The 121,896-nt window shown below is 46.7% G+C and overlaps 7 protein-coding genes across 33 annotated transcripts in view; 3 read left to right on the forward strand and 4 right to left on the reverse strand.

The window, feature by feature from the left end:
* Nucleotides 1-16,687, forward strand: part of Qrich1 (glutamine rich 1) — a 38,971-nt gene extending 22,284 nt beyond the window's left edge. For all 8 annotated transcript variants that reach the window (XM_042281673.2, XM_042281669.2, XM_076577055.1 and 5 more), the window contains 7 exons: nucleotides 3,135-3,312; nucleotides 3,868-4,022; nucleotides 6,270-6,384; nucleotides 12,802-12,910; nucleotides 13,260-13,411; nucleotides 13,874-13,964; nucleotides 15,727-16,687. In XM_042281673.2, the coding sequence (XP_042137607.1) occupies nucleotides 3,135-3,312; nucleotides 3,868-4,022; nucleotides 6,270-6,384; nucleotides 12,802-12,910; nucleotides 13,260-13,411; nucleotides 13,874-13,964; nucleotides 15,727-15,919 (993 nt within the window). In that variant the 3' untranslated portion in view covers nucleotides 15,920-16,687. The remainder of the gene's footprint in view (nucleotides 1-3,134; nucleotides 3,313-3,867; nucleotides 4,023-6,269; nucleotides 6,385-12,801; nucleotides 12,911-13,259; nucleotides 13,412-13,873; nucleotides 13,965-15,726) is intronic.
* A 102-nt stretch (nucleotides 16,688-16,789) lies between these two features.
* Nucleotides 16,790-21,877, forward strand: Impdh2 (inosine monophosphate dehydrogenase 2). Of its 2 annotated transcripts, XM_006978306.4 has the most exons (15): nucleotides 16,980-17,152; nucleotides 17,556-17,604; nucleotides 18,150-18,251; nucleotides 18,330-18,404; nucleotides 18,618-18,824; nucleotides 19,288-19,375; nucleotides 19,446-19,645; nucleotides 19,723-19,813; nucleotides 19,900-19,995; nucleotides 20,215-20,286; nucleotides 20,938-21,081; nucleotides 21,167-21,311; nucleotides 21,402-21,545; nucleotides 21,630-21,713; nucleotides 21,803-21,877. In XM_006978306.4, the coding sequence occupies exons 1-15, from the start codon at nucleotides 17,055-17,057 to the stop codon at nucleotides 21,822-21,824; spliced, it is 1,617 nt and encodes a 538-aa protein (XP_006978368.1). In that variant the 5' UTR covers nucleotides 16,980-17,054; the 3' UTR covers nucleotides 21,825-21,877. The 2 variants fall into 2 exon arrangements, with proteins under 2 accessions (XP_006978369.2, XP_006978368.1); XM_006978307.3 differs by lacking the exon at nucleotides 20,215-20,286 and having other exon boundaries at nucleotides 16,790-17,152.
* A 327-nt stretch (nucleotides 21,878-22,204) lies between these two features.
* Nucleotides 22,205-24,887, reverse strand: Ndufaf3 (NADH:ubiquinone oxidoreductase complex assembly factor 3). Its single transcript, XM_042281678.2, has 5 exons — nucleotides 23,385-24,887; nucleotides 23,088-23,280; nucleotides 22,872-22,938; nucleotides 22,678-22,778; nucleotides 22,205-22,598 (listed from the first exon to the last, which is right to left on the reverse strand). The coding sequence occupies exons 1-5, from the start codon at nucleotides 23,462-23,464 to the stop codon at nucleotides 22,482-22,484; spliced, it is 558 nt and encodes a 185-aa protein (XP_042137612.1). The 5' UTR covers nucleotides 23,465-24,887; the 3' UTR covers nucleotides 22,205-22,481.
* A 62-nt stretch (nucleotides 24,888-24,949) lies between these two features.
* Nucleotides 24,950-29,357, forward strand: Dalrd3 (DALR anticodon binding domain containing 3). Of its 5 annotated transcripts, none has more exons than XM_076577061.1 (12): nucleotides 24,984-25,154; nucleotides 26,721-27,016; nucleotides 27,118-27,371; nucleotides 27,444-27,523; nucleotides 27,600-27,728; nucleotides 28,007-28,080; nucleotides 28,168-28,229; nucleotides 28,340-28,422; nucleotides 28,507-28,683; nucleotides 28,757-28,867; nucleotides 28,973-29,041; nucleotides 29,136-29,357. In XM_076577061.1, the coding sequence occupies exons 1-12, from the start codon at nucleotides 24,984-24,986 to the stop codon at nucleotides 29,253-29,255; spliced, it is 1,626 nt and encodes a 541-aa protein (XP_076433176.1). In that variant the 3' UTR covers nucleotides 29,256-29,357. The 5 variants fall into 5 exon arrangements, with proteins under 5 accessions (XP_076433175.1, XP_076433172.1, XP_076433176.1 ...); XM_076577059.1 differs by lacking the exon at nucleotides 24,984-25,154 and adding an exon at nucleotides 26,455-26,645; XM_076577057.1 differs by having other exon boundaries at nucleotides 24,953-25,154; nucleotides 28,973-29,357.
* On the reverse strand, nucleotides 28,893-35,379 carry Wdr6 (WD repeat domain 6). Its single transcript, XM_042281667.2, has 6 exons — nucleotides 35,109-35,379; nucleotides 30,697-33,178; nucleotides 30,481-30,570; nucleotides 30,282-30,398; nucleotides 30,076-30,194; nucleotides 28,893-29,999 (listed from the first exon to the last, which is right to left on the reverse strand). The coding sequence occupies exons 1-6, from the start codon at nucleotides 35,206-35,208 to the stop codon at nucleotides 29,536-29,538; spliced, it is 3,372 nt and encodes a 1,123-aa protein (XP_042137601.2). The 5' UTR covers nucleotides 35,209-35,379; the 3' UTR covers nucleotides 28,893-29,535.
* A 112-nt stretch (nucleotides 35,380-35,491) lies between these two features.
* On the reverse strand, nucleotides 35,492-53,102 carry P4htm (prolyl 4-hydroxylase, transmembrane). 2 transcript variants are annotated; one of them, XM_006978302.4, is made up of 9 exons: nucleotides 52,696-53,094; nucleotides 52,396-52,477; nucleotides 40,865-41,055; nucleotides 40,000-40,096; nucleotides 38,809-38,971; nucleotides 37,302-37,487; nucleotides 36,630-36,720; nucleotides 36,334-36,457; nucleotides 35,492-35,926 (listed from the first exon to the last, which is right to left on the reverse strand). In XM_006978302.4, exons 1-9 carry the CDS (start codon nucleotides 53,056-53,058, stop codon nucleotides 35,706-35,708), a joined length of 1,518 nt encoding a protein of 505 aa, XP_006978364.2. In that variant the 5' UTR covers nucleotides 53,059-53,094; the 3' UTR covers nucleotides 35,492-35,705. The 2 variants fall into 2 exon arrangements, 1 of the variants encoding a protein (XP_006978364.2); XR_006074377.2 differs by lacking the exons at nucleotides 35,492-35,926; nucleotides 36,334-36,457; nucleotides 36,630-36,720; nucleotides 37,302-37,487 and adding an exon at nucleotides 39,049-39,152 and having other exon boundaries at nucleotides 38,840-38,971; nucleotides 52,696-53,102.
* An 8,157-nt stretch (nucleotides 53,103-61,259) lies between these two features.
* Arih2 (ariadne RBR E3 ubiquitin protein ligase 2) lies at nucleotides 61,260-114,752 on the reverse strand. 14 transcript variants are annotated; one of them, XM_076577065.1, is made up of 18 exons: nucleotides 113,953-114,005; nucleotides 112,388-112,717; nucleotides 111,737-111,799; nucleotides 109,875-110,222; nucleotides 90,856-90,901; nucleotides 79,808-79,875; nucleotides 76,440-76,503; nucleotides 75,744-75,894; nucleotides 74,328-74,449; nucleotides 72,649-72,758; nucleotides 70,565-70,682; nucleotides 69,158-69,208; nucleotides 69,045-69,066; nucleotides 65,924-66,075; nucleotides 65,435-65,578; nucleotides 64,392-64,460; nucleotides 61,952-62,035; nucleotides 61,260-61,739 (listed from the first exon to the last, which is right to left on the reverse strand). In XM_076577065.1, the coding sequence occupies exons 5-18, from the start codon at nucleotides 90,892-90,894 to the stop codon at nucleotides 61,668-61,670; spliced, it is 1,266 nt and encodes a 421-aa protein (XP_076433180.1). In that variant the 5' UTR covers nucleotides 90,895-90,901; nucleotides 109,875-110,222; nucleotides 111,737-111,799; nucleotides 112,388-112,717; nucleotides 113,953-114,005; the 3' UTR covers nucleotides 61,260-61,667. The 14 variants fall into 14 exon arrangements, 13 of the variants coding, with proteins under 13 accessions (XP_076433180.1, XP_076433182.1, XP_076433179.1 ...); XM_076577067.1 differs by lacking the exons at nucleotides 112,388-112,717; nucleotides 113,953-114,005 and adding an exon at nucleotides 114,611-114,752 and having other exon boundaries at nucleotides 109,875-110,219; XM_076577064.1 differs by lacking the exons at nucleotides 112,388-112,717; nucleotides 113,953-114,005 and adding an exon at nucleotides 114,611-114,752.
* Between the last annotated feature and the right edge of the window lie 7,144 nt (nucleotides 114,753-121,896).

Raw genomic sequence — 121,896 nt, forward strand, 5'->3', positions numbered from 1 at the left:
CATGTCTCAGGAAAAAGTATATTGTTGAAGTTGTATGTGAGAGCAAATTTTCAAGCACGTAGGAACAATTTTGCTTTCGATTGAAATTACGTGATATTTGGGGCTGGATAGATAGTTTCAGCAGTAAAGAGCACTGACTGCTCTTCCTGGGGACTTGGGTTTCAATTCTCAGCATTCACAACTGTTTGTAACTCCAGTTCCAGGGGACCTGGCATTCTCACACAGACATGGATGCAGGCAAAACATAAAATAAAAATAAATCATTTAACAAAAGAAATTACTTGATATTCTTCAGATTTTAGGGGTATTTGGGGATAAGGGTCTCTGGTAGGGTTGCTTAGAAAGCATTGTTCAGACTCAGATATGTTGTAACGCTAAGAACCTATATTAGGGATCTGTTGTTTAACCTTTTGGGAATTGTAACTCAATACTCACAGATGTCACTTGTCTTATACAACTTAGCTGCGAAATCATTGATGATGTGATGTGCCCATTATTTTAGAATAGTGCCTCCTGTCTTTAGTGGTGGCAAATGCCTTTAGTCCCAGCACTGACGGGTTGGGGAGGAGAGGCAGGCAGATCTGAGTTTGAGGCCAGCCTGGTCTACATAGCAAGTTTCCAGGACAGCCAGAGCTACATAGAGAAACCCTGTCTCACAGAAAAAAAGAAGGAGGAGGAGGAGGAGGAAAGAAAGAAAATGGAATAATCTTTTTTTTTTTTTTCTTTTTTTCTTTTTGGTTTTTCGAGACAGGGTTTCTCTGTGTAGCTTTGTGCCTTTCCTGTATCTCGCTCTGTAGACCAGGCTGGCCTCGAACTCACAGAGATCCACCTACCTCTGCCTCCCAAGTGCTAGGATTAAAGGTGTGCGCCACCACTGCCCAGCTGTGGATTATATTCTTAGGGGACAAAATGTAATTTGAGAAAAATTATGCAAAGTAGAACTTTAAGCTGGCATGGTGTCACATGCCTGTAGTTCCAGCATACTTAGGAAGCTGAAGCAGGAAGATCAAGAGTTTGAAGTCAGCCTGAAACCTTGAATGCTGGGAATTGTATGCATGGATCATGCCCATCTCATCAGGGAGGGGGTTCCTGGAACTTGTACCTTTACACTTATAGGATTACAGGTGGGAGGGAGTATACTTGTATATACCCTGTCTCCTGAAGTGCTGAAGACTGACTCTAGGGCTTCATAAGTGGTAAGCCAAGCACCAGTGCTGATTCCAGTCCTTCATCATAGAAGACCACTCAAATTATAGTCTGGAAATAGGCCCCAGATATGGGTGTTTTTCTACCAGTTTAGGTGATTTTTAAGGTAGAACTGAGGTTTTTTTGTTTTGTTTTTGTTGATAACAGAGTCTTAATTAACCCATTTAGCCTTAAAGCCACTATGTAGCTATGTATATGCCTTGACCTCTTTATCTCCCCCCTCTCCCCTCTTTTCCTTCTTCCAACTGCTGGAATTATAGATTTATACCACCAGGTTTGCAACTAAATTCTCAGAATCCTTACTCTGCACATTTGGAATTGGATATGTAATCTACAGTTTAGCAACTTTGTTTCTACTTGGGAGTTCTTAGATATGTGGCCTTCTTAGGTCCCAACCCAGATGTTTTCAGTCACTTTATAGACATTTTAATAAAATGCCTAAGTGTTTTATTGCACAGTGAATTTTTGAAGCAGTGTTTGAAAATCTTTTTACTTGGGGAGTTTTTAAAGATTTATTTATATATTATTTTGTATATGGTGTTATGCCTGCATGCCAGAAGAGAGCACCAGGTCTCATTACTGATATTTGTGAGCCACCATGTGGTTGCTGGAAATTGAACTCAGGACCTCTAGATGAGCAGCCAGTGCTCTTAACCTCTGAGCCATTTCTCCAGCCCCTTAGGGAGTTTTAAAAGACTGAAATTTGGACTCTACCCTTTGGAGAGATTCTAGGGCAATTTGAGGTATTGACCTTATAGGGTTTTTTGTTGTTGTTTTCTTTTACATGTATGTTTCTTTTTCTTGTCTTTTTTGGGGGAAGTTTTTCTGTGTGTGTTTCTCTAGGTTTCTCCTTGGCTGTCCTGGAACTTGCTTTGTAGACCAAGCTGGCCTTGAAATCAGATCTGCCTGCCTTTGTCTCAAGTGTTGGAGTTAAAGGTGTACACCATCACTACCCAGTTTTCTTTTTTTTTTTTTTTTTGGTTTGGTTTTGGAGACCAAGTCCTCCTTGTAGCCTTAGCTGGCCTTGCATTTGCAATAAGCCTGGGCTGGTTTCAAACTTGAGGTGACCCTGCAACCCTGCCTCTGCCTCCAAAAAGTACTGGCAGTACATCATGTATTGCCATGCTTGGTTTATATTAGTGTGTTTAAATGAGAATCAAGAGCTAGCAAAATGGCTTAGTGAGTAACAGCACTTTCATCAAGTCTGTCATCCTGAATTCAGTCCCTTAGAACCACATGGGAGAAAGAGAACTGACTCCCACAGTTGTTTTCTGTCCTTCACAGGCACACGGAGGGCACACATGCACTTACACATGCATGCAATTTAAAAATGTAACAAAAATATTAAATGAGAACTGGTGTAGTCAGAGCTGAGAAACATTGTGTTGGCCCAGTTATATTGCTGCCATTGCTGTTTGTGCGGTAAGATAAACTCTCCAAAGTGTGAAACTAGCACAGCACAAGGAGTTGGCTTTCATTTTTCCCAGTTGAACGAGCAGTTAAGATTCATTTTCTAGGGCCGGACGGTGGTGGACGCCTTTAATCCCAGCACTCTGGAGGCAGAGGCAGGCAGATCTCTATGAGTTCAAGGCCAGCCTGGACTACCAAGTGAGTCCCAGGAAAGGCGCAAAGCTACACAGAGAAACCCTGTCTTGAAAAACAAAAAAAAGATTCATTTTCTAGCCTTTCGTCAGTGGCGCATGCCTTTAATCCCAGCACTCGAGAGGCAGAGCCAGGTGATCTCTGTGAGTTCGAGGACAGCCTGGTCTACAGAGTGAGATCCAGGACAGGCACTAAAGGTATATGGAGAAACGCTATCTCGAAAAACCCAAGAAAAAAGAAAGAAAAAAAATTTCATCTTTCTGACATTGTATCAAAGGACCTAATGAAAAACAGTGTTGACCTGCTCTGATGGTTTCTGTCCCTAGGCACAGACTGTGCAGGTTGCTGAAGTTGAGCCACAGTCACAGCCACAGCCTTCACCGGAACTTTTGCTTCCAAATTCTTTGAAGCCAGAAGAAGGGCTTGAAGTGTGGAAAAACTGGGCTCAGACCAAGAATGCTGAATTAGAGAAAGACGCTCAGAACAGACTGGCCCCCATTGGGAGTGAGTATTGGGGAGCCGGGGGCTGGGATGGGTCTCAAGTAGAAGAGAAACAGAACGGCAGGCGTGAAGCCTCTCTGGCTCTGAGGACTAGAGATATGCTTGGAAGTACATTTTGTGTCATGATGAACAGGATGTAGTCTTCACCCTGTGAAATGAGCAGCATTTGTGGGATTTGCCCAAGACTAAATTTTTAGATATGTGAGTTTCTAGAGTCCACAAAAGACCAAGGAAGAAGGGATTTTGGGAAGAACTGGCAAGTGCCAGTGAGTTGTGCTCAGAGCCTGTCTTGATGTACTTGCTCATATTAGAGTGTGGTTTCTGGGTTTTCTGTTTTCGTTTCTTGGCCCTTAGCGAAAGGAAACCTATTGGTGTAATAGTGTAACAGCCTGTTACTGAGTTAATAGAACAGTTCTGATTACAGATGCAAACGGCCACTCCTAGCCCAGACCCTGTTGGCCAGTATGGTCTCTGAGCCCTCCATTTAACAGTGTGAACAACCAGTTAAGACATCACTATTGCCAGGACTCCCATTCACCCTTAGGACTTGTGTCACAGGGCGCCAGTTGCTACGATTCCAAGAAGATCTGATCTCCTCTGCTGTGGCCGAATTGAATTACGGCCTCTGTTTAATGACACGGGAAGCTCGAAATGGAGAAGGGGAACCCTATGACCCAGACGTGCTCTACTACATTTTCCTGTGCATACAAAAGGTAGGAAGCGATCGTGACAGGACTGTGTTCCCGGTGGATGTTTCACATTACTCTAATTTAGGAAAATGACAAAAGGGATAAAAGGACTGTGCAGCACACCTGTAACCCCAGCAGTCGGGGTCTTGAGTTTCTGCTGGCCAAGGCTACACAGATCCTTTTTTTTTTTTTTTTTAATGCCTGTGTGTTCACTTTAGAAAAGAATATATGCAAATAAGTATGTATAATTTTACCACCTAGAAAACCATGAGGGCTAGTGAAGGGGCTCAGCCCTTGAAAGTACTTGCTGTCCAGGCCTAGTGACCTGAATTTCATCCCCAGAATTGATGGTGGAAAGTATTTAGTGATTAACTTTTTTTTCTTAAATTAAAAGCATTTATTTATTATATTTTCTTAAAGTAAGTGCGTAGTTTTCATAAAGTTACTCAATCTGGTGCTCGAGTATAGCTTTTATTGTACCTTACATTAATACAAAACAATTGTTTGAAGGAGTATGGTTAAAATTGTAAACAAATCTCTGGTTTTTCAGAATAACAGAGACTTGTAGATTGGCAGTTTGGGGAGCAGAGGTGGATTTCTTCCATTCAAGGCTCCAGAGTAGGGTCCCACAGTGTGGTTAGAGGGCTTGTTTTTCTATTGGAGCGCACTGTGTTGACTGGCTGTGAGAGCGGTTACCTTCTAGTTTACTCCTTTCCTTCTGTCCTAAACCATAGCTACCTGAGTTACCGCATATGCTGTTTCTATTCATAGAAGGTAATCTAGTGTAGTAATCTCCATTTAAAAGACTTACATGTGTTGGAGAGATGGTTCAGCAACTAAGAGTACTTACTGCTCTTATAGAGGACCTGTGTTCAGTTCCCAACACCTACATGGTAATTCACAGCCATCCCTACCTTCAGTTCTAGAAGATCCAATGCTTCCTTCTGACCCCTGAGGGCACCAGGCATACATGTGGTACACATAAATATGTATAGATTAAGCACTCATACACATAAACCTAACAAAATTAAACATGGGCGTGGTAGCATCTGCTTTTAATTCCCAGCAGGGTTGTGGGGGACAGAGGTTGATAGATCTCTGAGTTCCAAGCCAGTATGTTCTATTTTGTAAATTGTAGGCCAGCCAAGGTGACAGAATGAGTCTCTCAAAAAACTAAACCAAATTAAAGAAAGAAAGAAAAAAAAAAGATTTGCATGTGTTACCACTATACTCTTAATAAGAAGGTATCACGCCCACCCACTACCCACCTCTGTCCTTTTTTTATTTATTATTTTATTATTTGTTTGTTTTGGGGGGTGTGGTTTCTCGGTAACAGCCCTGGCTGTTCTGGAACTCACTTTGTAGACCAGGCTAGGCTTAAACTGACAGAGATCCGCCTGCCTCTGTCTCCTGAGTGCTGCAACTAAAGGAATAAAGGAATGCACTACCATGTCCAGCTTCTATCGTGATTTTTTTTTTATGATTTATTTTATGTGCATTGGTGTTTTGCCTACATGTATGTTTGTGTGAGGGTGTTAGATCTTAGAGTTACAGACAGTTATTAGTGGCCATGAGGATTCTGGGAATTCAATCCAGGTTTCCTGAAAAACATTTAGTCCTCTTAACAGCTGAGCCATCTCCAGTTCCCGATTCTATTTGTGATTTTTTTTTTTTTTTTGGTTTTTCGAAACAGGGTTTCTCTGTGTAGCTTTGCGCCTTTCCTGGAGCTCACTTGGTAGCCCAGGCTGGCCTCGAACTCACAGAGATCCGCCTGCCTCTGCCTCCCGAGTGCTGGGATTAAAGGCGTGCGCCACCAACGCCCGGCTTATTTGTGATTTTTAAGAGTCACTTTATTTCACGTGTATGTGTGAGTACCTATGTGTATGTATGGGCACTGTGTGTAAGCAGTAGGGGCTGTGTGGATGCTGGGAACTGAACCTGGGTCCTCTGTAAGAGCAGTAAGGGCTTTTAATTGCTGAACCATGTCTCCAGCTTCCACCTCCAAGATTTTTTGCGACAATGCCTTGCTTATATGGATAGTATTCACAAAAGATCCCTCATTAATTCAGCTCTTAGAAACATAAAGATGTATTCATGTGATTCGAGGTATGCTGTGGAAATAACACCAGCTGGATAATTCTGGTCTAATACCTTTTTTTATTGGAGAGAATGAGTAGGGTAAGGAAGTGGTTGGTGGTAGTGAAAAAATGTTTTTCCAAAGATTTTACTCAAGAGACTACTGGTAACATTTGTCAATTACTTTTCTTTTAGTATCTTTTTGAAAATGGAAGAGTAGATGACATATTTTCTGATCTTTACTATGTTCGTTTCACGGAGTGGTTGCATGAAGTTCTGAAGGATGTCCAGCCCCGGGTTACTCCGCTTGGTAAGAGTTTCCCTTGTTTTTGAATTTCCCTCTTGTCCACTTGAGTTTCTTCCTTTTCTCCTCCTCCTCCTCCCCCTCCTCCTCCTCCTCCTCTTCTCTCTGTCTCTCTGTCTCTCTGTCTTTCTTTCTTTCTTTCTTTTTAATGTACGTTGGTGTTTTGCCTGCATGTGTATCTGTTGTGTGAGAGTGTTGTGAGCAGTCGTGTGGGTTCTGGGAATTGAACCTGGGTCCTCCAGAAGAGCAGTCCATGCTCTTAACCACTGAGCCCTGTCTCCCACCCTCCACTTGCACTTTGAGAAGATGGGTAACTAAGTTGGTGTGGTGAACACCAGCACTCAGGAAGCAGAGACAGGTGGATCTGTCTGAGTTCCAGGCCAGCCAAGGCTACATAGAAAGATCTTATCTCAGAAACAAAAGCAACTACAAGAAAACCCAATCAAAAGAAAAACATAGGTAGCATCTTTGGCTGGCTGCAGTTATAATGTGGGAAAGGGACTGTGATTCACAAGCAACAGTTTGAGGCTCTGATGGTTTCCCTGATAAGAAAGGAACACTGTTCAACAGATAGTCCTGCTGATCCCACTGTGTAACACTGGGGCCGTCCAGAACTGGTGTGATTACTAACAACTTTTCTTCTTGTCCAAATTTATTAATCAAAATAATCATAACGGGGCGGGGAGCTGGAGAGATAGATGGCTCAGCGGTTAAGAGCACTGGCTGCTCTTCTGAAGGTCCTGAGTTCAATTCCCAGCAACACATGATGGCTCAACTCTGGTGCCCTCTTCGGGCATGCAGGCAGAACACTGTATACATAACAAATAAATCTTAAGGAAAGAATCATAACTGGATGGTGGTGGAGCAAGCCTTTAATTCCAGCTCTTGGGAGGCAGAGGCAGGCAGGCAGATGCATGAGTTCGAGGCCAGCCTGGTCTGCAAAGGGAGTTCTAGGACAGCCACAGCAGTTGCACAGAGAGACCCTATCTGGAGAAACAAAAAAAGAATTATAGCCAGGAGTAATAGAAAGTACTTGACATCCCAACTAGTAGGAAGGCTAAAACAGGAAGATTGCTTGTATGAAACAGCAAAAAGTTTAAGGCCAGTGTGGGCAGAATTTTGACACTATTATCTGAGAAAAAACTAAGTGAATAAAACAAATTTGGAATCATCATTACTTGTTTCTTGCAAAGGACTGAGGTTCTAAGTCCTGGCACCCACATGGTACCTTACAACCATCTGTAACTCAAGTTCCAGGGAATCCAGTGCCTTCTGCTGGCCTAGCAACTGAAATTACATACAAATGGTTATCAGCCGTTTGAGTGCTGAACATTGAGTCCAGATCTTCTGCTCTAAACCATCAAACCATCTCTTCCACCCCCTAAGTTTTGGTTTTCAGATAGGCATGATAGTCCATTTCTTTAATCTTAGCAATTGGGAGGCAGAGGCAGGCTGATTTCTGTGAGTTCCAACAACAAACTATCTTCCCTGTCTGGAACATTAGAACCTGTTGACCTATTCAGTCCTTCCCTTCCTTCAAGGCTCTGAATGGTTTTAATTTAAAAAAAAAAAAAAAAAAGCAAGCCAGGTGATGGTGGGCACACATCTTTATATATATATATATATATATATATATATATATATATATATATATATATATATATACATATATATATTACCATTCAGTTTTACATATCAGCCATGGGTTTCCCTATTCTCCCCCCTCCCACCCCCTTCCCTTACCCCCAGACTACCCTCCATTCCCACCTCCTCCAGGACAAATCCTCCCCCGAGGACTGTGATCAGCCTGGTAGACTCAGTCCAGGGAGGTCCAGTCCTTTCCTCCCAGACTGAGCCAAGTGTCCCTGCATAAGCTCCAGGTTTCAAACAGCCAACTCATGCAATGAGCACAGGACTTGGTCCCACTGCCTAGTTGCCTCCCAAACAGATCAAGCCAGTCAACTGTCTCACCTATTCAGAGGGCCTGATCCAGCTGGGGGCCCCTCAGCCTTTGGTTCATAGTTCATGTGTTTCCATTCATTTGGCTATTTTTTTTTTTTCAATAATTGAGTAAAACTGAAATTTATTATAAGCCACAGTCGTCCTAGGGACCTCCATGCTATATATATAGCCTCTATGGTTCTATGGGTTGTGGTCTGATTGTTCTTTATTTTATATCTAGAATCCACTTATGAGTGAGTACATACCATGACTGTCTTTCTGGGTTTGGGTTACCTCACTCAGGATGATTTTTTCTAGTTCCATCCATTTGGGCACACATCTTGAATGCTAGCTCTCCAGAGGCAGAGGTAGGCTGATCTCTGTGAATTCCATGCCAGCCTGGTCTACAGAGTGAGTAAAAAAAAAAAAAAAAAAAAAAAATTTTTACTGCCCTACTGATTTTTTTCCCTCAACATTCAGAAGCTGAGATAGGATGATCTTGAATTCAAAGCCAGATTAAGCTATGTGTCAAGACCTTGATTCAAAAGAAAAAATTATGAACCATTGTGTCTGTAGAATATTAACTATGGATTTATCCAAAGCCAGCATCCTGTATAATATTTATGTCAAAAGAATACAAGTTTTTGCCGGGCAGTGGTGGCACACGTCTCTAATTCCAGGAGGCAGAGGCAGGTGGATCTGAGTTCATGATCAACCTGGTCTGCAGAGTGAGTTCCAGGACAGCCAGGATTGTTTCCTGTTTCATAAAAAAACAAACAAAAACAAATAAATAAATGATAATACAAGTTTTCAGTAGAATATCTTAGTTAATTTTTGTTTTATGTATATTTTTCCCCTGGGTAGTTTTAGAGGTCCAGCAAAACTGAGGAGGAATTACAGACAATTCCTGTATAAAGCTGGGTGTGCTGTTACATACCTGTAATCTCAGCACTTGGGAGGTAGAGTCAAGGATGATCTGGAGTTTTAAGTTTGGTTTGCAGTATATCTTTGAAACCCTGTGTCCAAAATAGAAGTTCCCATTGTTTAAGGTTCATAGTTTTACAGTAGGGCTCATTCTTAGACCTTTAATGGGTTTTGGTAAAGGTATGGATACATGTATCCATCATTATGGTATCAGTACAGAATGTTTGTGTGTATATACCACATCTGTGCAGGTTTCTGCAGAGACCAGAAGAGGGCATCATTTCTCTCTAGAGCTGGTGTTGGTTGCTAGGAAACAAACTTAAGTCTTCTAAAAGTACAGATTGCATTCTAACCACTGTGCTCTCTCCATCACTACAAAATATTCTAAAAATTTGTTTCCCATTCATTTATCACTTTCCCCAAAGCCTTTGGCAACCATTGATAGTTTTCTAATATCCCCATAATTTTGCCTTTCCTAGAATGTCATAGCTGCTTCCACTGATTCTTTGGTTGGTTGATTGATTGATTGATTGATTGATTGATTGGCAGTGTGTCACTGTGTATTGAGTCCCTGATAGCTTGGAACTTGAGAGATTTACCCACCTTTGCCTCCAAAGTGCTAGGATTAAGGGCATATATCGCCATGGAACACACATATCTGCCTACTTTTGCCTCCAAAATGTCATCATGGCTCAATTGGGATGACTTATTTATCCTTCTTGTGATTCATTTTTCAATTAGCAATGTGCATTTAAAGCTCCTTTGTGTCTTTGTGTTGTTTGTTTGAGGCAGAGTCTAACAAATCCCAGGCTGGCCTCAAACTATATAGCGCAGGGTGACTGAGTTTCTGATCCTCCTGCCTCCATCACCCAAGCTCTGGGGTTACAGGTATGTGTTACCATCCCTAGTGTAGATGGTGCTGGCAATTGTACCCTTTGTGCATACTAGACAATCACTCGACCAACTATAGCCACCACCCTGTTGGATTTTTTTAATTAAATATTATTTTGGTATTACGTCTTGTGTACTGTGTGTATATTTGTGATGACCACAGAGGCAAGAAGAACTGGAGTTATAGCTGGTTGAGTCACCATGTGACTTCTGGAAATAGAACACGGGTCCTCTGGAAAAGCAGCCAGTTCTCTTAACTGCTGAACCATCTTTACTGTCTCTTTAAGACAAGGTCTTATGGACTGGAGCGATGGCTCAGCAGTTAAGATCACTGGCTGTTCTTCCAGAGGACCTGGGTCCAATTCCCAGCATCCATATGGCAGCTTACTGTTGTAAGTTGAATAACTGTCACTCAAATTCCAGGGGATCTGACATCCTTATACAGACATACATGCAGGGAAAACATCAATGCACATAAAATTTAAAAAAAAAAAAAAAAAAAAAAAAAAAAAAAAAAAAAAAAAAAAAAAAAGACAAGGTCTTATGTAGCTTATGCTGCTCTCATTTATTCTGTAGCATTTAACTGTTTTTTTGTTTAGGACTTGGTTTGTTTGTTCTTTGTTTTGAGATAGAGTCTCTCTATGTACCCCTGGATGCCCTGGAGCTCACTATGTAGACCAGGCTATCCTGGAACTCAAAAGAAATGCTGAGAAGTTCTGGTTCTTAGGTATTAAGAAACTCTTGGTTTTCCACACAAGGCTTTTCTGTGTAGCCCTGGCTGTCCTGGAACTCAATCTGTAGACCAAACTGTCACAGATATCACAGAGATCCTCCTGCCTCTGCCTTTTGAGTGCTTCTGGGATTGAAGGGATGCACCACCACTACCCAGCCTATTAAAATCCCTTTTAATTACATGGGTGAGAATAAAGTTAGGAAAGAAAAAAAATATAAACTGTTGAGGAGGCAGGTGGCAACGTCACCCGCCAAGAACAGAATGTGCCATGGTTTACTTGAGGAGAGGGCTCTGCTCTGCTGGTCATCCTGTGTTGTAGGGCTTCATACATGGAAAGAGGAGGGCTTGGCATTGCTGCTTTGCTGTAATGGATAGAGTAAACAGACCAGAGCGAAGCCAGAGGCAGGCCTAGTTGAACACTGCAATTCCTGTACTCCTGAGTCAGAGATGGTAAGGTTGTAAGTTCCAGGCCTGCCTGGGGTACATACTGAATTGCAGGGTAGCCTAAGCATCAGGGAGAGACTTGATCAATGAATCAAAGAAACAAGAAAAGAGCCAGAAATGCCTTCAAGAAATGGAAGTGCTTTAAGTAATAACAGAAATGAGGACTGTTGGGCCAGGCAGCATGGCGCACACCTTTAATCCCAGTACTCAGAGGCAGAGGCAGGCAGATCTCCATGAGTTCAAGGCCAGCCTCCTTTTAAAGTGAGTTTCAGGACAGCTAGAGCTATTAAACAGAGAAACCTTGTTTTGGGGAGGAGGGGAGAAAAAGTGAAGAGGACTGTCTCGAGCAGAATTTTTTTCTTCCTGTTAGGAATTGCCACCTTTACTTTCTGACTATAGCATCTTAAAAGTCTTGGAGAAGTAGGCTGTGTCAGCGCATCTGCTAGACATGTCCCCAGTATACAGATACTTGCACATCTTTAAAAGACTTGAACACATGAAGGTGCCATAGTGGTCAAATCAAATGGCATGTTACTGTTTATCCAGGTTCAAACTGTTGGCCTTTTGAACGCTGTAACTATATGTTTACTCAGGTATGAGAGTAATACTTAGTATTTTGGAGGAAACATGTAGCCTTCCCTTTTGTTCATGAAATTGCCTTGCTTTCCAGGAATGGTGGATATATACTTTCCAAGTCTCTATGCCTAAACACCCTGAAAATATGATCTAAGGGCTAGAGAGATGATTCGGGCTCTTGCAGAGGACTTGGGTTCAGTTCCCAGCACCTACATAGTGCTTCACAACCATCTGTAACTCCATATCTGGGGAGTCAGATATCTTTTTCTGATCTTGACAGGCACCAGGCCGTTCACACAATGCACATACATACATACAAGCAAAACACTCATATACATAAAATAAATCTAAAGAAAAGAAAGTATGACCTAAGCTTCTTAAAGTATATAAGCAGAGTTTGGGTTATAGCTTTATGTAGTTTACTTTCCTTGAGCACATTCCTTTTGCCTAATATTCTGTGATGGGTGTAGAGGGATTAAGTATCCACAGTCATAGAAACATGTTTTTCTCCACAGATGCCTGTGGTTCTTCAGAGCAGCAGCACCTTGAAACTTTATGACAAACAAATCATCATTATCAGTTCCTACCCCACAAATTTGATTGTGACCCAAGGGTCTTTGCTTTAACTAGCTCTAGATTATTTAACCACATCCTAGGGATATTTCCCGTTAAGACTTGTAGAAACAAGGTCTATCCGGACGGTGGTGGCACTCACCTTTAATCCCAGCACAGAGGCTGAGTTCAAGGCCAGCCTGTTCTACAAAGTGAGTTCCAGGACAGGCTCCAAAAACTACACAGAGAAACCCTGTCTGGGAAAACAAGACTGTGTTCCTGTGTAGTCCTTGTCACTTCTGGTCCTAGTGTTTGTGGACCTCTGTCATCCAGTTGTTGCAGTGGTGCTCTGTTCTACCTAGGCTATGTTCTGCCCAGCCACGTGACTGAAGAGATGCTATGGGAATGCAAGCAGCTTGGGGCACATTCCCCTTCCACACTGCTCACCACCCTCATGTTCTTTAACACCAAGTAAGTGTTCTGGAAGCTACTCGCTTAGCTACTACTGGCATCTAACTAGTGCAGAGAGTAGAAACACCAGGAGGAAGTTCTGTGTTCCTCTGACACATTTCAGAAATTGTGAGCTAGTTGGGGTTCATTTGGCTTCTTTTTTGTATAGTAAATGGTAAGGTGCAAAAGCCTTGCCAGACCCTTTCAATCCATTTTAACATGGCTCTTACTCTGGACAATGTGCTTAGACATGGCCCTGCCCAGATCCTGGGAGTGGGGAGTGGTTTATCTGAGTCACTGATGGGCTAAAGGTAAGTCATTGTATCCTCCTGGCATCCCTCTTTTTGCCTTGCTTGCGCTTGTGGTCCAGGTACTTCCTGTTGAAGACAGTAGATCAGCACATGAAGCTGGCTTTCTCCAAGGTCCTTCGACAGACAAAGAAGAACCCCTCAAATCCTAAGGATAAAAGCACGAGTATCCGTTATCTGAAGGCCCTTGGGATCCATCAGACTGGCCAGAAAGGTAGTGAAAGGAAACAGGAATGACAGCAACCAGTGCTGCTTATCTTGCCTGCCTTTGTCCTTCTGGAGATGTATCTACAGTTGAAGTTGTCTGGATAGATTGTCTGCTTCCTTCTCCTTGACCAGAAACTCCAAACATTTCTCATAGAATCAGGGATGCCCTAGAGAACATAGCTTGTTTCCTCCTAGTCAGTGTCCATGCCTCCTCCCTTTCCTTTTTACCCAGGATTTCCTCATTGAGGTGGTTGAATGCTTAAAGTTACTGATCTAGGATTACATACACGAGTGCCAGGTCTGTCCTGTATGCGTTTGTTTTTAGTTATTTGTGTGTGTTTACACCCACACACATGCATGTCTTTGCATACGTGCCACCTTCCAAGTGGACAAAGCACAACGTGGAAGGAATCGGTTTTCTCTTTCTCCCTGTTGAGTCCTGGAGATTGAACTCATGTTTATTTAATAGTTACAGATGACATGTATGCAGAACAGACAGAGAATCCAGAGAATCCATTGAGGTGTCCCATCAAGCTATACGATTTCTACCTCTTCAAATGGTGAGGAGGCCTTCTATACTAACCATACAAGTGAATGTGTGTGTTTGTGTGTTGATGATAGGATTCACTCACCTACTTTCCAAGCACTGGAATTACAGGTGTGCACCACTAAATCTGACTTTTATATTTGGCTTTTGGAAATGATTTGCTCTCAGATTTAAACTGCAAAATGCCTCCCTATGACAAGATGCACATACAAAATAAGCATGCACACAGATACTGAAAGGAAAGTGTGACAGGGGTTGCCCAGGGTTAGATTGCTTGTCCGGTGTGCCCTGAATTGGACCCCCACCCCCACTACTAAAGAAAGAACTTTTTGTTTGTTTGGATTTTTTTTTTTTTTTTTTTTAAACAGGATCTCTTTGTAAACCAGGCTGTCCTGGAACTCGCTTAGACTAGATTGGCCTTAAACTTGACCTCAACAGAATCTGCCTGCCTTGGCCTCTTGAGTGCTGGGAGTAATGGTGTGTACCACCATACCCGGACAAAGAAATAACTTTTGTTTGCTCTGCCAAAATGTGTGATATACACAGTACTATGATATAAAGGGGATCACTGAACTCTTGACAGCTACTCTTTTGGAGACAGGGTCTCTCTATGTAGCCTGGAATTCAGTGAGCCATTCTGGTCTCCCACTTACAAGAAGTCTGTTTGCCTTTGACCTAAGATTGCTGGGAATAGATGTGTGCACCGCCAGGACAGGCTCTGACATTGACTGTTCATAGAGGAGGTATAAAAACACAAAGCCTGTTTTGTTTTAAATCACTTAATGAAGATGGTCCTGTACCATTCTGCCTCAGATTTGTTACTGCTGCCATCAGCATAGGTGGGGGATGTTCCTTTCAGGTTTTTTTCTTTGTCCCAGCAGTTGGGTATATTCTCTTCATATTAATGTCAAAAGGAGCTTTTGTGGTTAGGGGTCTTTCTATTTCTATTAGATTAAAACCCTCACTTGTTTCTCACTACTCTACAAATAATCCTTATATGATGAACAAAACCTCTAGTGCACTCCCATTGCTTGTTCATGCCTGCTGCTTTTGGGCCATAACCATACTGTGCATCCAAGGGCATTAAGTTTTCTCTTCCTGACTGGACACAGCTCCTCCAAGGAACCAAGGTCGTCTGTCTTTGCCTCTGACTAGTTCCTCTGTAGCACTCAACTGCCACCAGTTCTTGCGTATTTGTGTGACTTTGTTAGGAGCTGTCTACTAACTGCTCCTGCTCACTTCCTTAACATCTGTACCTAATATAGACCTGGCACACACACAGCCCTTCATTGCGTTTGGGATTGCTGGATGAATGCTTGGGAGATGATGGAGTATGCTAAGTACTGAGGATGCAGCACTGTGTGTAGACTACAGAGGAAGTGAGCTTAGTAACACATGTAGTGGTGGAGTAGAGAACAGTATGATTAAACAGCTGGAGCTAGATCTTGTAGATGGGGAAGTCTGCTGTGACTGTTACGTAGATTATGTAGAAAATGTTAGTTTCTTGTGGGGCACATTCTGGGGAACACTAGGCCAGGACAGTGAGTGATTGATCACAGCTGTTATATAGAGGACCAGAGAGGCAGCTGTCACTGGCATCCACAGTGGCCCCAGCTGAGTTCCTGGCATGGTGTGTAGCTCCGTGGAACGCTGTAGCTGCGTCACACTTCAGATCTGCTGCCTCAAGAGCTTTTCATATAATGTATATTTTGGAGGTTCAAGCTGGAAGTGTTAAAATTATGCTAGTATCCGTCTTTTACTGGAATATTCTTCAGCCCCCAGAGTGTGAAAGGCCGAAATGACACCTTTTACCTGACACCTGAGCCGGTGGTGGCTCCCAACAGCCCAATTTGGTACTCAGTGCAGCCGATCAGCAGAGAACAGATGGGACAGATGCTGACCCGGATCCTGGTTATACGAGAAATTCAAGAAGCCATTGCCGTGGCCAGCGCAACCACCATGCACTGAGGTGCCTCAGCCACAGTAGGAAAAAAAAATCCAGGAAAAACCAGACAAAGACTTTTACACTAAAGAAGAGGCCTCCATTTTTTTTTCCTTTTTTCTTCCTTTTTTTTTTTTTTCTTTTTCTTTTCTAATTGTAGTTACAATGCTTTTCGGGCTACTTCTGTTAAAATGTAAAAGACAACGTTGCCCCTTTCCATCTTCATGGACCTGGGCAGAACCCTTGGTTCATGGGGCTCTGGGTTTTCTGAGAGCCAGATGTCCTAGGAAGTGGCTGGCTTTTTCTTTCTCTTTTTTTCTTTTGTCTGGGACATGGGGAAAGGGGCTTGGACTGTTGTGGGACAAATATGGGCCCTTCCCTTCCTCAAGGAAGATGGAGCTGCTGATGGATCAACCCTCCTGGGAATCTACGTGACCTTCACTTTGGCCTGGCTGGCTTGACTGACTACATGGAGCTACAATTTTTTCTTCGTGCTCAGACATAAACTTAGCATCTTAATGAAAGAAAAATGAGGGGAACTTCAATTATGATTTTATTAAAGACAATTTCTATTACACCCTCCTTTATGACAAGTGACATAGATGTTATAAACTTTACCATGCCCTTTTTTTTTCCCCTTTTTTGGCCTAACATTGAGGCCTTAAACCTGAGGCTCCTGTGCCTGATGGAATTCTTGTAACATACACTTGTGTATCATATAAAGATACCACTCTTTCTCTTATGTATTCTTATTCTAGTTGTTTATTAAGAATGACAAGCACGTCTTTTCAACACTTCAGTGGATAATGTGTCTTTATTTGGGGGAGGAGCTTTTCGCGAAAGTGGAAACAAAACTGTTAATTGAATGGGCCAAGAGCCTTCGGGGGCGGGGCGTTGTGAAGGGGCGGGACGCTGGAGGGATGGGGCAGGAAACAGCCCTCCGGCCGGAGGGCCTATGAATGCAATGAGCATGCGTTCATCCCTCCCAGCTAACTACGCCTCCTTATGGGGCGTTGCACAAATACCCACGCCCTACGCTCTGGCGTCAGCGACGCACGCGGCGTAGTGACGAAATCGCCTGGTTTATATTGGCGCGGTCCAGACGGCGGAGGCCTCTGCGGCGCGGTCCTCGGAGGCGCGCGTCCCTGCTCCTCGTTGGTCATGGCGGACTACCTGATTAGCGGAGGCACGTCTTACGTGCCCGACGACGGACTCACCGCACAGCAGCTCTTCAACTGCGGGGACGGCCTCACCTACAAGTGCGGGTCTAGGGCGACCATCTGGGGGAGGCGAGGGAGCCGGGGGAGGGCTTCAGTGAAGCTCTCCTGGGGGCGGACATGGGGAACAGGTTCCGGGAATTACTTATCTCCGGAGAATAACTTTGACAGATGTGGAGCCAGGGCTGGGGTAGAAAGGGTCGTTTCAACAGTACGTAGTCCTTGAATCTGGAGACTGTTCTCTGGACGCATGGAATTGTCATGTGCAGGAGCACTAATGACAGCTAGTTCCTTGGCAGAAGACTCCCGTCTCTAATCCACCCAGTGCCATCTTGCCTGTGGCACACGGGCTGAGTACAGCTCCCTGCTCAGAGCTTTATGGGATGATATATGGAGTTGGAGTCTCTCTATAAGCCTGAGAGTCCTGCCTAATTCCCTCCTACAGCGATTTTCTCATTCTTCCTGGGTATATCGACTTCACTGCGGACCAAGTGGTGAGTATAATAAGGGACTGGGTTTTTCTATTTTGTTTTTGAGATTGTGCCCCTGTATAACTTTGTAGCGGGTCTGGAACTAGTTGTTGACCAAGCTGACCCCGAACTAGTACCAGCCCTCTTGCTTCTGGCTTCTGAGTGAGTGCTGAGATTACAATAGGCACGTGCCACTATGCCCATTCTAGGAACTGAGTTGTGAACGTCTCCTCTAGGAGGGAGGAAGGGGCTGCTGGTTGGTTGGTTTTGGTTTTCCGAAACAGTGTTTCTCTGTGTAGCCTGACTGTCCTAGAACTCTTTGTAGATCAGGTTGGCCTCAAACTCAGATCTACCTACCTCTGCCTCCTGAGTGCTGGGGTTAAAGGTGTGCACCATCACACCCAGCTGGTGCTGCTGTTTGTTAATGTGAGCTACACCAGAATGGGGTTAGGGAGTTGGGTAGAGTCAATGGAATGGTCTTGCTGGTGAGCATGCAGGTCACCCAGGGCCATTCTATGGATCCTGAGGAATAAGCTGTGTTTTCCTTTAGTGGTCCTTTATCTCCTCAGGATTTGACCTCCGCTCTAACTAAGAAGATCACACTGAAGACCCCGTTGGTTTCCTCACCTATGGACACTGTCACGGAGGCTGGAATGGCCATCGCAATGGCGGTGAGCCTGGAGGGCTACGGGAGGACAAGGCAGGGTGCCTTCTAAGTCGTCACTTACTGGCGTGTGTTCATCTTGTAGCTTACAGGAGGTATTGGTTTCATCCACCACAACTGTACACCTGAATTCCAGGCCAATGAAGTTCGGAAAGTGAAGGTCAGAAGGGCAAGGATCGTGGCCAGGATCTCCTGGGAATTACAGAGGTGGAGTGGGGTGGGAGTGGTTCTTTCTTCCCACTGTGAGGGTGAGTTACTGAGGAGGCCCCATTTCATAAGATAGTGCACCGTGCTTCCAGCCCTTATGCTTCAGACCAGGAGGCTGATGAAAGGGATTTCAAAGATGCAATGACCTTCTCACCATCTCTTCCAGAAATACGAACAGGGATTCATCACTGATCCTGTAGTACTTAGCCCCAAGGATCGTGTGCGGGATGTTTTTGAGGCCAAAGCCAGGCATGGCTTCTGTGGTATCCCCATCACAGATACAGGCCGAATGGGGAGTCGGTTGGTGGGCATCATCTCCTCAAGGGACATTGACTTTCTCAAGGAGGAAGAGCATGACCGTTTCTTGGAAGAGGTAGGTCTCCATAGCAGGGCACAGCCAGGGTGTAACAACCCAGGCTGAAGAAAGGCACTTTCTTCCCTGTGTGAATTACTGATGTCCCCATTTTCTGGCCACAGAACCCCCAGCGTTTCCTTACTTCCTGGGGTTTCTGCATCCCTTCTCCCTGCAGGGACTCTGGTGACAAAGTGTCTGCTAGCATTCACGCTTTGTGTTTTCCATGCTTAATGGCGGCCTAGTTCTTAAGGACCTTTCTGGTTCTCGTTGCTCCTGTGTGGATTTTCCTTCTCTATGAGAGGCTGCTGCTCCCTGTACTGTGTGATCAAGTATCCCTAATTTCAGTGGTATAACGACTACTGAGTGCCTGTCAGGAGGGACAGTTGGGGTCCTGGATGTGATCATGGTGGTCCTTTGGTAGTGTGGCCTGTAGGAAAGAGAGGGTCCTGGTCTGACTCGTCTGTCCTCATGATTCGTCTAGATCATGACAAAGAGGGAAGATTTGGTGGTGGCCCCTGCAGGCATCACTCTGAAGGAGGCAAATGAAATTCTGCAGCGCAGTAAAAAGGGTGAGTCCTGAAGGTGGGAAGGGGCACAGAAACGTTCAGGGTCCTCATTCATGTCCTGTCTTGTGTTCAGGAAAGTTGCCCATTGTGAATGAAGATGATGAGCTAGTAGCCATCATTGCCAGGACAGACCTGAAGAAGAATCGTGATTACCCACTGGCTTCCAAAGATGCTAAAAAGCAGCTGCTCTGTGGGGCGGCCATTGGCACTCACGAGGATGACAAGTATAGGCTGGACTTACTGGCCCTTGCCGGTGTGGATGTAGTGGTTTTGGTAAGCTACAACATGAGTTGGGGTGGAACCGAAGGGGTGATTGCCATATCATGGTATAGAACTTCTTCCTGTCCTAGGATTCTTCCCAGGGAAACTCCATCTTCCAAATCAATATGATCAAATACATCAAAGAGAAATACCCCAATCTCCAAGTCATTGGAGGCAATGGTAAGAGAAGCCGCACTGGTGGGTGAGGATTTTTGACCCTTCTTAGCACCTGGACCCTCCCTCATTGCCCTTCTATTTCACTGTAGTAGTCACTGCTGCTCAAGCCAAGAACCTCATAGATGCAGGTGTGGACGCTCTGCGAGTCGGCATGGGATGTGGTTCCATCTGCATTACCCAGGAAGGTAAAAATAGGCTTTGATTGGGGCCAACAGCTCTCAGGGAAACTACACTTGAGTCCTCCAACATGGGCAACTCTAGGGCCAAACAGGCCTCTTGGATGGGTGACATGGCTGGAAGCAAGACAAGTTCTTGTCACCCTCACCTGCCACTCTTTGCCTAGCCTGGCCTCCTTGCACCTGCTCTGTGCCCTCTCTAAACTCTGGTCTGTTTGTTTTATTTAGCGGCTCCCAAGATCCCACCAGACATAAAGTCCCACAGCCCCAAATGCCCTTCTACTGTCACGGGCTGCTATAGTAAGTCTGGCCCGGCGCACTGGCCCGGCCCAGCTGCCCACTGCCCGGCTGCTTGGTTGACTGTAGCTGTAGCTCCCAGGGTTTGTGGTGCTGTTGGGTGGGCAGGGCAAACAGATGTACAGACCATGGTTTGGGGGCTGCTTGAGATTACAGCTCCTTTCTAGGGTGCTCATAGAGCAGGACCTCCTTCCTGAGGCAGGCCCTGCTCTGCCCACATCCTCTGCAGTAGGCATAGCTCGACAACCAATTCTTGAGCCTGCTCTCTCTTCCACGTTGCCATTGCCCTGATCTTGCCTGAACTGCCCACTGCAGGAAGGGCGAGGCCTGACTTGGTGCCTCTGGATACTAACTGCACGATTATTCTCTCCCCATCTGTAACCAGCTGGGCGGGGCTTCCCGGCTGCTATAAACTGCATGTGCCTGAGGCTGCACTGGGCCCCGAGCCCTGCACACATGCACGTGCACACGCAGAGGCGAAGCCAGCACAGCTGTTGGTATTATTCAAGGCAGATGAGCAGCAGCCATCCCAGACACATCTCGTCGTCAGCTATTGACTTGGTCTAGGTCTTTCAGAGCTCCTGGGTCCTGTGAATGGCCCCTTGCATCCCATCCCAGTATCACACATCCATCCGTTCCTCCATCTCTCAACAGTGTTGGCCTGTGGGCGGCCCCAAGCAACAGCCGTGTACAAGGTTTCTGAGTATGCTCGGCGCTTTGGTGTGCCTGTCATTGCTGATGGAGGAATCCAAAATGTGGGTCATATTGCCAAAGCTTTGGCTCTTGGGGCTTCTACAGGTAAGGCCTAGTCACCTTAGGGCCAGGTGGTATGCCCTTTTCTGTATTGCTCAGATTCTGCCTTAGTTTACTTATCTGTCTGCAGTCATGATGGGCTCCCTCTTGGCTGCCACTACCGAGGCCCCTGGGGAGTACTTTTTCTCAGATGGGATCCGGCTAAAGAAGTACCGTGGTATGGGTTCTCTTGATGCCATGGACAAGCATCTCAGCAGCCAGAACCGATATTTCAGGTAGGACAGGCAAACAAGTCACTCCACCAAGCCCTGCATGTAGTCCCATCCCTATGGCAACTTTGCCAATTTCTTTGCCTATTCCAACAGTGAAGCTGACAAAATCAAAGTGGCCCAAGGAGTTTCTGGGGCTGTGCAGGACAAAGGGTCTATCCACAAGTTCGTCCCTTACTTGATTGCTGGCATCCAGCATTCCTGTCAGGACATTGGTGCCAAGAGTTTAACCCAAGTCCGGTGAGCTTGGGGAGCTGGGACATGAATAGAGGGAGAGGTACAAAGGCCAGCTACTGTCTGCATCTAATGCCTGCCTTTCCTCAGAGCCATGATGTACTCTGGGGAGCTGAAATTTGAGAAGAGAACATCCTCGGCTCAGGTGGAAGGTGGTGTCCACAGCCTTCATTCGTAAGTAGCCCTATGCCTGAGTGGGAGTTTCTGCCAGCCTCTGACCTCCTCCTCCCTGCCCTGAACTCACAGGTGGTCTCTGTCTGCAGGTATGAAAAGCGGCTTTTCTGAAGAGATCCAGTATATGCCTTGAATTTTTCAATAAAAAGTTTTGGAAAAAAAAAGTGACAACTGATCTTTAAGTTCAGTAGGCACATGGGACTTTGTACCCACCATCACACATGCTAAAATATAGTCCTTTCCTTTCTGGCAGAGCACTGGGCCATGAGATAAACACACTGTAGGGACCTGGAGTTAGTTTTAGCTCTAAAGAAGTCAGGAAAAGGGAGCTGGAGAGCTGGCTCAGAGGTCAAGAGCACTGGCTGCTCCTCCAGAGGTCCTGAGTTCAATTCCCACCAACCACATGGTGGCTCCCAAACATCTATAACAAGACCTGGCGCCCTCTTCTGGTGTGCAGACATACATGCAGGCAGAACACTAGACATAATACGTCCTTTTTAAAAAGTCTATTGGCGTCCCCTTGAATCGGCATATGACCAAGTAGTGAACACTGCCTCCCAGCCTTTCAAGGGCTAGAGAATCCGACATTGTCTGAAGATGATTAACCCTTAGATTTCCAACCCCCCAGTCAGCAACCGCACCCAGTAACACAACTGATGCTTGTACATGGAGGTGTAAGTCATTCTCCTGGGCAAGCATGGCGAGTGTTGAATGTACCAAGGGAGGTGGGAAGACAATGGGGTGCCCTCCTTGACTGTTCCTGGTGCTTCACTCGGCAGCCTGACCCACGGAAGTGAGTCTAGTCTCTCCAGGAGGGGGAATGAGGGCGGCTCCCGTCACTCGACCTTCGTGGCACAGGAAGTTGAAAGTGGCACAAGCATTGGGCTGCAATGGAAACATCAGAATTAGCGTGCCTGGCTAAGCGGGCCTGAACTAGGTAGGACTTCCGTGTCTGAAGACCTACCGTGTCCTGCACCTCCACGGCGATGCCCCGTTGCCTCATGGACTGTAGTACCTCGGAGCGCAGCCGCTCAGTCTTGTTTCCAGTGCCCACCACGACAATCTCTAAGGAAGAGGGCACCAAGGAAGGGAATCTCTAAGGAAGAGTGTTGAGGGTTTGAGATAACCTTAGGACCCAGATCTGCCCACTCCCCATACCTATTCTAGGCTCCAGCATCCAGAAAAGGGAGAAGCTTTCCTCAGTGATATCCTGATGAGATCCCACCTGTATGGGAGCAGAGGCCATTCGACACGTCAAATCTACACCGCCTTTTCCCACAGCCATGCTAAAGAGGCAACAAAATAAAGCTAAATTTGCCAGGAGGGCATGGTTTTCGGATCTCGACTTCAATTTCACTACAGGGTAGGGCTCACATTCCACTGGACCACCGTCTGTGGGAGCAGCGCGCACGGGCCTAACACGCGGTTTCCGTTGATGGTGAAGCCTCTGCTATTGTAGCTGTCAATGTACACGGCCTGGGGGAACTCGTTCTGCAGCAGGGAGATGCGAGTCCGCTGGTAGAGCTCGTCATCCGCGGGAGAGAGCCGGTGGCCGCGGCGCGGGGTCCTGCGGAGAGCTCGAGTCAGGGCTGGAGGCTAGGCCGTCTGGGGCCCGGGGGGCAGGGGCAGGTCTGGGGCCCGGGGGGCAGCGGGGGGCAGCGGGGGGCTCACCACAGCAGAGCCGCGCGCCGCCCGCAGAGCCGCGCAGGCTGCGCCCGCGACAGGCAGCGAAAGCCAAGAGCGGTGGCCATGGCTGCACGGCGCGTAGGACTCGGGGTCGGAGGGGTGATGGGATCGCAGTGCTGTCTGTCTCCGCGCGGCCACAGCGCCCCCTGCGTCCCGGAGGGCGCCGCGCAACTTGCCCGGCGCAGTGGGCGCGGACATCTGTCTCAGCCGACTCCGTCCCCAGGCGCGGTTCTGGTGTCAGCACCTGTTGCCCACCCCGCCCCAGGCAGGCCGCCACCGACTGTCCCTAAGGAGGGGGGACACCTGCTGGCACCGGTGCCCTCAGGGTATTGTTTGAGGCCGCGGCTGGGGCCTGTGCCTCGGGTGCTCAGCCATTATTCCGGGCTCCCGGGGACCGGGGCGGGGCGGCTGCGCACCTGGTGCTGTTGTGAACACCTGGCCAGGGTGCGGTGCCAGCCCCCAGGCCCCTAATCCCAGGCTTTGCAGAGCCGGGCTCCGTGGGCGGGGCCCACGGCTAAGGTTTCCTTAGCGGGTCTCCAAATCGCTGCCCTCCCCAACCGTCACCCGTGCGACCGTTGGCGGCGGCGCGACGCTCCCGGAGAGGCGTGGCCGGGCGTGGATTGGCTTCCCGGGAGCGCGAGGGGGTGTGGCCAGATGGTTTCTCCTTAAAATGGCTCCAAGTCTTGGGACAGCTAGAGCCAGCGGAAGGGCACGCCGTGGCCGTGCCGGAGTAGCTGCTCGGTGGGACCGACTGGGCCGAACCGGAGCAGACGCGAAGCAGACAGCGCCTGGAGCATCACTCCGTGCACGCGCGCTCTGCGAGCGCGGACCGAGCGTCTCCCTCCCCGTGTCTTGAGCCGAGTCTAGGGCCTACGGGCACAAGAGTCGCTGGCGGCGCGCGCTTGGGCATCTCTGCGCACCGGTTCTGTCCTGGTCTCAGGGGAACTTGGTCGCGCTTTCCATCCGCTGGACTAGACGGGTGGGATGCTCGACGCCACCCGGGCTTGCCTAGGGGGTTCTTGCAGGGCCGGTTGCAATGCGTTCTGGGGGAGGCTGTCCTGCCCGCTGCTATGTGGGCCGGTTTGGCCCCTGGCACTTCGTGAGCTGGCAGCGTCACCGGACAAAGAGCCCCGAGCCTTGGGGTGTCCCCGAAGTCGACGCGTGGGTTTACTTCCCCTCGGGTCCCACGGGATCGCTTCCCTCTTGGCGGATTCCGAAGCCCGCCCAGTCACCGTACCAGTGGCTCCCGCTGCCTGGGACTCCCAGGGCTAATCCTGCCCTTCTGATCTAATCCGGATCGGGACCTGGTCCCGGGGGAGGCCCCCACCTTCTCCTATTGTTCTGGGGCCCAGGTGAGCGCCTCATTCTCAGTAGACTGGATTACACCGCCTGCTTGTCTGCCCACTGGAAAGGGATGGGCGGGTTCCGGTTTGGCCCCAGGGCGAGTGACCTGGGGCAGGAGCCCTCCGCCAACGGCTGGACAGCGGGCAACGGAATCCCAAAAGCAGCTGTTGTCTCCAGAGCATTCCAGCTGCGCTTGGATTTCGTTCCCTGCTCTCCTGCCTGAGCAGCGCCCTGGCCCAGATGAGGTGGTCTCTACCCTTAGAAACACTCTGGGCCATTCTGATCTCCACCTCTCAGGTGCACCCTCAGGCAGAGACGACCGGAAGAGCTCAGGCTGATGGCCCCCTCTGGAGTCCCCGGAGAACACTGACGAGGGAGGTCCTGGGTCCTCTCTGTAGGGCCGCTATGGCGGTGAGTCCCACAGGGCCGCCCAGCCCGCAGCTCGCTAAAGATAGCTCTTCACTTCCTGGGGAAAAACCACCCCAACCGTCTTCATGGAGGGAGAGAAGTAGCTGAAATCACCAACTCGCCGGTGGGTCTCAGCCCGGCGAGCAGCTTACCTACAGCATGGAAAGTGCTTTGGAATGACACGATCACTCCCGTTGAGTGGGCACCCAAGAAGCCATCGGGAATGTCGTGTCCGCCCAGTGCTCTTTCGGCACCTCCCAAGCAGGGCCTCAGAGCCCTGGCCCAGAGAGGAGCCTTACCAAACTTTTCTTATCCCTAGAGTTCACTCTTCTCCGGAGCAAAGTTCACTAGTTGGGATTCATTCATTACTAGGGGAAGTGGAGGAGATTTAAGTTACGCTGAAATGAAAGCGTTTGGACAGAAGAAAGCTTCCCCGCAGTGTGCTCCACCTGAGGTCTCTGATTAGTTGGGTCTTCTCATGATCACATTTAATTGTCTCAAACTGGCCAGTTATTTAAAGAAAGATCACAGTGCCGGTAACACCTGGTCAAAGGAAAAACATTAAAGGTTGGTAATTCTGGAAATTATGATAATTCCTCAGGTATCAAGAGGTGCAATTTTATCAGATTGGACTTTTATTGGGAATAAAGATGTCCCATACCACAAACGAGGAAAGTCATGCAAATGATCGGAAAGAACTCGTTTGTTTGTTTGTTTTGCTTGCTTGTTTGCTTGCTTTTTAAGTAGGCAGTAAAGTGTCTTTAATGAAAGGTGGGCGTGGTGCACGATTTTAATTCCAGCACTCGGGAGGCAGAGGCAGGCAGATCTCTGAGTTCAGTCCAGCCTGGGCTACCAAGTGAGTTCCGGGACAGCCAAGGCTGTTACACAGAGAAACCCTGTCTCGAAAAACCAAATAAATAAAGCGTCTTTAATGATACAGCCTTATTCCATTAACAATTTGTCTGACATTTTAATCTTGTTTGAATGGGGCAAAAAAAAAAAATGAAACATCACATAAGCACAAAGATGTGAAACTTTGATGACAAAGTGGCCTGATGACAAAGACCCACTACCAAAAACAATGCAGGATGAAAAAAAACCTAGGCGCAAAAATGACCCCGAGATTTTGGGTCTAGAGCTCACAAATGCAGGAAAGGCCGTCGGGAGGGAACACTGGAAGCGGTGGGTCGCAAGTAAGCTCACTCGGCACGATCCAGGGCTCTGGTCCACTCAGGAGGGTCCACCGCCGGATCCCCGCCCCAGCCAGACGGACCTCCCGGAAGCTCTACAGATAATTTGCTTCCTGTTCCGCTCACTCTTCCGGTCGCCATGACGACAGGGCGCCTTGGGGTGGGGGAGACGCTGGAGGCCCTTAACGCCGCTGTGGGGCCGGGTAGCCCGGTGTGGTTCAAGGAGACGCACGCCCGGCACCTGCGTGTCCGAGACTTCTTGGCGCCGCGAAGTGCGCTCCAGGCGCGCTTCAGGGACGGGCAGGTGGGTGCGACTGGACGGGATCTCCAGCCCGTTTCAGGCCAGCTCCGGTCTATTTACACACCCATCTGCCCGCAGGTGCCAGAGGGCGTGTTCCGTGCGGTCGCCGGCCTGCAGGGTCCGGGGGTGGCCCCTGTACTGCGCTGCGCGCCAACACCCGCGGGTTTATCGCTCCAACTACAGCGGCCCGTGGTCTTCGAGCGCGTCCTCGGTGCCCCGACCTCCTATGCTATCCCCGCCAAGCCTGCCTCTCCAGGCCCGCAAATTGTTCTGCATTGCCCGGCACTGCGCTGCCACCCCGACACACTCCGCCTGAGCCAGCTGCGTGCAGTGCTCGTGGCCGATCACCTAGCGCGGACGCTACGCGCTCATGGGTAAGCGCCTGTTCCAGTCCGCAGGGACAAAAGACCGAACCTTTGGGGACAGACCGGGGGGACCTGGTTCGCAGGCTGAGACACCCACCCTTGCTTTGTAGGGTATGTGTGTGCTCGGTGCCCTCGGTGCGGGATCCGCACATGGCAACTTTCCTGCAGAAACTTCGGGTGGACTGGCCCGCTGCCTCCAAGAGCACCTCGACTGAAACCCTGAGGACCTGTGTGCTGGCAGAACTTAATTCTGTTTCTGAGGGGGAGACACTGCCACCTGGCGTCCTGGGTCGAGTGTGTCTGAAGGAACTAGTGGAACAGAAACACGCAGCTGGCTACGACCCCAGCATAGACAGCTGTTTGGGTAGGGCAGAGGCCTAAACAGGGATGGGGGTCCCTGCGCTGCTGAGCACTTCATCACCTCTGTTTTCTGCAGTGACGGAGGATCTGCTCTCTGTGCTGTCCGAGCTGCAGGAGGCCGTGCGCCATTGGCCAGAGGGCAGCTACCCAGGCCTGGTTAGTGGCTCCAGTCTTGACCTCTGCCGGAAGTGGTCGTCTGCATCTTTGTAGTAACTGTCCTGTCTCTACTCAGGATGGGGATCCAGGCTCAGGTGTCAATGGCTGCATGGTTGTGCACGTGGTAAGCTGTGAGGAAGCCTTCCAGCAACAAAAGTTGGATCTGCTTTGGCAAAAGTTGGATGACCAGGCTCCTGACAAGCAGGTTGGTAATCACGGGTTAACCACCTTGAAGGTTTTCAGAAGGCCCTTGAAAACCCAAAGGGCCTGCTAGACCATGGGTTCAGACTGACATGACCTTAGGGACCTGTGCAGCAGGTGCAGAAGTCCTGTGATGGTGGACTGTGTCTTGAGGGCCTAGGCTTGAGGTATTAAGACTCGTGGTTACAGACTGGGAGAACCAAGATAGAGAAGGAGCAGATGGAGGTTCCTTGGAGGCTGGAGGTAGTGCCAGCTGGACTGAGACCTTGCTCTCTTTCACAGAAGCACCTGGTCTGTGGCCCAGTGAAAGTAGCTGGTGCATCTGGCACTCTGATGACTGCCCCTGAGTACTACAAGTGAGTGAGTTGGCAACCAAAGCCAGGGGCAGCTGAGATGTGGGTCAGGGCTTCACTGGGACCTTGCTCACTGGCTTTCTTTTCTAGGTTCAGACATGCTCAGGTGTGTAAGGCCTCAGCACTGAAGCATGGTGGGGACCTGGCACAAGGTATGCCTGGGAGACCCGGGTTGAGCCCTGGAGTACAAGCTGGTCATCCACACGTGTACTTCTTGTTCCTTGGCTGCAGACACTGACCAATCTGTACCTCCCACCCCCAGATCCAGCCTGGACCGAGACCTTTGATGTCCTTTCTGTGGCCACCATCAAGTTTGAGATGCTAAGCACAGCTCCACAGAACCAAGTAAGCCTGGGTGCCTCACAGAACTAAGACTGAGGAGGAAGGTATAGTGTCCATGCCCTCTACAGCTGCATTCCCATTCCCTAGCTCCTCCTGGCCGACAGCACCATCTCCACAAAGGGTACAAAAAGTGGCACTTTTGTCATGTACAACTGTGCCCGCCTTGCCACACTTTTCGAGGGTTACCAACGCGGCATGGAACAAGGTCTGTACCCCACTTCCCCACCTGTGAGCAGTCTGGATTTCTCACTGCTCCATGATGAGGTGAGTGTTCCTCCTGAGAAACCGCCAAGCAGAAGGCTGGGACTGGTATTCCTAGCATCCTTGTCTCCCACAGGGTGAGTGGCTGCTGCTTTTCAACAGTGTTCTTCCCTTCCTGGACCTGCTGAGCCAGACTGTGAGCCTGGCCAGCACCCCAGGGCTCCACGTCCCGGTCCGCACGGAGATGGTGAGGCACAGACAGACTAGGCACAGACACTACACACTATTCTTTATTCTGGGTTGGCACACAAGAACAAAGACAACAGCTCAGTGATTCAACCTCTGTCTCTAGGTGTGCAAGTTCCTAGTGCAGCTCAGCATGGATTTCAGCTCGTACTATAACCGAGTACACATTCTAGGGGTAAGCATACAGCAAAAGAGCGTCTGTTGGGAATGTGGGGTGCACACGGCAAAGACAGGGAAACAAGAGGATGAGCCTGCTCCTTTCCTTTCAGGAACCTCGGCCACACCTCTTTGGTCAGATGTTTGCCCGCCTACAGCTTCTGAGAGCAGTACGTGAGGTCTTCCACACAGGCTTGGCCATGCTGGGCCTCCCTCCGCTAAGCCACATCTAGGGCCCAAAGGCTGGGAATGTTTACAAAATCATCAACTGGGAAAAAGACAAAACTTCACAGATGCTGGGCACTTAAAGCCAAAATAAATACAGTTCACCCCAATATAGAGAGTGAGGCATATTCTTGGCCCACCTACGTGGCACCCTAATGGAGTACTCCGAGTTAAGAACCCATGGTACTGCCTCACCTCAGAGCACACTGAGCATGAGCAGAGACAGCAGATCCCTGCTCCACTGTCTACAGGCAGGCCCATGCTCAGTCCTCCAACAACTGAGATGCCTCAGTCATACCAGTTGTAAACCTCAAGTCCCTGACCCCCAAGAGCACAGCGATGGCCAAACTCAGGGCTCACAAGCCAGCAGTCCATGTCAGCCACATCTGGTACGTGGTACACAGTGCTGTTCATGAAGGTGGGCTCACCATGCCCCAGACGCCAGAAGGTCAGCCGTTGGTCTATGGAGGCTGAGACCATGAGGGTGGGACTTAGGATCTTGAGGCCTGTCACGTGGGCAGCGTGTGCACAGGGGACAGAATATTCCTCTAGGACACACAGCTGGGGCACCCGCTCAGCCTCCCCATCAGCCTCTTCCAGCTCTGGCATCTTCACAGCAAGGGTAAAGACATGGAGGGACCCATCCTCACTGCCACTGGCCACAAGATGGTGGCCCTCAGGGGTAGGCAGGGTGTGCAGGCTGTTGACACCACAGCTATGGGCCTGGACGGTCAAGCAGGGAGTGCCCAGCTCTGGAAGAAGAGAGTGGCTATTAGGGTCCTGCTTTCACCTTGTGTGGGAGGTGGTAAGGGAGGTCACGGTACTCACGATAGGGAAGCCCAGGGTGTGCTGGGGACTCCAGGGTAGTGGAGCCACGGTCCATGGCGGTGGTAAGATCCCAGAAGGCCAGGCTGCCGTCTGTAGCTGCACTGCACAGGATCATCCTCCTGGAAGCAGGAGAAGGCATCCAAATCAATGAAAGGGATGGGAGACCACAGGAGCCCCTACCCAACCCATACAGGACTGCCTCTCACCGCCGCTGGTTAGGTGCCTCGTGAGTGAAGGAATGGACTTTGAGAACACACCGCTTATGGTGGAAAGTCTCAGCAAGGAGATGCAGAATTCGCCCAGAGTCCTGCAAGAGAAAAAGCCTGGGGGCGGAGAGGCATCTCAGAACCCATCCTGGAGAACTCATACCCTTTGTCTCTTCATCCACTGGCCCTAAGTGCTCACCTTACTGCTCCATCACTACAGGCTGCAGCCACAAGGGGTCCAAAGCCAGGCTTATCCGAGTCAAACTCACAAATAGCAAGAGACATGTACCTGCAGGGAAAACACAGCTGTCAGGTAGAGACTGCAAGCCAGGAGACACCTGCAAGCCAGGAGACACCTGCCTGTGTTTCCTGACAATGATCCCACTTCATGTCCCTCACAGGGAGTGCATATTACCTGGTCTCAGGGTCCACCTTGACCATCCGGTGCCGGTTGCGATGCCGGTCCCAGTACTCATCGAGCCGGTGGGATGAAAGGTGCATGACGTGGCAGGCAAGGCGGCTTGGGGTGCTGGGGTCAGGAGTGACCATGATGCTGAAGCAGTGCATCTCGGCTCGACCCCCTGCAGACACTACTTGAGCAGTGAGACCTGGTCGAGAATCCTGTGGGCCACCTGGAGTGCCAGTGCTCCACACTGCCAGAGCACGCACCGAAGAGATGTGGTTACAAACAGCTGTGAGTGCATGGGCCGAGCCTGTGGTTGTGGGAAGTGCTAGGACACAGACAGTGGTGTCCTCGCTGCATGTGAGCACGATGTCAATCAGACCAGGCCCCTCACTGCCAGGCTCCAGGTAGTCAGGATGCTCCAAGCTGGGTACCTCAAATTCGGGGCCTAGGGTCACAGTGCCTACGCGCCTTACACATGTGATCTCACGGCCATGCAGACCCTCTCGGAGAATCACATTTGGACGAATGCAGCCACCTAGAGCCCGATAGAGCATGACATCACCATCCTTAAGGTAGGCAAAGGCCATGGCTGCCTCCGTATCAGAAAAGGCCCAGGAGCGGTGCCCCCCACCGCAGTTGACGATATGCAGCTTCTCATGGGACCGGGGGCTCCACACTATAAATTCATTGGCATGGAAACCCAAGATGACCATGCTTCCATCAGGCACCATGCGAAGGCCAGCTATCCAGTTCATGCCACGACAGGACTTCTGCCGTAGGACTGGCTGGAGCTGGCCGCCGTGTACGAAGAGCTGGTAGTAGGAGCCATCTCGCCCTGTGCTGTATACATAGCCCCCATGGCAGGTAACTGAGGTCACACCCTGTCTCCCATGCAGAGAATGGAGGGAAGATACTGGGCGTAACCCTGTGGCAACCTTCTCAGACCCACCACTGCTACCACCAGCTCCGGGTGCCTCAGCTTCCGTGACAGCCTTGCCTCCACCCCCAGGATTTTTGAATAGACTTGGTCTGGCAGGGAACAGCATCACAGAGCCACGGCGGTCCCCACAGACCAGGAAGTCACCTGGGGGCAGGAAGGCACTACATGTGTGCCATCTCTGCTTGCTTGGGGGAAGCAGGTACCGGCAACGTTCCTTGACAAAGATGGCCTTGCCAGTGGGTGCAGCCGAGATCTCCAAGCAAACTACCACCCCACCAGGGCCTGATGCCAGCAACAGAAGCTCCTCGTAGCCACGGAGGGCCCAACTCAGGCTGTGGACCTTCCCCTGGAACAGGTTCTGGTCCACAGCAGCAGTGGGAGTGTTGATAGGGACAACCTTGACAAGACCCTCCCCATTGGCCAAGGCACAGAGTCCAAAGCCCTCAGGCCCTGGGGCTGCTTCCAGCAGACAGTAAGACGTAAATCGATTGTCCTCCAGCAGCTGCTCCCAGCATTTGACCTCAAGGTCGTAGAGGTAGAGGGCCCCTACATCAGTCACTGCCAGTACTCTCCAAGAACCAGCCAGAGTCACAGCCTTGAGGGCACCTGGCCGGCTAGGGGACTTGAAGCACAGAGCTGAGACACCCAAGCCTGGGTACCCACGACCTACCAGATGCCAGAGCCGGATGCCTGAGTCATCACCTCCAGTGATCACCCAGGCTTGCTTCTCATGAGCAGCTATGGCGCGGATCCCGCGGCCCTGGTGGCCCCGAAAGGCTTGAAGGATCTCACCTTCATGGCTCCAAACCAAGCAGACACAGTCCTCTCCTGCACTAATAAGGTAATTCTCTAAGAGCTTCACCTGCCACACACGGGCACTATGTCCAAAGCAGTGACCAATATTCTGCACCCGACCCCCAGGCACCCGGAGGTCGCCCACCTTCCAGATACGGACACTTCGATCTTCTGAAGCAGTTGCCAGCAGGCCCTTGCTTTCGAGGTATGACATGCTGAAGATGACCCCCACGTGTCCACTAACCCGCCGGTCAGGTGCCACAGGTTTGTTGTCTGTTAAAGCAGTGGCTGGATACCAGACCAGGAGCTGGTTGGAAACCGCACCTGCCACTATGGTCAGTTCCTTCCAGGTGTCTCCAATCAGGCAGGCCGAGGAGAGGGTGCACCTGTCTGTGCAGGGTACATCCTGCAGCATGCACCCGGTCACAGGGTCATACAGCACCACTGAGTTGTGGCCCAAGGCCAAGGCCACATTGCCCTCCAGCCAGCGAACATCCCAGATCCAGTCGGACATGTTCCACAGGCCAGAGCGCCAGAGCTCTCGAAGATGGCTTGGGCCCCAGCTAATTTTCACAATTCTGAGCCCCTTACTCCCAAACACAGCTATCATGGCCTCAGAGTCAACGTCTCCTTTGGGCTCTGGTCGCACTCGGAACCCATGGATGAGATAGTGGCCAAGCAGGCTCTGTACTCGCTTCAGCATCCGGAGATGCCCACCGAAGTCCAAGTTGTACACCAGTAAATCAGGCCCCTCACCTAGACAGAGGTAAAGCGCCACATCAGAACCACTCACCTAACGCCATGATGCATGACGAGATGGGAGCAGAACACTTCTTAGCATATAACTTAATATATGAGGACACAAAATCCCACTCAAGCTACAAGTCCTTCCCTCAGCTTCAGGCAGACTGCTACTGCAAACGTGTGTGCCTCTCAGTCGCTCGTTTTCGTGGTGAGCTTCTCCCATACAGCCCGGGCTGTATGGGAGAATTTGAATTCAGAATGCTCTTGCCTTAGCCTCCCAACTGCTGGGATTACAGCAGTGTGCCATTGTGTCTGGCTATCAATCACCCTTAATGTGTATTCACTAGGAATTCCCCCTGGTGCATATCATTCTTACACTTGAGATGGGAAGCCCTCCTCGGCTCTAGTCCCCAAATTCTCAGCTTCGTCTGTCTCTACAGACATCCTTCCTGATTCTCCCTCCCTCAGGGAAAAGGCTGTGTCAACCTTTAGGCCTATAACTGGCACCCTCCCTCCTTAGTCTACAGCCCTGTGCATATTCAGAGGCAATGGTGGGGTGGGAGGTGGGAGCAGAAGCAGCCCACATTTTGCAGGCAGGGGGCTAGCCTTGAGTTCTGGCCTCGCCACTGGACAGCTGTGAACCCTTGTATGAGACTGAGGCTTAGAAGGCCTAAACAGCACCAGACAGCAACAACAAAGAACCCCTGGAAGGTAGAGACATGAGCTACAGTTAGCAAGTCCCTAGATGGCTCAGCGGTTAAGAGCACTGACTGCTCTTCCAGAGGACCAGGTTCAATTCCCAGAACCCACATGGCAGCTCACAACTGTCTGTAACCCCATGATTTGACAGAGTTAAACCGAGACAGCATCTTCTGTGTTATCTGTGTCCCTAACTTATGCTCAGAGGCTTGTCCAGTGCCTCCCTCTATACAAACTCACGTTTCCTGGGCAGTCTCTTACACCCCATACATGTGGGCAGAACCCACAGACCCACATCAACACAGACATTTCCAGAGCTGGAGTCTCAGCTTCCTTTTAGTCATCCTGCTGTTCCCCACTGTCTCATGCTCCCCAAATCATTTCAGTTCTTCACCCCAGTAAATATTCCCAGCCACTGCCCATCCCCAGCCCGAGCCCACCCCTCCCTCAATGTTCCACACCTTCTCTTTCTTCAGATCCTAGAGTTCACTTCCACAAGAGTTTGCTGGCCCCACCTCATGAGGTTAGCTCACTGGAGCAACCCAGTATTTGCACACACACCCCTACCAACTCTAGATGATACCGTTGCCACATGGACACACACACAAGCCTGTAGGGGCTAATGATGGCTGAACCAAGTCCTTATAAAACCTACCACCACCATCACCAGCGGCTAGGGCTTCGTATTAGGCACCTGACACCGGGGCATGTGATTACCCTGAACCCCAACCATCTCAGGCGGGCCCTCAGTCCCGGCCTCTCCCAACACCGCTCTTCTCAGCGATGTCATTTCTGCCGATCATACCCTGCCGATCAGGCCCCTCATCTTTGGGGGCGGAGCCTCCCCCTCCCCCGAGGCACAACTCCTGCCACGCCCCCTGGGGCTGTCCGTTCTTCACCTCCCCTCTGGTTCTGGTCATCTGAGTCCATTTAGGGGTGCAAACGCCCTTCCCCCAACATGGAACGACTGCACCCCCCCCCCACCTTGCCGCATCTCCGCCCGCCCTTCCCACACTGGCTGCAATTTAGGAAGAGCCGCCACGGCTGCGACAGACTTTTGTCTCTCGGGCCCCGCCCTCCCCGGGCTGACCCTGTGTTCCCGCCACCCTGGAACCGGCCTGATCCAGTCCCCAGCCCACTGCCCATCCTCCTCCCCGGGGCATCCCTTTGTCCCGAGGCGGCCGCCCCAGGGGACCGGCTGGTTCTTCGCCCGCCAGCAAGACTAGAGCCGACCAAGCCTCACCCGCCAGCAGCCGGTCCCCAACGCACTCCAGACCCGTGACCGGGAGGAGTATGAGCTCCGAGGTCGCCCGCGGCCACACGAAGTCCCCGAGAGCGTCCATGACGTTCCTGCCTCAAGCTGCCGCAGCTGCCACAGCCAAGAAGACAGCTGCGTTCTCGCGAGAAGCAGCCGACTGGAGAGCTGCGTTGCGGAGCGCCCGAGCCCCTAGCTACAGGTAGCAGAGCCCCGGCGCTCGGCCGCAGACGTCCAATGACGGCCGCCTGCCCACGCCAGCTCGCTCGCGATTGGCCCAGCCAGGGAGCCGCCCCGCCCCCCCGCGAGGCCGGCCGGGAGAGCGGCGGCCTCCCCTCCCCCAGGCGGGCGCTCAGCTGGCTGCCCCCGGCTCGGAGCCCTGCGCTTTTATTTGATGGAGCAGCATGGAGGCCGTACACCAATAAATAACGGGGATGCGGGGACTGCGCCCATCATCGCGGCTGCAGACAGGGAGGGGAAGGGCAAGAGGGCGGCCAGAACTTGAGTCTGCAGGAGAACGGAGGACCTGCAGGGTCTTGGACGTTGGGCAGCGGGTGACTGGCATCTGGGGGGCCTCGGCTCGCGTCAGAGCTCCACGCGGGCATCACTGTAGGCCCTGTCCAAGGCCCACTCGGGCTGCGAGTCGGCACCACCCTCCCGCGCCAGGCGAGCCATCTCCTGCTGGAACAAAGCTTGCCGTGCGCGGCTCGGGTCCACATTGATCCAGTTGTTGGCGATCCATTTGGTGCCGCGGGTGACCAGGCAGCCGCCGTGCAATGAGTAGTCGTCCACTTCGCCCACCCAGCCTAGGGGAAGAAGATGGCGATGGCGTGAACAAAGGAGCAAGTTGGGGGGAACCCTAGGTCGGGCCAGCCTGAGCTGTGCAAACACCTAATCCCCCGGGAAGAACTAGGCATCGCAGCCACTAAGGCATGGCCAACACACTGGTCCTCTGAAACCAGCGTCCCTGTTGCGAGCCTGTCCATAGCTCTTCCCAGCCTGGGTTGTTGAGAGAACTTTCCCCGGCCCCAGAAAGCAGAAAGGCTGATGCATGAGGAGGACGGGCTGACTGCTGCTGCTGCAGCTGGGACCTATCAAAACCACTGGCTATGGCAGAAGCCTATTTGAGGGGCAGACAGAAACAGCCTCCAGGGTGGCGGGAGGAAGACAGAGGCTCCCTCAGAGAAGCCCCGACCTGGCCATAAGCCCTCACCTTGCCCATCAGGCAGGTAGTTGTACCAAAAGACTGCAGTTCCCTGCTGGGGCTTGACACGAAGGTTCCCCTTGTCACAGTGCCTTCGAGTGTCGCGGAGATCAACATCATCCTGAATTAGACTCTGTGGGCAACAAGGGGGTGACGTTTTTTGGACTGCCTGCCATCATATGACCAGGCAGCGAGAGCTGGCTAGAGGGGACAGAGCAGTGCCCGCATCCCAGGTCTGGAAGGGTGTGTATCCATTTGCCCAGGGCCCTACCAACCCACGAAAGGAACAGCCCATCGGCCCTTACCATTTCATCATAGGTCCTATTGTCTGCCACAGGAAAGACAGTCTCGCCCCCACCGGTGACATTGTTCAAATAAAACAGCACTGTCATGTAGCTGTAAGGCAGAGGGGCGCTGCTGAGCGGGTCCCCCACCGTGCATATTCCCACTTGTGGGCGGGATAAATTGTCCAGATTGCCAGGGGCTACAGGGGCAGGCTAGGATGGCCAAGACATCTCTGGCCCTTTACCTCACAGACCCATTCTTCTTGTGTGGCCAAGATCATAGGTGTACTTAGGTACGTTGTGTGACCTTGACCAAAGACCTGGCTGGGAAAGGTAAGCTTGTAGAAGCAGGGACAGCGTGCAGTCTCCTTGCAACCAGAAGGACTGAGCCAGAATGGCCACATGGAACCCTAACTTTGTGCAGGCAGAGGGGTAACCTGGAGACGTGAGGCTGCGATCCCCAGCGGTGCAGTCAAGAGCAATGTTTATGGGGACAAGTTTCAGTGTCTGTTCTCATTTGAGTAGACACAATGGCCAGTGGTCCCCACTTTCCTGCTACTCCATAAACAGTGAAGTAAGGGCATGGCTGACCAGGATGGCCCAGTATATTCTTGGCCCCATACCAAGCTATTCCTGTGTCCTCAAGGTACCAGCCTGGGAATTGGAACCAACCCCCAGCGGGGAGGTACTTGCCGACAGGAGGTCTCGAAGGGTACAGACTCATTGGCTACCAGCTTGGTATGGGAGCAGATGGTCTCTGGGTAGACAGGTCCGCTGTCCACGTGAGCATGGTAGTGGCCTCCCTCACCGTATCGTACAACCTGCAGTGGTTCACTGAGCTCCACAATCTCCGGTGAGAGCCGAGTGAGGCGCAGCACCCTGGTAGACAGCAGGCATTCAGTAAGATGGTCAGCTTAAGGAGCTGACCGAGGCGCATCCTGGGTTAGCCGCAAACTACCCCTGTTCACCTCCCCTGGAAGTCCCATAAGCCAGTCTAGACCGGACTTCTAAGAACAGGAAGGCTGAGCTTGGAATGTACTTTAATTGCCTAATATGTACAGGGCCTTGGGTTCAATCTCAGCACCAAACAAACTGGATGTGGTGTGTGCCTGTAACCCCAGTATTCGAGAGGTATAAGCAGGAAGATCAGAAGTTCAAGGTTATCCTTGACTAGATAGATGGTTTGAGGTGAGTCTGGGATACATAAGAGACTAGAGAGAGAGAGAGAGAGAGAGAGAGAGAGAGAGAGAGAGAGAACAAAGGGTCTGTGGTGGTGGCAATGAGCTCTTAACATCCCAGGCTGCCAGACATAGAGATATTCAATTAATAGGGAAAATAAGATGGCTGTTAAGTCAGACTCTCAACTCTTCTCTCTAGAATAAGGTTGTTCATTCAAAACCTCTGTTTTTATGTTTTTGTTTTCTTTGTTATTTTTAGATGGGGTCTGATGCAGCCCAGTGTTGGCCTGGAACTCTGTAGCCTAGAACAATCTTAAACTCCTGATGCTTCTGCCTCCCCCTCCCAAATTCTGGAATTGTAGATATTCACAGCAATGTCTGGTTTTATGCAGTTCTGGGACCAAACTTTACTTTTTGTGTTCTTGGCAAGCGCTTGGCCGACCATCTTAGCCTCATCTTTCTGGGCTTTTGGAGACAGTTTCACTTTGAAGGCCAGGCCTTGGCTTCAGACTGCAGCACCACATGTGTGAGGCACCAACCCGGCTTATGAAGCCTGACTGTTCAAGGAGGGGGCTTCTCTGAGCAGAAGTAACTCATCTTCCTATTCACAGAAAGTAATTTTTTTATTTATTTTATTATTATTATTATTATTATTATTATTATTATTATTATCATTTTTGGTTTTTCGAGACAGGGTTTCTCTGTGTGGTTTTGGTGTCTGTCCTGGATCTCCCTCTGTAGACCAGGCTGGCCTGAACTCACAGAGATCTGCCTGGCTCTGCCTCCCAAGTGCTGGGATTAAAGGCGTGTGCCACCACCGCCTGGCGAAAATGAATATTTGATGTATTTCTAATGCCAGTTGTTTGCCCACAAAGGAGGGCTTCTACCTTTGTTAGACTGCTGTTTTTCAGTGGTCAGACTCCTGCTCTAACAGTTGGAATTTAATCCTAATTTACTTCATCAGTCCCATTCCTTTGGACTTGTGGAGACCCTGCCCCAGGAGGACTGACCCCGGTGCTCACCTCTGGCGGACGGCACGCATGACAGGGTGAGCACCCTCACCCTGGTGGAGCCATGTGTGGTGACTGTTCCTCACCAGCTCGCTGGATTCTGCCTTCTGGCTCCTCATGTACTTGTGGAAGTCCCGAAGGTCCATGCTGGAAAACTCCTGCAGACTGAGCACCCCTGCGCAGGGTTAGCTCGTTAGTGCCCGCCCGGCCCTGTGGAGCAGGCACAGCGGCAGGCGGCACCTCCCTACCTACCCCAAAGGTAGCAGCAGCCCCTGGCCTCAGGCACTGGGGGGCCATGTGCACTTGTCCCCACCTGGACTCGGGTCAGATGAACCTGGTTTCTGTCACATCGGGCCCTGAGGGAAGACCCAGAGAAGTTTGTTTTCTGTTTAAGCCTTGATTTGGTCCCGAAAAGGAAGAAGCCCAACCCCTTCTAGAGAACGGAGTAGGGCCTCCATAATACACTTGAGCCATATGGCCAGGCTGGCCCCAGGCTCTGCAGCCTGCCCAGCAGAGTGTGAGGATGCTCCAACCTATAGAGGGTGAGGAGAGAGACTAGCCTGGGCTGAGTATCTTCCAGGGCCTTCCACACTGTAGTGTGAAAGCAGGGCTAGTCCCCAGAGGGTCCCTCAAGTCCCACCCTGGGTGGAACCCTGTGGGCCAGTCCTTCCTGCTGCAATACCAGTCACCCTAGCAAAGAAATCCTGACCCACCCCCCAGATGAGAACAGACTCCTCTGTTCCTGCCCAGCCCACTAAGCAGGGGTACCTCATCCAGGGCTCTGGAAGAGCTGGTGCCTTTGCTGTTATTCTGACAACCCAAGGGTTGTCCATCCTTTGTCCCAGATTCCACTAAAGGTGAAGGTGGAGAGCCTGACATCATATTTAAGAGTATAGCAGCCCTCCAGCCACACGATCCGGCTAAAGTCTTCACTCAGGGTTTGCTAGAAGCTGCTGATATAGCCAAAAGGATCTCCAGGAGACTGTCATGTAGACTGCCGCCAAGGGGAGTGAGGGGGTCTGGCTGTCCACCTGCTTCCCAGGGGTTACAGCAAAGCGGGACCTCCCCTCCCTCCCTCTGTCCACTTTAAAAGCAGGGTGTGGAAGCTGCCTGCAGGCAAGAGAAGGGCCTAAGCCTTCCAGGGCTGCTCCTGGGAGGAGGACACAGCTCACAAGCACAGAACCGTGGAGGGTGTGAGCTCACCATCACCATCAGGGTCTGCCTTGATCGCAGAGTACATCTCCTGAATGTTCTCTGGAGTCATCCAGCGTCCATATCCTAGGCGAGTCTGGGCTAGGACCTAAAGCACAGGAAGGCCCTTCAGTTTCCCCGACTAGTCACACATCACCAAAACAGACGAGGCTCTACGAGTCTTGTTATAGAGCTAACGGCTTCAATGATGGGTGTGGGTGAGGACACAGGATAACGCAAGGTCTCTGTGCAGAGGTGAGGGTGAGTGGAAGGCCTACCACATCTCTGGAGGAAGCCAGAGAGGAGGCACACATGCCGGAGGGCTAATTCCCGGGCCTGCTGTTGAGTGGTTGGGGGCAGAATGACAGCAGACCTATGCCACCCTGGGGTACCCCAGGCGAGGGCAGGGGGAGGCAAAGGCCCGGTTATGAAGACAGGACAGGAAGCAGGACATCGGCTGGGACCTGACTACCACGACCCTCAGGCAAAGCAGGTTCAGTGTGAGAAGTGGCCCACACCCTGCCAAGTTCTTCTCTCAGAAGTCCCTGTGTGAAGGGCATGGGCGAGAGAGATGCAAGCTGGTGGGCACCTCAGAACTATCCCACCATCATCTTCAGACACAGTAGCGAGAAACCCAGCCCACAGAAGAGACACAGCTTAAAAAAAAACTAGTGATAAATGCCTCCCCACAAAGGGATGTTCTTGCCATCCTGGGTCTCTAGGGCAGTAAGGGACTCTCAGAGGAGAAAGGAGGATAGACCCTGGGACCTGGGCATGCCCTAGCAAGCCTGGGGTAATATTTGACTGCAGAGGCCAGCATTAACCTACACAGCAGCATGGTATTCTCTCCTGTACACATCAGACCCGGGTTCCTAACCTCTCGGAGCTGCAGGCGACCATCATGGTTCTGATCCAACAGCTGGAAGAGGTCCATCTGGCTGAGCTGCATGGTGCTCATTGCCTCCTCGTACTCTTCAGTGGGCAGGATCTGGCTTCGCTGTAAGCCCTTCATCTGTGCCAGGTGGATGATGAGCCGACACTCCTCATCACTCAGGAAACCCGGGATTTCTGCCAGAAGAGGGGGTACATGATGCCCATGACTGAGTTGAAGTACTAGGCACCAAGTACTCCCCCCCCCCCCAAGATTCTTGGGTATTTTCTGTCCTTTGGTAGCCATCAGAGCTGGAGGACCTTACATATCCATTTACATCCCCTGGACTTTTGCTGGTTTTGTTTTTTTTTTTTTAGAACAGGTTAGGTTCTTAATGTGTAGCCCTGGCAGGCCTGAAACTCTCTCTGTAGACCAGGCTGGCCTCGAACTCAGAGATCTGCCTGCCTCTGCCTCCCGAGTGCTGGGATTAAGGGTATGTGCACCTGGCAAGATTATATCTTAAGGTTGAGTTGCCCTGCAAGGTTTTTACTAGAGTTTGGGATGAGGGGGGTCTCTTGTCCTGTCTCACTGGTAACAACACACATTTTTCAAGGTTGGGGGGAGCTCATGAGAGTGAGCTGAGGCTAAGAGAGACAACTGATCTATCTCAGCATGAAACCAAAAGCCACAGGGTGAACTGAATGGCAGAGGGTTGACCTCTTTTTGTTTTTTTTTTTAAACATAAATTTACTGCAGGCTAGGGCGGTCTCAAATGGTAGCATGTCTACTGATCTCTCAAGTCCTTTGGTCTTCTGGTGGCTGACATGACCACAAAAGAATGGCAGTGTATGTAGGTCAAGACCCTGCCAGCCACTGTTTCCATGCAGCAACCACAGTGCCAGACGCCCACATCCATTTCTTTATCTTGGTTGTGCCACAGAAGGAGCAGGTATTCTTGGGTGCCGGCTGACTTCAATGTTGTCAGTATTGTCTGGAGTGGCGTCATAGCAGAGCCCATGTTTACCAAAGTTCCGTTGTTCTCAGCATACTTAGCCACGACCCTGTCGTCTGCACTTGAGCCCAGGCGGCTTGTTTGTTGTGGTTGCTAGTGTTTCAGACAGGGTCTGGGTCCAGGATGACCTCGAACTTGCTATGTAGCCAAGGATGTCCTTGAACTCCTGATCCCTCTGCCTTGACCTCCTAAGTGCTAGAATTACAGGTGTGTATCACCATACTTAACCTGGCTTCTTCCTGGGTATATGTGAACAAGGGGAAGTTGGTTTTTTGAGACATGGTCACACTACATAGCCCTAGCTGGCTTGGTATGTAGACCAGGCTGGCCTCAAACTCACAGAGATCCGCCTGCCTCTGTCTCCCAAGTGCTGGGACTAAAGGCGTGTGCCACCCACCACACCTAGCTGTATTTATATTTTAAACGTCAGAGAGATAGCGGGTGGTTCTTATTTTCAGTTTTTCTTTCAGCATTGCTAAAATCCAGTATTCTAGGGCAGTGGTTCTCAACCTTCCTAACGCTGTGGCCCTTTAATACAGTTCCTCATGTCGTGGTGACCCCCCAACCTAAAGTTATTTTCCTTTCTTCTTTATAACTGTAACTTGGCTACTGTTAGGAATAGTAATACAAATATCTGATGTTTCTAGTGGTTGATAAGGGCCATGACCTGCAGGTTGAGAACCACTGCTTTAGGCAGATCCAAGGGCCTCCCCCTTGTTCTCCTGCATAAGTGGTTGCCGTCTGTATGCCAGAGGCTGAGTTACCCAGGACTGGGAAGTGAGTGGGACTCACTTCGCATGCTCCAGTCCGCTATGCCTCCAGGAAAGACTGTTGGCCGAGACTTCGCTCTGTGGTTACATGTCCACAGCTGGCAGGTGGTCTGAAAGAGCTAGACCCTGAGCCTCAAATGTGGACAGCCCACATCTCACGGCACAGGTGCTTCCAGGGCAGAAGCAGTCCTGCGGCCGCCATGACTTTTTTTTTAAAGGAAAGAATTCCTTGAGAGACAGGAAGCCAGCAGAGAAAAGAGCTGTACCGCCTCCTGCAGAGCAGCTAGCCATTTCTCCCAATCATAGCATGACAAAGCAGTCATAGCCACGAAGGAAACTGGCCCTACAGCAAGGATGGGAGCCATTTTTACCAATGACCACAGCTGATCACACTCCGCCCACGGTGCTCTAAGCATTCCTTACGGCTCTTGAATCTCTTCACTCATATCAGAAGCCAGGCCCTGTTACCTCTCCAATACTTGAAGAACAAAGCACTTTGCCGAGGGCCCCCCAGATATTATACCCAGAACCAGATTGGCAATCAGAGTCAGCTTTCAAGGGTAGGTGTTGGGACCCCAGATGTTGTAACATTGAAGACAGAAAAGGACAAAGCCCCCCCTCTAACCTGCAGGACCCCAGAAGGGACGTGAGCAGACACCGGGAGACAGTACTGCTGAGCAGTGGGATAGGCCAACTGTTTATCAGTTATCACCTGTTGGTTGCTAAAGACAGAGAACTTAAATAAAAAGGAAAATGGGGCCTGAAGTAGAAAACACAGGCCCAGATGTCTTAGGTACAAGGAATATGCAAGCCAAGCCCTGTGAAGCTAATTCTAGCCCACCCCACCCCCCTTGTTAATGAAGTATGGATTGGATCCCCAGCACCACATAAAACAGGGTGCAGAGGTACACACCTATACTCCTTGGGGGGAGGAGGAGGGGGATCTGAAGTTCAAGGTCACCTTCTGCCACACAGCAAGTTCAAGGCCAGCCTGAGCTACATGAGACCCTATCTCAGACAAAACAAAACAGAACAAGCAAACAGCTAACTAAGTCAGTATCTTGGGTCCTAATTAGGTAGGTGCAGGCATCTGAGAGCTTTGCAAATTCCCTCAGAACTTTCTGGGTGGGCACAGCCCTTAAAAGCCCTTAACCTCAGCCAGGCAGTGGTGGCACACGCCTTTAACCTCATCACCCGGGAGGTAGAGGCAAGGAATCTGTGAGTTTGAGGCCAGCCTGGTCTACAAAGCGAGTTCCAGGACAGCCAGAGCTACACAGAGAAACCCTGTTTCAAAAAATCAAAACAACAACAGAAAGCTCTTAACCTCAGCTCATTAGGACCAGGACAAAGGGGACCGATGAGAGAGGGGCGCCGGTGTCTGCTGACACCGGTGGTGACCTGGCACCTGGGGCCCAGCACAGTGCCTGACCGTTCCCCAAGCCATGGACTGCTCCACGCACACAGAGATGCATCTGACCTGCCTGCTGGCCCCGTGACACACCCCAGTTGCCCCGGCTAGCCTGAGGGATGTCACCCGAGGCCCTGTGAGTCTCCCTCTGCTCTCTCTTTGCCCCCTTGTGTCTTGACAAGAAGTGCAGAGTGTGCCAGGTGCAGAGAGTGGGTAAATGTGGTGCCCTCGGTCAGGGCCGCTCTGGAAGGCTGGCTCTTCATTAATCCTTTGACCACCGATCAGTGTTAGGTGCTGATGCTGATGTGGGGAAGGGAGGAAATGAAGGCTGGTTTTTGTTAGTGTTCCTAGCAGAGGGAAGGGAGAGATGGCATAGGTCAGAGGTCACTGATGCTGAACCTGTGGGATTTGTGGGGTTTTTTATTTATTTGCATTAGTGTTTTGCCTGTGTGTATGTATGTGTGAGGGTGTCAGATCCCCTGGAACTGGAGTTACAGACAGATGTGAGCCGTCATGTGGGTGATGGGAATTGAACCCAGGTCCTCTAGAAGAGCAGCCAGGGCTCTTAACCGCCAAGCCACCTCTCCAGCCTCAGGCTTGTGTTCTTGGTCGGTAACCACAAACCATCAAAGTATCTTGAATGTCAAGATAGAACAAGAGGCAGGCCATGGTCAAAATGGAGACCCAGGACTCCTTTCCAGTGGAAACTTGGAAGCTCTGCCTGCCCAAGGGACGCCGGCAAGAGATGAAGCCAGAAGGTCACAAAGCTGATTGTTCTACCCCAGCCTAACTTTGCCTCTGAACAGCATTTCCTCAGCTCCCTCCGGGCAGAGAAAGCCCCTCCCGGAGCCGGAGCCTCTGGATTGTCAGTAGCAGCGAGAATGGATTCTTTCAGAACTCAAAGGCAAGGACACCGTATGCTGTGCCAGCTCCTGCCCCGGCCAGAGGCTGCAGCTTCCAAAAGGCTTTCAGGAAGGGTGGGGAGAAGGGGCAGAAGTGCTGCGTGCTCCCTTTGGGTTGGAGGTGAAGAGCCAGGGTGCAGGGCCCTCCTCCCTCGGCCCTCTCTGGACGGGGGCTGACTGAGAAGCTGGCGGGGGAGGTGCACTGGAAGGTTGGAAAGAAGCCGGGGCGAGGGGGAGGAGGCAGGAGATGAGGGGGGCAGGGCTGAGGTAGGAGATGTGGCCCAAGCAGAGTGCTAGGCTGCCGAGCAGTTGCTAGGTGACCAGAGTGTTGTTGCCCAGCAACCACAGAGCACTGCTTGCTACAAGGCAGTGCTGGGAGCACGAGAGGCCCCACTTGATTACCCGGCTTCTTTCTCCCACACCACAGGGCCATTACCACGCTGCAGCCGTGACAGGTCTGAGCTGTACGCCCTCATAGCCTGCGGTGGCTTTTCTCCACCAATTATCTCGCATAGAGACTTCACCGTGGGCTACAACCTGTGTCGCAGAAGTGGTCAAGGGCTCCCGCCCAGAGGACCCTGTGTGCGTTCTCGCACCCGTCTCCACTAGACTCAATGCCGTGGTCAAGCTACACCTTTCAAACCAGTCCTGAGGGGATCAGGAAAACTAGACTCGGGTTGGGGAGGAGACCCCTCCAGCAGGCCGCTGGCGCAAAAAAAAAAAAAAAAAGGGGCACAAAGGTGGGAGTCCGGCAGCGGGACCTGCGTCCTCACACGTGCCCTCCCCCCCCCCCCCCCCGGTCCTCCCCCTCCTCCCGTCCCGCAGCATGGCAGCTGCAAGGTCTGGGACTGCGGGCTCATCCAAGGGGTCCTGGACATGGTGTGTATCAGTGACTTTGGAGAGTTCTGAGTGTGTGGTACACTTTACACGTGTGTGTGTGTGTGTGTGTGTGTGTGTGTGTGTGTGTGTGTGTTTGCATAAGGGTGATGTGTATGAATATGGAGGTCAGGGACAGAGGACAGAGTCAGGCTTTGTCCTTGCCTTCTGTCTTGTCCGAGACAGGCCTCTTTTTCAGTTGTTCACGATTGCATACACAATAGGCTAGGGGTCCTGCAGGCTTCCAGAATTCTCCTGTTTCCACCCCTCACCTTGAATAGGAATACTGGAATTACAGATGTGTCCTACTGTGCCCAGCTTTTCTGTGGGTTCTGTGATTTTTGTGAGTCACCTCTCCAGTCCCCCCTTTACACCTAATGCACATGTATGTGAGCCATGACACATGTAAGAGGGATACCCAGAGTCTATGCTAATTAGGATAAAAATAAATGAATTTCTTTACAATCATGCTAGAACATCAACAGAAGCAAACAATAAGTCATCCTGGGCTGCGTAGGGAGTTCCTGGGCTTCATGAGATCCTCAGGAAACAAAAATTCTGTTAGGAGAATGGCGTCCCTAGAAGCCTGATTCCAAGGGCAGAGCGTCAGACAGGAAGATCTTAATTAGCGAAGTGAAGGGGTCAGGAGGAGGGGGGGGACACTAGAGACCGACCCAGCTTGTCGCTTAGTTCCATGATCTGTGCCACAGTAAAGGGCAGACTGGTACAACGGATACGCTCTGGCAGAGGACACTGTGATTTGAACTCATGACTAGAATTGTTGAATGTGGGTACTTGGCCCTCACCAGAGTTGTTGCTAACAATGTGACACTGCTTCACCTAGATACCACGTGAGCGTGCAAGCTCCTTTCAGGACCTTATACAGAAAGTGTTAGCCGGAAGGTGCAGGGGGCCACCTGTTGGTAACTACAGTTTCTGCTGAAGCCATCAATCTCTGCAGCTGGCTCTCCATGGGTAGCAACATCACCAGGGCCGAGAATAGGGGCTAGAAATTCTGCAAAGTAGGGGGCAAGCACTCAAGAGGTGAGACAGGAAATTGTCAATTTTGAAAAAAATAGGGGCTAGAAATCTGCAAAGTAGGGGGCAAGCACTCAAGAGGTGAGACAGGAAATTGTCGATTTTGAAAAGAATGTTATTATTTTATGTGCATGACTGGTTTCTACAGAGGCTAAAGAAGGTGTCAGATCCCTGGCACTGGACTAGGGAGGCTGTGAGCTGCATCGAACCCAGGTCCTCTGGAAGAGCAGCAAGTGGTCTCAACCATCTATACCATCTCGCCAGCTCCAAAGATTATGAATCGGAGGGTAGAGTGGGTTACAGAGTGAGATGCTGTCTCCAAGCAAGATAACTGGAGCTGGGGAGATGGCTCAGTTGGTGAAACCCTTGCCATGTAAGCTTGAGGAACTGAGTTACATTTGTTTGGTTATTTATTTGCTTGCTTGGAGACAGTAAGACCCTGTCTGGAACAGCTCAGGCTGGCCTGGAACTCACAGAGATCCACCTGCCTCTGCCTCCAAAGGGCTGGAGTTCAAGTCGTGCAAACCATGCACAGCACAGAGGACCTGAGTTCAGATCTCCAGCACCCAAGTTAAAGGGTAGGCAAGGACGACCCTGGGTGCCCACTGGCCAGCCAGTGTGATTCCGTGAGCGAGTTACAGGCTTGGCGAGATGGCTTAGTGGGTAAAGTGGGAGCACTTGCCACAAATGCCCAGGGGTCTAAGTTCAGTCCCTGGAACCCGGGACTGCGGAAGGAGAGAACTGACTCTTGAAAGTTGCCTTCCGACCTCCACATGCGTGTTCTGGCATGTGTGCCCGCATTCACATTCATGCACACATACAATAATAGCAAATAAAAACTGACATGTAGGGCTGGAGAGATGGCTCAGCGGTTAAGAGCGCTGACTGTTCTTCCAGAGGTCCTGAGTTCAATTCCCAGCAACCACATGGTGGCTCACAGCCATCTGTAATGAGATCTGGTGCCCTCTTCTGGCCAGCAATCATACATGCTGTATACATAATAAATAATCTTTAAAAAAAAACTGACCTCTGTATACACATGTGCATGTGCACATACACACACATATACATGCCAGATGTGGTAGGTCATACCTGAAAGCCCAGCCTTTGGAAGGGAAAAGCAAGAGAACTATCATGAGTTCATAGTGAGTTCTGGAGCAGCCTGAGCTACAGTGTGAGAGTCTATGTTAAAAAAAAATTCTACCCTCCTCCTCCCAAAAAGTCAAACATGCTGTACACATCTGTGACTCCCCAGCACTTGAGATGCAGACAGGAGGGTCACCAGTCACAGGCCAGCTAGGGCTACACAGTAAGACCCTGTCTCAAAAAGCAGAGAGGGAGGGGCAGGTAGACAGAGCAGAGTCATTGTAGGAAAGCAAGATCCCCTAGGAGGTGACAATGACTCAGAGCAGTTCATTCTCAGCAGGACATGGTGGCACACACCTTCAACCCCAGAACTCTGGAGGTAGAGGCAGGTGGATCTCTGTGAGTTCAAAGCCAGCCTGACCTACAGAGCAATCTCCAGGACAGCCAGGACTCCCCTGTCTCAAAGCAACATCAAAGGTCTGGTTGACTTCTCAACTCCCAGGGCAGCTGACCTCCAGTGTTCCAGATGTTTTGGGAACACTGACTCCAGTAATAGAGAAATCTGTCAAATGCTTAGATTGGGCCTCTTGTCATCTCGGTCTCACTTGCCAAGTGTCTCTAGAAACAAAGACAGGAAAAGGAGGTGCTCCCTAAAGAGAGAGACAGGACATGAACATACAGGCCTATTACTCCTGAACTTGGGAGGAAGAGGCAGGAGGGATCCTGAGTTTGGGGTCAATCTGGGTTACATAGCAAGTTCTAAGCTCATGCCTGGGCTACAAATCAGGAGTAGATACAAACAAGTGAAATCAAAGCAGGATGAAAAGAGAGACTGGAGGTTGTGTGGACTCTTCTCTACTGAGTTTTCCTCCCAAGGAGATGGAGGCACCTCCTCCCAGTTCACATCTGTTGGGCATCTGGTACTTCACAGGTACTAAGAGCAGCAGCAGTAGAGAGGGAGAGCTCACAGCAGGCCCGTTCTCCTCAGCTCTGCCCACCTAAAGGATGACAGTGGTCAGGGGAGTGCAGAAGGCAGGCACACACTGCCCCTTCCTGGGTGAGGTATTCTTTGGATCACCCAACACCAGAGCATGCTGGACCTGCTTTGGACCACTCCCCTGTGACTTCCCTTTTTCAAAACCAGATTTCTTTTTCTTTTGAAACAGGGTCTTTTTTTTTTTTTTTTTTTTTTTGAGACAGGGTTTCTCTGTGTAGTCTAAGCTGGCATTGAACTCAGAGATCCACCTGCTTCTGCCTCCCAGTGTGGGGTTAAAGGCGTGCGCCACCATGGCCTGGCACTGAAACAGGGTCTTACGTAGCCCATTGAGATGCTTTGAATTACAATGACTCCCATAGGTTCATGATTGAATACTCGGTCCCCAATTCATAGAACTGTTTGGAAAGGAATAGGAACTATGGCCTCGTTGGAGGTGCGTCACTGGGGGTGGGCTTTGAGGCTTCCAAAGCCCAGGCCAATTCCCAGTTAGCTCTCTGCCTTAAGCTTGTGGGTCCACTGAAATCTCCAGTTACTGCTCTATCGCCATGCCTGCCTGCCTGCTACCACAGTCCCCACCGCGATGGTCATGGACTCACCATCTGAAACTCTAAGTCCCAATAAGTTCTTCTTGCTATATGTTGCCTTGGTCATGGTGTCTCTTCACAGTAAAAGAAAAGTAACGAAGACACCAGGGCTGGCTTTGAACTACTGATCTTGCATCCACCTCCCAAGAGCTAGGATTAGCACTCCCAGCTGTAAGTGGACTTCTTGCACAATCCCTGAACTCTTTCTCCTTACCCCTCTCCACTCATCAGGGCTTTCGCAGTAAAACATGAGCTATCTGCCACCAACCAACCAGCAAGCGACTAAGTGTCTGGGGGAAATAAGGACCCAAACAGGAAGTTTGTGTTGCACCTGCCTGAGCCTCCTTCTCCCAACCCTTATGTAGCTCAGGCTGGCCTCAAGCTTGCTAAGGATGGCCTTGACTTCCTGACCCTCTTTCCTCTGCCTCCGGAGTGCTGGGACAGCAGGCCTGCATCACCACCCCTGGTTGTGTTTGGTGTTGGAATTGAACCCAGGGCTTCCTGTAAGACAGACAGGCAAGTGTGCTACCAACTGGGCCACATCCCTACCTCCACCCCCATGCTTTCTTAGAGCTTGATTCCTTAAATAGATAAATAAATAAATAAAATTTTTATGTTTTTCGAGACAGGGTTTCTCTTGTAGTCCTGGCTGTTCTGGAACTCTCTGTAGAACAGGCTCGCCTCAAATGCAAAGGTCCAGCTGCCTGTCTCCCTAGTGCTGGGGTTAAAGGAACCCACCCAGCTTCCAGTGTCTCCTTTTTTGTCCTGGTATTGTTTGCTTGTTGATATCTACTCCTGGTATGTAGCCAAGGCATGGACTCAGGATCCTCCTGCCTCTTCCAAGTTCAGGAGTTACATAGGATAGCACGTTGCCAAGTTTTTTAACTGTATCCTTTGAAAGTTTCTGCAGAAACTGGGACCCTTTGATGGCCTCACCCGAGCAGTTTACCGCCCTCACATTTCTTCTGTTGCTTGTAGTTTGCTCTTGGGGACTTCAAATCTGGGTCTGTAATTATTCTTCTTTATAGGACAAGCTGCAAATTAAGAGGACTCTAGCCTATGGTTCACTTACGCTAACATAAACTTGAATTAGATACACGCAGGCTGGGTGGCTGACAGGAGACCCAACACAAAGGGTCTGTTCACAGGCCTGAGCTCCCTTCCATGAGAGCTGACAGGCTGGCTCTTATCTGTCCTGCATGTCCCTGCTCAACCATTTCTCCGGGGAGGCCCACTTGTTTCTCTGCTAAGAGTTTCAGCCCTGGGTAAAATTCTGCCTCTGCTACAGTTACCACCTCACATCCGGTTTGTTTATCCCCCCCCCCTCCACATTCAAATGTCAGTTTCAGAAAAAGCTGTTTCTTTTCTTTTCTTTTTTCTTTTTTTTTTTTTGGTTTTTTGAGATAGGGTTTCTCTATAGCTTTGGAGTCTGTCCTGGACTAGCTCTGTAGCCCAGGCTGGCCTCAAACTCACAGAGTTCCACCTGCCTCTGCCTCCTGAGTGCTGAGACTAAAGGCGTGCACTACCACCGCCCCGAAAAAGCTGTTCCTAATACCTGCATTGGGACCTTACACAGGTTTCAATGTTACCCAACAGTAGTACTGATAATAACAGTTCACAGCCGTGTACAGCCCTTCTCACAGGGCACACACGTGACATTGTTATTTATAGCTCCTATCCATAACATCAGGCAGAGCCTCTCAGCCCTATGACCCTGGCATGCACTCGGCTTTGCCCAGGCCTCTTCTTTGAAGATAAGATTACATTTGTGTGTGTGTGTGTGTGTGTGTGTGTGTGTGCGCGTGCGTGCGTGAGGGGGGGTCAGAGGACGGTTTGTGGGAGTGGGCTCCTCCTTCTCCTCCTGTGGGTCCCAGGGTTGGATTTGGATGGCCAGGTTTGGTGGCCAGCATCTTTATCTGCAGAACCACCATCTCCCCAGCCCAGAGACATTTTGTGATTGTTTTTGTATTTTTGAGACAGGGTTTCTCTGTAGCTCTGGCTGTCCTGGAACTCACTCTGGAGACCAGGCTGGCCTCGAACTCAGAGATTACCTGCCTCTCCCTCCTGGGTGCTGGCATTAAAGGTGTGTGCCACCACCGCCCAGCTAGGGCTGCACAAATGTAGCCTTGGTGAGGTCCATGAGCATGGTGCCCTCGTCTTGTTTATAGTGGTCGTCTTTGGAGGACTTTGGGGTCTTCCCAGCACCATAGTTTTGTATTAGAATTAAATGAAATAACATTCAAAGTCTATCATTTAATAAGAGCTCAGAAAGCAGGAGCTGTGTGTGATATAGCTAAATAGGGTCACCCTGAAGGGCTCTGCTCATGAAGGGTGAAAGACAAGAATCCTAAGACTCTCAAATACTAGAAGCAAGAAGTTGGGCTTCTGACTTGGGGGGAAAGGGGATGGATTGAGGGTATCAGTCTACTCGAATTTAGACAGCCTGATTCTCAACAGACCACAGGATCAGCTTTAGGAATGACTGCCCCCTCCCCAGAGGCCCCCAGGTCAGCTGGCACCTGGTTATCAGTCTCCCACCCTGCCCCGATTCTGGAATGTGACAGATTAGTAGCACTGACCATCCAAAGATAATGTCAATAAACTGTTTGGACACTTGTCCCAGGGTCATGCTGCCCAGCCCTGAGGGAAGAATCTACTGAGGGGAGCATGGTGCTGGGAGGGGAGTGTGGAAGGGGCACCTCTGTCCCTTTACGGAGAAGGGTTTAGTAATCCTCTGGATGCGAAAGCGCTTGTACAAAGCAGCCATGTTCAAAATGATCAAAATAGAAAACACGTGGTCAAAAGAAGCCTCCAGGTGGACACTGCAGCCCCTGGCCCTTTCCAGAAGTGTCCTGAGGACTTACCAAAGAGCAATGGCTTGAGGCTGAGGGTTCGGATGAAGTGATCCCTGCCTGCGACCAGCTGGACTTTCCGCTCATACCCCACCTAAAGGAGAAGTACACAGAGGGCAGCTGCTGTGCCAGGCCGCACTGCTCAAGAAAAGTACTGTGTCAGGGCGCGACAGTGGGAAAGTAAGGAGGCGTGCGCGTGACCCGCACACAGAGATGCCTGGAGCAGCGTGGGGGTCCAGAGCTGAGCCGCGGTCGGTCCGGCTTGGCTAGGCAGCATCTGGAGCGCGGGGCAGCGCGGGGAGATGTTCTTACCTTGATGCCCTCCAGCCGAGCCAGGGGACCCAAGGCTGGCACTGACGGGGGGCTCTGCTCGTGGCGCTGGGCTCTGGAGTCTGTGCTCTCATCCCCGTTGCTATAGTGCACGAAGAGCAGCAGTGCCAGGACGTTGCCCAGGTACAGGTGCACGAACACCATCAGCACCAAGAAGTAGGCGCGGGAACAGATGCCCCGTGGCTTGCAAAGTGGCCGCACCGGTGCCTCTTCGCCATCGCCTGCTCGGGTCGCTGGCACGGAAGGGCGATGCTCCGGCGGCAGCGGCCACTGCGGATTTGAGGCCTCCTCGGCCGTCTCAGCCTCAGGCCACTGCACGGTTGCCGCCGCCACCGCCGCCGCCATGGCGCCCAGGTCGCGCGCGCGCCCAGGGGAGGGGCCGCGGGGGTGCTCGCGCTGCGCAGTCGCCGGGAACAGGACGGCGGCGGAGTCAGCGCGCTCCGCGGTCACTGGAAGACCCAGCTTCGGGATGCTGCGCCTGCACGCAGCGGCGCTCGTCGGTCCACTCAGAGATCCTGGGACCTCGCTGGTACCGAGGTTGTCGCTTCTCGAGCTGCTGCCTACTCCCCATCGCCAAGGCCACCCCACAAATGTGGAGGCACACCAGGGGTGCACCGTTAGGACAGATCCCATTGCTATTAGTTTTTTTGGTCCCCAGGTGAAGGCGCCCCTTTCTCACCTTCCAGAAAAGTAGAGCGGACATTTTCTCGCTCCTGGGAGAGAGGAGGCGGGAGTGACGGAAAGGGGAGGTCGCGCTTTATGAGTTAATGTGCTGCTGAGGCAATGACCGCGCACCTGATGATTAGGTTATAGAGCATGAGTTTGTTTTATTTAAAAAATTTTAGGTATATGTGAGTGGCTGCATATGTGTACGTGCACTCCATGCGTGCCTCTTCGCGGAGGACAGAAGGGGCATTGGAGCTGGGGTTACAGGCAGTGAGTCTGAGTTTGTGAGTCGCCATGTGGGTGCTGGGAACCGAACCTGTGATTTTTTTTTTGTTTTTGTTTTTGTTTTTGTTTTTGTTTTTCGAGACACGAGACAGGGTTTCTCTGTGTAGCTTTGCGCCTTTCCTGGAGCTCACTTGGTAGCCCAGGCTGGCCTCGAACTCACAGAGATCCGCCTGGCTCTGCCTCCCGAGTGCTGGGATTAAAGGCGTGCGCCACCACCGCCCGGCCCGAACCTGTGATTTAAGTGCTCTTAACCAACAGCTTCTGGGGCTTCTTTTTCTTTTCTTTTCTCTTTTTTCTTTTCTTTTCTTTTCTTTTCTTTTCTTTTCTTTTCTTTTCTTTCTTTTCTTTTCTTTTCTTTTCTTTTCTTTTCTTTTCTTTTCTTTTCTTTTCTTTTCTTTTTTCTTTTCTTTTCTTTTCTTTTCTTTTCTTTTCTTTTCTTTTCTTTTCTTTTCTTCTTTTCTTTTCTTTTCTTTTCTTTTCTTTCTTTCTTTCTTTCTTTCTTTCTTTCTTTCTTTCTTTCTTTCTTTCTTTCTTTCCTTCTTTCTTTCTTCCTCCTCCCTCTTCTTTTTCCTTTTTTTTTTTTTTCATTTTTTCCCCAAAACAAGACAGGGTCTCATATAGCTCAGGCTGGCACATCAAACTCGAAAGCAGTTGAGGATGACCTGATTCCCTTGCCTCCACCTCTCACTTGCTGGAGTTACCAGGCATGCATCACCAGATCCTTGCAGTTCCCACGACCTTCTTGTAGATATTCCTGAAGGCCCTTCTGGGGTCAGACTGGACCACCAAGGGAGCCCTGCAAGTCACGCTACAGGAAGCTGCCCAATGCGCAGCACTGCAGGGCTGTTGAAATCCAGACTGGGGCTGTCAGAGCTCCCTGGAGGAGTCCCGGAATCAGGAAGGTTGGGCTCCCCCACCCCAGTAGCCCTCAGAATGAAGCAGGTGCTGGGTTTGTGGGAACACTCTTGCCTCAAAGCTATTGGGTGGGAAAAGGGAGGAAGAAAGGGCTTTTCCCTAATCGGGACACCTGGGCCGCAGAAGAAATGGAACTCAGGCTGTAAGAGCAGAGGCCGCTGAGTGCCAAGGCATTTCTGAACTCCTGCTTTTCTAAGAGTGGGTTACCCTCGGGAGATGTACACACCCTAGGTCAGCTGACACCTCCCCGCCCCATGCACACTCACACTCCTGGGTTACCCTCGGGAGGTGTACACACCCTAGGGCAGCTGACACCTCCCCGCCCCATGCACACTCACACTGCTGGGTTACTCTCGGGAGATGTACACACTCTAGGTCAGTACACACCCTAGGGCAGCTGACACCTCCCACTCCCAGTGCAAAAAAGAACTCTAGTATTAAGGCTGCACTTTCTGGTCCCAGACAGGACATGTCTGTTATAGAATATTATTTTAAGGTGTGTTACTTTTATGTTGCATCTGTTTACCTCTGTGAAGCTGTGATACTTTTTGCCTGTTTAAAACACCTGATGGTCTAATAAAGAAATGAATGGCCAATAGCAAGGCAGGAGAAAGGATAGGCAGGGTTGGAAAGCAGAGAGAATTACAGAAAGAGAAATCTGGTAGAAGGGAGAGCTCTAAGAGCCAGACAAGGAGGAGGACTCTAGGGGCCAGCCACCCAGCTACACAGCAAGCCACGGAGTAAGAGTAAGATTTACAGAAGTAAGGGGAAAGCCCAGAGGGAAAAGACAGATGGGATAGCTTAAGAAAATCTGGCTAGATACTAAGACAAACTAAGGCCAGGCATTCATAATTAAGAATAAGCCTCCATGTGTAATTTATTTGGGAGCTGGGTGGTGGGTTCTCCAAAAGAGCCAAAAAGCAATCAACAGCACAGGTCACTTCCTTCCAACATTCTACAATGGCAGGCTTCATCAGTGCCCTAAATGCCAGAGCTTATTAACTAGTCTAGTCAACCTCAGACTACTTCGTTAATCTTCCTAGCTCACAAGAGGTGATTCTGGGCTTTTCGGGGTCAGAAGGGAACAGCAATGAGAAAGATGATTTAGCTGAAGGATGATGGTGTTGAGACATTATAGGATGTATGAAGACTTCTTTGGCAGCAAGGGGATCAGCCTCTGATGGACCCAACTCTCCACAGCCTTGCAGAAGCCCTTTTATTAACTGTTGCACAAAGGGACTTTTAACATGGGTGGTGATGGCTGTGGTGGCCCACACCTTTAATCCCAGCACTCAGAAGGCAGGGGGCAGGCAGATCTCTGTGAGGCCAGCCTGGTCGACAGACCAAGTTCCAGGAGCTACATAGACCAAGTCATTTCCAGCACAACAAAACCTCATGTCAGTATTTGTAAGAATTCCAGGTTTGGGGCTGGAGAGATGGCTCAGAAGTTAAGAGCACTGACTGCTCTTCCAGAGGTCCTGAGTTCAATTCCCAGCAACCACATGGTGGCTCACAACCATCTATAACGAGATCTGGTGCCCTCTTCTGGCCTGCAGTCATACATGCTGTATACATAATAAATAAATAAAAATCTTAAAAAAAAAAAAAAGAATTCCAGGTTTGCCAGGAATGTCTTATGACTGTTATGCTAAGGCTCTGAAATTCCCAAGGAAGAGTAACCCCATAGATCTCAGGTAACAATCACTGATTCCCCCACCCCCCACAGGGTTTCTCCATGTAGTTTTGGTGCCTGTCCTGGATCTTGCTCTGTAGACCAGGCTGGCCTCAAACTCAGAGATCTGCCTGGCTCTGCCTGAGTGCTGGGATTAAAGGTGTGCGCCACCGCCGCTCAGCTCAATCACTGATTATTTACAAGAGATTACTTGAAGGCCTAAACAGCCATTGTGCCAGAGTAAATGTCAGGTGCAATGGCTCTTCTAATTTTTCTACTACAAAAAGAGGGATGCTATGGTACCAGTTGTGACCAGTGTTCCTGCATCTTTATATGGAGTGGGAGCACAGATCTCAGGTGGCATGCCTGGTTTGCCTCTTGTCCCTACACAGAGGCAATAAGGACATGGCCTCTTCCCCCAGAATTTATTTTTTAATGTGTATGCATGTGTTTATGTACACAGTGGCTTAAGATTGATAGTAATACCTCCCTCCATTCTCTTCACCATATTCACTGAACAGGCTTTCTCACTTGAACCCAGAGCTCACCAATTAGCTGGTCTGGCTAGCTCCTTGCTTTGAGGATCCTGGCTCCCACCTTAGGTGGCAGGTCTCCCACCTCCTTAGTACTGGGATTAGAGGCAGACTGCAATGCCTGCTCTACACTTATTTAGGTGCTGCGGGCCTGAACTCTGGACCTCAAGTTTGTGAGGCGATCACTTTACCCACTGAACCATCTTCCCAGCTGCCTACAGTTAGTTCAGGAAAAGGAGAGTAACTGCTGCTACAATGTTTTAGTCTCAAATCTGGGCGTGGGCAGTCCCCATCTGTAAAATACTCAGGAGGTGAGAGCAGGCGGCCATCCTAGGTTACATGGCAAGATCCTCTCAAAGTTTGTGGTTTAAACAGACAAATCCACGGGCAGTATCAGTGCACGCCTTTAATCCCAGCATTTGGGAGGCAGAGGCAGGCAGATTTCTGTGAGTTCGAAGCCAGCCTGGGCTAAAACGCGAGTTCCAGGACAGCTAGGACTGTTTCACAGAGAAACCCTGTCTAAAAACAAACAAACAAACAAAAAACCAAATCTTTACTGCTAATTTAGGAATATTCAAATTTCTTAGCAGGGCATGGCAGAACATGCCTGTAATCTCAGAGTCGAGAACTCCAGAGCATGGAACTTCAAGTTCAAGGCCTGGTCTACACAGAAAGTTCCAGTCCCCCCCCCCCCCCCCCCTGTAGTTGTCTTTGAATTACTCAGGTCCAAAACTTTTGAAAAAAATAATTTACTTATTTTTATTTTATGTACATTGGTGTTTTGCCAGCATATCTTAGAGTTACAGAAGACAGTTGTGAGCTGCCACGTGGGTGCTGGGAATTGAACCTGGGACCTCTGGAAAAGCAGTCAGTGCTCTTAACCACTGAGCATCTCTCCATGCCCCCAAGAAACCCATTTCCTTTTGTTTTTTGTTTCTTTTGGAGACAGGGTTTCTCTGTGTAGTTTTGGTGCCTGTCCTGGATCCTGCTCTGTAGACCAGGCTGGCCTCGAACTCACAGAGATCCGCCTACCTCTGCCTCCTGAGTGCTGGGATTAAAGGCGTGCGCCACTACCATTTCTTATTGTAATCCAAACAATTAACAATTTCTAGAAACTATAGTTTTCAACTGTTGATGAGCACCAAGCAAAAGAATCGCGAATTTAGCATGGCTTTTTTTTTTTTTCTTCTCCCCTTTGAGACAAGGTCTCAGTAGGTAACAGCCCAGGCTAGCCTTGAATTTGTCTTCCTGTCTCAGACTCCCAGGTTCTGGGATTATAGGTATGTGTGCTACCCCTAGAATTTTATCAAAGATACTGTGACTTTCAGACAGTAATATACAGACCATATCCTTCTAGCCTTTAAAAAATTTCTAGAAAAATTTGTTTGTTCTGCCTGCCTGCATGCATTTGTGCATATGCATGCCTTTGCTGGCCAGAAAAGGGTGTTAGGTCTCCTGGAACTGGAGTTACAGACAGTTGTAAGTCACTATGTGGCTGCTGGGAATTGAACCCAGGTCCTCTGCAAGAGTAACAAGTGCTCTAAACTGCTGAGTCAACTCTCCAGCCCCTTAAGACCTTTTTTTTTTTTTTTTTTTTTTGGTTTTTTTGAGGCAGGGTTTCTCTGTGTAGCTTTGAGCCTTTCCTGGAGCTCACTTGGTAGCCCAGGCTGGCCTCGAACTCACAGAGATCCGCCTGGCTCTGCCTCCCGAGTGCTGGGATTAAAGGCGTGCGCCACCAACGCCCGGCAAAACCTTTTTTTTTAAACCTTTAAATGTATGTATGTTTGCGCTGTGACCAGTGTGTGGAGGGCGGAGACAACGTGCAGCAGTTTTCTCCTTCTGCCACATGGAACCGAGGATCTCACTCAGCTGTCAGGGAAATGCCTTTACCCACTGGACCATCTTACCTGGACACTCTTTGGGTACAGATCACCAAAAGTAGTGTGAATGACAAGGTACTTTGATGCCCACTGATTTTCAAGGATGGCCCTGTGCTTAACTGGTCCCAGGCCTTGCTGCCTAGTAAACAAATTCACTAGTAGGGGCTGGAGAGTTGGCTCAGGTGTTAAGAATACTTGTTACTCTTGCAGAGGACCTGGGTTTGATTCCCAGCACCCACATGGCTCCTCAGGCACCAGGCGTGCACGGATTACACAGACATAGTACACACACACACAAAATACCAACACGCACATAAAAACATCACTGAGTGGCCAATTCCTTCTGTGTCCCTTGTGAACTAAATAGAGGCACTTCTAGGGTCGACTTCTCGGCCCTTCACACCCGACTGTGTACCCAGTACTAAGCACAAGGGCAGCACACGTGAGGCCAGGACAGCAGTGTGGACTGACTGCAGCCGGCCCAGCACAGTGCTAGTGTCCATCTTACCCTGCAGTTCCTTCAGTTCCTTGCACTAATGCCTGCTTACACAGATCAGAACACAAACCCACTTCCGGTTTTGACCTGAGTTTTGTCTATAACTTTCAAGAGCCATACCGTCCTCTGCCATGTGGTCTGCACCTGCTTTGCAGGGACACGATGTCTTTAAATGGCAGGGCTTAGGGCATTCCCACCTCAGTTCCAAGATGTCTGTAGGGAACGGCTCAACCTGTCTCTAAGGAAAGGAGACTCTCAAGTGACTCCTTTTCCTTCTGCAGGGAGCTCTCAGAGCTGCCTTCTCCCCACAGGAAGAGCAGTGCTAAGTCTGGCTGGGCTCTCACAGCCCCTGGAGGAGGGGGAAGAACCTGCACACTTTGAAAGAAGACTCCGCACATTTTTATAATCAGAAACTTAGTTTATTTTGAATAAACCACTCAACTTTGAGCAGATGACATCACCTCAACTTTTCTTTGAAGAAAACCAAGGATCTGGTCAGTTCTTGGAAACATGTTTTTCTCTACCCTTTGCAGGGCCAACAGCAAACCAAACCACACCCCTGCCTGACTTTGAAGATGGCCCTGATAATGTTAGCAAAGGACGGCCACTGAGGGCACCCGAGGAAGGTCTCCACCGTGAGGTGCCACCAGCTGTGGCTGCAGAGCTCCCGTAGTGCCAACGGTCAGGGTCACAGCCTGTGAGGAAGAACCCGCAGCTGTGCAGTGAGAAAGCGCCCAGGGGTCAGGCTGCAGAGAGGCAACCCTGGTCCTGTGTCATGGCGGTGCCACTGATGGAGAGGTCTGCATCAGCACGGAATCCACACGCCACCCCGGGGCCTGGGCAGGAGTACTATACTCCTTGTTCACAGTCAGCCCCCACTGTATACCAAAGTACTTCTCCCAGTCCACCCCACAGTCTCTCACTTGTCAGGACAACATGAAGAGACAAAATCTGAGGAGGTGAAAGAATGTGCAGCTGGCTAAGTACCCCAAGAGTCACAGCTGTCACCGTCTTGAAGAACAACTCAATTTTACAGCTTTACGTGGTACCTAGGTAATTGCTGACTGGAGGTGAAAATGTATGACTATCAAAGAATCTGCTTCATAGTAGTCACAGATTTCTCTGTAGGCTCTCCTAGGAGTTCAAGGAGGCCCTGTCAAGTATAGACAGCTCTGCCAGTTTCCGAGGGGAGGCACTGAACAAAGCCATGGAAACCCCAGAGATCACAGATCTAACTTTTCAAAGGCCCACAGGACCAGGTTCAAGACAGGAAGGACGCCAGGCAAGCTACCTGTTCCCTTGCACTTGACTGTGCAAGAACTGGTCCTTTCCTCTGGCCAGCCCCTTCTAGTAAAGGAACTGGGACCACAAACCAGGGATTCCCCTGGCCTTAGACTCCCAGACCCTAGAGATGGGGTCCTCTGACAGCTGCAACTAGGCAAGGGGAACACACCCCACCCCAGAGCAGCTTCTGGCCACACTCCAGCTAACATAAAAAGAACTTGTGCAAACCTAGCTCTTGAGCCCCAAGGCCCATGCCCTTGTAGGGCCACGCTAAACTCTGACCCTGATGTTCACTCAGTAAGACGGTGTCAGACATGGCCACATGTGACCCTAGTCAGAGTACACCACTTGAATACTGGATCAAAAGGAACAACCAAAGAAAAGGAAACTTGTTTAGGGAATGATTCCTTTCAAAGGTGGACTCTTATCTTTGTGAGACCATGCTGAACGAGTCTCCCAGTCGGGAGATGTGAAAGCCCACCTCTGCTCTGACATGGGTTCTGACGTGGTGGCCCAATTCAGGCAAGCCTCACATTCAAGAATAAAAGCAAGCCCACAGAGACACCTTGCTCTGCTCTGTGCCCTTGTTGCCCAGCTAAGGCAGAAGGTACAAGACTCCCTGGGCTCCATGCCTGGTATGAGGTCAACTCAGTTCCCCACAGTCTGCCACCCACCCTCTTCCTTTGGGACTCCAGTCACGGTCAAACATGATGCTGGAAAGCAGAGTCCAGCCCAGGGACCCTGGCAGTGCAGACATTCTGAGGCTCGGTGGGTGGGCAGCATCAAGTTACATTCTAAGTAAAATAGCTAGAGGGTAAACACTCCAATGCCAATTTATTTTCAAAAGGGCTCTGTGTTATCCTATGGTTTGCCTTTTTTCTTTGTAATCGTACAGCCTTTGAAAATTACATAAGTTGTAATGATCTAATACTATTAATAGCCATTCAGAAAAAAAAAAGTTCCCTCCCTCCCAACAACCATCCAGGGAGAATTTAAGAGTCCTTACTAGAGACCAGTTCACCAAGGCCTCTACCCTGGTAGAAACAAAAAGCAAAAAGATGAGGAGAAAACAAATTGACTAAGAGGTGTGTTGCCAGTGTCTCTCAGGAGTGGGGCCCTGGCTGTTGCCTGGGGTCGTGAAAGGCAGAGCCTGCAGCATGCAGTACGGTAGCTGGGAGGCCTCACAGCTACATCTTCCTACCCCGGCACATCCGCAGCCTTGCTTAGGTGTCGTGAAAATCCTTCAGCAGGGTTCTTCTCCGTTGCTCTGCTATGTGCATTTGGTTTTCCAAGTCCTGACAAAGGACATAAAACAGGTGTTCACAAGTCCCCATGCCAGGAGCAAAGAGGAGCCAGAGCCACAGTCATCGCGGCTGTGGCTCCAAGGAGTCTAAAAAAAAATTGGATCTTCCACCCTCCACTGCAGAAGCTTTAAGTCCCTCCCCAATACAACCACATATTAATGCAATACCCTTCCCTTACCTGCAAGAGGGCAGAAGGCACTTACCCCTCTGTCATAGCTGTCTGCACGCTCAACTTTCCACGAAAGGTTTTCAATCTCAGCCTCCAGCTGAGCCTGCTGGTATTCAAACTGTATGGGCAGAGCAGGAGGGTCAAAAGGAGGGGCTGTAGCCGGGCAGGGCCTGCAGACGGAGGGTACACGCAGCACCTCAGGCTCGATTAGCAACTACAAGCCTGGTGCTGTCCTCAGAGTGCCCACTACTCTATGCCCAGAGCGGGAAAACATCATCCAGAGAGCTTCCAGGAGAGAGGACCAAACAGCAAAGCAACACTTGCCTTCTACCACTAACGGATGGTGGGGGACTTAAAGCCAAAGGAAAAGATGTCCCCAAAATACTGGGACACAGATGCTGCAAAAGTGAGGTTAAGGGACATTCTCAAGACACGGTATTCACTCAACATCTTACTTTTACCTAGCCATCTAGCCAAACAAAAGTCTGAAAATCAGGGTTAGGGATGTATCTCAGTTGGTGAAATATCTACCCAGGATGTACAAAGCCCTGGGTTCAGTCCCAGCACGGTATAAACTGGGTATGGTGGCTCATGCCTGCAATCCCAACACTAAGGAGTATCAGAAGTTCAAGGTCCTCCTTGGTTACCTAGCAAGTTTGAGGCTAGCCTGAGCTATATGAAACTAACCCTAAAATAACCAACCGCCCGACCAAATGAAAGAAACCCTTTGAAAAAACAAACAATTTGGCCTCTGTGGTAATACATGCCTTTAATTTTAAAACCTGAGAGGCAGAGACTGGAAGAGTTCATGGTGCTTGGTGTGTGTGTGTGTGTGTGTGTGTGTGTGTGTATTTTTGAGGCCCTACCTCAGAAAAAAATCAAATTCTTTGACTTAGTAACTACACACCTGATTAATAAAACGTTATTCATAAAGATTTTTCTCAGCCTCATTTGTGACAGTGAAACAGAAACAATTGTCATTTCAAATGATGATACATTAAGGCACTATATATGAAGCATTTATGTAGCCATTAAAAAATCAATTTGGGGCCGGGCGGTGGTGGCGCACGCCTTTAATCCCAGCACTCGGGAGGCAGAGTCAGGCGGATCTCTGTGAGTTCGAGGCCAGCCTGGGCTACCAAGTGAGCTCCAGGAAAGGCGCAAAGCTATGCAGAGAAACCCTGTCTTGAAAAACCAAAAAAAAAAAAAAAAAATCAATTTGGTAAGTGGTGACAGCTATAATAATGATAAACTTGTAACAATAAAGTATTGTTTTATAACTGCTGTAATTACTGTTCTATTAATGTGCTTTTATTTTAATATGTGAATGTGTTGGTCTGAGCAAATTAGAAATTTAAAAAAAAATTGTATGCATGTACCTTTGCTCAAGCTGGGGTTTCTCTGTAATAACAGCCCTGCTGTCCTGGAACTCAGAGATCTTCCCGCCTCTGCTTCCTGAGTGCTGGGATTAGAGTTTCATGTGCCATCACTGTACCTGACTGCATTTTTTTTTTTTTTAAGATTTATTATGTATACAGTGTTCTGCCTGCATGTAGCCTGCACACCAGAAGAGGGCACCAGATCTCATTATAGATGGTTGTGAGTCACCATGCATGTGGTCGCTGGGAATTGAACTCAGGACCTCTGGAAGAGCAGCCAGTGCTCTTAACTTCTGAGCCACCTTTCTAGCCCCGATTTTGTTTTTTGAAATAAGGTACTGCTATGAAGTCTAGGCTAGACCAAAACTCACAATCCTTCTGTGTCTGTATTGCTAGAATTATAGGTGTGTGCAATCATGTCTGACACTGGGTTTTCAGATGTTGGGATGGAATCCAGGATGTCACATGAGCTAGGCAGGGGCTCTTCCAAAGCCATACTCCTGTAACATTATTTTAAAGGCTAGAAAAATGCCAGCCGGGCGGTGGTGGCGCACGCCTTTAATCCCAGCACTCGGGAGGCAGAGCCAGGCGGATCTCTGTGAGTTCGAGGCCAGCCTGGGCTACCAAGTGAGTTCCAGGGAAGGCGCAAAGCTACACAGAGAAACCCTGTCTCGAAAAACCAAAAAAAAAAAAAAAAAAAAAAAAAGGCTAGAAAAATGCCAAATGTGATCTTTTTTTTTCCTGGTGGGATAATGGATAATATAAATGCTATGTTTTCCACATTTAAGTGATATATAAAGATTACTTCATCACCAGCAGAAACAACCATATCTAGGAGGAGAACTGAAGGAATAAACGGCAAATATAATGTAAGGATGTGCAAGGTATGACCACTGGCTATCCAAGTGGTCACAGGCTTGGAGCCAATTGCATCAGAGGTCTATTTTACAGATGCCCAGAGCACCAATGGATTTTACAGTAAGACAGTTTGATTCTGTTCTCCCAGTGAGCAGGTCAGGATCCTGTCCACTTGCCAAGTACTGGTAAAAAACAGGCCCCTCTAAAGCTGCAGGAAAGAGTGGGAAGGCAGCTTACCAGCTTCTTCCTGGGACCAGACTCCATGTAGTACGCATATGGATAGGTGTATTGCAGGGTGTATCGACACTGTAATAGAAAAGGAAAAAAGGACCTGGATCTTCCTGACCCACACCCCAGGTGGCTCTTACAATTCATAGTCAACCATGCAAATGGTGACTCAAGACATGTGTATCTTAAAGCAATAGAAAAACTACAGAGATGATGGACTGACTACAGGAAGACAGGGTAAACTGAAACAATAATGGCTACAGAACTACCATGTTCAAATTGATTTATTACCACCAGCTGCCTCTTGATTTTCCCATCTTTAGTTGAACATTAAAATATACTTATCTTTCTTTTAAATGATTTATTTATTATGTATATAATGTTCTGCCTACATGCCAGAAAAGGGCACCAAGATCTCATTATAGATGGTTGTTGAGACACCATGTGGTTGCTGGGAATTGAATTCAGAACCTTTGGAAGAACAGCCAGTGCTCTTTTTTTTTTTTTTTTTTTGAGATTCTTAAAAAAATTTCTGAACAATTTATTTTTATTTTATATATATTGGTGCTTTGCCTGCATGTCTGTATGAGGATATCAGATCCCCTGGAACTGGAGATACAGACAGTTGTGAGCTGCCATGTGGGTGCTGGGAATTGAACCCAGGTCCTCTAGAATAGTAGCCAGTGCTCTTAACCACAGAGCCATCTCTCCAGGCCAAAATATACACATCTTAATACTTATCAATCATATAATTTCCTTTCAGTTATCCAGAGATGGGACAAAGGAGAAAAGACTAATTTTCACTGCTGGCGGGGGGGGGGGGGGGGGGGGGGGGGGGGGGGGGGGGGGGGGCAGTAAAACCGCTCAGAAATGCCTTGGACGTCTAGAAAAGGACTGGGATTTCATCACAGGGCAATGTGCACCCACAGATGTACAGGCAGAACTATGCAGGGAACCAAATTACCCTCCTTTCAGAGGGGGCTTCTCACCCTGATGTTTGCAGCAAACAGAGACAAGGTTGGATTAGTGATGAAGAGTAAGAGGGCAGATACCTTGGCCAACAGCTTAGCAGCATTCTGCAGGTACTGCCAGTCAATCCACGTTCCCAGATTGTTCATAACCCTCTCTTGAATCTTCTCATGAATCTGATGGTATGTGTGTGCCTCTAGCTGCAAACTTTTGTTGTGATTTTCCCACTACAAAGCAGAGGAAGAAGGAAAAACATACAGGAGTCCCAGGAAGGTGCAGAGATCAGAGCAAACACCTGGGCTGGTAGGCCATGCCCACACAAGTCTATCTTATGGAAAGGACTGACTAAATCCATCACTCAACCACGGTAATACCAGGTCCTTTCCCATCGGCCGCAGTTGTCCTGCCCAACCAACAAGCCACATCGACAAGAGGCAACACTCAGGCAGGTGAGGAAGGAGCTCGATTCACTGACTTTCACATGCACACAGCACCCCCACAATCTCACCTCAGTGGTGACGTGGAAGAAGCCTACTCTGGGGGGAGGGGCAGGTGTGCGATAAGACACCTACCCTCTCAAAGTAGAACAAGTACTTCTTGAGGGCCTCCCTGGCCTGGGCTTGCTGGCTCTGGTTGACAATGTCGGGGTTCTCCTTGTACCGACTACACTCATAGTACTCACTGCCATGTGTCTTCCAATCTCCTAGACACATCCAGCAGAAGTCTGCACAGAACAGAGGGCGAGTCATTCACCTTCACAAGACACTCCTCTGAGGAGGAGACAGAGGAGCAGGGTGAAGGGTTAACCCGAGCAGAGACTCCCAAGGGTGACTCTTTGCAGAGGGAGGTGCAATTCTCATTCTTGTCACAACTGAATGTCCCCATAGCTTGTAAGGACAGCCAATGGCCATGAGCACCCATGCTGTGCGCCTTACTGCTGACTGTACAAAGTCATTGGTCAGCTCGGTCAACGCCATTGTGAAAAGCAAAAAACACCCACAGGAGCTCCCCCTTGTCATCGAGAACACACGCTGCCCATATAAATTACTGTCCTAATTACTTACAATTCCTACTTATCCTAAGATTTTATATACAAAACTGGAAACAAAAGCTTCTTCCCTTTTTGGTGTGTGTCTGTATCTATGTATATGTACACACACAGAGGACAGAGGTCAATTCTGAATGTTCTTCCTCAGTTGCTACTTATTTTATTTCATCCACCTTTTTTTTTTTTTTGAGACAAGGTCTAGAGTTCACCCAAATAGGTTAGACTAGCTGGCTAGTTTGGCTGGCCAGCAAGTCCCAGGAATTACCTGTCTCTCTCCAACATGGGATTACAAGCATGTGCCGCCACACCCAGCTTGGTTACTTGGGTTCTGAGGCCTGAAGTCAGATTATCATATCTGTGTTGCAGGAGGCCATCACTTACTGAGCAATCTCTCCCACCCTTTTCAAAGTGTGCGTTAGTATAAAATCTCTACCTACTCAATAGTTCCTATGTGGAATTACAATTCTATTCTCAAAGCGAGGAAGGCAAGAAGAAAAACATCTAAAGTAGGATATGTAGGGCTAGAGAGATGGCTCAGCATCTCTCTAGTTAATAGCACTGACTGCTCTTCCACAGGACCCAGGCTTAATTTTCAGCACCCACATGGCAGCTCACAACTGTCTGTAACTCCAAGATCTGACACCCTCACACAGACAGACATACATGCAGGTAAAACACCAATGTGCATAAAAATAACTAATTGAATGCTGTGCTTATAATAAAGTATGCTATGTATTCAAATAATACCAACTGTCATCTAATGGAGAGAGGTTACCCACAATTTTGTTAGATGTCCAAGATCTAGTCTACGCTCTGTTTCTGTCAGAACCTGGGAAATAGGATTTACACTTTATCCTGGGCACTGACTTTCCAAAAGGAGTTGTTAGGACATTTTGGAGAAGGAAAAGTCAAACGCAGACAGCCACAGTTTGGTTACACTGTCCCTTCCTTCATCAGTTAGGATTGTTGCTTAAGGTTGCTCTAGTAAGTGACAGAATTATACAGCAAACTGGCTCTTGAGAGACAAGGAGACGAGGCTTCTCAGGCACTAGAAATGTGTGATCGAGTCTCTGTGCTTTTCTTCCTTTTCTTTCTGGTTTTCAAGACAGGGTTTCTCCGTGTAGCCCTGGCTGTCCTCGAACTCAGAGACCCGCCAGCCTCTGCCTCCCAGGGGCTGGGATTGAAGGTGTGCTTTACTAATCCAGGCCTCCTTCCTTTCATTTTTATGCACCAGGGTAACTGCTATGAGACCCACACTGGCCTCAACATCTGTGCTCAACCAATTCTCCTGCCCAGTTTCTCATGTAGCTGGGACTACAGGGGCACCCAACACACAACTGTTAAAAAAAAGAATTTTAGCCGGGTGGTAAATGCGCACACCTTTAGTCCCAGCACTCGGGAGGCAGAGCCAGGCGGATCTCTGTGAGTTCGAGGCCAGCCTGGGCTACCAAGTGAGTTCCAGGAAAGGCACAAAGCTACACAGAGAAACCCTGTCTCGAAAAACCAAAAGAAAAGAAAGAGAATTTTCCTTGGTGCCCTGCAGAGAGCGGCAAGCACAGCAGGGTGCCTGACTATCCTTCTTCTTTAAACAAGACACATGCACAATGCCCTGCTCTCAGTGTAGGGGAGACTCCTCCTCCCTCCAACATGTGCACAGAGAAAAGGAATGTGCCAGAACCTACTAGTGGTAAATCCTCAAAGAAACCTTTGATTTATCTTCAGAGTCACCGTCCTAGAACTGTCTATAACCTTATCACAGACACCCTGGGTTACAGAAGGCTTGTGGGAACAGCATCAGCATGGGCCCTAACAAATAGACATTTACTGTGTGTGTGGTGGTGCTCACCTTTAATCACAGCACTTGGGAGGTAGAGAGAGCTGAGTTTGACGCCAGCCTGGTTACATAATTAAAGTTCCAGGACAGCTAAGGCTACATAGTAAGACTGGTCTCAAAATAACCAAACAACAAAGACCCCCACGCGCCCCCCCCCCAAAAGAATCGGTCAGAGTCTCCTGGTCAGAATTGAAGAAATTGTGTGGGAGACTATCTGAACATATTTTCTATTTGCAGGAACTTCATCTGGCAGGAAGGAAAGGGAAACTAGCAATTTGTAGCTGGGTAAACTGGTCCCGATGGATGGAGACCTAACCAAAAGTCCTTCTGGAAACTGCTCAGGAAGAACTGGTTTTGGGGCACCATGGCAAAGCCATGGACAGTGTTTTCCAAAAGACACCTCTTACAGTATCTCAGATAATTCTCTTGATATGTATGTTTTGGCAAAAAGAATAAAGACACACTAAAACCTTGAATGTGTTGGCGCATGCCTGTAATCTAACCACCTGGGAGACAGGCACCGGAGGCCAGCTGCAAGCATGAGGCCAGCAAGGACTGCATAGCAAGACCTTGTCCACAAAAGAAAGATAAGGAAAAAGAAGTACTGGATGACCGAGGAGCATGAGGGTCATACCAAACTTGACTTTTAACTCCACACGAGCAAGATGGCAGTGGAATTATAAAAGACTGAAAGCTGTTCTTACGCACGTTAGAGGGTGAGGGAGGGAGGGAGGGAGGGACGGAGGTCCCCTTGCTTTGCTGCTTCGTTTTAAACTCAGTAATAAGTAATGGAGACCAGGCTGGGACTCACCGTGCTTACACTTGGAGCATTGCTGTCAGAGAGAAGAGAAGAGAACACATTAGGAAGAACACTTTGACCAAGAGCTCCGTGTCACACATGCAATGCCATGTGCTTCTGCTCACCATGTGATTGCAGCCTCCGTTCTTCTCAATACAGATGTTGCACTTGGGACACTGAGGAGACAGAAGGGTGCCTGCCATTAGGCTCACACATCACCAGCCCAGCTCTAAGAAAAACTATACAAAACTCCAGGCACCCGTGCCCAATAGCAAGCACTTCTGGGGAGGAGCGTCTCCCTTAAATGTGGCAGGTCACTGAGGCTGGAACAGCAATGTAAGGAAATGAGGTCAGCGTGTTTGGCTCTGAGATAATCTGAGTACCAGCTGGGCCCCACTGAGTCTTCTACCATCTGTCCTTGCTCTAACACCACTCAGATTAAGCCCAGGCTGAGGCTGCAGAAAGCCTGCTGGTTGGGAGAACGGCCACCCTAGAGGAAGTCCTGGTGAGCTTGCTCGGACCCTGGCTTCTAGGAGAGGGTGTAGCAACCATCTCAGAACTCCTCTCACTTGAAAAAGGCCAGCAACCCAAGGACTAGTCTGACAAGGAGCCTCCCATCAGGGTGAAGCAGTCTATGGGTAGTTCTCAGTAAGTCAGTGAGTGAGTGCACAGGGAACAATGTATCCTTCTCCCAGGGGAAGACTTAAGGAATACTGAGAATATGTGGGCTTGTAGTACAGTCTTGCTATTTATGAGCTAGGTAAATTAACCACTCCACTCCCAGGGCTATCAAAGCTTGGTACATATTCAATAACAATTAGGGTTTTTTCCTAATTGGTTCTCCTTTGGGTCAAACTTTTCTAAGTATTTTGGAATTTTATTAAAATAAATGCATCTGGGACTGGAGATGACTCAGCAGTTAACAGCACTTGTTGCTCTTGCAGAGGACCTGGGTTCAATTTCTAGTACCACACAGTGACTCAAAACCATCCATAATTCCGGTTCCAGAGCACCCAACCAGCATGCATGTGGTGCACATACAAGTATTCAAGCAGAACATTCATACACATAAAGTAAAAAAAAATTTATTAGTTTTTCTTTTTCTTTTTCTTTTTTTTTTAACCAGAGCTGAGGACCGAACCCAGGGCCTTGAGCGCTCTACCACTGAGAGCTAAATCCCCAACCCTATTATTAGTTTCTATTTTGAGACAGGGTCTCAGTTCCAGGACCTGGCTGTCCTGGAACTGTGATATGGATCAGGCTGGCCTCAATCTTATAGAGATCCATCTGCCTCTGTCTCGGTGCAAGGATTAAAGGTGTGGGCAACTATGTCCAGCATTAAAAAAAAAAAAAAATCCAAGGGTAAAAATTGATAAAACTATGGCTGAAAAAGAAAAAAAGGATGGCTGAGTGTCCAAAGTCTCTAATAAGCTCCTAGGCTGTGCTCTGCTCTCAGATGGCCAATCATGAGGGCAGAGCCCTGGGTAGCAACACTTGGGGAAGTTCCATTACAGGTAACACACAGTCCTTACGTCTTTAGTGTGAGCACTAATGTAGTTAGCGGTTTCAGAGTCATCTGCACACTTGGTGAGCCATTTCCGGATTGTGGCGCAGTCTGTGGGGGCGTGATACATCTGTCGACACTTGAAACTTAAAATTAGAAAAGAAACACATTCAAATATTCATCAAGTCAGGGTTTCATGTTTTAAATTTTCCTCTTGTTTGAGCTAACAGATCCTAAATTAAAGCTCTAGGCAAAAATGACTTTTTAAGGTCTTAGGGACTTTAATCACCCAGAATTATAATGAAACACATTATAAATGTTTTTTCAACTTGAGCCTGAGACATGCTCAGTAGGTCCACATGAAGTTTCACCTTAAACATCTTAGACTGTATTAACCCTTCCTGAAAGGAGTAAAATGAGCCCAGCTTCCTCCTCACCTTTCTTTTAGGTGCTGGAGACTAAACTCAAGGCCTTGGACTTTACTATGAAGCTACATTCCCTGCCCTGAGACCAGATTTGTGTGTTGTTTTGGTTTTTTTTTTCCCCCTCTGGCAACAGGGCCTCATATCTCAGGGTGGCCTCCAAAGATTACCTTAAACTCATGATCTTTCTGCTTCTACTTCCTGAGTACCAGCATTACAGGCATGAGCCAAACATGCCTGGTTTATGTGGTGCAGAAGCTCAAACTCAAGGCTTTGTGTGCAACACAAACTCTACAAACTGAGCTACATCTTTAGCCTTCAGGTTTTGGGAAGGCAAGTACTCAGAAGGTACTCTGCAGAGTACCTTCATTTTGGTTTAATAGAACTGAAAGTTTTGGGAGTTTCTCTACACCTTCTGGCTAGATGTGTATAAGGATGCACAAATGCCAGAACTTGTAAAATCTGACAAGAATTGAAGCTTAAAACAAAACAAAAAAAAATAAAAACAAAAACAGAGCTAGGACTCATGCCCCACCTCCTTGTCTAAGTCAAGGGTGAGGTGACAGGCGGAGAACAGACATGAGCCTCGGGAAAGAGCCACTCATGGGAGACAAAGGGTGCAGAGCAACTGTTCAGTTCTCAACTCTGGGGGACAGAGTCCCTCACTGTCCTGAAAGGCAGAAACCCATCCATCTTCCAGGGAAGTGCAATCAGGACAGACCTGGATTTAAACTGTGGCTCTGCTCTTTACTAGTAGGTTTATTTACCTTGTACCTTGATTTCCTCACTAGGATGGTGACAGAGGCAATCCCACAGTTGTGATATGTAGGGAAAACGGCTGGACAGCGCTTACCACTTGGAAAGAATTTGTTAAGTTTTGGCTATGTGCATGGAATTTACAGAATGAGAAATACCTCAGATGTACAACTCACTCATGGATCGGTTTTATAAGTCAGCCAGTACCAGTGGGGTGGCACAAAAAGTCAATACCAGCTCTGGGGGGGGGGGGGCAGATCTATATGATTCTGAGACCAGCCTGGTCTACAAAGTAAGATCCAAGATAGCCAAAGTTATATAGCAAGACTCTGTCTCAAAACAAACCAAAACTAGACAAATAAACAAAAAAAGTTAGCTTAAGGGGTGTGGGGAATCTAGCTCCTCTGGTAAAGTGCTTGCCTAGCAGGCACACAGGCCTGACTTCAATCCCTAGCACCACATAAACTGGGCATGGAGAGGGCAGGTGAAGGAAGATGATAATCAGATGTTCAAGGTCATCCTTGGCTATACTGTGAATCTGAGGTCAGCCTGAGCTAAACAAGACCTTGCCTAAAAAATAAAAATAAATTTAAATTTAAAAAGTTAGCTAAGAAAAGTTCAAAACAGAGAAAGGTGAAAATGTTGAAGTCATATGTAAATTGTCAGTAAAGATAGGCAATTTCTGGCTGTGAGTACAGTATAAACTTAACATATTCTTCAGGAACCTACTACTTCCTTGTCTCTAAAGTCTGTTCATTTATCAAAACATCCCAAGGAACACAAAATACAGGGCACATACGTGGCCACTTGGAGCAGAGTACTCTTCTAGACAGATATTCCACCTCTCCCAGCCCTGTCCTTATATCTAACAACATGGCTCTTTGGAGGAGATGGGCCACGAACCCAGGACTTCTCAGCACTCACTCCCTCTTACCAGAAGACCTCGTTGCATCGATTGCACTGCACTCGGCGAGCTCTGGGCTCCTGTACCCGAATAACCATGGGGCAGTCTGCACCAGGGCACAGCTGGAGCTGGTAATGACTCTGTGAACACACACACACGGAAAGGATGAGGACATCTTCTAATTGTTGCCTCTCAACAGACTGTTCAAGTGCCTCTGTTCTTCTAGCTAATAACTTGTACCAAAGGACTAAATAAACTTAGGATGGATGTTGTGAAGAACTGATATTAACTAATTACTGAAGAGAATTTTAGCTTAAAATAGGTACCCACTAATTTAAAGTTATTATACAAGAAGGTACCTGTAGGCTGGGAGCAGACATGTGTGCCTGTAGCTTTAGTTACTTAGCTACTTGGAAGACTAAGACAGAAGGATTGTTTGAGCCCAGGTAGTTAGCCTGGCCAACATAGGGAAAACATGTCTCAGGAAAAAATGTTTTGATGTGAACTGCATGAGAACACAGCTCAGTAACCTATGCATCTCACAGCTCACAGGCTCAAAGATCCCCAACAATCTACCCAAGGCAACAAATTATGCAAAGAAATAAGCCCAAGCCACAGTGGTGGCGCAGGCCTTTAATCCCAGTACTTGGGAGGCAGATGCAGGTGGATCTCTTTGAGTTCAAGGTCAGCCAGGAAATTCAGGGCTACAAAGAGAAACCTTGCCACCAAAACCAAAACCAAAACAAGAAAAAAAGAAGATAAAGCTTTGTGTTTATCCTGCATGTGTGCAAGACAACCACCAATCCAATAAGCTTTTAAACTAAGTAATAAAAGACAAAGATAAAAAATTATGCTGCACAGAATCTGTAAAGCTGGACAGGTAGCCTAAAAAGGGAAAAGAATCTAAAATGCTGGAATCATGAACAAGTTTTCAAACTGCTACAAAAGAAAACAGCCCTTCTCTGGGCTGAAGTGTGCAGATGAGTGTACAGAACCAAATGGAATCGCAACTCTTGGGCTATACCAGACCTATGCTTACTCCTCACAGAAGACGGCTTGCTCAGCTTGTTACATCAACTGTGTATACTTTGGGATGACTGCCCATATAATGGAAATGAAAACCAAGACTGAGGCCTAGAGAGATGGCTTAGAGGTTAAGAGCATTGACAGCTCTTCCAGAGGTCCTGAGTTCAATTTTAGAATCCACACGGCAGCTCACAACTGTCTGTAATTCCAGTTCCAGGGAACCTGACATTCATGGCAAAACACCAATGCACATAAAATAAAAATAAATAATTAATTAAAAAGAAAACCAAGATTCGGGTAAATTAATAAGCAAGTGGTCTCATAACAAGGAAGTAACAGATCTGGCATTTACACAGTGGTTTTTCTGACCCCAAAGCCTTTATTATATATTTTTATATTAAATTATGTGTTGGTAAGTGGGGAGTGGGTGGGTATATGCATGAGTGCATGAGTGCAGGTGCCTTTAGAGAGGTAGAAGAGGGTGTCAGATCCCCTGGAGCAGGAGATATACATGGGACATCAGTGCTGGGAACTAACTCAGGTCCTCTAAAAGAGTCTCAACTTGAGCCCTTTCTCCAGCCCCAAGACCTATGTGACTCACCAACCACAATCCAATGGCAGCTGTGATTATAATGTATAAGGTAGGCTCAGAAAGACAGGACAAAAGAACAGGGCGCTCATACCTCCACATAGTCCCTAAAGAGGTAGCGCCTGTATTTATCTCTTAATTCTTCATTGGGAAGCAAGGGAAATACAAAGTCCTCTGGTGTTCGGAGTGGACAATCCTGAGCCATACATGAGACTCCTGTTGAACAAAGGAAATGTGATGGGTAGTCATACTGCAGAAGACGTAACACAATATACTTACTTACCCACTAGGTTCAATCAATACATTCTAACTTCATATAGGAATTCTGCCCAAAATATTTATCAAGAATTTTTTCAAAGAGAGAAATTAACATGTTTTCATAGTAATATAACAAAAATATTGTGCCCAAATACCCATATATTAGCACAAGCACCACTAAATAAAACCATAGGGTTGGATGTAGTGGCTCACATCTTTAATCCCAATATTAGGGAGACAGAGGCAGTGGCATCTCAAAGAGTTTGAGGCCAACCTGATTGACATAGTGAGATCCAGGCCAGCCAGGGCTACACAGTGAGACCTGCCTCAAAAATAAATAAAAACAAAAAATTATTATAGACTTAGTGACTAATATGACTAATGATTTTATTGTATCATGTACATGTGATTATCACTAATATACTGACATTTTTATGTTTTCTTTTTTGGGGGGGTATGGTGGAGAGGGGACTATTTCATGTAGTCCAAGCTAGCCTCAAACTTGCTATGTGGCTGAGGCTGGCCTTGAACTCTTGATGCTTCTGCTTCTTCCTCCCAAATGTTGGGATGACAGGCTTGTACTACCATGCCCAGGTTAACATACTGAGATTCTGCAGGTAACAACCAACATGGCTCTAATTAGTCTTACTATTATCAAGTCACAGAACAACAAATAGCTGTAATAAAACAACTAGCTGGTAATAAAATCTGATATAGGTTATGTTGTTCAAAAGACAGTAGAGGGAAGGAATCCAGACATGGTAGACAGCTCAAAGGACAGTTCTCTTAAAGGTGAGAAGATCACCTTGTACTCACACCAATATTTGTAAAACCTTTCATTTCTTTATTCTGCTGGAGACTACAGAAAACTGTGTTGCTATTTAGATTGATGCATTTAGAAACCACCAGGTGAAACTATAAAAACCTGTTAATCTTAGAAGAAAAGTTTGCTTAAGTATACAAAAACAGAATGAAAGACAAATACTTTAAGACTGGAGAGATGGCTTAGCAGTTAAAAGTACTTATTGCTCTTGCAGAGGAACGAGGTTCCATCCAAAAACCCTCATGATGAGCACACCAACTGTAAAACCAGTTCCGGGGAACCCATGCCCTCTTCTGACCTCTAGAGGCACCAAACACACATATGCTACACAGAACTACACACAAATGATATAATGAATAAATATAATTAAAATTAAAAAAAAAAAAAGATTTATTTTGAGAGCCATATTTAAGTTCAGTGCAGACTCACCTACACCAACACCGTCCTTGACAAGTACTGAGCAATGCTGCTCCCAGCAGCTTCGGCAAAACTGATGTTGGCAGGCCAGAGAGAGCAGGTTTTCCTTCCGCACAAACTGCATACACACTGCACAGTGGTGAGGGGGATGGGCTGTGGGGACCTAGAGAGTGAGCGAGATGTAGCCACATAAGCCAAAGACAGGCTCTTACCAATAATTCAGTCACACTGCAATTTGTGAAGGGCAGTGGATTTTCCAGATAAATATGCCCAAATTACAAGACTAGCTTCTGGGGTTTTCTGATACTTAGCAGAAGACCTGGATTAGGTTCCCAGCACCCATGTGGCAGCTCACACCCATCTCTAGCTCTAGTTTTGGAGGATTTGATGCCCTCTGCTGATCTCCATTCCCATCAGGCATGCATGTATGCTCATGGTGGCACATGCCTTTAACCCCAGCACTCAGGAGACAAAGGCAGGCAGATCTCTGTGAGTTTAAGGACAGCCTGGTCTACATAACAAGACTCTGTAAAAAACTAAATAAATAATAAGATTAAAAAAAGAAAGAGAGGAAAAAAAGGGACAATTAGGAGCTAAATAAGGATCTTGGGCATACTCTATAGTACAAAACAAAGCTGGTGCTAACCCTGTAAGACACAGAGAGCCATGACCATCCAATGAAGCCTCACTAAAGCAGGAGACACTCACATGTTTTGATGGATTAGGCTGAACTCGAGAATCAACAAGCAACTGAGCAGAATTAGACCTGTACCTACAAAACAAAAAGGCAGAATTACAGAGAATCAGAAGCTGGAGACATTTTTAACTCTCGATAACAGAACCAACCATCACATGCTGTGGTTGCACTAAAGCGCCTTTTACCGTGTCAGCACAACGGTCCAGGTCTATGATCCTAACACTCAGCAAGCTCAAAGCCAACGTAGTGACATAGTGAGCTTGAGGTTATTGCTAATTGTTTCATTATTGAGCCAAGTTTCCTTTTATCTCAATATAAATGTCCTTTTCTTTCTGAGGGGTAGGCAGGGGCAGGAAGGTTGGGGACAGAGTTCCACTATGTAGCCTTGGCTGTTCTAGAGCTCACTATGTAGACCAGGCTGGCTTTGAACTCATGGAGATCTGTCTGTCTCTGCCTTCTAAGTGCTGAGACTGAAGGGTGTGCCACTATGTCCAGTTGGTTTTGTTTGTTTTTTGAGACAAGGTTTCTCTGTGTTTCAGAACAGCCAGAGCTGTAGACTAGGCTGGCCTAGAACTCACAGAGATCTAACTAGCACTGCCTCGTAAGTGCTGGGATTAAAGGCGTGCATGACCACTGCCTGGCCCGTGCTTGCTTTTTTATATTTATTTATTTAAAGATTTATGTATTTATTTATTTAAAGATTTACTTATTTTATATATATATATTTTATATATATAGTGTTCTGCCTGCATGTATATCTGCAGACCAGAAGAGGGCACCAGATCTCATTATAGATGGTTGTGAGCCACCATGTGGTTGCTGGGAATTGAACTCAGGACCTCTGGAGAAGCAGTCAGTGCTCTTAACCTCTGAGCCATCTCTCCAGCCCTTAATATTTATGTTATGTGTATGAATTTTTGCCTACACGTATGTATGTACATCATATGAATGCCTAGTGCTATGCAGGCCAAGAGAGGGTATTGGAGTCCCTGAATCTAGAGTCAGCTGTAAGTTGCCACGTGGTGCTAGGAATTAAATCTGGATCCTCTGAAAGTGCTCTTAACCACTGAACCACCTCTCCATCCCTCAAAAAGGTTTTTTTTTTTTTGCAGAGAAAAGATAAATGTCTTCTAATGAGTAGATAGTATAAAATGCAACCATATTAAATACAAAGCAGAAGAATGCATACAGCATAACTTTATGTTTATAGAGATGTAAAATCATAAAAATAAAAGAAACATAATTTAAGAATAAAAAATATGGGGTAAGGTTGGAGCTCAGTATTTGCTTAGCATACACAAGTTACTGGCTTTGATGCCCTGCACTACATTAACCTTGGTGGCACATATATGTAATTTCTGTACTAGAGACAAGAGGAGCTACCATGTCCAACTAGAAGATTTTTTTTCATTATTAAGAAATTTTCTATTCATTTTACATACCAACCACAGATCTCCCCCTCCTCCCTCCTCCTGGCCCTAAGAGTTTTTTTTTTTTTTTTTTTTTTCCCCCGAGACAGGGTTTCTCTGTATAGCTTTGCGCCTCTCTTGGGACTCACTTGGTAGCCCAGGCTGGCCTCGAACTCAGAGATCCTCCTGGCTCTGCCTCCCAAGTGCTGGGATTAAAGGCGTGCGTCACCACCACCCGGCGAGATATTTTTGATTGTCAAGTACTTGGGGATTTTACTGCTCCTGACTTATATAGTAGGTAAAGCCCAGAGGTGCTGACAAACTTCCTATAGTTCATGCAGTAGCATCACATCCCCAAATTATCATCCACTCCAGCTGGGCCTAGTGATATGTATTCCCAGGTACTTCAGATATAGGGGCAGGCAGATTACAAGTTAAAGGCCAGCCTGGGCTACAGAGTAGCTTAGGGCACCTAGATGACTTAGCAAAATCCTATTTCAAAATAAAGAGTAAAACAGGGATGGGAATACAGCTCAGTGGGAAAGCACTTTCCTAGTATGTTAAGAGTTAAAGGCAGCTGGAGAGATGGTTCAGTGGTTAAGAGTATTGGCAGCTCTTCCAGAGGTCCTGAGTTCAATTCCCAGCAACCACATGGTGGCTCACAACCATCTGTAATGGGATCTGACACCCCTCTTGTGGCCTGCAGGTGCATAAGCAGATAGAGAGAGCACCATATACATGAAATAAATAAATCTTAAAAGAAAAAAAAGTTAAAGGCATGTAGCATCACATGCAGCCATTTTTCAAGGTTTTTGGGGAGAAAAAAATTGGTCCATTACAGATACAGATGATTTGAACTAAATCTCAAAAAAAAAAAAAAAACCCAAAAAAAACAAAAAAAAAACAACAACCCTGTATGAAATACCCATAGTAGCAAAATATGCTAGCATTAAAGCTGAAATAGAAGAGTATGTATGCTCCAAGAAAAGAATATTCAATATGATCAAGTGTTTTAGAAGTAATAGTATGCATTTGTGTGTGTGTGTGTGTGTGTGTGTGTGTGTGTGTGTGTGTGAGGGAGAGAGAGAGAGAGAGAGAGAGAGAGAGAGAGAGAGAGAGAGAGAGAGAGAGAGAGAGAGAGAGAGAGAGAATGTCTAACTCAGTATCTTATCTGGCCAGGATCTATGCTAGTTAGTTTTTATCAACTTGACACAAGCTAGAGTCACTGGAGAGAAGCGATTTCATCTTTCCACTGAACATCTTACTTGTCCATGATACATGCTGACTAGTTTTTATGTCAATTTAACACAAGCTAGAGTCAGAGAGGAGGGAACCTCAACTGAGAAAATGCTTCCATAAGATCAGGCTGCAGGCCTGGCATGGTAGTACACACTTGATCAGAGGCAGAGACAGGTGGATTCTTTGGGTTCAAGGCCAGCCTGGTCTACATACTGAGTTCCAAGACAGAGATATGTAATAGCTGTCTAAAAACAAGAGACCAGGCTGTAGGCAAGCCTGTAGGGCATTTTCTTAATTAGTGACAGTGAGGGCCCAGCTCATTGTGTATGTTGCCACCCCTGGGCTGGTGGTTCTAGATGCTACAAGAAAGCAAGCTGAGCAAGCCAGAAAATAACACCCCTTCATCGTGGCCTGTGCATCAGTTCCTGCCTTCAGGTTCCTGTCAGTTATGAATATTTGCCTTGGCTTTCCTCAACGGACTGTGATTCAGGATATGTAGCCAAATAAACCCTTTTCTCTCCAAGTTGCTTTCAGTTATGGTGTTTCATAACAGCAATAGAAAAGAAACTAACATACAATAGTTTTAGAAATATAACACACACACACACATACATACACACACGCATACACACACACACTCATACTCTAAAATGTCAACAAAATCATAGTAGGTGGGCAGACAAAGAAGGATTCAGCAGGGAACTTTATCTTCTTTCCCCTGAACATCTTACCTGTCCAGAATCTCTGAGACTTGCCAGTGGAAATTAACTAATATAAGTTTTGCAACTGAATGAGACACCTGTAAGAAACAACAACAAAAAATAACGAATTTTAACTGTAGTTTCCGCATAGTGCACTATAGTTTGAGACTGTATACATCCACCACTATGCTAGGTCCATATTCTTTCTCTTAGTTGCATGCTTTTTTTTAAGTTAAATTTCTTATATTAGTTATTTTATATATCCCTTGTTCTTGGTCTTTATTTTCATTAATGTTTCCTTAAAAAAAAAATTTAGAAACTCTCACTGGACACTGAAAAAAATCATCCTTTATATATTAATTAAGGAAGAGGTGGGAATGGGGGGTGGGTTGCAGAGGGAAGGCTGGGGGATGGGAGGAAGAAGGAGAGGGGAATCTGTGGTTGGTATGTAAAATGAATAGAAAATCTCTTTATAATAAAAAAATGTAGTATCTGCCAGGCAGCCGTGGTGCATACCTTTAATCTCAGCATTCAGGAGGCAGAGGCAGGCGGATCTCTGTGAGTTCAAGGTCAGCCTGGTCTACAGAGTGTGAGATCCAGGACAGGCTCCAAAGCTACACAGAGAAACCCTGTCTCAAAAACAAAACAAAACAAAAAAAACCAAAACAACAACAACAATAAAAAAACCCCATATTATCTGAGCTAGGTGCAATGACGTATGCCTTTAATCCCAGCACTTGGGAGGCAGAGGCAGGCAGATCTCTGAGTTTGAGGCTAGCCTGGGCTACAGAGAGAGTTCCAGGAAAGCTAAAACTACATATTAAAACCCTATCTCAAGGGAAAAGTGATATCCAACATAAGCAAGAGAGCTTCCCAACTGGGTTCCCAAATGTGACATATATTCTCACATGCTATCCTATGGGGCCACATACACACAGAGAGTATGTTTCTAGTTAGGACTAACCACACATCTCCAGGCTTTGAATTCTTGATTTATATTCCATAAACAACAAAATAAAGAATTTAAGGTCAGATTACTGGTAGCACATAATTTTAATCTCAGCGGGCAAATCTTTTGTGAGTTCAAGATCAAGTGGCTCTACAAAGCAAGTTTCAGGTCAGCCACGGCTACATAGTGAGACCCTGTCTCAAAAATAAAGCTGGGCATAGTAGCACATGCCCTTAATCTCAGGACTTGGGAGTAGAGGCAGGCAGATCTCTAGTATACAGAAAGTACCAGGCTAGCCACACAGTGAGACCCTGTCTCAAATAAATAACATTTTTAAAACCAGTTTTGTTATTGTTGTTGTTTTGGTTTTTCAAGACAGGGCTTCTCTGTGTAGCTAGACTTGGCTGCCCTGGAACTTGCTCTGTAGACCAGGCTGGCCTCAAACTCTGAGATCACCTGCCTCTGTCTCTTAAATTCTGGGACTAAAGGCATGAACAATCACACCCGACTTAAAAGTCATTTTTATTTTTTATAAAGATTTATTTATTATGTATACAGCATGTATGACTGCAGGCCAGAAGAGGGCACCAGATCTCATTACAGATGGTTGTGAGCCACCATGTGGTTGCTGGGAATTAAACTCAGGACCTCTGGAAGAGCAGCCAGTGCTCTTAACCTCTGAGCCATCTCTCCAGTCCCCTAAAAGTAATTTTGAAATCTTTGGATTCACAAAACCCAACAAGCCCCAGTTGCAAAACATTTTGAAAGTTTGTAGACAGTCATTCTGGCTTCTACACTTTTTGGCCTCTACATAAAAGGTGACAAAAAAAAAGCTACCAATCCTACTGTAAATTCTTCCTCCCAAGTCATAAGAGAGCATACATGCACTCCTACGTTATTTGTAAAAGATATATAAAAATAACTTAGCCAGGCGGCGGTGGCGCATGCCTTTAATCGTAGCACTCAGGAGGCAGAGCCAGGAGGATCTCTGTGAGTTCGAGGCCAGCCTAGTCTACAGAGCGAGATCCAGGACAGGCACCAAAAGTACACGGAGAAACCTTGTCTCGAAAAACCACAAAACAACAACAAAAAAACTTATATGTCCGAGGAAAATGAGCTTGATAAATAGTACATAACATATCCATGCAATGGACAACAATGTAGTAGTGGAAAGAGTACTATAGTTACTGAAACAGAAAAGGTTTTACTCTTTTTTTGAGAGTGTCTCACACATCCTAAGATGACTTCCTCAGTTCTGGGATTACAGACGTGCAACACCATGTCCAGTTTATGCTCATGGCTTTGTATACGATAGGCAAGCACTCAACCAACGGAGCTATATATACTACTTGCCCCAGAAGTTTACATTTCACTATTAGGTTAAAGAGGCAAGCAGGAATATAGTGTTTGCTTGTTAGGAGACAGAATACCTTATTAAGTAGAAAGTAGACTAGTTTCAAAACATCTTTTAAGTGTCAAGATTACAGTGGGAGCCAAAAGGTTGGGATGTGTTTGGAAGCCTAGATCAGACTTCCCGGAGGAAGCATAGGATAGCATGAGGGTGTTACTGAAAACATCCAAGGCCAGCAGATACTAACTCTGATCCGGGGCTGAGTGCAGCAGCCCTGTAAGATAGTCCTACCTGGTTCACAAAGAACTTCAGTAGGTAAGACAGTCGCCAACATATGATTCCCCAGCTTTGGAGCTCCTCACCCCTGAGACTAAATAAGGCATATCCTAGAACACTATCATTATTAAAGCCGTTCAATTAGTGAGTGCCTTCCTGTCCCTTAGGCCAAAAACATTTGGAGAAAACCAAGGATGCAAGATAGCTGACTTTACTTGGAGTAGGGGTTCTCACTACCCCTTCCACGAAAAGAAAACCTATGCACATTGTTAGTATTTTCTTACTGAGGCCCGTGGAGACTTTAGGCCAAGATTCTTAAATCATGGACAGTAATGTCTTTTAACTGTTGCTATAATTCATCTCAATAGACTATTACCAAGAAATGAAGTGATATACTGCCTTCCAATTACTGACATTTAGGATGTGTGCCACCATGGTATGCCACACATTTTTTTTTTTATCCCTTAGAGGCTCTAGATCAGAGGTTCTCACCCTTCCTAACGCTGCGACCCTTTACTACAGCTCCTCATGTTGTGCTGACCCCAACCATAACATTATTTCGTTGCTACTTCATAGCTGTAATTTTGCAACTGTTATGAATCATAACGTAAATATCTGTTTTCCTGTGGAAGGGTTGGACTGAAATCCTAAGTGGTCACAACCCACAGGTTCAGAACCTCTGATCTACAGGAAGCCAGGAGTCAAAGACCCCTGCAGGGAAAACACTACAGGATGACAGAGGACAAGCAGTAGCAGTACTCTGGAGAATCTACTTTACAGGCAGTCTTGCGGGGGTGGTGGCACTCAGGGCAACGGCAGTCTCCACACAGAGTAAGGTCAGCAGATGAACTGATTTCATTCCTTCAGCCCCTCCCTCCACACATCCGTCTTCCCAGAGGAGGAAAGGGTGCCTTCATTGAGGCAGCTTCACTTCCTGACCAGCCAACAAACCTTGTTGAGGAATTTACGGCATTAATGACGAAAATCAGCCTTAGTTCCAACAGGTGAATTTTCTCACGAATCCATACCACTGCTTTTTAATCCTCCAAGAGGGCTGCAATTTACTTCAAACCCTTTAGAAGGTGTGGTGGCGCACACCTTTAGTCCCAGCACTCGGGAGGCAGAGCCTTCCTGGTCTACAGAGTGAGATCCAGGACAGGCATCAAAACTACACAGAGAAACCCTGTCTCGCGAAAAACCAAAAAGTCAATTGCCCTGGGGGCTGGAAAGACAACTCAACTGTTAAGAGCACTTGTTCTCGTAGAGGACCTTGGTTCCATTCCTGTCACCCAAATAAATGGTGGTTTACAACCAGTTCCAGAGGACTTGACACCCTCTGACCTCTTAGGGGAACCAGATACACATATGGCGCATATACATACATATAGGCAGAACATGCACACACATAAAAAAAAAATCTAAAGTCAATACTTGTACAACTCCCAAAATCTTTTTTTTTTTTTTTAAAGATTTATTTATTTGTTATGTATACAGTGTTCTGCCTGCATCTATGCCTACAGGCCAAAAGAGGGCACCAGATCTCATTACAGATGGTTGTGAGCCACCATGTGGTTGCTGGGAATTGAACTCAGGACCTTTGGAAGAACAACCAGTGCTCTTAACCTCTGAGCCATCTCTCCAGCCCCAAAAATTATTTTTATTTTTATTTTTGAGGTTTTTTCGAGACAGGGTTTCTCTGTGTAGTTTTGTGCCTTTCCTGAAACTCTCTTTGTAAACCAGGCTGGCCTCGAACTCACAGAGATCCGCCTGGCTCTGCCTCCCAAGTGCTGGGATGAAAGGCGTGCGCCACCCCTGCCCGGCTTCCCAAGATCTTTTAGTCCATATTCACTCTCTCTGGCTGGAGAGGAGCTCTTGCCAGGTATGCTGGCACACACCTTTCATCCCAGCACTTTGGGGGCAAATGATGGTGGATCTCTTATGAGTGCCAGGCAGTCTACATAGCAAGTTCTAGAACAGCCAGGGCTACATAGTGAGAGCATGAAAGGAAAGAAAATGAGAAAAAAAACAGACATCCAACACACACACACACACACACATACACACACACACACACACTTTGTTTTTCAAGACAGGGTTTCTCTGTGTCGTCCTGGCTGTACTGGAACTAACTCTGTACATCAGGCTGCCCTCAAAACCCAGAGAGATGCACCTGCCTCTCAAGTGCTGAGGTTAAAGGAGTGTGCCACCAAGAGTCTGGCTATTTCATAAAATGTTAAACATACCCTTACCATGTGACCCAGCAATCCTGACCCTAAATATCTACATCAAGAGAAATGAAAGCAAGGTCCACATTAAATCTAGTACATGGATGATTATAGCAACAGTTTATAAAAGCCAAAAGTCAGAAACAGCCTAAATGTCTATAAATTAATAGTAAATGGACACATAAGCAAAATGTGTTATCTACACTATGAAAATCATTATTTAGCAATAAAGGGAACCCATTAATGGCATATAAAAAAGATGAACCTTAAAAACACCACAATGATAGAATCAGGAAACAAAAGACTACATGTGTGATTTGATTTACATGGAATTTCTATAAGAGGCAAAATATTGCAGAGAAAAACAGTAGTTGCTTGGGGCTATATGTGGGGACTGATTGCAGACACAAGGAACATTTGGAGTGATGGAGAAACCCTGTCTGGAAAAAAACATGAAAACAAAAAAAAAACTGATTGGGCCCCTGACAAGTTTTTTAAAGTGACTGGTCACTACCCAAGCTTCAAGAACTGAAGTCAGCCAGGCAGTGGTGGCACACGCCTTTAATCCCAGCACTTGGGAGGCAGAGCCAGGTGGATCTCTGTGAGTTCAAGGCCAGCCCGGTCTACAGAGTGAGTTCCAGGAAAGGCACAAAGCTACAGAGAGAAACCCTGTCTCAAAAAAACAAAACAAAACAAAACAAAAGAACTGAAGTCAATCCATGGAAACCATGGTGGAAAGAACTGATTCTTACAAGCTATCCTCAAATCTCATAGGTGCACTCATACATATATCACACACAATAATAAATAAAACACAGAGAGAGGTGTTCAGAGAAAGAATAAGACATACCCACACGTTTCAAATTTTTCAAAATAAAGTTTGAAGATGGACCCTAACGGCAACTGTGGAACTAGAAACTACTCCTACCGCTAACCCTATCCAGGAGAAGAGGACTGGTCAGCAGGCCGCTCCCTCAGAACATGACACTAAACACCCCACACCACAGCCCACAGAACCATAGCCAGCTGCTTCATTTTTTTTTTTTTTTTTTTTTTTTTTTTTTTTTTTGAGATAGGGTTTCTCTATGTAGCCTTGGCTGTCCCAGAACTCACTCTGTAGACCAGGCTGGCCTCAAACTCAGAGATCTCTGAGTTTGCCTCTGCCTCCCCGAGTGCTGGGATTAAGGGTGTGAGCCACCTCCACTGACCAATGTTTAATAATTTAATACTTGGCTGTGACTACTTACTTTTTTTAAAAAAATTATATTTTATGTATGCGTGCTCTGCATGTATACCTACAGGTCACAAGAGGGCATCAGATCCTATTATAAGATAGTCATGAGCCACCATGTGGTTGCTGGGAATTGAACTCAGGACCTCTGGAAGAGCAGCCAGTGCTCTTAACCCCTGACCTATCTCTCTAGGCCCATGACTACTTACTTTTAAAGTATGGCACTGAGCCTATGAGGGAAGATAAGAAAAATAAACAGGGGGTTGGGGAGTTAGCTCATTGGCAGCGCACTTGCCTAGCAAGTGCAAGGCCCTGGGTTCGGTCCTCAGCTCTGGGGGAAGATAGATAGATAGATAGATAGATAGATAGATAGATAGATAGATAGATAGATAGATAGATAGATAGATAGACAGACAGATAAAAGTAAACAGGATCATGGCTAGTTACACTGAATAGACAGCAGAAATCTACTGTGCCTTACTGGATACTTGGGTGGCTACAGTGATGATGTATGTGGAACTGCAGGTGATAAGACAGCAATATGCACTTCAGAATATGGAAACAGAAATTGTCAGAGACAAGGACAGATACAAGGAAAGATTAGGACTTCCTCCAAAGACAGTAGTTATCGCCCCATGCAGACAGGGCTAAGTAAAACCGATCCACCACTAAAACAAGTTTGCTGTTTAAGAGGATAATGTCAGCATTCACACAGTAGACCAAAGAAAAAGCAAGCCTCATCAAAGCAGAGTGGGCTGCTTTTACATTCGGCTCCATCTAAATGTTCCTACGGTACACAAGTCTCCTTTGCCTTTGTCATGCACTTCTATTTTCATTCTTTTTACTTTTTGCTAGAGTGTCCAGTATTCCAAAGAATTATAGCACATATCACCCCCAGGATCAATAAATGTGGTCCTGGCCCACTCAGTAACTGCTAAGCAGAATTACCATTACAAACACATTTTACTTTTCCATGGCATTCAAAAAGGAACTTGCATTTCTATACCTTAATAAGAAAAATACATTTATGTACTTTATCAATTTATATATTTGTCTGGTTTTCTGAGACAGGGTCTATGTAGACCAGGCTGGCCTTGAATCCAGATCCTCTGGGATTAAAGGTATATGCCACCACACTTGGCCTAGTTTTGGTTATTTGGAGACAAAGTCTTAGTGTCTACTCTAAAGCTGCTTTGAACTCATGGAGCTTCTCCATCAATCTTCTAGATGCTGGTATGTATTACGGGCACCTGACACTGCATCCTCAAAATTCAAACTCTCCCTCAGAATTTGGTTTAAAGCACTGATTTTTATTTTTCTAAAAGTTTGGCTGGGCATGATGGTGCATGCCTTCAATCCCTGCACTGGACAGGCAGACAGACCTCTGAGTTTGTGACCAACCTGGTCTACATAGAGTTCCAAGACAGCCAGGACGCCATAGCAAGGAGGAGAGCAATGGCCTGGATATGCACAATAGATGACGATCACCACCACCACCACCGGGACTGGACACACGGTTCAGTGGGTAAGAGCAGGGGACCCAAGTTTAATTCACGGCACCACACGGTGGGTTCCCAACTGTCTCTAACTTGAGTTCCCCTGGGAAACTGGCACACATGTGGAGGTCAGAAGACAATTTGTGAAGTCAGTTATCTGCTTTTAGTTTTCTCTCTCTCTCTCTCTCTCTCTCTCTCTCTCTCTCTCTCTCTCTCTTTTTAAAACAGGGTCTCACAACGTAGCCCTGACTATCCTGGAACTCACTATATAGACATGTTTGCCTAGCACAGAGATCTACCAGCCTCTGCCTTCCAAGTGCTGCACCAGAAAGTCCAGTTATTTGTACTTTAAAGTCAGTTCCAGGAATCAAACTTTGGTTGTGGTCAGGCTTATATAGCTAAGCATCTTTACCCAATGGCAATCTTGCCAGTCCTGTTATTTTTTTTTTTTTAAAGATGTATTTATTTATTATGTATACAGTGTCCTGCCTGCATGTATACCTGCAGGCCAGAAGAGGGTGCCAGATCTCATTACAGATGGTTGTGAGCCACCATGTGGTTGCTGGGAATTGAACTCAGGACCTTTGGAAAAGCAAGCAGTGCTCTTAACCTCTGAGCCATCTCTCCAGCCCCCAGTCCTGTTTTTTTGTAACTGGAGTTACAAAGGGTTGTCGAGAACTCAATCCGATCTCTAGAAGGGCACCCTGGGCTCTTAACAGCTGAGTCAACTCTCCAGCCTCTGTTTGTTTGTGACATAACATTTGTTATACAGTTCTGCCTTATGGCAAGACTAGAAATTGATATGTAGACTGGCTAGCCTTGAATGTAAGTTGATTCTTCTGGCTCTACCGTGTGAGTGCTAGATTATAGGTGTATGCCACCATACCTAGCTAGAATTTTAACTATTTTTGTTTTGTTTTGTTTTTCTAGACAGGGTTTCTCTGTGTAACTTTGGCACCTTTCCTGGAACTCACTCTGTAGCCCAGGCTGGCCTTGAACTCACAGAGATCTGCCTGCCTGTGCCTCCCGAGTGCTGGGATTAAAGGCATGCGCCACCTCTGCATGGCTCAGCCACTAGTTCTTACCTCTACGAAATCCTCAGACTCAAGAGAATGAGTTCCTGCTTCTTCACGCCTTACATACCTTTCTGTGTCCTGCCATATTACTTCCTGGGATTAAAGGAATGTGTCACCACGGCCTGACTGTTTCTGTCATCTGGCACGGTGTGGCCTTGAACTCACAGAGGTCCAGATGGATCTCTGTTTCCCCAGTGATAGGATTAAAGATGTGTGCCACCACTGTTGGGCCTCTATGTCTAATCTAGTGGCTGGCTCTGTTCTCCGATCCCTAGGCAAGTTTATTAGGGTACACACTATATCACTATAGTAGGCAGCTGGGGAGAGAGTTCAGTGGAGAAAGTGCTTGCCAAACAAGTACGAAGACCAGAGCTTGGATCCTCGGCACCCTTTTAAGCACAGAGCAGGCTTTGTAGCCTACCTATACTCCCAGCATGCTCAAGAGGCCCACAGATGGTATCCTTAGGGCAGACTGACGATCAAACTCTGAGTTCAAAGACCCTAACTCCCTATATAAGGTGTAGAATCATTGGGAAGAATAACTGGACCTCTTGTCTCCACAGGAATGCGCGCACACACACCCATGTCTGTCCATACACACTTTGAACATGCATGCATACATGAATATACCACAAATGAGAAAAAAAATGTAAAAAGGGTGGATATACCCTCAATTTTATGGGTGACTTGAAGAACCTTTTATAGGATCAAAGATGGGGTTAGAGCAGAAATCAGTTACAGTCCATCCTTCCTGCCTTTCTTCCCTTTTTCGGTGACCCTCAATACTATAACAAGATGGATCAGATGCTGACAGGGACCTTTCCAGCCAGTGTGAAGGAAGCGAGCTCACTTATGTTGTCATTTACCATACACAATACTCTACATTACCTACCATACACAATACTCTACATTACCTATAGCCTCAATCCAATACAGCATCTCCAGATCTTTATTTCAGAAAACATTTAGCTACAAATGTCAAAAAGTATTGTTTCTGAGCATCTGTACTTCAACAAGGAAACAGGCAAACATCTATTATCTTTTATACTCTGTGTCTGTAAAGGAAATTGAAAAGAAATCTCCTTAACACAGGCTCAATTATGTCCAGCAACAGGAGAGTCAAGTTTTCCTTTCTGATTTTAAAGAACTGGTAAACATGCCACTAATTTTATTCCTGCTTCACAAACAAGGTTAAGGAATGAAGAGCAGAGACCACAATATTTAGCATTTAGGTATATAACGTTAAGATTTCTTCACTGAGATGTAATGACATCTATACAAGTATTTCAGTTGTTATTACCAGCAAGTGGTTCCAAACTTAGCAAGTAAAATGTTCTAGAGCAGTGGTTCTCAACCTTCCTAATGCTATGATGCCTTAATACAGTTACTCATTTGTGGTGACCCTCCGATCATAAAATGTGGCCTTTTATGGAGACAGTCTGTTACTGGGAGTGGGCTTTGTGCTCTCAAAAAGCCCATTCCAAGCCCAATGTCTCTCTTCCTGTGGCCTGGGGATCAGGATGGAGAACTCTCAGCTAGTTTGCCAGCATCATGTCTGCCTGCATGCTGCCATGCTTCCCACCTTGATGACAATTGGACTAAACCTCTGAAACTGTAAGCCAGTCCCCAGTTAAATGTTTTCTTTTAGAGGAGTTGACATAGTCATGGGGTCTCTTCCAACAACAGAAGAGAGACTAAGACAGTAACACTTCTGTCAACAAAGCTTCAGTTCAGAGCTTAGTTTTCTTCCGGCAAGTCCAATAGCAATTTGATTCTGGGCATAGAAACTCTGTGACTTGCTGCCCTATTCTAGGTTTCAATTTTATTCACTGTATTTTTACCACTAGGTTCTTAACAGAGAGAATGCTTTAGTGAAATTATTTTTCAATCACAAATTCCAAGTCCACCTCAAGTCTGTTAGTAAACAACACACAAATTTCTTTCCTAGCGCCCACCACGTCCCAACCTCCTCAAAAATTCAAGCAAGTTGTTATTAAAATTTTAGTTCCTTGAGTAAACATCTGTATCCCTTGCCTAGAATGAACTGAAAATACCAAGGAAGAGAAAGTTGCTCCTTAAGGAAACTGAAAGCACAACAGACATCCGGGACCTCTCTAAGAGCCAAGTGTCTTTGGAGTAAATTTTTAAAGAAAATTCTTGAAGTTGAGAAGTATGAGTTGACATCCTAGGGCACTTAGATAGGATATGTTTAGTATTCAAAGTATTAATGTATAGAACATACTAGTTTTAAGGAGGAATCAAGGCACACACTGAATCATTTCTGCTCCTGACAATACCTCAAGAAAATCCATGACCACGATCAGTTGCTTCTTCCTTTCCTAGTTACCTATAGCTGTTCAAACTATCTATCCTCAAAGACAAGTAGGCATCAAAAGTTGCAATTAAAAATTTTCCCCAAGAAAAGATCAATCCAGCAGCCCACCATAACTGTCAACAGCCCTTCCCACACTTACCAGTGCCATAGGGAGGATGCAGCCGATGGCAGTGAGCATCAACGGCCTGAAAAAATACAGGTGGTAGTTTCAATTTTTATTTAAAATTCTTACTTGCCAACTGCCTGAAAGCTTTTAAGGCTACACCAGTAGGTCTTCATGCCTCATCCAGTTAAACCACTTTGTGGTCCAATCACATTTGTTAACAAAATAAAAGTAGTTACTAAACAGCCAAGATGAAGAAAAGGTGAGGCAGCTTCTGGACCTGGGGTAGAAAGGGAAAACTAATTTAAAAGATCAAGATGAATGGACGAGGGTCTTAGTTGAGTGGGAAAACAGGAGGGAGATAAAGTAATAAAGGGGTAAGAGAAGAAGGGAGGTTAAGGCAGAGACAAAGGAAATGAACAGCAGCCTAGCATAAGGCGAGTCCGCACAAGCAGTGGCAGTGGTAGTGATGTCCCACTGACTACAGGCAAGGCTCAGCCCTGAGTCTACTGAAGTCCCCCATACTTCACACCTGCATACTCTCGGTGGTAAAAGGTCAGCTCTTAGGCTGACAACTCTGCTCCCATTCACTTTTCTTTACAGATCCATAGAGAGGACTTGTAACTAACTGGGACATCCGCATGTAAACATGCTTTCAAAATCCGATAAATTTGAAATTTGAAGATTGCTAACTGGTCTAAGCGAACTCATTCCTAACAACTATGGTCTCTATTCATTTAAATCAACACAAAAAAACAAACAAACAAACCAAACCTCCAAAGATTTCACTCAAAAGGATTTATGCAAAATATGAGAAAATAGGAAAGTTACTATTCTTTTACTATGAGATTTTTGTTTTTTAAGACAGGGTCTTATGTAGCCCAGGCTGGCCTCTTGCTCTATAGCAATGATGACCTTGAACTACTGATGCTCCTGCCTCCAGCGCCCAAGTGCTGAGATTATAGGTGTGTGTTACCAGTCCTAGTTTATGTGATGCTGAGGATCAAATTGAGGGATTTGAGCATGTCAGCTAACTGAACTACGTCCCTCACACCTTGAGGGCATTTTCTAGAATTATGAACAATTCCTAACATTTACAAAAGTGAACACTGAAGTTACTTATTCATTACCCTGCTCTAACATCCACTTGTGACTAGGCCCACTGTGTCTCCATTATAACCCTGTTCTCACCCTCCAGATTACTTCAAAACAAATGCCCATGAGTTTATTTTTTTAGGGTTCATTCAACTGAAAAATTCCTGACAACTTAGTACAAGGTGGGCTGCAGCTCCTTCTAAAATTCTGACAGCTTTCTGAGGAACAGCATATACAACAGCTGCCATTTCAGCACATGAAGTTCATCATATCCAGCAACCACAGTAAAAAGAACTATAGATGGTGTCTGTAGAAAATGAACCAAACATAGTAGGACTAAAAACTTGAGTCTGCTCTTGTAACCACAATCCATCTTATCCAAAAATGACTCCAATGTTTTGCCTCTTTCAGCTAGCTAAGGTAGAGCATACTAAATACTAACCAGCTAGCTACACCGTCTCTTTGCTCTCTTCTCCAGAGAGGATACCCCAAAGGCTTACATATACTACTGCCTTAGCAATCAATCCCCTTTGCTAGGCTCAAGTCACAGAACCTTTTACTGTTACATTAAACTTTGTAAACAGGAAGAAACAGAACTGATGCTCTTTTAAAGCAGTGTAGCCCCTACCCTCTTTAAATGTTTCCTTTTCTGCCATACCTAAGCACCCACAACAAAGGGCCAGAACTGCTCCCAGGCTATTACCACCTACCTGTTGTGGTTTACTCTCTAGTAACTATAAACCTATATCCTATTGAATGCAAGAAGTTTCCAGGTCCTTCCCAGCACTCAGTGATCCAGCTGGTGAGACCAAATACTGCCCCTCTGAGGACAGTAAGAATGGATGGTGCACTGGATAGTCTAATATTAACTTGATACACAAACTAGAGTTATCTGAAAGGAGGTAATTTTAATTAAGAAAATGCCTCCATAAGATCTCGCTGTATGGCATTTTCTTTTCTTCAGTTTGTGGTTTTTTGTTTTGGTTTTTCGAGACAGAGTTTCTCTGTGTAGTATTTGTGCCTGTCCTGGATCTTGCTCTGTAGACCAGGCTGGCCTCGAACTCACCGAGATCTGCTTGGCTCTGCCTCCCAAGTACTGGGATTAAAGACATGTGCCACCTTGAGTCCAGGCATTTTCTTAGTGATTGATGGGGGAGGGCCCAGCCTATTGTGGGTGGTTCCATTCCTGGGCTGGTAGTCCTAACTTTTATGAGAAAGTAGAGGGAGCAAGCTAGTAAGTAGCACCCCTTCATGGCTTCTGCATCAGCTCTACCTCCAGATTCCTTTACTGACTTCCTTTGATGATGAACAGTGATATGCGAGTGTAGGCCAAATAACCCTTTCCTCCCCAGCTTGCTTTTTGGTCAGTGTTTTTGTCACAGGAATAGTAATCGTAACTAAGACAGATGGAGAGCTAACAACCCCAAAAGTTTCAAGAAGGCAAAAATCAGTGAGAGGACAACAGAAAGGAGTCATGCAGGCTGGAGCCAAAAAAGCCACTTAAGTTTTCCAACAGAATAAGTTAATCAGAAGCATTTGCAGTGGATCTACCATTGCAGAAGTAGAAATATGGGAAAGATCATGATCAAGATACAATGTTTGAAAAAAATTAACCAGAAATATGAAGCAGAAGTAGAAAGACTACTATTTAAGCCTCTTCTCTCACTATTCTTAAAAAAAAAAAAAAAAAAGTGGGCAAAGAAATTAAAAGTGTGAAATTATCTTAAGGTAGAAGAAGTCAAACTATTTCCATTGCCTTCTCTTTCAGCATCTATTTGAACATTAAAACAACAGAAGATGGCTAAGAATGTAGCTTAGTTGGTAGAGTGCTTGCTTAGTGTGCTAGACACCCTGGTTCAATTCTCAGGCATGTGTAGTAAATACCAGGTACGGTAGGGCACACGTCTGTAATTCTAGCATTCGCGAATACAGAAGAATACGAAATTCAACACTACCTTAGCTGCTTAAGTTTGAATCCAGCCTGGGTTACAAGACCTTCTGCCTAAAACAAAACCTACAAAAGACATTCAGGAAATGTTTACTGAAAATTTTTTTAGGCAGTCACTACCAACAGACCTGAGGTTCAGTTGAGTCTGCCCCCTGGCCTTTTTTTATTTTTTTTATGTTTTGGTTTTTCGGGACAGGGTTTCTCTGTGTAGCTTTGCACCTTTTCCTGGAACTCACTTGGTAGCCCAGGCTGGCCTCGAACTCACAGAGATCTGTCTGGCTCTGCCTCCCAAGTGCACCAAGTGCACCACCACCGCCACCCGGCAAGTCTGCCCCCTTTTGACTCAGAAGATGTTACTTTTTTTTTCTTCTTCTTTCTGTGTTTCTTCAAATGGTGGCCAAATCTAAGGATGATACTTTGGGCTTCCTTACTCGTCTCTCAAGCCTCACTCAACTCTGCCATGTGGCTGATCTTTGTGATGTCTTAACTCCCAAATATCACAGGCATGATTTCTAGGCTACATATTAATATTATTCTCCTCTGAAACCTCTTGAGCCCAGCCCCAGTTAAAATCACCCTTAATACCACTGTCTTCCATGCTCCAAATAGTATGGTCCATTAGACCCTGCTTAAAGTCTCCAATTTCTTTTCTAGTCCAAAGTCCCAAATTATTCCATATTCCCCAGGCAAAAACATGGTCAGGCCTATCACAACAATTCCCCAGCTCCTGGTACCAACTTTCCCCCCCCCCCCCCCCTGAGACAGAGTTTCTGTTTAGTTTTGGTGCCTGTCCTGGAACTCACTCTGTAGCCCAGGCTGGCCTCAAACTCACAGAGATATGCCTGGCTCTGCCTCCTAAGTGCTAGGATTAAAGGTTTGCATCACCACTGCCCGGCCTTTTAAATTTAATTTTTTTTAAAGATTTATTTTATGTATATGGTGCTCTATCTGCATATACACCTGCATGCCAGAAGATGGCATCAAATCCCATTATAGATGGCTTTCTTTTTTTAAAAAAAAGATTTATTTATTATGTATACAGAAGAGGGCGCCAGATCTCATTACAGATGGTTGTGAGCCACTACGTGGTTGCTGGGAATTGAACCCAGGACCTCTGGAAGAGAAGTCAGTGCTGTTAAACACTGAGCCATCTCTCCAGCCCACCAACTTCTATCTTAGTTTGGCTTTTATTGCTGTGAAGAGACACCATGACTACAGCAACTCTTATAAAGGCAACTATTTTATGCTGGCTTATAGTTAAGAGTTTAGTCCATTGTCATTATTATGGGAAGCATGGCAGCACAAAAGGCAGACACGGGACTGGAGAGCTCTATTTCTGGATCAGCAGGCAGCAAGAACAAAGCCACTGGGCCTGGCTTGAGTTTCTGAAACCTCAAAGACCACCTCCAGTGACACACTTCCTCCACTAAGGCCACCTGTCCTAATCCTTTCAAATAAGGCCACTACCTATAAGCCTATTGGGGCCATTTTCATTCAAACCAACATGGCCTCCCAAGTGCTGGAATGACAGATGTGTGCCACCATGGCAAACTTTGGATCATGTGCAATTTTTTCTGCTTTACATGAAAAGTCTAACTGTCCCCACATCCCTGTTGTACTAGTTCCATAGATTACTTCACATATCCTGTTTGCCAGGTTCTTCATTTAATGGGATGCCACCTTGCTCCTATTCTTAGAGAAGTTTCTACTGACAGCTGGAGTGATGGATCAGCAGTCTTCCAGAAGACCCAGCTTTGATTTCCAGCACTCATATGGTGGCTCACAACTATCTCTAACTCCAGTCTCAGGAGACTCAATGCTCTCTCTTCTGGTCTCCATGGGCAACAGATACATAGTGCACATACTTAACGTGGAAATCAAACACCTAGACACATAAAATTAAAATTTTTCTTATTTTGTTTTTCAAGACAGGTTTTCTCTGTGTGTAGCTTTGGTTGTCCAGGAAATTAACCTGTAGACCAGGCTGGCCTCAAACTCACAGGTATCTGCCTGCCTCTGCCTCCCAAGTGCTGAGATTAAAGGTGTGGGCCACCACTGCCTGTCTTAAAAGAGTATTCTTAAAAGTTTCTACTGGGCCGGGCGGTGGTGGCACACGCCTTTAATCCCAGCACTTGGGAGGCAGAGCCAGGTGGATCTCTGTGAGTTCGAGGCCAGCTTGGTCTACAGAGCAAGATCCAGGAAAGGCACAAAGCTACACTGAGAAACCCTGTCTTAAAAAACCAAAAAAAAAAAAAAAAAAAAAAAAGTTTCTACTGGATCTTCCAACATTACTAAGTGCTGGAATTACAGGCTGCTGCCACAACCCCTGGTTTTATGTGGTGTGAGGGACTGAACCTAGTGCTTTGTGCATGCTAAGGCAAACACTCCACACAGAATACCTTCCTCCCCAGCCCGTGTCAACAGTTATAGGGAAGATTGGAGGCTAGGTGGCACTTGTCTATGATCTCAGCATTTAGAAAGCTAAGACAAGAGGCTCACCTTCAATTTGAGGCAAAGCTACATACAAGACTGTGTATCTGAAGAGGAGTAGGAAGATGTAGGGTGCTTCATTATAGTATCATTAAAATTCAAAACAGAAGCCGGATGGTGGTAGTCCATACCTTTAATCCCAGCACTTGGGAGGCAGAGGCAGAAGGATCTCTGTGAGTTCAAGGCCACTCTGGTCTACAGAGTAAGTTCCAGGACAGTCAAGGCTACACAGAGAAACTATCTCAAACAACAACAAAAAAAATTCAAAACACTTAAAAGATTCTTATTTTTAATTATGTGTATATGGGTGTGTGCGTGTGCGTGTGCGTGTGCGTGTGTGTGTGTGTGTGTGTGTGTGTGTGTATGTATGAGTATGTATGTGCATATGTGTGCAGGTGGTTGTAAACTGTCCGATGGAGGTGCCAGAACCTGAACTAGAGCCCTCTGCAAGAACAGTACTAGCTAGCTCTTAACTACTGACTACAGATATAATTTGCCATCTTTCCAGTTACTATAAAAAGGAAATAGAAAGAACTCACTTGTATCTTGACAAAGTAATAAGTAGTTACATTTAGACATCAAAAATATCACAAAATGAGACAGCAAGATGGTTCAGCGGATGAAGGGCACTTTCCACCAAACCTGATGAATTGAGTTTAATACCCAGGCCCCACATCTTAGAAAGAAAGAAGCCATTCTTTGTCTTCTGATCTCAATACCTGTGTCATGAGCACACACACAAACAAAAGTAATACAAAATATTAAAGGAAGTCTAGCCAACTTATAAGAATAATTGGTGCAGTCCACAGCAAACTCCCACTGACTACAAAATCTGCACATTCTGAATGCTGACAACATCGTATTCAGCAGCTAATGCATGCAACTTCTCCTGCTTCACTCCAGTAACTTGAATCATTTCACCTTAAAAGAAAAATCTTACATAAATATAACATTAAGGCCTGGACCTCACTCCTGAAGATTCTATTCAGTTATGACTTTAGTTTCAAGTTCCTACTGCCAAAACTAATTCTGATATGTACCATAAGCTAGAAACCATGGTCTGTTATATCATCTCTACCTATCACCTGGATTTATGCAAAAACAAACCTTTTGACAAGTACATTCTGTTTACAAATAAGAACATACAAAAGTATAGCTTCCAGCACTGGGTGTTTTCACTTCCTTGTTCTTTCTTTCTTTCTTTCTTTTCTTTTTTTTTTTTTTTTTTTGGATAGGGTATCTCTACATAGTCACTGAGGTCCAGAAATCATTTTGTAGACCTTGCTGGCTTCAAACTCAGAGATCCGCTTGCCTCTGCCTCCCAAGTACTAGGATTAAAGGCATGTGCCACACACCCAGCTTAATTTTTTAAGTTTGTGTATTTATCAACCTTAGTCATAGGTATCATCAATAAGCAATACTTGTACTTAAAGACTATAATACAACCAAGCTATTTATATATTTATTTATTTTTAAGGCAGAGTCTCACTATGTAACTTTGGCTATCCTGGAACTCAGAAATCCACCTGCTTCTGCCTCAGGAGTCCTGGAATTAAAGGCATTTTTATCAGGCACTGACATGTAAAGAAAAACTGAATCTTATGCCCTGTGGTGGTGGTGCAGGCCTTTAATCCCAGTACTTAGGAGGCAGATCTCTGAGTTTTAGGCCATGATCTATACAGTGAATTCTAGGTCAGCCAGGGCTACATAATGAAACTATGCTGGATAGTTATCTAAAAGGAGGGAACATCAATTAAGAAAATGCCTCCATAAGATAGAGCAGCTATAGGTCATTTTCTTAATTAGTGATCGATGGGGGAGGGCCCAGCCCATTGTCGGTGGTTCCATCCCTGGGCTGAAGGTCCCTAGGTTCTACTAGAAAGCAGGTGGAGCAAGCCAGTAAGCAGCACCTCTTCATGGCCTCTGCATCAGCCCCTGCCTTCAGGTTCCTGTCCTGACTTCCTTCAATGATTGACTACAAGCCAAATAAACCCTTTCTCCCCGAACTTGTGTTTTGGTCATGCTGTTACATTACAGCAACAGAAACCCTAACTAGGACAGAGACCTAGTGAGATGCTCTCTTAAGAAAAAGCAAAAAACAGTGGGAAGACCCCAGTATTAACCTCTACCCTTCCTGCATGCACTCAAAGTCAGACGTGGTGGCTCATGCATATAATACTAGCACTTAGGAGATCAAAGTGGGAAGACTGTCATGAACTCAAGATTGGCCTGAGCTACATAGTAAGTTCTAAGCCACCCAGAGCTAATCCTAGCACTCAGGCAGGGGCAGGCAGATCTCTGTGAGTTCAAGGCCAGCCTGGTCTACGAGCAAGATCCAGGACAGGCACCTAAACTACACAGAGAAACCTTGTCTCGAGAAACCAAAACAAACAAACAAGTAAGTAAATAAGTGAGAAGTGTGGGTGGCGGGGAGGTGGCTGATATGATAGTTCCACTGGTCAAGGCCCCTGCTGCCAAGTCTGATGATGTGAGTTCACAATGAGACCTGTCCTGAAAGTTGTCCACTGACTTCCACGAGCACCATGTGCACCCCCCACTCCCATGCACATTAAATAAAGAATGAATTGTTTTAAAAAGAAGGGAGAGGGGAAGAAAGGAGTACAGAAATTGTCAGTCAGCCCTCCCAGATAGAGACAATTTGCGCACAGCTAGCTCTGTTCTATTTCCACACACGTTCTTATCCCATTTGTACTTCTCCACTAAGGTTAGAACATGGGGTTTTCACTGTAAAGATGTGTGTTTATAAAGATTTGTAATACTCCAAAGAAGAGAGACAGATCTCATGTCTTTGTGCAGTTTAAGTAGCAATGCTCAGAAGACAGCAGTTCAGAAAGAACAGGAGAAGCGTCTGCTTTTTTAATCTGTACTTTGTTCAGTCTTTCCTATTTCTTCCTCTTTTTGGACGGACAACTCAAATCTCTCAAGTTTTTCTTAGACTAATAGATAAAGTAAAATACAGACAACTAATCGGAAACCTACGTCAGAAGAAAATCAAGTCTGTCTTGGTAATAAGGATCCCCACATGAACTCAGCACTTTGTCAGGTGGAGTCAACAGAAGCAGGGGACCAAACAAACAGCACAACAGTCAATCAAAGCCCCGAGGAACAGGTACCTTGTCCTCTGTCCTCTCCTGGCCCCTGCCAAAAAAAAAAATCAATTGTTTTTGTTTTAGTGGGCCCCAGAAGGCGGCACAAGGCATTCTAGTTTTACAAGTGGACAATCCAATAGCATATGCACAATCAGATGCACCAATCTGCAAATGCTGCCAGGAAATCTCAGTGCAATCCCACCATAAGACCCCAACATGTACAATCCTGACAATGGTTTAATTTTTTGCTTTCTTTTTTCTTTTTTTGGTTTTTCGAGACAGGGTTTCTCTGTGTAGTTTTAGTACCTGTCCTGGACCTCACTCTGTAGACCAGGCTGGCCTCGAACTCATAGTGATCTGCCTGACTCTGCCTCCTGAGTGTGGAGATTAAAGGCACAGGTCACCGCCACCCAGCAATTTTTTGTTTTCTCGAGACAGGATTTCTCTGTGTAGCCCTGGCTGTCCTGGAGCTCACTAAGACCAGGCTGGCCTTGAACTCACGGAGATCCTACTGCCTCTGCCTCAGAAATGCTGTAAGAATACATTTTTATGAAACCACAGCCACCATGCAAACATTTTCATCGGTCCAGTCCCACCCCCACTGATGACAAAGCAATGTTTATGAAATACTTATGTGGCAAGCACTTTACACCCACAATCACATTTAATGGTGTGGAGGAGCTATTACAAACTGAAGCTTAGCAATTTTGAGGGACTTGACTGGGGTCACATTATAGTAAATGGCAGAAAAGAATACAATCATATGACCACTCATCCAGGCTATGGACAAAGCCTAAGAGACTTAAGACTACATCCATGAAGATGCTCACAGCAATACAACCAGTCTCTTAAAAACAGTATCAGACCAAGTACTCACCCAAATGTCTGGTGGAGGATATCTGAAGCAAATTATGGTTCAAGAACAAGATAGTATGCTATACAGGCATTTAGAGTAACTGTAAGGACAAAGTTAAAAGCATGGGAACATTTGAAATATGTGTGCTAAGAAAGCAGAGCACACCTTTACATATAATGCATGTGTATGTATACGATTTCTAGAATGTAACGTCCACAAGGAATTTTTATCTATTTGTTCAGAGCTATTTTTCCAGTGCCCCACACACTGCAGGTATTAAATACATAATGGCTGAATAAATGAATTACAGCAAAGTAATATATGTGAACAGGAGCTGAGAGATAACAAGTAAAGAAGAAAACTGTTATTTATTAATTCCCTAAAAGTAAAATTTTGTATATAAACAAATTCAGGATCGGAACATGGGATGTTGTCCTTGTTCACAGTTTCCACTTTCTAAGGCAAACAAAAAGCACAAGAAGACTAACACGGGAAGCTGCCCCACAATGGGAAAGAGAGCTTCTTTTCTGAAGGACAGTGAACATGGTGGCCTGTGATGCCAGGTACACAGCAATTACAATAATCTTTCTGAGGCAGCAAGAAAGTGACAACTTTCAACATGTTGCATTTCGGCAAATCCCAACGTCATGTTGGGATTTGCCAACATTTCTCACCTCCCTTTAAAAATACATATATCAGTAAAACATACAAGATTTTCAGCTTAAAACCACAAATAAGTCAACATACTGGCCATCTATCTGAAACACAAAATTTATTCTAGACTATACTTAAATACAAGCATTCAAAGAAACCTGATATCAAGTCATAACAGAAATCAGATGGCTTCCTATGAATATTCAGTGTTACCAGGCTCAAGTTGAAAACATTCCCAATCAGTAACAAGTAAAATAACAGAAGAAAAAAAATAAGTATGAAGATAATAAAAATATAATGTCTTAAAATACAACTATTCCAGAATAAAAGAAAGTCAATTTAGTAATTAAGTCTTCAGATATTATTCATATATCTGGTGTCACCTAAGAAGTTATCAATGACTCGGGCGACAAAAGCACAGACCCAGATTGTCTTCAACACAACACTAGAAAGACTTCTGTATATAAAGTCAGAAGCCCTAAAAACTCATCCTTTACCCACAAATGGGGAAAAAAATGACCCAGAGGAAGAGTTTAACATGATTTTTACCTACATACTCCTGAAAAGCAAACACTAGATTTTAAAATACATCTAAGCAAAAGAGAGAGGGGCTGGAGCAATGGCTCAGTGGCTAAGGTCACTGACTGTTCTTTCCGAGGTCCCGAGTTCAATTCCCAGCAACCACATGGTAGCTCACAACCATCTTTAATGGGATCTGATTCCCTCTCTTCTGACATGCAGACAGAACACTATATATATAATAAATAAATAAATATTTAAAAAAGAGAGTGAGAGAATCTAGGGAGAGTTACAGAAACTAGGGAACATTTCCCCGGCTCTACTGCAGTTAAAAACTTATGAAGTAAGAAGAGCCATAAATAGTAATAATAACTGGCTTAATTTTCCTATCCACAAGGCTTGACAAGTGAGCACCATACTTCACTGACACTGAAATCCTGAAGTTTTCAAAGTTTCCTTTACCCCAGTAATAGTCCATATTTTATTTCCTTTTTCCCATACATTACAAAGTCTCACGCTAGTACAGAAAGAAGGCAATCTTCTACCTTCCATGAACACTGCCCTGTGGGGTCTGAATGGAATTTTTTTTATTACATATACTTATTTGTGTTTATATATGTGTGTGCATTCATGTGAGTACAGTTATGTGGGGGGGGGGGGGCAGAGAACAATCTGCAGGAGTCAGTTTTCTCCTTCTTCCCTGTGGGTCCTGGGGAAATCAAACTCAGACCATGTGGCTTGGTTAGCAAGCTCCTTTGCCTACTGAGCCATCTTCTTTTTTTTTTCTTTTTTTTCTTTTTTTTTTTTTTTGGTTTTTTCAAGACAGGGTTTCTCTGTGTAACTTTGCGCCTTTTTCTGGAACTCACTTGGTAGCCCAGGCTGGCTCGAACTCACAGAGATTCGCCTGGCTCTGCCTCCCGAGTGCTGGGATTAAAGGCGTGCGCCACCACCGCCCGGCGCCATCTTCTTTTTTAAAAAAAAGATTTATTTATTATGCATACAGTATCATGCCAGAGTGTATGCCTGCAGCCAGAAGAGGACACCAGATCTCATTATAGATGGTTGTGAGCCACCATGTGGTTGCTGGGAATTGAACTCGGGACCTCTGGAAGAGCAGCCAGTGCTCTTAACCACTGGGCCATCTCTCTAATCCCTTTCTACCTCACTTTTAAGGCTCTCCTGTCTCAGTACTAAATTCAGGTAGTTCACTATGGCTCCTGGACTAGATCGAAGTCCAAGTAGACTATTTCTTTTCTCTCTTGCAGCAGGTAGATGGGGCCTTGAATATTTGCTTCTCTGACCATACTTTGAACACGATGCTAAGAGAAGAACACAAAAGGAAAGAGGTATATTTTGCAATTCACCCATCATCATCCATCATATCCCTGACTGAGCCCTATCTGGGGCTCTGCCAAAGCCTGAGCATCTTTCCCTGAACAAATTATTAGCAAATGATTCAAGAACATCCAGGCGTGCTGCTACTATATACCTGTAATTCCAGCATTGAGGGAATAGACAAGATGACTAGGAATTCTGAGCTACACAGGAAATCTGAGAGCAGCCTGGGCTACATGAGATCCTGTCTCAAACAAAGGGAGGTGGGGGCACTGGAAAGATGGCTCAGTGGCTAAGAGTGCTTAGTGATCAATCATGAAGACCAGAGTTCGGATCCCAGCACCTATGTCGGACAGATCACTGACAAGTGATCTGACATTCTCTCTAGCCTTAGTGGGTACCTGCACACAGATGTACACATACACAAACACATACACAGGGACATGAACACACACATAACCTTTTTAAAGAGTTTCATAGAACAGTACTAAATGACAAAATTCTTGGCTAACTCATCTATATTTTATAATAAAAAGCTTATCATGGGGCTGGAGACAAAGCTCAGCAATTAAGAGCATTACCTGCTCTTCCAGAGGACCTGGGTTCAATTTCCAGCACCTACATGGCAGCTCACAACTGTAACTCCAATTCCAGTTATCCAATGCCACCTTCTGGCCTTACAGAGTATCAGACATGGACCTGGTACAGATATACACTCAGGTAAAACACCATATTTTCTTTCTATTATCCGTCTGTCTGTCTGTCTGCCTGCCTACCTAGCTATCTAAAACATAGATTATATAACCTGATATGGGTGCTGGGAGCCAAACTCAGGTCCTCTGGAAGAGTAGCAAGTACTTAAAATATCTATCTATCTATCTATCTATCTATCTATGTTACATATATATGTATATATGTATATGTGTGTATATATATATATTATTATATCTCAGGCAGTTTACAACCACCAGTTACTCCAGCTATATGCAATCCAATGCCTTCCTCTGGCTTCCATGGGAAACCACACACACGGCATATAATCATATAAACATACACATAAAAAACTTTTTGGTGTTTTTCTCAAGACAAGGTTTCACTGTGTAACTCTGGCAGTCCCAGAACTCAAGAGATCTGCCTGCCTCTGCCTCCTGAGAGCTGGGATCAAATGAATGTGCTACTATGTGTCATTAATTGTATTTTTCCTTTGATTCTTGATTTCCTTGGTTCTCAGCACTCAAACGGAGACAAAGAACTATCTGTAACTCTAGTTCTAGGGGATGCAACACCCTCTTCTGGCTGCCATGAGCACCAACCATACAGGTAGTACACAAACAGGGATGCTGGCAAAACACCCATATCCATAAACATATTTTAAAAGTTTTAAATAAATAAGGTTGGGGACCAGTGAGATGGTTCAGCGTGTAAAGGTACTCGCCACTAAGGCTGATGACCTGAGTTCAGTTCACAGAACCAACTGGTAAAAGGAGATAACCACTTCCTACAGGTTGTCCTGTGACCTCCACATGTACTCCACAGTACATGAAAACCACTCCCAGATAAGTAAATGCAAAATCAGGTGGGGAGTGACTGAGGAAGACCCCTGACAAGCCACAGCCTCCACACACAGGCATACACACCACATAAGAACACATGTACTTCCAGGTGTGCATGAATGCACACACCACCACATACACAAAAGACCAGGGGGAAGACAGAGCTAGGCACTGTGAAGGCACACCCAGGAAGCAGCAACGTAAGGGTTCCCAGGGCTCATTGCCAGCTAGCCTAGCCTGCTTGAAAAGTTCCAGACCAGCTTGTCTCGAAGAAAAAAAAAAAAAAAAAAAAAGGACATGAGGAATAACACCCAAGCCTCCGGTATAGGAACACTCACAAGAAGAAAATATAGTAACAAAGGTAATTTTCCTTTTTTATTTTTCTTTTTTTGAGACAAGGTCTGTCCATTGTGTAGTTCTGACTATACTGAAATTCTCACAGGCCAGGCTGGCCTTAAACTCAGAGATCTGTCTGCCACCATACCCAGAGTAATTTTTCTTTACATACTGCTACATGATCACTAAAAAGGTTATGCCTACAAGATTATCTCTCTCCCCATTTCTACAATGATGCACTCTGCAGTAGTCTCCTCCCCACAAATATTTGAATATCTATAGTTTTCATTTATTAACAAACATTTCCTTAGCTCTTGATTTGACTTCCATGGCATTTTATTTTTTGCAGTACAAAGAACAGAACCCAGACCAGTGTACATGTGGACAAGAGTTCTAAAACTGAACTGTCTTTCAACCCTTGTTTTTTGTTTTGTTTTGTTTATCCGAGACAGGATTTTTTTTTCTCTGTGTAGCCCTGGCTGTCCTGGAACTCACTTTGTAGACCAGACTGGCTTCGAACTCACAGAGATCTTCCTGTCTCTGCCTCCTGTGTACTGGGATTAAAAGCGTGTGCCAACATGCCTGGATCCTTGGTGGGTTTTTTTGTTTCTTTTTGTTTTTTAAATACAAGTTCTCACTCTATAGCCCAGGCTGGCCTTAAACTTTTGATTCTCTTACCAATGACAGGCTTGTGCCAACACATTCAGCTTCACCTTTTTTCTTTTTCCTGAGACAGGGTTTCTCTGTATATCCCTGGCTGTCCTGGAATTCTCTCTGTAGACAAGGTTGGCCTCAAAGATCCGTCTGCCTCTGCCTCCACAGTAATAGAATTAAAGGCATGCGCCACCACATTCTAATGCTAGTACCCTACTATAACTAAAATCCCAATATCCAAAGACTTCAAACTCTAGGCTGGTGAAATAACTCACTGGGTAAAGACACTTGCCGCTAGGCCTGATGATTAAGTGTGATCTCTGTGACCCACGTGGTAGGATCTCATGTAGCCCAGGCAGGTCTAAAACTCACTACGTAGTCACCTCCACCACCACCCCCAAATGCTAGTATTACAGGTGTACAATACCATATCCATTTCCCCTTCCCTATTATTGTTACCTGTCTCCAACCTCAACCAAGTTCTAGAACCACTCGATCTTTTTTATAATGGTTTATTTTTAGTTTATGGGCATTAGTGTTTTACCTGCAGGTATGCATGAGGGTGTCAAAAAACTGGAGTTACAGACAGTTGTGAGCTGCCATGTAGGTGCTGGGAATTGAATCTGGGTCCTCTAAAGAGCAGCCAGTGCTCTAAACCACTGAGCAATCTTTCCAACCCTTGTAGAACCACCTGAAACAGAGTTCCTCTATATGTATGACAACTAAACCTCAAACTATGTTGCCCCAAACCAAGAATGGAAAAAAAAGGGATGCTAACATGCTCTTAGTGAATTGCAGGGAGAGAAAAATCAAAGTTTGTCTACCAACAATAATGCTTTTGCAGGTTATTTTCCTCTTATCTCATTTCCTTCTTAACCTTTTTTCCTTCTTAACCTGTTTCAACTCTCCATCTCCTAGTTTTCAATTCTGTTCCTGGTTCTTTTTGTTCCTTTTTTTCTTAGTCTTGAAGGCGGTATGATTTCTTTCCTGGAAATTTAGAAGGACGCATAGCAAAGACTAGGAAACTTAACTCCCATCAAAAGCAGCAGCCACAGCTCAACAACCAAGTAAACCACAAGTATTCAAGAAATTATCTAGTATCCCCCGTGAATGCAAACTCGTGACAGCCACGATGGCCTGGACCTGGCAATCTAGTTTAAGAGATGATGCCAAAATACACAAAAGGATCAAACATAAAGCCATCAGAAGACTGCAGTACATCATTCAAACAAAACAAAACAAAAGCACACACTCACAGGAGAGCTGGATGTACTGGAACACCTGTAGTCCCCAAACTCTGGAGACTGACTTAGGAGCATTGAGAGTCCACAGCCCACCTGAACTACACAGCAGCAACACTGTCTCAAAAACAAACAAACAAAACAAAACAAAAAACCCACCAAAAAAAAAAAAAAAACCCAAAGCCCAGGCATGGCTTTGATCCAGTTCAGGATCACTTGGGTCTATGTGTCAAATTCAAGCACAGTCAGAGCTACATAGAGAGGCCCTATCACAAAAAATAGAACCATAAAAACTAAGCAAAAAGCCTCTGAAAAAGTGAGCTGTGGGGGCTAGAGAGATGGCTCAGCGGTTAAGAGTACTGACTGCTCTTCCAAAGGTCCTGAGTTCAATACCCAGCAACCACATGGTGGCTCACAACCATCTGTAATGAGATCTGGTACCCTCTTCTGGCTTGTAGACATACACGCAGACAGAACACTGTATATATAATAAATAAATCTTTAAAAAAAAAAGTGAGCTGTGGCATCCTACACCTTTAATGTCAGCAGTGGGAAGACAGAGGCAGGCAAAATTCTGTTAGTTTAAGAGAAGCCTGGTTTACATAGTTAGATCCAGGACAGCCAGGGTTATTTAGTGAGACCCTGTCTCAAGAAAAAAAAAAGGAGGGGGGGGGTGAAGGGTAGATGTGAGGGCTGGAGAGGTGCTCAGTGGTTAAGAGTTTTTAGTGCTCTTGAAGAGGACCCATGTTCAGGTCCCAGGACCCATATCAGGCAGCTCACATCCACCTGCAACTCCAGCTCCAGGATGATCCAACACCTCTGACCTCCCAGGCACCTGAAGTCATGTGCCCACAGCCATAAAAAAACGCACGCACGCACGCACGCACGCACGCACGCACGCACGCACGCACGCACGCACGCGCGCACACACACACACACACACACACACACACCACTTTAAAAATGATAATATACCATCTTTTAAAAAATGAGAAGAGGAGCTGGGCAGTGGTGGCATAGGCCTTTAGTCCAGCATTCGGGAAGGCAGAGACATGTAGATCTCTGTGAGTTCAAAGCCAGCCTGGTCTACAGAGTTCCAGGACAGCTACGACTACAGAGACACCCTGTCTTAAAAAGCCAAAAAAGGAAAAAAAAGAAAAAAAAATTGGAAGAGAAACTGTCAAGTTTGTGGATCTATACTATACTAGATAGTTCATTTGCCCATGGTTATATTAGGATGCTCTCATTTATGCAAAGGACTTCTAAGTTTTCCAACTTGTCTGTCCCACTTAAGGCTGATAAACAGCTCTAATACCAATCCTTTCTTTGGATATATATCTCATTACCATCTTATTATTCTTTTTCATGGTCAGTTTCCTGGAAAGCCTTCCCTAGACCTTATCACCTTTCTCTGTCCTCAGGGTTTTTTTAGATTGTCGCTTATGCTTTCACTCAGTGAATCTCCCGGAAAGCCCCTAGGGCACTGGCTGAGTCCACTCTTGTAGTCAAATACAGACATGTGGGATTTAAGGATTTTTTTTTTTTTTTTTTTTTTTTTTTTTGAGGAAGGGTCTCACTTTGTAGCTGTGGCTGGCCTAGAACTCAGAGATCCAGCTGCTTCTGCCTCCCAAGAGCTTTGATTAAGGTGTGCACCACAATGCCCATCTCTGAGGGATTTTGGAAGGGAACCAGGGAAACGTTGGTCAGGACTGTATGTATGCCATGCCGGCTTCAAACACCTTGTGTAGCTTAGGAGGACCTTGAAATCCTGATTCCCCTGCCTTTACCTCCCCAAGTGCTGGGATTAAAGGCCCTGCAGCACCATGCCCAGGCCAATAGGATTATTGTGCTGGACACCAGACATTACATACAATAATCCTTTCTAGAAATTCATACATGACACACATTGGTATTTCCTTCTAAATAACTACAAGAAAATTTGTTTGGTTGGAATGTTTTGTTTTATTTGGTTATTTGGTTGTCTTTTTTTTTTTTTGAAACAATGTCTCATGTGGCATCAGCCAGTTTTGAACTCACTATGATCTTTCCACTGTAACCTCCCCAATGCTGGGATTACAGATGTGTTACCATGCCCAGCCAATCATGCCCTCCGACCTTCAATTCAGCTTATTTGGGGAAGGAGGGACACAATGACACAACACATATGTAGAAGTCCGTTCTCTCTGCCACCTTTACATGGTTCCAGAGATTGAACCAAGGTGGTCGGGCTCGCTCATGTGACCAGCACTTTTACCTACTGAGCCACCTCACCAGACCCATTGACTTTCAATTTGAGCCAGCAAAATCCATGGGATAATTCTTGAAGGAAAGTCAGCAAAAAAGTAAATGTTCTCATTTTCACATTATGGAGAACAACATCTTGCAAAGAAAGCATGCTGGGAAAATGCCTAAATAAGCATTAAAAAAAAACATGTTGGGTATCAAGAGGGCAATAACTGGCCTAAGATGTAAGATACTAAAAGTATGCTGGTTTAAAAAAAAAAAAAAAAAAAAAAAAAAAAAACATTATCTGGGCTGGAGAGATGGCTCAGTGGTTAAGAACACTAGCTGCTCTTCCGGAGGATCGGGGTTCAATTCCCAGTACCCACATAGCAGCTCACAACTGTAACTCCAGTTCCAGGGGATTGATACCTTCACACCATATGCACATAAAAGTTAAATTATTTAAACAAGCAAAAACAGCATCTGTTGGAATAACTGAGTACAGTCAGTCTTTCTAATTCTTGTACTGATACCCCCAAATACAAGCTCTGAGAACTGTTATTCTTAAAGTTATTATGAAAACTCTCAAAATAGATAATAATCATCAGTACCTGAAATCAATGAGTCCTTCAGCCCAAAGCACTAATCCCAGGGCAAACCAGGGGATATGGTCACTTTTAAGATACTTATCAAACAGTTGTATAAGACAGTGGTTCAGATGCATATCATTTCATCAAGATTCACAGAACTCACTTTCTGAAACAAGTAAAAGCTGGGCAATTCTGTCATACACTTCTGATCTGTCTTGAATTTATTCTACACCTCCTTTGTAATTCTTAACCCGAAGACCCTGGACATGTTTCCAAGTTCATTATTTCAAAACAAGTTAATATGACCAAGTATCTAAATGATGCAAAATACATACATAAGTTTGGGTTTCTAGCTATACAACCATTCAAACAGTATGTAAGAGTCATTAATTAACACATCATCCTTCAATTTAACCAGGCAGATTACATCTGAACTGACAGCACTACTCACCTTTAAGACAGAGGCTAAGCTGGTCATATGCTCATGAAGGGCACCCTCAGACTCCTTATAGGTCAAGCAAGTGAACTGGTACTCTTCGGGATCAAAAGCATCAGCCCCCTGCTGCTCCACATCACTGGCTACTCCCACATAGTAGTCCTCTATGTCCCCAGGGTCCTCTTCCTCTTCTTCCTCTTCCTCACAGTTTGGGTCATAGTCCTCTTCATTGCTGTCAGACCCCTGGCTGTTCATGTCCACGGACATCTTAACATCCAGCCAAATTGCAGATCAGGAAACCAGTTGCTTTTTCCCCTCCCCCCAACTTTATCGCTTTCTCAAATGCATTAGTGTTTTTGTCTTCTAAGAGAGAAAAAAAAAAAGTATTACTATTTTTCTATGAGAAATTATTCAAGAACCAAAATAACACAGCCCTAGCCCTGCTCCTATTATAGCTTATCTCAGTTCTTACTCAGATCCACCTGCCTCCAGAGTGTTGGGATTAAAGGAGTGCACCACCACCTGCTCAGCTGCCCAACTCAATTCTGGTTTCACTGAGAACACCTCACTATCAATCTTATCAATTTGATAAGTTGGCCTATGCTTATCAAAGAGAAGTCCTCACTAAGAGACAGAACCCATGATGACAAATAAACATGAAAGGCATGAATATATAAGAATGTCTTTCCTATGGCAAGGACTCATATTCCAAAGATACTTGCCTTCAATCCTGAAATTATTTCAAACCTGGTACCAAATGACAGGAGAGAAGTGACTCAAGTTGTTCCCTGACCTCTACACAAGAAGCACTCACACACAGACATATACAATAAATAATAAATAAATAAATGAATGCCTTTTTTTTGGTTTTTCAAGACAGGGTTTCTTTGCACAGCCCTGGCTGTCCTGGAACTCACTCTGTAGACCAGGCTAGCCTTGAACTCACAGAGATCCACCTGTCTGCCTCCTGAGTGATGGGATTGAAGGCATGCGCCACCACGCAGCAGCTTTTTTTTTTTTTTTTTTTTTAAGGACTCCAAAATTCCGATGGATTTGTCCTTTTTTTGCCAGGTCCTTCAGGGAAAAATGTATCTTCATAGCTAGCTGTACAAATGGAGGAATTACAAAAAGAATACCCAATTAAGGACATAGTCCTATCTCACTATGACTTGTAGGGAAAGAAAACTACTGTTTCACAAACAACTATCATATATCTGAAAGATAGGTGCACAGATAGGAAAAAAAGTCTCATACTCCTTCAACATCTTCCTCTAGTCTACCAACTTAACTAATTTTCCAATTGTAAGAATTCTGCTCCCCAGGTGGTGTTGGCACACACCTTTAATTCCTAGCACTCGGGAGGCAGAGCCAGGTGGATCATCTCTGTAAGTTCGAGGAGACCAGCCTGGTCTACAGAGCAAGATACAGGACAGGCACCAAAACTACAAAGAGAAACCCTGTCTCAAAAAAACCAAAAAAAAAAAAAAAAAAAAAAAAAAAAATCTGTTAATGTCTTGCATGGTTGAATGCGTCTGCAACTTGCCCTTAAAAAGCTGAGGCAAAAGCTGGGCAGTGACTGCACACACCTTTGATCCCAGCACTTGGGAAGCAGAGGTAGGTAGATCTCTGAGTTCAAGGCCAGCCTGGTCTCCATAGTGAACTCCAGGACACCAGGGTTACATAGAAAAAGCCCTGTCTCTTAAAAAAGAAAAAAGAAAAAGAGAGAGAGAGATAACCTTGGGCTGAAAGTAGGTAAAGATGCCTGACACCAAGTCAAGCAACTAGAGTTCAGTCCCTAAATCCACATTATTAGGAAAGAACCAACCAAATGCACATCAACATAATAAAATTAAGGAAAGAGCTAATGTTTAAATCACCTGCAATTTTTTTAAGATCTTTCCTGAAGGTATCACTCAAACAGTGTTTCATATGATTTCCATCTGAAATGAAAAGAAACAATATTTATGTTTTTAAAACTGATATCCTGCTCTTGCAAGTTTTTGCTTCTTTTTTTTTGAAGGGGGGGGGGGTGTTTCCAGACAGGGTTTCTCTGTGAAGCAGTCCAAACAATTATCATGGAAGATTATTTCCAAAATAATGGGAAAATAGCTAGACATTGTGAGGTACTTGGGAGGCAGAGGCAAGTGGATCTCTTGAGTTTGAGGGTAACCCAGTCAGTCTATGTATTAAGTTCCAGGTCAGTCAGTGCTAAAAGATCTCAGTACTCCAGAGGCAGAGGCAGGCAGATCTCCGAGTTTGAGGCCAGCCTAGTCTACAGAGTAAGTTTCGGGTAGCCAGGACTACACAGAGAAACCCTGTCTTGAAGAAACAAAAAATAAAATGGAATAATTGACCTATTTAAATTTTTTCTCTTTTACCTGTATTTTCACATAAGACACTTCTATAGGGCAAATAGAACCTATGGTGATATAGTGTCCCCCAATATATTGTGCACCCTCATAAACTTATCTGGGGTCAGAGAACAGAACAGCCACTAGACAGAGGCCAGAAAATGGTGGCACACATACCTTTTAATCCTAGCATTCCAGAGGCAGAGATCCATTCAGATCTCTGTGAGTTCAAAGCTACACTGGAAACAGCCAGGCTTGGTGACTCACACCTTTAATCTTAGGAAGTGATGGCAGGAAGCAGAAGGGTGTGTAAGGCGTGAGGACCAATAATAGCCTTGTTTAGTGACAGCCAAGGGGGGTCAGTCATTCTAATATAATCTTCATACAAAACGGCTTACAATGGCTGAGCATGGCGGGAAACACCTTTAACCCCAGCACTTGGAAAGTCAGAGACTGGTGGATCTCTGTGAGTTTCAGGCCAGCCAGAGTTGCATGGTGAGATCTTATCTCAAAAACATAATAAAAACAGAAGGTTTACAAATGAGGAAGCTGGAATTTACATAGGTTAAGTAACTAACTATCTTGCCCAGGATCATACAAAGCCAACTGGCAGAGGCAGCATCAGGGTTCTATTTGATTGACGGTCTAAGGAGAGTCTGATTCAAAGCTACAGAACTCTCACCAACCAGACAGCATGCTTTCAAATTCTCTCATTTCTACTTAGGATCTGTGAGAAGATGGCTTACAGCTTTTCACCAACCAAATATTCAAGTAGGTGGGAATCCAGGTTCTCTCAAAGACTTGGCTGTTTCATACTTCCTGGTGTTCTAGGTCCAGATTTAAATAAAGCTCTTTTTAAAAAATCTTTTAAAAACACATATTTTCGAGACAAGGTCTCACTACATAGACCTTGTTGTCCTCAAACTCACACAGAACATAGTCTCCTGAATGCTGAGATTAAAGGTGAGTGCCACCATTAGGCTGTCAAAAGATTCTTGAAGGCATACTGGCCTTGCTGAGCTTGGTGGCACATTCTGGGAATCCCAACTTGGGAGCTTAGGAAGGAGGACCAAAAGTTGGAGAACAGCTTGAGCTACATAGCAAGACACTGTCTCAAAATACACACAGAAAACTGAGTCCTGGCTTTGTTCAAAGGGGCCAATGTGCCAGTTCCTTAATATGGGAAGGTATTCAAGATGTTAAATATGCCTATATCTCAGACAGAATGGCACAATTAGTACTTTTTCCAAGAGCCAAGCCATCAAAGCTGCCACTCATTCTGAGCTGGCTTCTAAGACATGGTCACAAATAAGGATAAAGATCTCTTAAAATTGACAAGAGCACAGAAATTTGGTTAGTCTAACATGTTTACTCCAATTATGATACTTGGCCCTCAATGGTCATTTATTAACTATATTTTCGAAGAAAACTACTTGGCCGAAAAATATGAATCAGCAACTTGTTTTAAAACTCCGCACCCGCCGGGCGTGGTGGTGAACGCCTTTAATTCCAGCACTTGGGAGGCAGAAGCAGAGTATCCCTGTGAGTTCGTGGTCAGCCTGGTCTACATAGTGAGTTCCAGGGCAGCGAGGACTATGTAGAGAGACCCTGTCTCAAAACAAAACAAACAAAAACAAAACTCGGCACGGTATCTGTCCAAATAATGGTCCGTAGCCACTAATTACACGAGCTATTTAAATTCTACTTTAAAAAGTAAGAAAAGTTTAGTTTCTCGGACGTACTAACTGCATGTCAAATACTACATGGCCCTGAGTGGCTGGTGGCTACCATGCTCAACACCAAAGGTCTAGAACGTGTTCGTCGCAGGCAGAAAGTTCTATGAGCAACAATCAGAACTACAGCGAACTCGTCCGAGAACGCCGCCGCCGCTCTCGAGTCTGGACCAGTGGCCTCGGGCGTGACCGCACGTCTCTCCGGAGCGCCGTGGTCCTCCAGAGATCCGCGCGAGGACACGGCACCCACGCGCAGGGAGGACCTTTCCCACGATGAGCGTTAACAAACACTCCGCCAGCAAAAGCTCCAACACACGACCTACATCGGGAGCCTCGGGGGTGGCGCGTTTTCCTGGAGCGCCCAGCGGGGCAGGCCCGGGTGTACCGGCGCCCGCCAGTCCGAGGCGCTGGCCTCCGACCTCTCGGTGAGCCAAGAAGGCAACAAGAGGAGAAACCGCGCCGGCACGCCGGGCCGCAGCGGCGCCGGCTCCTGCCGCCGGGAGTATCTCCCAGTCAGCAGGGAACGCCAGGACCCGGGACACCCCGAACTCGCAGGCGGCGGCGGCGAAGGCGGAGCCCCGACCGCGCCGGGGAGGCGCGCGGGGGACCCCCCCCCTCCAGCGGCCAGCCAGAGTAAACAAGGCCTCAACTCACGCCGCGCACTTACCGGGAGCCGCGGCCCCGCGGCCGCAGAGCCCAGGCCCGCCAGACCAGGTCAAGCCGGACCAAAGGAGTCTGACTGGAGCGCGGCGGCAGCGGAGGCGGCGGGCGGACGCGGGTCGGGCCCGCGCTACCTATTCCGGCGGAGCCGTCCCCGCAGCTCCGGAAGTGTTCTGTGCAGGCGCGTCACTTCCGGCAGGGGTCGGCCCGCGGTCGCCGGAGAAGCTAAGAGGCTGCTGACAAGCGCGTAGTCGTAGGAACTGCTTCCGAGCGGTCCTGGGTCGAGAACGTCGAGTCGCGCCGGGAGAAACTGCCCCGAGTTCGCCTTTTGAAGAAATGATCTAGACATTTCCCCCCGCTTTAGCCTACCGGCGCCTTTATTCGATATATATTTTTATATTTTCTTACATTTATTTTGCGTGTGCCACAGCTCGCGTCTAGAGGTCAGAGGACAACTTTCGGGAGTCAGGTTCTCTCCTTCCAGCATGTGGGTTCCGAGGATCAAACACTTGTCAGGCTTGGCGGCAAGCTCCTTTTACCCACGGAGCCGTCTCTCAGCCCCTTAGCTGAGTTATTTTTAACTATCCTTTTTTCTGACCGTCCCCTCACTTCCCTGTTCATACTCTGACGTGGAGCATGAGAAGACATTCAGGCGGTAATGGAGAAGGTAAAAGGATCATAGTTTCCAGGCAACTGTGGTTTGACAAGACATACTCGGAATTTCTGCCTATGTTTGGAGGAAGTTCTGGCCTGTGACATCAGGCTTTGGCTTCTTCTTTCATTCACCTTGCACGACCGATATTTATTGTTTTGTTTTGAAAAGCGACTCAGTATATAGCCATGGCTGGTCTGTGTTGCTCCTGAACTACCAGGCCCAGCGATTCATACATCTTACGTGTTGTGCTGCACAATTTCTGCCCACAACATAGACTGTCGTTAGGACTCCAGTCCATTCTAGGACCGATCACCAAGTGTTGACAGAGTGAAGCCGGTATTGCTGGGTAGTAAATGTTTGGTTGTGCAAATCGGTAGATAACCTATTTTCTATCTTTTCTCGAATGTATGTACTGGTATTCAAGACACTCATCTGAGTGGGGTGTTGTAGCACGAATCTTAAAAGGTCTTATTAATAAAAACAAACGTGGAGCCAGGGGTTGGGGTGAACGCTAAAAGATCAAAGAAACAAGCCACAGCCAACCTCACGTGGCCAATTCCTCAGCTGATCTTGTTGCCTCAGACTGAAAGCCTCAGAGTCCTCATCTGAATGGATCTCAGCTGAACTGCTGCTAAAAGCTTAAAAAGGCTCTAGTTCCTGGTCCTCACGCCTTATGTACCTTTCTGGTTCCTGCCATCTCTTCCTGGGATTAAAGGCGTGTGTCACCATGCCTGGCTGTTTCCAGTGTGGCTCTAAACTCACAGAGATCTGAATGGATCTCTGCCTCTGGAATGCTAGGATTAAAGGTGTGTGCTCCCACTGCCTAAACCTATGTTTAATATAGTGGCTGTTCTGTTCTGACCCCCAGATAAGTATATTGGGTTACACAATATATCAACCACAGGGTGTAGTGGTGAATGCCTGAAGTCACGTTACTCAAGAGACTGAGGCAGAAAAGAAAACGGTGTATAATAGACTCTTATAGCACTGGGAGGTTGGCGTGGCCGTTAAAAGCTCTTACTGCTCTTTCAGGGGGCCTGAGTTTCATTCCCTCCGTGATGCACATCTCAATGGCCTCACAGTGTCATGTAACTCCAGCTCCAGAGGATCTGAAGCCTTCTTCTGACCTCTTCAGACTCACATATAAGCCAAACAATACTTTAAGATAGACTGTTACTATGTGTCCCTGGATAGCCTGAAACCCTATGTAGACCTTAAACTCACTAACTCACTTGTGTGCACCCCCATGCCCTAATTAAAATATATAAAAATTTGGGTCAGGTACCAAATCAGGGGTAATCAATGCTGAAAGTCTCTAATTTGGAATGAGAATTAATAGTACTTGGGAGGCAAAGGCTGGGAGGAATCACTGCAAGTTCCAGTCCAGCCTGGTCTACATAGAAAGTTTCAGGCCAGGCAGACAGCCTGGGTACATAATCAAAGATTATCTTTAAAAATAAAAAAATTGGTTATAAACCAGTGTGCTAGTTGCTTTTACAAAGTAGATTTCACTCTGAAGAGAACCTCAACTGAGAAAATGTCTCCATCAGCTGTAGCTAGAGTTTTCCTGCCTGGCCCACAGTCAGGACAAATCTCTATCACCCACCAGTTCCACAGCCGCTCAGACCCAACCAAGTAAACACAGAGACTTATATTGCTTACAAACTGTATGGCCGTGGCAGGCTTCTTGCTAACTGTTCCTATATCTTAAATCAATCCATTTCCATAAGTCTATACCTTGCCTCTTAGCTTACTGTTGTCTTCACATGCTTCTTGTCATGGCGGCGGCTGGCAGTGACTCCTTCTGCCTTCCTGTTCTTTTATTTCTCCTCTCTGTTAGTCCCGCCTATACTTCCTGCCTAGCCACTGGCCAATCAGCATTTTATTTATTGACCAATCAGAGCAATTTGACATACAGACCATCCCACAGCAATCAGCTTGGCCTGTAGGGGCATTTTCTTGATTAATGCTTGATGTAGGAGGGCCCAGCCAACTGTGGAAAGTGCTACCCCTTGGTAGGTGGTCCAGGTAATATAAGAAAGTAGGCTGATGGGGCTGGAGAAAGAACACCTGGGTTCAATTCCCAGCATCCAATTGGCAGCTCACAATTCTCTGACTCCAGTTCCAGGGCATCTGACAACCTCACACAGACATGCATGCAGGCAAATACCAATGCACATTAAAAAAAAAAAAAAAAAGTCAGGCTGAGAATCCACAGGGATCTGTTGTTTGTTGGTCTTTGGTATTTTTTGGGGGTCCTGCCCCCCAGCTCCCAAATAAATTCACATACGGGGGCTTATTATTACTTATGAATGCCTGGCCATAGCTTGGCTTAGTTTCTAGCCAGCTTTTCTTAAATTATTTTTGACTAATTTTTTTGCCTCTGAGCGTTTCCTGTTCTCTTACGTCTGTAAATCTCACTCTTACTCCGTGGCTGGCTGTGTGGCTGGGTGGCTGGCCCCTGGAGTCCCCCTCCTTCTCTAGCTTCTACTTCCTTTCACTTCTCCATCTCTTTCCTTCCTCTTCTCCCAGGTTTCTCCTTCTGTATATTCTCTCTGCTTGCCAGCCCCACCTGTCCTTTCTCCTGCCTCTCTATTGGCCTTTCAGGTCTTTATTAGACCACCAGGTGTTTTAGACAGGCAAAGTATCACAGAATTAAACAAATGCAACATAAACAAAAGTAACACACTTTAAAATATATTCCCCAACGGGGATCAAGCTAGTAAGCAATAGTCCTCCCTCACCCTTGCTTCAGTCTTCCTTCAGTGCCAGAGACCTGCTTACCTGCTTTGGTGGGGTGGGAGGGGGTTCAGGTTCCAGTGAGGACGTGTATAGTGGGAGGGAGGGCGGAGAGGCAGGACAGGCTCTGAGGGTCAATTGGGATGGCTGCCAGCAGCTTTTAATTGAGAAAAGAGTACACTTTTTTTTTTTTTTTCCTTCTCGAGACAGGGTTTCTCTGTGTAGCTTTTGGATACTGTCCTGGAACTCACTCTGTAGCCCAGGCTGGCCTTAAACTCATAAGAGATTCATTTGCCTCTGCCTCCCAAGTGCTGGGATTAAAGGTGTGCGCCCCTACAGCCCGGCCAAGATTACACTTTTTATACTGTATAGTTGCACATAGGATTATCATGAGACAAGGCGAGTGTGAGCTGGGATGTGGAGTGAGATCAAGGGTTGAGGAATCTAGCATTGACCTTGACAATAGGCACCAAGTCATGCTAATAGAAGGGCCACAAGTTCTAGCAAGAGCTCAAGATAAGAAGAATGATTGCTTTATCAAAGCAGCAACTTTCCTCAAGTTCCCATGGGAATGAAGACCCTTATCCAAATGCCTGACTTTGGGAAAAGGACTTCTGGGGAGCAGACACTATACTAGTTTCTTAGTCTTACTCCATGGGCCTGTTCCCCTCATAATGCTCCCAAAAAATGAAGGTCCTGGTATCTTACTCTTTTCCATTATAATGTACCATTCTGATTTCTCTGTATTTATTAACCAAATTCTTGCCTTTAATGGCCTCAGGCTCTGAATCTGAATTGTAGGCATTTAATCCTTGGGATCAGGTATGTCTAGTAAATCTCTAACTTTTCTGTTCTTGGTGTAATTGAGAGAGCATGTCAGAATTCCTGGTAACACAGTGGTTGGGATTTTTTTTCCCAAATATTTTTTTTAGAGAGGCTACCATTGTACACATTTTTATCCTCTACCAAAGTCCATACAAGAGTTCCCAAAGGGAAAGGCATTAATATTGAGAATCATTAAAAATGAAAGTAAAAAGGTGCTGGAGAAGTGTGCTTTGCAATGTTGAAATGCTGGAACTTTGTCCAACAGCAGTGGTCACCATGCAGTCCACACACTCCAGGTTCCTGCCTCAAGTCCTTTTTTTTTTTTTTTTTTGGTTTTTTTTTTTTTTTTTGGTTTTTCAAGACAGGGTTTCTCTGTGTGTAGCCTTGGCTGTCTTGGAACTCAGTACTCTGTAGACCAGGCTTGCCTTGAACTCAGAGAGATCCACCTGCCTCTGCCCCTGAGTACTGGGATTAAAGGCGAGTGTCACCACCTCCTGGCTGTCACAGCCTTATCACAGCAATAGAAAGCAAACTAGAACAACCAGTCTACTTGGGTAATTGAGTGGACAAAACCTATCTGTAGATGGGAGTTTCTCTGGTCCCGCCTGGCCTGCAGTCCCACAGCCGCTTATAAAATGATCACTCAGAAGCTTAATATTAATTATAAACTGTCTGGTCTATGGCTCAGGCTTCTTACTAGCTAGCTCTTACATCTTAAATTAACCCATTTCTATTAATCTATAGATTAATCACATCTGTAGACCAGGCTGGCCTCGAACTCACAGAGATCTGTCTGGCTGTGCCTCCCGAGTGCTGGGGTTAAAGGCGTGTACCACTACTGCCAGCCTCTAATTTATTTTTTATCATGACTAAGGAAAACTATAACTATCTATCTAGTCTTCAGCTTCATCAAAGACCCCAGAAGGATATAATATTACCTAAGTAAACAGGAAGTGCTTTGAAAGCAACTTCCGAAATGGCAGAGACAGCTGGCTGCGTGGACAATCACACAAAGTTCCTCTGCAACGTTGGGGCCTCCATCTTCAGCCTACAGGCCTAGAGTCTCTGGCAGACTTTTTAGTGAAGCAGGATATTTGAAGGACTGACATCTCACTGGTTGATAAGTAAAGCTGTTTGGCCAATGGTGAGGCAGAATAAGGTCAGGTGGCACATGCAAACCGAAGATGGAGATTAAGAAGGGTGGAGTCACGGCAGATGCAGGAGAAGCAAGATGTGAGAGAACAGGTAATGCCACAAAGCCACGTGGCAAGACAGAGATTACTAGGAATGGGTTGAATTACATTGTAAGAGCTAGATAATAATGAGCCTGAGCCATAAGCCATACAGTTTGTAATTATTATTAAGCCACTGTGTGATTATTTTATAAGCAAGATTCGTTCCAGAGAAACTTCTGGCTACACATAATGTAAATCATGATGATATCAGAAAAGGATCCAAATTATATTTTCTGCAAATGAATTTCAGCCATTACTTTGAGTTACTGGTAACAGATCCACTCCAGTGAGTAAGGGAGAGTAACAGCCTTTCTATAGATGTCTTGCACTGGCAATCTACAGAATGAAGATGCTCACCTACAAGTGTCATGTTATATGAGAGACTTGATGAGACCTTGAATTTTATTTTGAAGTCTTGGGACCAATTCCATCCCCCTTTCCCTGCAGGTACTGTGGGATGGTTGTCCTTGGGATTCCAACACCTACCTAACACAGGCATGCACTTGATAATGACTAAAGGCACTTCTGCTCTTGCAGAAGACCAGAGTTCAGGTCCCAACAACCACATGGAGGTTCAAAACTACCTTTCTCTGGCCTCCATGAGATCATGCACACACATAGTGTACATATACTCACAAAGACTCACACACACAAATATTTTTTAAAAATTTAGAGTCATGCTCAAGCTCCAGTATGGCAACGTAAGGCTGCTCACATACAATCTCCAGGCTTGCATGTGCCACAGCATGGGCACATATGGCTTCCTGGTGTCCTTGAAGACCACCAGGGTCTGAATCAACATCGTGAAGTTCAACCCAGTTTGGTGGCAGTAGGCGACACCTTAAACCTGGCCAAGGTACCCAGAGTTGAATGAGGGCTACGAGCATGATGAGACGTTTTTGAGGAAGATGTACACATGTTGCTTGAAGTGGTTGTGCTGTAGAGTAACCTGCAGTGCCCAGAATCTGGTCATGTTTTCACCATCAGCTTTGAAATCCCCAACATGGTGCTGAGTGACATGTAGACTAAGACATAACCTTGCTAGCCACCAGTTTGGCATTTTGTGACCATGTATATTTGATGTATACCATGTGATCCTGATCTCCTCTCAATGATGCACCAAGCAACGGGATTTTTTAACTCCATAGTGTGTGTGTGGTGTGTGTGTACATATTTCTCATTAAAGGTTCAAAACCAACTATGTGTATAAACACATATTATATATACACACACACATATTTTATTCACACACACACACATATATATATATATATACACACACACACACACACACACACACACACTAAATTTAGGGTCAGGAGAAGTGGCTCAGCACTTAAAAAGCATTTACTGCTCTTGTAGAAGACCTGAGTCTGGTTCCCAACACCCATCTTTCCGGGGTCTTCGGCCCTCTTACCAGCACTGCACACACATGATGCACATACATATATACATACAAAACACTCATTCCCATAAAACTATGTTTTGTTTTTCGAGAGAGGGTTTCTTTGTGTTGTCTTGGATGTCCTGGAACTAGCTCTGCAGACCAGGCTGGTTTCGAACTCACTGAGATCCGCTTGTCTCTGCCTCCGAGTGCTGGGATTAAAGGTATGGTGCCACAACCACTTGGCTTATAAAACTTAAAACTTCTTTTTTGTTTGTTTGTTTTTGTTTTTCGAGACAGAGTTTCTCTGTGTAACAGTTCTGGCTGTCTGGGAACTCTCTCTGTAGACCAGGCTGGCTTCTAACTCACAGAGATCTACCTGCTTCTGCCTCCCAAGTGCTGGGATTAAAGGCATGCAACACCATGCCCAGTTGGAAGGCCTCAGTTTCAAAGAT

This window comes from Peromyscus maniculatus, chromosome 7, assembly GCF_049852395.1.
Source record: "Peromyscus maniculatus bairdii isolate BWxNUB_F1_BW_parent chromosome 7, HU_Pman_BW_mat_3.1, whole genome shotgun sequence".
In the NCBI taxonomy this organism is placed as follows: Eukaryota; Metazoa; Chordata; class Mammalia; order Rodentia; family Cricetidae; genus Peromyscus; species Peromyscus maniculatus.

Bases quoted from the DNA above. Each gene is read 5' to 3' on its own strand.
- Impdh2 (XM_006978307.3), top strand. From the start codon at position 16,899: ATGGGGCGTTGCACAAATACCCACGCCCTACGCTCTGGCGTCAGCGAC. The intron at 17,153-17,555 runs GTGCGGGTCTAG...TCCCTCCTACAG, and splicing joins GGGGACGGCCTCACCTACAA to CGATTTTCTCATTCTTCCTG. The intron at 17,605-18,149 runs GTGAGTATAATA...TTATCTCCTCAG, and splicing joins ACTTCACTGCGGACCAAGTG to GATTTGACCTCCGCTCTAAC.
- Ndufaf3 (XM_042281678.2), bottom strand. From the start codon at position 23,464: ATGGCCACCGCTCTTGGCTTTCGCTGCCTGTCGCGGGCGCAGCCTGCG. The intron at 23,281-23,384 runs GTGAGCCCCCCG...AGCTCTCCGCAG, and splicing joins CGGCGCGCGGCTCTGCTGTG to GACCCCGCGCCGCGGCCACC. The intron at 22,779-22,871 runs GTATGGGGAGTG...CCTCTTCCTTAG, and splicing joins GATGCTGGAGCCTAGAATAG to AGATTGTCGTGGTGGGCACT.
- Dalrd3 (XM_076577057.1), top strand. From the start codon at position 24,984: ATGAGGTGGTCTCTACCCTTAGAAACACTCTGGGCCATTCTGATCTCC. The intron at 28,684-28,756 runs GTGAGTGTTCCT...TGTCTCCCACAG, and splicing joins TCTCACTGCTCCATGATGAG to GGTGAGTGGCTGCTGCTTTT. The intron at 28,868-28,972 runs GTGAGGCACAGA...CTCTGTCTCTAG, and splicing joins TCCCGGTCCGCACGGAGATG to GTGTGCAAGTTCCTAGTGCA.
- Wdr6 (XM_042281667.2), bottom strand. From the start codon at position 35,208: ATGGACGCTCTCGGGGACTTCGTGTGGCCGCGGGCGACCTCGGAGCTC. The intron at 30,571-30,696 runs GTAATATGCACT...TTTTCCCTGCAG, and splicing joins AAGGTGGACCCTGAGACCAG to GTACATGTCTCTTGCTATTT. The intron at 30,399-30,480 runs GTGAGCACTTAG...CTCCGCCCCCAG, and splicing joins TGTAGTGATGGAGCAGTAAG to GCTTTTTCTCTTGCAGGACT.
- P4htm (XM_006978302.4), bottom strand. From the start codon at position 53,058: ATGGCGGCGGCGGTGGCGGCGGCAACCGTGCAGTGGCCTGAGGCTGAG. The intron at 41,056-52,395 runs GTAAGTCCTCAG...CTCTTCTGGCAG, and splicing joins CCTCAAGCCATTGCTCTTTG to AAATCCCGGGTTTCCTGAGT. The intron at 37,488-38,808 runs GTGAGCACCGGG...GCTGTCTACCAG, and splicing joins ATGCGTGCCGTCCGCCAGAG to GGTGCTGCGCCTCACTCGGC.
- Arih2 (XM_042281685.2), bottom strand. From the start codon at position 110,126: ATGTCCGTGGACATGAACAGCCAGGGGTCTGACAGCAATGAAGAGGAC. The intron at 74,450-75,743 runs GTGAGTCTGCAC...TTTGTTCAACAG, and splicing joins CAAGGACGGTGTTGGTGTAG to GAGTCTCATGTATGGCTCAG. The intron at 70,683-72,648 runs GTAAGAGGGAGT...TCTAATTTTAAG, and splicing joins CGATGCAACGAGGTCTTCTG to TTTCAAGTGTCGACAGATGT.